The 144,179-nt window shown below is 41.9% G+C and overlaps 7 protein-coding genes and 1 pseudogene across 11 annotated transcripts in view; 5 read left to right on the top strand and 3 right to left on the bottom strand.

Annotated features, from left to right (window-relative positions):
• Positions 1 to 5,218: 5,218 nt before the first annotated feature.
• LOC139364652 (GSK-3-binding protein-like) lies at positions 5,219 to 6,615 on the top strand. The gene has a single exon (XM_071101585.1). It carries the CDS (start codon positions 5,320 to 5,322, stop codon positions 5,800 to 5,802), a length of 483 nt encoding a protein of 160 aa, XP_070957686.1. The 5' UTR covers positions 5,219 to 5,319; the 3' UTR covers positions 5,803 to 6,615.
• An 18,030-nt stretch (positions 6,616 to 24,645) lies between these two features.
• On the bottom strand, positions 24,646 to 30,672 carry LOC139380430 (potassium voltage-gated channel subfamily V member 1-like). The gene is made up of 2 exons (XM_071123096.1): positions 29,685 to 30,672; positions 24,646 to 25,178 (listed from the first exon to the last, which is right to left on the bottom strand). Exons 1-2 carry the CDS (start codon positions 30,670 to 30,672, stop codon positions 24,646 to 24,648), a joined length of 1,521 nt encoding a protein of 506 aa, XP_070979197.1.
• Positions 30,673 to 35,525: 4,853 nt separating this feature from the next.
• LOC139364627 (solute carrier family 22 member 13-like) lies at positions 35,526 to 44,438 on the bottom strand. The gene is made up of 10 exons (XM_071101532.1): positions 44,064 to 44,438; positions 40,282 to 40,385; positions 40,048 to 40,202; positions 39,706 to 39,874; positions 38,843 to 38,963; positions 38,603 to 38,697; positions 38,211 to 38,425; positions 37,920 to 38,028; positions 37,568 to 37,777; positions 35,526 to 37,460 (listed from the first exon to the last, which is right to left on the bottom strand). The coding sequence occupies exons 1-10, from the start codon at positions 44,436 to 44,438 to the stop codon at positions 37,382 to 37,384; spliced, it is 1,632 nt and encodes a 543-aa protein (XP_070957633.1). The 3' UTR covers positions 35,526 to 37,381.
• A 3,434-nt stretch (positions 44,439 to 47,872) lies between these two features.
• On the top strand, positions 47,873 to 56,006 carry LOC139364634 (protein DEK-like). Of its 4 annotated transcripts, none has more exons than XM_071101564.1 (12): positions 47,873 to 48,091; positions 48,867 to 49,030; positions 49,258 to 49,356; positions 49,613 to 49,722; positions 49,843 to 49,937; positions 52,807 to 52,927; positions 53,066 to 53,371; positions 53,560 to 53,733; positions 53,943 to 54,042; positions 54,147 to 54,292; positions 54,384 to 54,452; positions 54,649 to 56,006. In XM_071101564.1, exons 2-12 carry the CDS (start codon positions 48,895 to 48,897, stop codon positions 54,658 to 54,660), a joined length of 1,368 nt encoding a protein of 455 aa, XP_070957665.1. In that variant the 5' UTR covers positions 47,873 to 48,091; positions 48,867 to 48,894; the 3' UTR covers positions 54,661 to 56,006. The 4 variants fall into 4 exon arrangements, with proteins under 4 accessions (XP_070957665.1, XP_070957673.1, XP_070957656.1 ...); XM_071101572.1 differs by having other exon boundaries at positions 54,150 to 54,292; positions 54,649 to 55,693; XM_071101555.1 differs by lacking the exon at positions 47,873 to 48,091 and adding an exon at positions 48,556 to 48,595 and having other exon boundaries at positions 54,150 to 54,292; positions 54,649 to 55,693.
• Positions 56,007 to 56,452: 446 nt separating this feature from the next.
• On the top strand, positions 56,453 to 62,226 carry LOC139364615 (aldehyde dehydrogenase 5 family, member A1 (succinate-semialdehyde dehydrogenase)). Its single transcript, XM_071101506.1, has 10 exons — positions 56,453 to 57,233; positions 58,102 to 58,185; positions 58,276 to 58,446; positions 58,585 to 58,701; positions 58,805 to 58,948; positions 59,100 to 59,243; positions 59,401 to 59,559; positions 59,683 to 59,846; positions 59,950 to 60,008; positions 60,138 to 62,226. The coding sequence occupies exons 1-10, from the start codon at positions 56,952 to 56,954 to the stop codon at positions 60,347 to 60,349; spliced, it is 1,536 nt and encodes a 511-aa protein (XP_070957607.1). The 5' UTR covers positions 56,453 to 56,951; the 3' UTR covers positions 60,350 to 62,226.
• LOC139364624 (dyslexia-associated protein KIAA0319-like) lies at positions 62,214 to 79,895 on the bottom strand (annotated as a pseudogene).
• Positions 79,630 to 85,664, top strand: LOC139364607 (tyrosyl-DNA phosphodiesterase 2-like). The gene is made up of 7 exons (XM_071101495.1): positions 79,630 to 79,692; positions 82,639 to 82,687; positions 82,959 to 83,783; positions 84,174 to 84,265; positions 84,426 to 84,544; positions 84,713 to 84,883; positions 84,964 to 85,664. The coding sequence occupies exons 2-7, from the start codon at positions 82,656 to 82,658 to the stop codon at positions 85,267 to 85,269; spliced, it is 1,545 nt and encodes a 514-aa protein (XP_070957596.1). The 5' UTR covers positions 79,630 to 79,692; positions 82,639 to 82,655; the 3' UTR covers positions 85,270 to 85,664.
• A 47,346-nt stretch (positions 85,665 to 133,010) lies between these two features.
• The window catches only part of LOC139364599 (purine nucleoside phosphorylase 4b), a 19,158-nt gene continuing 7,989 nt past the window's right edge, over positions 133,011 to 144,179 (top strand). The window contains exons 1-3 of one of the 2 annotated variants that reach the window (XM_071101478.1): positions 133,011 to 133,159; positions 136,469 to 136,641; positions 142,716 to 142,819. In XM_071101478.1, the coding sequence (XP_070957579.1) occupies positions 133,134 to 133,159; positions 136,469 to 136,641; positions 142,716 to 142,819 (303 nt within the window). In that variant the 5' untranslated portion in view covers positions 133,011 to 133,133. The remainder of the gene's footprint in view (positions 133,160 to 136,468; positions 136,642 to 142,715; positions 142,820 to 144,179) is intronic. The other variant, XR_011626485.1, reaches the window with a different exon arrangement.

Raw genomic sequence — 144,179 nt, 5'->3', positions numbered from 1 at the left:
GACCCACTCCAATTTGCTTACCGCCCCAATAGGTCCGCTGACGACGCAATTGCAACCACACTGCACACTGCACTAACCCATCTGGACAAGAGGAATACCTATGTGAGAATGCTGTTCATCGACTACAGCTCAGCATTTAACACCATAGTACCCTCCAAACTCGTCATCAAGCTCAAGACCCGGGGTCTTGACCCCGCCCTGTGCATGGGTACTGGACTTCCTGACGGACCGCCCCCCAGGTGGTGAGGGTAGATAACAACATCCTCACCCCGCTGATCCTCAACACTGGGGCCCCACAAGGGTGCGTTCTGAGCCCTCTCCTGTACTCCCTGTTCACCCACGACTGCATGGCCATGCACGCCTCCAACTCAATCATCAAGTTTGCGGACGACACTACAGTGGTAGGCTTCATTAAAAATCCTACAACGTGATTTTCTGGATTTTTTTTCTCATTTTGTCTGTCATAGTTGAAGTGTACCTATGATGAAAATTACAGGCCTCTCTTATCTTTTTAAGTGGGTGAACTTGCACAATTGGTGGCTAACTAAATACTTTTTTGCCCCACTGTATATACTGTACTCTATATCATCTACTGCATCTTGCCATATTTATGTAATACATGTATCACTAGCCACTTTAAACTATGCCACTTTATGTTTACATACCCTACATTACTCATCTCATATGTACAGTGCCTTGCGAAAGTATTCGCCCCCCTTGAACTTTGCGACCTTTTGCCACATTTCAGGCTTCAAACATAAAGATATAAAACTGTATTTTTTTGTGAAGAATCAACAACAAGTGGGACACAATCATGAAGTGGAACGACATTTATTGGATATTTCAAACTTTTTTAACAAATCAAAAACTGAAAAATTGGGCGTGCAAAATTATTCAGCCCCCTTAAGTTAATACTTTGTAGCGCCACCTTTTGCTGCGATTACAGCTGTAAGTCGCTTGGGGTACGTCTCTATCAGTTTTGCACATCGAGAGACTGAAATTTTTTCCCATTCCTCCTTGCAAAACAGCTCGAGCTCAGTGAGGTTGGATGGAGAGCATTTGTGAACAGCAGTTTTCAGTTCTTTCCACAGATTCTCGATTGGATTCAGGTCTGGACTTTGACTTGGCCATTCTAACACCTGGATATGTTTATTTTTGAACCATTCCATTGTAGATTTTGCTTTATGTTTTGGATCATTGTCTTGTTGGAAGACAAATCTCCGTCCCAGTCTCAGGTCTTTTGCAGACTCCATCAGGTTTTCTTCCAGAATGGTCCTGTATTTTGCTCCATCCATCTTCCCATCAATTTTAACCATCTTCCCTGTCCCTGCTGAAGAAAAGCAGGCCCAAACCATGATGCTGCCACCACCATGTTTGACAGTGGGGATGGTGTGTTCAGCTGTGTTGCTTTTACGCCAAACATAACGTTTTGCACTGTTGCCAAAAAGTTCAATTTTGGTTTCATCTGACCAGAGCACCTTCTTCCACATGTTTGGTGTGTCTCCCAGGTGGCTTGTGGCAAACTTTAAACGACACTTTTTATGGATATCTTTAAGAAATAGCTTTCTTCTTGCCACTCTTCCATAAAGGCCAGATTTGTGCAATATACGACTGATTGTTGTCCTATGGACAGAGTCTCCCACCTCAGCTGTAGATCTCTGCAGTTCATCCAGAGTGATCATGGGCCTCTTGGCTGCATCTCTGATCAGTCTTCTCCTTGTATGAGCTGAAATTTTAGAGGGACGGCCAGGTCTTGGTAGATTTGCAGTGGTCTGATACTCCTTCCATTTCAATATTATCGCTTGCACAGTGCTCCTTGGGATGTTTAAAGCTTGGGAAATATTTTTGTATCCAAATCCGGCTTTAAACTTCTTCACAACAGTATCTCGGACCTGCCTGGTGTGTTCCTTGTTCTTCATGATGCTCTCTGCGCTTTTAACGGACCTCTGAGACTATCACAGTGCAGGTGCATTTATACGGAGACTTGATTACACACAGGTGGATTGTATTTATCATCATTAGTCATTTAGGTCAACATTGGATCATTCAGAGATCCTCACTGAACTTCTGGAAAGAGTTTGCTGCACTGGAAGTAAAGGGGCTGAATAATTTTGCACTCCCAATTTTTCAGTTTTTGATTTGTTAAAAAAGTTTGAAATATCCAATAAATGTCGTTCCACTTCATGATTGTGTCCCACTTGTTGTTGATTCTTCACAAAAAAATACAGTTTTATATCTTTATGTTTGAAGCCTGAAATGTGGCAAAAGGTCGCAAAGTTCAAGGGGGCCGAATACTTTCGCAAAGCACTGTATGTACTGTTCTCGATACCATCTACTGCATCTTGCCTATGCCGTTCTGTACTATCACTCATTCATATATTTTATGTACACATATTTACAGTATGTACATGTACTTTATCCCTTTACACTTGTGTGTATAAGGTAGTACTTGTGGAATTGTTAGGTTAGATTACTTGTTGGTTATTACTGCATTGTCGGAACTAGAAGCACAAGCATTTTGCTACACTCGCATTAAAATCTGTTAACCATGTGTATGTGACAAATAACATTTGATTTGATCATCCATACCAATTACTACCACGCATCTATATGCATTACCGAGTCATCAACTGAGGAAGTTATGTTAGCACACAGGGTCTAAGATTTTGTCCGTTTCTCCATGGAGCAGGTTCCTAGAACTGACTCTCTATGGGGACCCAGTTGATGGTTGCACCATGGAGCAACAGCACGTCGAGCAAACTATCCACCGCCTCTGAGCAGGATCCCTTAATCACTGACACAGCGCATGCATTCTCCCTAACCAAATTAGACATGACATTTAAGGACCTAAATTAAGGGTGGAAAACAAGCTACGCTGTTTATAGGCAAAAGTGGAGCTTAGTGTTTGGCTGTCTTTTGGGCAAACTGGGAGTTCCGGTTGAGGTGATGGTACTCACAGCACTGACAAAAGAATGTGAAATTGACTCTGACACACTCCCTCCTTCTCAGAGTTAGAATACCCACTGATAGCCGTTTGAGATAAAACATGAATTGTACTTCAGAACATGGGTGTGTATTATGATACATTTTTGTTGTGCCATTCTCTCTAAATCAGACAAAAGGGTGTGGTAAATAAAAAGGTACCTGGACTACAACTTGTCAACAGAAGTTGTGCAGCACTGAATTCTACAGCAGGGAATCTACTTCCACAACCCCTTAGTATTATGAGGCTGTTATGTGACTCGACAGATTGATAGCCTGTAAATTACAGGAAAATCAGGTGAAGTAAGGTCACTATGCTCTTGAAAAGATTGTAATCTTTGTTGATCAATCTCATATGGTGAGAGAGCTTTATGATTGGCTGAAGGTTGCAGAGCGTGGCTTTCTCTCAAGTAACAGCATGCACTGCAGCTCTGCCAAGTGAGTCCTACAGCCAATGGCATTCACTGCATCATGTTCACCATGCAAACATTGCCATGTGATAGGGAGCTGGATAGCCAATTGCACTTTAGATGAAGTCGTAGATGAAGTTCAGTTCATGGTAAACACCCCAGAGGGCCAAATTATTCCTTGGAAAAATGGTATAGTAGTAAACAGTATAGGATGCCCTCTTCTCTTTTACTGAATCAAAGATATATGACAAAGGTCAATTATTCTAATACAACATCTCTGGGAGCATCACATTACATATCCATCAAGTTCAACTCTACCAAATATTTAGTGAAGCCAACTACATATTTTTGCTGAGTTTCAGCCCAAATGAGACATTACAAAAGGGCTCTGTCTGTCTGTCATGTAATCTCTGAACAGTATGTCCCATAGGTCAGGATCTCATTGTCAAACTCGGATGCGTAACTTGATTGTTAGCTCAGGGTTTATTGATGTTGAACAATGTAAATAATTATTTGATTGTTTTTCAGTGGATGCAATACTAGGAAGAGCCTTATATGGTGTCAGCACACTCAATGGAAGGAAGAAACCCAATGACCCTCTGCTTTGGCAGAGCTCCAAGTCCTATCAAAGTCAAATGAATAGGCCTATACACTCAATACATTGTTTCCCCAGTTCCCTTCCCCTTCTCCGACAAGGATAGAGTCATACTAGTAAAATGGGAACATTCCTGCAACAGGAACACAACCAGCTGTTAAACACACAGACAAACAGGAATTGTTGTTGACCAGCCAGCTGTTTACTGCATGTCTCAGTCAAAGCGGAAGAGAATGATGAATTCGATATTGCATTGTACTCTGAACCTAGTAAACATCTTATAAGTATAAACTACATCCACTCCCCATACTGACTTTATTTTAAGCCTTGCGAAGTGTTAAGGAAATCTATCACGTACCCGAATGACATGAAGGGGCTAAGGGACAGGCTGTAGTACAGACACGCACCACGTGAACACGATAGTCGCCCCTTATATGGTCATGAGGGCGCTCTTTGACTGGAGCGTTTGAGTTCAGTACGATTCGGAGAAATCAGAAACGTACTCCATGTTCTAACCACTGATGTAAATCAAACGCATACAGCACGTTTTGTGCATAAGAGATCGTGCATTCTGATGCATTGACAGATGCATCTGCACAAATTATGCATACATTTTTTTTATTACCATAATGTAATAATTGTAATTGATATAATCCGAACATTAATCAATTATGGTTATTTCAACAATCCAGCAAATCTTCGTTAAACATTTGAAATATGAAGCATTTTAGAGTGGAGGGATGATATTGAAAATAATATTGCATGAAAACAATTGAATGATAGCTAATTGTGATAAAATACTTCTCGGTCAAAGGTTTTTGATTTCATGGGTTGTGGAATATAGCAATTTGCACCAAGAAATAAGTCCGGTGTATGACAATTTGAGGTTGTTTTAAAAACATCGTTCATTTGACCCACATAATATAGCTAGACAGTTACGAGTTACGTGTCCAGTTGGCTAGATGTGCCAAGACTGAATATAATCAGGGGAATCGTGCTTGTCGGTCTTTAAATAAGATATGAATAGTCAGAGTTGTGTTCAGAAAATGTATGTCATACATACGGAATTCTATAATAAAATAAATAATGTAATACTTTGTACGGAAAATAATAGAAATTATGATTCTCACTATTTGAAAAAAATTGAATGATGATCGCACCCACATTGGAAATGGTACATTCCGGATCCTACGTCATCTATTGTTTACAAAATATCGAGAGGGTTACTTGATTACTTGCTTTTCTGCCGAGCAACGTGGTGAGAGGAAGGAACTGAGCTACGCTCCCATTCATTTCGAAAATACAGCTGAGAAACACACAAAATACAACAAAATGCCTTGTCGAAAGGAGAACTACATCCTCTTGGAGCAGTCTGTTACCGTCGATTCGAAAGAAGTGGACGCTTTGGTCACGAAAATCGGCGAGGCGCTGCAGCTTCACAACAATAGTGCTAATCAAAAGACGATGTCGTGTCTCCACGGTCTCAACGGCAACTGCAGCAGTAGCAACATCAAACAAGCTAACAACAACAACAATGGCGTGGCCCAGCAAAAACGAACCGGGTGCTGCATACGGCTTCGAAACCGGGGGCAACGTAGTAACAGAGCTAGTCCATACAGCTTCCCTGGCTCAAGTAACCAGGAGTGGGACAATTTCAAACCTTGGAACCGAAAGAGGATCAGCGCAGCTGTCGAGAACGACGATCCACATCAGTTACTTCAGGAATTAATATTGTCTGGGAATCTAATCAAAGAAGCGGTCAGGCGGCTGCAGTTCTCTACGACGGAGTGTGGAGATCTTTCGGACAATCTGTAATGCTGATGATGCGGACAATGTATTCATTATCGAGATGTTACGGACAAAACGAAAATACTATTTTGCTGACCTAGCCAGCTATAACGTTATACTATACATGTTTAACGATTAAATATGTCATGGTGGTAACGTTAGTATGTCTAATTTGTGAACGCTAATTTAGGGTTTTCATTTAGCCAATTAACGTTAGCCATGTTTGAAACTCCACCTTTTGATGGTTCATTTAGATTTTTGTTTATGGGTTGGGACTCTCCTTTTCACTATTCGCTGGCTTAGTTTGTAGCTAGTTATGTAAACCAAGTGAACGCTTTACGTTGACCTTGTTTACAAATCTAATCTCAGGCCGCCAGTATTGCCTGTTTTGTATTTGTCCGTTAAATTTGAAACGTTTCAAAGCAAAGGTCTTACGTTACTAGTTAGCATGCTAGGCTAGCGCCACACTCATGCCAGGATGAATTCCAAACGTCCCTAGCAACCCAACACTGACGGCAGCTTTGTATTTCCTTTACAAAGAAGGAACGGGATCAACAACGAGCTACCAAAACCGTGTAAGAGCCGGAGTCAGGCGATATTTCAAATGGTTGACTAAATGTCTCTTCGAACTGTCTGGGGGCGGTGTATTTTTTTTGTTTTATAATGATGGGACACTGTTGTGCTTAACCTTATAATTCCAATGCGGATTTGTGTTTATCATTTTCCAATTGTCTGTCAAGTTATTTACCATGACCACTTCGCAACGAAGTATTTCCTAATGTTCCTGAGTATTCAGGCCTTTTGGTGTCTTAAAATAAACACGGTGTTTTTTTTCTTCAATTTGTGTGTGTATGCTTTTCGCCATCAGATAAAGGTTCCAATAAAATATAGCTAGTAACTGCAGCATTTGGGAAGCCTGTCGACACACTACTATACAAAACGCTGCCCCACGTACACTGAACAAAAATATAAACATGCAACATTTTCAAATATTTTACTGAGTTCATAAGGTAATCAGTATCTAGTGACCACCATTTGACTCATGGAGCGCGACACATCTCCTTCGCATAGAGTTGATTGTGGCCTGTGGAGGTTTTTGTCCCGCTCCTCAATGGTTGTGCGAAGTTGGTGGATATTGGCGGCAAGTGGAACATGCTGTCGTACAATGGGTGACATGTCTGGTGAGTATGCAGGCCATGAAGGAACTGACATTTTCAGCTTCCAGGAATGACATACAGATCCTTGCGACATGGAACCATGCATTATCAAGCTGAAGCATGATGTCATGGCGGTGGATGAATGGCATGACAATGGGCCTCTGGATATCGTCATGGTATCTCAGTGCATTAAAATTGTCATGATAAAATGCAATTGTGTACGTTTTCTGTAGATTATGCCTGTCCATTCCATAACCCCTCTGCCACCATGGGGCACTTCTGTTCACAACGTTTATGTCAGCAAACAACGTTTCTGTTTTGAAACAGAAATTGACCTTGTTATCATTCTGTTGGTTTGAATCTGTTGATGACCCCATGTGGATAAAACTATAATGATAACCACTTTAATTTTCAGTACACAAAGTGTGCTACTGTAGAACAGACACCAGATGGCAGTATACGACTAGGATGTGGAAAACATAAAATGACTTGTTTTTTTGCCCGTGAATATTTGAGTCATTTTGGATTCCAAATAACCTCAAATAATAAGATTATGTAAACAAATGGACTTCCGTATACACATATGGGAATTCACAGCTAGTGTGACAGGCTATGAAGTTAAGATTTCCACCAATTTCAACCACAAACAATACTATAAATAATATGTCAGAGCATTGTGAGGATTTTTCTGGCAACAATCAGAAGCCTATTGTGGCTTGTATGAGGTATAAATAAATTAGGGTTTTCATTGTAAATAGAGAACCATGTAGAAAATATATATTTCAAACCTTCGTAGAGCCTTATCATTTAAAAAGACGTGTATCAAGAGAAAACCAAGTGTGCCAGTGCCAGTCCCTCAGGATATGCCAGATACTGGAAACCTTGCGCTGCTATTGCTTTCAATGTCACAAACATTGCATCCTAGATAATTCTATACATAAGGACAAGCTCCTTGTCCTATATTCTTCCCTACAATTACCAAATCAAATCAGAGAGGGTTAGAAGAGTGGGTCTGGAAGTCATTGGAATGGCATCCAGTCTCTTTTAAGATAATCATAGGTTACACTTTATTTGACCTTAACCCTTATTTGGAAGGTGCTTTCAGGACAGAAATACACACACCTAATCAGCAGCCATTGTGAGGTGCCACCCATCTCTCCTCTTGCCCTGATCAGATACCAGCTTGGCATATGGAAGGTAAACGTTAGAACACACCTGCATGTGTTACTGGAACAAGCAGCAACAAAACGTTGTTTAACGTTCTGATAACAGACAGGGTTCATTAACCTCATTACCATGTCTCAACTAAAGTGCCCCAGGCTGGTCTACCAAATGCCACCTCATAGCAGCTGGGAGAGAAAAGGCTTCATAGGAAATCTATTAATATTTGATTGGTTTGATTGTTGTATACTGACATTGTTCAAGACACAGACAGGTGTCAAACCAATGGCACATCAGCCATTGGTTTGTTGTACAGCCCTGTCTGACTGAGCCTTACTGTATGGCACGTGTCAAAGCGTGCCTGAGGGTTTTTCGCTCTGCCCTTGTACTTGATTGGTGAATTAAGGTCACTAATTAGTAAGGAACTCCCCTCATCTGGTTGTCTAGGTCTTAACTGAAAGGAAAAACCAAAAACCTACAGACACTTGGCTCTCTCTGTTTCTCTCTCTCTCTTTCTTTCTTTCTTTCTTTCTTTTCTCTCCCTTTCTCTCCATTTCTCACTGTCTCCACTCAGAATGAAGAGTGGAGTGACGTCTGTGTATTGCTAGAAGCTTGCTAGAAATGGATGGTCGTACAAGGCTAGTCCTTACCAGTCCTTACCAGTAAATTCTGAAATTTGAACGGAAAACCAGTTAGATCGATAGGCGTACAAAGTTATAAAAGCTGATTTGTAGCCCCTAGAAATATTTTTGGTGTTGGATGAAATTTATATTTAGCATTTAAGATAGCTACTTGGCATTCAATATCCTTGCAACATCACTTAACCTCACTAGGGTATGTGGGACTAGCGTCCCACCTGGCCAACATCCAGTGAAATTGCAGATTGCCAAATTCAAAAACATAAATACTCATTATAAAATGTCATAAAACATACAAGTTTTATACATGGGTTTAAAGATTAACTTCTTGTTAATCAATCCAACCACGGTGTCAGATTTCAAAAAGGCTTTACGGCGAAAGCATACCATGCGATTATCTGAGAACAGCGCCCTGCAGACAAATCATTACAAACAGTAACCAGCCAAGTAGAGGAGTTGCACAAGTCAGAAATAGTGATAAAATTAATCACTTACCTTTGATGATCTTCATATGATTGCACTCACAAGACTCCAATTTACTCAATAAATGTTTGTTTTGTTCGATAAAGTCCATGTTTATATACAAAAACCTCTGTTTTGTTTGCGCGTTTTGTTCAATAATCCACAGGCTCAAACACAGTCACAACAGGCAGACGAAAAATCCAAATAGTAAAGTTCGTAGAAACATGTCAAAAGATGTTTATAATCAATCCTCAGGTTGTTTTTAGTCATAATAATCAATAATATTTCAACCGGACAATAACGTCGTCAATATAAAAGGTAAACAAAAAAGGCGTTCTCTCGGTCACGCACATGAAAAAGCTCTGGGACACTGTAGTGTCCACTCATTCAGAGAGTTCTTACTCCCTAATTTTTCAGAATACAAGCCTGAAACTATTTCTAAAGACTGTTTACTTCTAGTGGAAGCCATAGGAAGTGCAATTTGAGTCCTAAGTCAATGGATACTATAATGGCATTCAATAGAAAACTACAAACATTTAAAAAATCCCACTTCCTGGATGGATTTTTCTCAGGTTTTCGCCTGCCAAATCAGTTCTGTTATACTCACAGACATTTTTTAACATTTTTGGAAACTTTAGAGTGTTTTCTATCCAAATCTACCAATTACCTGCATATCCTAGCTTCTGGGCCTAAGTAGCAGGCAGTTTACTTTGGGCACACTTTTCATCCGGAAGTGAAAATAGTGCCCACTACCCTAGTGAAGTTAAGCATAGAAAGATATTTATGCCATCTCTTTGACATGCGTATGTTTAGCCCTTGAGCTAACTCTGGCACTGGATAAATATGAACATTTAGCTTCAGTACAAGACTGAGTCAGCAATGCCAATGATGTTGTATTAAAATCAGGGTGTGAGTCATTCCTTTAGACTACAATGTGTCGTAGTCATTTTGATTTACTCTCTCTCTCTCTCTTTAGTCTTTTTAGCATGGGACTGCTTCGCCAATGTGCAAATCCCTTCCCAAAATGTGTGGGCCCTAGAGGCTCACAGCAAAATATTTTGGATGATATTTAAAACCCAGTTGTCACTTTGAACAAAATGTTTCACACAATAACTAATTAGTGTCACTTAGGTTGGAAGCTGGTTTATCTCAGGCTGACATTTTCAATGTAGTCTTATGTCTGTCGCTATATTCAGACATAAAAAATAGGAAAGTCACTGAACAACTAGAAAAGAGAGAAGGACAATCAAACATGTAGAGGGAAGAAGTTGCCCCTAGCTAGACAGTAAAGGTCAGTTTAGCATTTACCCTCTTATATGGTTAGGATTTGAAGAGGGTAAGTGGTCACAACTTGCAGACTTGTTTACGTGCTGCTGTGCGTTTTGTTGCTAACCTTACTTTGCTACCTGACAACTTTACAGTTTTTACTTTTTATATTTTTAGTTTTTCCCTCACTCAACTTTTTTTTCATTCAACTTTTTCACTCCGGACGCTTTATCTGGACATGGTTCGTCAGGACCTCCACCAGCCGAAGCTAAGTAGTAACATAAACATGATGCCTTCTAATTGTAGTCGCTGTACTCATAATATACAGGAGAACGATCGCCTTACAGCTGCTCTCTCCCAGCTGCTATGAGGTGGCATTTGCAAGCCCAGCTTCAGACGCAATCGTTAGGCAAGGGTAATTTCAGTGTAGGAAAAGATGAAACAGCGTCTGTGCCACCAGTAAGTACAGATAGTAACGTTAGTATAAATCCCATCGCACGGTCCCCGCAGCCGGACAACTTTCTCATGGCTTCTGGAGGGAAATGCTGTAGGAATGCTCAACCGTTGTCGCTCATTCAGCCGACAGAAACTTTCAACCGGTTCTCCCCATTAAGCAGCGAGTCAGAGTCAGAGGCCGAGCCTTCTCTGGTCTCTACTCCTCCCGTTATGGGGTCTGAGACGCCGAAGGCTCCCACCATTAGCTCTGACAAATTGAAAACCCCTAGTCATTGGAGACTCCATTACCCGCAGTATTAGACTTAAAACGAATCATCCAGCGATCATACACTGTTTACCAGGGGGCAGGGCTACCGACGTTAAGGCTAATCTGAAGATGGTGCTGACTAAAGCTTAAACATAGCTTCAGCGTGTAAATCAGCTAGAAAGATGTGTCGGCATCGAGTAATTGTCTCTGGCCCCCTCCCAGGTGGGGGGAGTGATGATCTCTACAGCAGTCTCACAACTCAATCGCTGGTTGAAAACTGTTTTCTGCCCCTCCCAAAATATATAATTTGCAGATAATTGGCCCTCTTTCTGGGACTCACCCACAAACAGGGCCAAGCCTGGCCTGTTGAGGAGTGACGAACTCCATCCTAGCTGGAGGGGTGCTCTCATCTTATCTACGAACATAGACCGAACTCCCCTAGCTCCACAATGAGATAGCCAGCCTGCCAGCTTAGTGGAGTCTGCCACTAGCACAGTCATTGTAGTCAGCTCAGCTATCCCCATTGAGACAGTGTCTGTGCCTCGACCTAGGTTGGGCAAAACTAGACATGGCGGTGTTCGCCTTAGCAATCTCACTGGAATAAAGACCTCCTCCATTCCTGACATTATTGAAAGAGATCGTGATACCTCACATCTCAAAATAGGGCTAATTAATGTTAGATCCCTCACTTCAAAGGCAGTTATAGTCAATGAACTAATCACTGATCATAATATTGATGTGATTGGCCTGACTGAAACATGGCTTAAGCCTGATGAAGTTACCGTGTTAAATGAGGCCTCACCTCCTGGTTACACTAGTGACCATATCCCCCCATGCATCCCGCAAAGGCGGAGGTGTTGCTAACATTTATGATAGCAAATTTCAATTTACAAAAAAAAAAAAACGTTTTCGTCTTTTGAGCTTCTAGTCATGAAATCTATGCAGTCTACTCAATCACTTTTTATAGCTACTGTTTACAGGCCTCCTGTGCCATATACAGCAGTCCTCACTGAGTTCCCTGAATTCCTATCGGACCTTGTAGTCATGGCAGATAATATGCTCATTTTTGGTGTGGAAAAGTCCACAGACCCACTCCAAAAGGCTTTCGGAGCCATCATCGACTCAGTGGGTTTTGTCCAACATGTCTCCGGACCTACTCACTGCCACAGTCATACTCTGTACCTAGTTTTGTCCCGTGGAATAAATGTTGTGGATCTTAATGTTTTTCCTCATAATCCTGGACTATCTAACCAGCATTTTATTATGTTTGCAATCTCAACAAATAATCTGCTAAGACCCCAACCAAGGATCATCAAAAGTCGTGCTATAAATTCTCAGACAACCCAAAGATTCCTAGATGCCCTTCCAGACTCCCTCTGCCTACCCAAGGACGTCAGAGTACAAAAATGAGTTAACCACCTATCCGAGGAACTCAATTTAACCTTGCGCAATACCCTAGATGCAGTCGCACACCTAAAAACTAAAAACATTTGTCATAAGAAACTAGCTCCCTGGTATACAGAAAATACCCAAGCTTCCAGAAAATTGGAACGGAAATGGCGCCACACCAAACTGGACGTCTTCCGACTAGCTTGGAAAGACAGTACCGTGCATCGAAGAGCCCTCACTGCTGCTCGATCATCCTATTTTTCCAACTTAATTGAGGAAAATAAGAACAATCCAACATTTATTTTTGATACTGTCGCAATGCTAACTAAAAAGCAACATTCCCCAAGAGAGGATGGCTTTCACTTCAGCAGTAATAAATTCATGAACTTCTTTGAGGAAAAGATCATGATCATTAGAAGTCAAATTACGGACTCCTCTTTAAATCTGCGTATTCCTCCAAAGCTCAGTTGTCCTGAGTCTGCACAACTTTGCCAGGACCTAGGATCAAGGGAGACACTCAAGTGTTTTAGTACTATATCTCTTGACACAATGATGAAAATAATCATGGCCTCTAAACCTTCAAGCTGTATACTGGACCCTATTCCAACTAAACTACTGAAAGAACTGCTTCCTGTGCTTGGTCCTCCTATGTTGAACATAATAAATGGCTCTCTATCCACGGGATGTGTACCAAACTCACTAAAAGTGGCAGTAATAAAGCCTCTCTTGAAAAACCCAAACCTTGACCCAGAAAACATAAAAAACTATCGGCCTATATCGAATCTCCCATTCCTCTCAAAAATGTTAGAAAAAGCTGTTGCGCGGCAACTCACTGCCTTTCTGAAGACAAATAATGTATACGAAATGCTTCAGTCTGGTTTTAGACCCCATCATAGCACCGAGACAAGATATCAGTTTGTCTCTGTGGATGGTTTGTCCTCTGACAAATCAACTGTAAATTTCGGTGTTCCTCAAGGTTCCGTTTTAGGACCACTATTGTTTTCACTATATGTTTTACCTCTTGGGGATGTCATTCGAAAACATAATGTTAACTTTCAGTGCTATGCGGATGACACACAGCTGTACATTTCAATAAAACATGGTGAAGCCCCAAAATTGCCCTCGCTGGAAGCCTGTGTTTCAGACGTAAGAAAGTGGATGGCTGCAAACTTTCTACTTTTAAACTCGGACAAAACAGAGATACTTGTTCTAGGTCCCAAGAAACAGAGATCTTCTGTTGAATCTGACAATTAATCTTGATGGTTGTACAGTCGTCTCAAATAAAACTGAAGGACCTCAGCGTTACTCTGGACCCTGATCTCTCTTTTGACAAACATATCAAGACTGTTTCAAGGACAGATTTTTTCCATCTACGTAACATTATAAAAATCTGAAATTTTCTGTCCAAAAATTATGCAGAAAAATGAATCCATGCATTTTCCATCTCCAGGTTAGAATACTGCAATGCTCTACTTCCCGGCTACCTGGATAAAGCACTAAAAACTTCAGTTAGTGCTAAATATGGCTGCTAAAATCCTGACTAGAACCAAAAAAATGGATCATATTACTCCAGTGCTAGCCCTCCCTGGCTTCCTGTCACAATCGCCGTAATAACATTCGGACCAAAGCGCAGCGTGAAATCGTTTCGACATGTTTATTAGAAGTGAACCGCACAAAAAAACAATAAAGAGCAAACGACACATGAAGCTATGGCGTGCTCACAGGCAACACATAAGCAAGATCCCACAAAACACAGTGGGGAAATGGCTGCCTAAATATGATCTCCAATCAGAGCCAACGATAAACAGCTGCCTCTGATTTGGAACCATACCAGGCCAACATAGAAATAAAACCACCTAGATTACCCACCCTAGTCACACCCCGACTTAACCAAAATGGAGAATAAAAAGGCTCTCTATGATCAGGGCGTGACACTTCCTGTTAAGGCAAGGGCTGACTGCAAACCTACAAAGCATTACATGGGCTTGCTCCTACCTATCTTTCCGATTTGGTCCTGCTGTACACGTACACTACGGTCATAAGACGCAGGCCTCCTAATTGTCCCTAGAATTTCTAAGCAAACAGCTGTAGGCAGGGCTTTCTCCTATAGAGCTCAATTTTTATGGAATGGTCTGCCTACCCATGTGAGAGATGCAGACTCAGTCTCAACCTTTAAGTATTTTATTGAAGACTCATCTCTTCAGTAGGTCCTATTATTGAGTGTAGTCTGGCCCGGGAGTGTGAAGGTGAACGGAAAGTCACTGGAGCAACGAACAGCCCTTGCTGTCTCTGCCTCGCCGGTTCCCTTCTCTCCACTGGGATTCTCTGCCTATAACCATATTACAGGGGTTGAGTCACTGGCTTACTGGTGCTCTTCCATGCCGTCCCTAGGAGGGGTGCGTCACTTGAGTGGGTTGAGTCACCGACGTGGCCTTCCTGTCTTTGTTGGCGCCCCCCTTGGGTTGTGCAGTGGCGGAGATCTTTGTGGGCTTTACTCTGCCTTGCCTCAGGATGGTAAGTTGGTGGTTGAAGATATCCCTCTAGTGGTGTGGGGGCTATGCTTTGGCAAAGTGGGTGGGGTTATATACTGCCTGTTTGGCCCTGTCCGTGGGTTTCATCGGATGGGGCCACAGTGTCTCCTGACCCCTCCTGTCTCAGCCTCCAGTATTTATGCTGCAGTAGTTTATGTGTCGAGGGGCTAGGGTCAGTCTGTCATATCTAGTATTTCTCCTATCTTATCTGGTGTCCTGTGTGAATTTAAGTATGCACTCTCTAATTCTCTCTTTCTTTCTTTCTCTCTTTCGGAGGACCTGAGCCCTAGGACCATGCCTCAGGACTACCTGGCATGATGACTACTTGCTGTCCCCAGTCCACCTGGCCGTGCTGCTGCTCCAGTTTCAACTGTTCTGCCTGCAGCTATGGAACCCTGACCTGTACACCGGAAGTGCTACCTGTCCCAGACCTGCTGTTTTCAACTCTCTGGGTTTCTGGGTTTCTGTACAGCACTTTGAGATATCAGCTGATCTAAGAAGGACTATATAAATACATTTGATTTTGATTAATTGTAGAAATGTACAGGTTGGATGTGTCAATGCATACATTGTGAGGATTAATCAACAGAGACACACTCTAAGCTGACAATTTGTTTTGTATTACGATGCTGTTGGAGTGTGGAGATGACGCCTGGGGACACTCATTCAGACATCAGGGGATCAAAGGCTTCCACAAGGAATAAATCCTACCTCTGACTGGTTCACCACGACTTGATTGAAATGATTTTCACTCATCGATTAAAAATGATGAAGGTATTAAACTGTGAGTATGATTAAGAGTTCCCGAGTGGCGCAGCGGTCTAAGGCACTGCTTCTCATTGCTAGAGGCATCACTACAGACCCTGGTTCGATTCCAGGCTGTATCACAAACAGCTGTGCTTGGGAGTCCCCTAGAGCGGCGCACAATTGGCTCAGTGTCGTCCGGGTTAGAGTTTGGCTGGGGTAGACCGTCATTGTAAATAAGAACTTGCCTAGTTAAGTCAAACATGTTATTTACGAGAGGAAAAGTGAAAGACAGAAAAATCATCCTCACTTAATTCACACTTTTTAAAAAGCTGTTCCAATTAAAACATACAGTGCATTCGGCAAGTATGCAGACCCCTTGACTTTGTTCCACATTTTATTATGTTACACCCTCATTCTATACTTTATTAAAACATTAAATCATTCTACACACAATACCCCATTATGACAAAGCAAAAAAAAACATTTTTAGAAATGATAGCAAATTTATACAAAATAAAAAACGGAAATATCATATACACATAAGTATTCAGACCCTTTACTCAGTACTTTGTTGAAGCACCTTTGGCAGCAATTACAGCCTCGAGTATTTTGGGGCATGACACTACAAGTTTCCCACATCTGTATTTATGGAGTATCTCCCATTCTTCTCTGCAGATCCTCTCAAGCTCTGTCAGGTTGGATGGGGAGCGTCGCTGCACAGCTATTTTCAGGTCTTTCCAGAGGTGTTCGGTTGGGTTCAAGTCCGGGCTCTGGCTGGGCCACTCAAGGATATTCAGAGACTTGTCCCGAAGCCATTCCTACTTTGTCTTGGCTGTGTGCTTAGGGTCGTTGTCCTGTTGGATTTTCATCAAGGAACACTCTGTACTCTGCTCCTTTCATCTTTCCCTCGATCCTGACTAGTCTCTGCAGCTGAAAAACATCCCCACAGCATGATGCTGCCACCACCATGTTTCACCGTAGGGCTGGTGCCAGGTTTCCTCTAGATGTGACGCTTGGCATTCAGGCCAAAGAGTTCAATCTTAGTTTCATCAGACCAGACCAGATAATCTTGTTTCTCATGGTCTTAGAGTCCTTTAGGTGCCTTTTGGCAAACTCCAAGCAAGCTGTCATGTGCCTTTTACTGAGGAGTGGCTTCCATCTGGCCACTCTACCATAAAGGCCTGATTGGTGGAGTGCTGCAGAGATTGTTGTCCTTCTGGAGAGATGGTTGTCCTTGTCTCCCATCTCCACAGAGGAACTCTGGAGCTCTGTCAGAGTGACCATCGGGTTCTTGGTCACCTCCCTGACCAAGGCCCTTCTCCCCCGATTGCTAGGTTTGGCCGGGTGGCCAGCTCTAGGAAGAGTCTTGGTGGTTCCAAACTTCTTCCGTTTAAGAATGATGGAGGCCACTGTGATCTTAGGGACCTTCAAATGCTGCAGACATTTTTTGGTACCCTTCCCCAGATCTGTGCCTCGACACAATCCTGTCTCTGCACTCTACGGACAATTCCTTGAACCTCATGGCTTGGTTTTTCTCTGACATGCACTGTGAAAAGTGGGACCTTATATAGACAGGTGTGTGCCTTTCCAAATCATGTCCAATAAATTGAATTTACCACAGGTGGACTCCAATCAAGTTGTCGAAACATCTCAAGGATGACCAATGGAAATAGGATGCACCTAAGCTCAATTTTGAGTCTAATAGCAAAAGGGTCTGAATAAGGTATTTAATTTATAAAAGTGTGTTTTTTCTTTGTCATTATGGGGTATTGTATGTAGATTGATGACAAACATTTTTTATTTAATCAATTTTAGAATAAGGCTGTAACAAAATGTGGAAAAGGTGAAGGGGTCTGAATAATTTCTCAAATGCACTGTATATCAATATCAAAAGGCAACCTAATCCAAAGCGCTCTATCAAATAAACAGTGTTTTTAATCTCCTCTCATTTTAAATATCAACTGGCAGTCTATCCAGCCCACTTGTGTTTTAGAGATTTCCACTGACATGGTCATAGATGGATTACATATTCCACCCACTGACACAGAAAGGAGAAACTGTATGCTGAGCGCTCACTCAAGCTCCAAGTGGCACTCTCATACCTTTTTCCTCCACCACACTTTAGTTCAACCGAGAGTGCTGCTCTAGTATTGAGCCATAAAGTAACATAACAGCCCTTAATATGTGTGTTTTAATCGCTCACACCTTGACTTGTGTCAGTTTTTAGTCCTCCCAACTGGACTGAAAACATCGCTTGTAAATGAAAGCATTAAAAGTAGTGTTACTCAACCCAATGTACACTGAACAAAAATATAAACACAACAAGTAAAGTGTTGGTCCCATGTTTCATGAGGTGAAATAAAAGATACCCACATTTATCGATATGCACAAAAAGCTTCTCTCCAATTTTGTGCACACATTTGTTTACATCCCTGTTAGTGAGCATTTCTTCTTTGCCAGGATAAGCCATCCACCTGACAGGTGTGGCATATCAAGAAGCTGATTAAACAGCATGATCATTACACAGGTGCACCTTGTGCTGGGGATGATAAAAGGCCACTCTAAAATATGCAGTTTTGTCACAATGCCACAGATGTATCAGGTTTTGAGGGAGCGTGCAATTAGCATTCTGACTGCAAGCATGTCCACCAGAGCTGTTGCTAGAGAATTGAATATGAATTTCTCTACCATAAGCCAGGATGTCGTTTTAGAGAATTTGGCAGTACGACCAACTGGCCTCACAACCGTAGTCCACGTGTAACCGTGCCAGCCCAGGACCCCACATCCGGCTTCTTCACCTGTGGGATCATCTGAGACCAGCCACCAGGAAAGCTGATGAAACTGAGGACTATTTCTGTCTGTAATAAATCCCTTTTGTGAGGAAAGAGTCATTCTGATTGGCTGGGCCTGGCTCCACAGTGGGGGGACCCTCCCAGGCCCACCCATGGCTGCGCCCCTGTCATGTGAAATCCATAGATTAGGGCCTAATCGTTGAAATTGTTGCATATGGCGTTTTATGTTTTTGGTCAGTATAATCACGTATTTTGTCTTTCAGCATAGGTGGTCACTACATTTACGTTGGAACCAAGATATATGAAAGAAGTGAACCAAACAGAAACATGCAAATTAACAATAACAACTCCATGAATAATATACCAGAAGTCTAAAGCAAACACTGCACCAGTGATATCAGACCAATTTATTATAATTTGAGAGTTACTGTAGGCTTTGTTAGGGGAAATGGGGGAGGTATAAAATTCCAGGTGCTAGTGTTCCCATTTTGGAATAGATCATTAACCCAGTTACATTAGACAGGAGGGGTGTTTTCTTCCAAGGACAAAGCAAAGGATATTCCCTGTTGGGTTCAGCGGTCAGACAGGTGGGTGGAGCTTGAGGAGAACACACTACTGCTGCATGCCTTTCTCTCCATGCACCACGTCAATGTAGACCACTAGTTATAACCTCAGTACTGAATAGCAGTTAACTCATTCTAAGAATACTTACCATTGACTGTTGTAATAGAACCCCCAAGTCCATGCAGCTTGTCAGACCACTTCCAAATGGTTAAACACTGATTATAACAGTCAGAGATCATCATCTTAACAAGACTTTTGCTGACAATTTATAGAACATGGCACTGTAACTCTACTAAAGACATTACTAAAGACTTACCATGAGAGTAGACTGCCGATACTAATGAACTATGGGACCCTGGAAAGCAAGGGGGGATCGATTCTCTATTCTGCTTCCAAAATGGGCACTGTGCTTCCTTGAGGACTGTGTGACGTAAGGGTTTAATGAGACTACGTTTGAAGTTGGGATGAAAGACTTGTGCTCAGGGCCTCAGCGATGGGGGAGGACCAGATATCTACACACACGGGGCACTTGAAATACCCCCAGCAACAAGCAACAGGCTCTGTATTGCAAGAGCTGGGTTCTGCAAGTCCATTATTTTATAACCATACTATTAGAACGTGAGGATAGTTTTGAAGCTATAGCAGGACGTGCTCTTGGCCTGGTGTTCTCTCCCTGAGTGGCCCAGCAGTGTTTTTGCCTAATGGCGTGTTTTGTTCTCTCTCTGCCCTGGGAATGCCTGGCCCTCATTTTGACTTCTGCACCATCCTGCTTCGGATTGAGGCTCTGTGCTAGCCATGAAGTTGCAATCCCGAACCACTTCAAATGACATTGATGACATAGTTGGTTGCCAATGTCAACAATGTTTATAAACGACAACACAAGTCATAAACAACGGAGTAACAAATCCTTTTTTCTTTAGCATTGGTACTTTACTCACCTACAGTAGATGGTGTGTCCTATTTCCGATAGGGCTTTAGTACAGCAAAATGAGAGATGAATGGGAGGGAGGAAAGGGGGAACATTTGGGTAAAACATAAATATCCTATTGATCTCACACACTGAATACTCACATCTGTCCTCTGCTACTCTGACCTATTTGTGAAATACTAACAGAAATTACTGGTCAATCTCTTCTCATGTCTCTTTCTCCCCATACCCTTAAAAGAAAATGTACTACATAGCCCAGCACATGTCCTTCTGCCTGTCCAAGCGGCAATATCCTTCCTTGAACCACTCTACCGTCATCTTAAAATAGTAAGAACGAGTGAGAGAGAAGATGGCAGAGATATACAGGGAAAGTAAAATCAGAGAAGGCAGGGTTTGTTTATCAAATGGAATCTTTTTTATAGAACATCTTGACATACATTTCACATAGATTTGAACAAGAAAGTATGATATTGTGATCAGTAATGTAAACTATATTCTCTATCAATTTTTCCTTACTAAACCTGCTGTATGTAAACACAGCTGCAAGGCTGTGGGATGTCTAACCATTTCCCTCAGGCAGAAATATTTACCCCAGGGATAGAACTGTTAGCAAAGTGAATATACTTCCAGAGCCATGAAATAGGACTTGAGTTTGGGGTCCAAGTACTTAGACACAACTAGCATTCAAACTAAAACAGTTTATATTCTCCTCTCTATTACCATCCTGTATGAGAAACAATACAGTGGCTATTGCCTATGTTTGATAGTTACTCTTTTGAAAAGGTAACATCGGTTGAGTGGTGTATGTCTGTTTAGTGTAAGTAACTTGTACTGGGGTTGCTTGTAAAACCCAAGAGATTTATCCTCTAAAAAGAATCCAGGAAAAAGGATGCAGTAAAATAAACAGCTCAACCCATAAAGCATCTGAAGTAAAAACTGTTATGACATGCCTGGTCCGGATGGTGTCTGATCACTGTCAACACACACTCTCTCTCCCTCAGTCACTCTCTCTCCCTCAGTCTCTCTCTCTGATCTCTCCCTTCTCTTAACTGTCTTTCTCTCTCTATCACACACACACACACGAGCACGCACACACACACAGTTTTGTTTCGGTATCCTTGTGGGGACCAAATAACTGATTCCAATCCAAATCTTATTTTCCCTCAAATTAACCCTTAAGCTAACCATAACACTAACCTTAAACCTAATACTAACCTAAACCCCTAATCCTAAAACTATACCCAACCCTAATTGTAACCCTAACCTTAGAATAGGATTTTTCAGGGCCCACAAGGATAGTTCAACACGCACGCACACACGCACACACACACACACTACTAATTAGCTTGCCTGACTGTGTGTGTACGTTTTATCCAGAGGTTTGGGAGTACTTATCCAGCTGGGACATGGATAGTGCTCTCATCCCTGTAGATCAAACACATGCTAATTAATTCTATTCCAATAGCCTCACCAGAGAGCATGCTGATTGGTGCGCTCTGTCTGATTGACTCCCTTATTATTTGAGCTTCATGTGTGTTTTATGAAAACTCACAGGGCCTGTTCAAACGGGGCTCATCTGATGCAGCATTAAAAGGACTATTATCACTCTCATGTTGATTACTCTCCTGCCAACACAAAACGTTTTCCTGGGGTTGATGCCAGTTCTATTTGTCATTTATTCCCCAAATACAAAAACAGAGGATAGAACATTGTATAAATGATACAATCCCTCCAAAAATATTGAATGAGTGTACTGAGATGCACTCTGGAGATGGATGTGGATTTATTGTCCTTGATTCTCTCGTCTAGACAGGTGGTTCCCAACCGGTGTACCGCAGCCCACTGGTGTGCCTCCAGGAACTCTCAGATGTGCCTTGAAACATTTCCTATTATTGAAAAAAAAATGTAACAGTCAATTATAGGTTAACATGACATGTGGAATGCACATGGGATTTTTGAATTAGAAGCACTAGTGCCAGTCAGATAATACATGAAATGGGATCTGTATCCTAACTTGTTTCTCAGGCTGTTTGAGAGGCGCGCATCACGAGCAAAGTCATTTGTATAATTTTGTTTCATCTGTGAAAAACATTAGCACAGGCAAGTCTGATATTTATTGTGGGGGTCACATTGAAAAATGTGTTCTGCCAATTGAGAACTACTGCTGTGAACTACTGCTGTGAACTACTGCTGTGAACTACTGCTGTGAACTACTGCTGTGAACTACCGCGATGTTGTTTGTTTGGCCAGAAATGGTTGGGAAAGGGTTCACTGTAAATCAATTTTCTTATACATCTTATCTCAAAACGGCTCCCATACCATGTGGATTTACAATATGCACGCAGTCCACTCTATTCCATTTAATGAAACATTCATCACTACTTCGGTGCTGTATGCCCAATGTCTCAGACTGCTAATTCATATTTAGACTGTCCTCATATGTTGACTGGCCCATAATGCATTGACATCTGTGCAGGATGGCCATAATATCAGGGACTCATACATGTCCAAGAGATAAGGGGCTGGCCCTGTGGCCCAATAGCCATGTAAGGGAATCTGTGACTGTCAGGAGTAAAAACAATACTTTCTTGAGAATGTTCGGAAAAAGCTCTTCAGTTTCGGAGAAGGCTGAAGGTGAGGTTTGGAATAGGCTAAAAATCCCATGGTCTGGAAATATTTCCCCTACATGATTAAATACAGTATAATCCATATGTATGTACAGTATATCATTTACAGTATTTATAGGTGACTGCAGGGGATACATGTTTTAGTGCTACATAGAGAAAACATTCTACTCTGAGGGCAGGTTGGATTGCGTTATGGAGATGGAACAGTCTCTTCCCACTGGGCACACCACTTAATTCCGAAATATTTGGTTGATACGTTGATCAATGAGATTACAACCTATTTTCACCCACTCAGAAATACAACCAAAAGTTTGTTGAATCCCTAATGTGGTATATATATAAATATGTGGTATATATATAAATATCACAATGATTCCCTTACATGGCTTTCACTCCTTCTAAAAGCACAACCAAATTCCAATGGAAAATCAAATGTCAGATTTTTGGTTTTGTCGTCACCAAAATGTGTTATCACTGTGCTTTCAACCATTTAAAAGCACAACAACGTTCAAATGAGAATACAAGATAGTTTGTTTATTCATTTATACAACAATTTAACGTGTTATCACTTTACTTCATATACTAACACAACCAAATGACCTGGATTGCAATTGAGATGATTTAAATACATGGTGCAAGTGGTCAGAGCTTTTTGAGATTCTGAACAGATTATTACAGCAATTGTGAAGATCTCCACAGACCTGAATCCAACATATTGTAATTATATTATCAAAATTACATTTGAAATCAACCACAGCTTGAAACCCTCAGCCTATATTTGTCTATATTTAGTTCAAACAATAGCGTTTGATGACCTCCCAAATGCTATACAGGCCTCAATAGTATCACTGATGTTAAATGATTGATAAAGTATGGCCACGTTTCATTTGCTCTGTTAAACCTACCCTGTGGAATGACTTTAACCAGTTCAGGATATTTGTGTGTGCTCTGCATACAGACTTGACTCGGAGACTCCTCCTCCCAGCGCCCTTAAGGTATTTCACAGTGACCCCGCAGGAAAAAGAGACCGGGGTGAATAAGAAGTCCAATCTGTTTATTGCTCTCCAATGAAATCATGTTGTGCGTTTCTATACACCACAACATACTGCATCTTTCAGTGGAGAGAAGTTTTGAAATATCAAACACAATATAATTCAGTCTATACTGTACATCCTGTCTATATGACATGTTTTTTTAATATATGTTTTTATTTCACCTTTATTTAACCAGGTAGGCTAGTTGAGAACAAGTTCTCATTTACAACTGCGACCTGGCCAAGATAAAGCATAGCAGTGTGAACAGACAACACAGAGTTACACATGGAGTAAACAATAAACAAGTCAATAACACAGTAGAAAAAAATAGTCTATATACATTGTGTGCAAAAGGCATGAGGAGGTAGGCGAATAATTACAATTTTGCAGATTAACACTGGAGTGATAAATGATCAGATGGTCATGTGTCACATACAGAGGAGACAGAACATGCAACAGTTGTGTCAGAGAACACAACACCGAAAAAGGTTAGGCATGAAAGTTGTGGCAAATCTTTCAGGTGACATTTAAGTAATTGTCCCCCCATCATCCTTTAGATATGTCCTATACATTGTACACACTGTTGTCATATTCTGATGGTATTCCTAAAGCTGGAATCCTTAATGGTGAAACAACCACGTCAGCTTACAATGTTTTTCGCCCTCTGACATCATTGCACGTGCGATAAGAGCACAGCGATTAACATTTTTACCACGATTCGCGACGCTCCTCAGCTCAGCAACAAAAACAACAGTGGTGGAGCAGCCAGTAGTGTTGTTTCCCCCAACTGCAGATTCCATCTTTAACCCAATTGACTTAACTTTTTCCATAGTTTTTTCTCCACAGCTGCCCTTGTGGTCCGTCTTCCACACTACCACCAGAGCTCACCCCCTCCACTACTCCGTGTGCTGGCCCTCTCCCTCCCCTGCAGCTTCAGCATCTCTGTCACACTCCTGGCGTAAACATCTCTCAGGTTCACCCCTCCTCCCCTTGCTGCCCCACCCACCTCCGAGTCACCCAGGGAACCCCGCGCCAGCCTCTTGAGCGCCTCTCCGTGCCGCAGCGCCGCCTCCTTCATCTTGAGAGTGAAGTAGCAGGCAGAGAAGCGGTCGTTGATGATAGCGATGGGCAGTGCCAAGATCAGGATGCCAGACAAGATGCAGAGAAAGGCCAGCACCTTGCCCAGGGTGGTGTCGGGGCGGATGTCTCCGTAGCCCACCGTGGTCATGGAGGTGGTGGCCCACCACCAGGCACACGGCACGCTGCTGAAGGAGGTACCGGGGATGTCATGCTCCAGGGCAAACTCCACCATGGCGAAGATGGAGATGCCCACGAAGAGGAAGAGGAGCAGGAGACCCACCTCCTCGTAGCACTGGGCAATGGTCAGGCCCAGGGACTTGAGGCCTGGGAGACACAGGGATACAGAGGGCTGGGGTTAATTATACATCTTGTAAGGAGATTAAATGACAGATTACTTATTCAGGTCGTACACCTGAAAGTGCATTGTCTAAAGTTAGATAGTCCGACGGCTGTCTGCACTGACGCGTTAGAATGATGCCATCTGTAGGAAGACCATGCTGAAAGTGTACACTTTTGATGGTATGCAAAATAATTTACCTGAATAATTAACTCTTAAATCAGTCTTAATACTCACTTGCCTAACATGAAGGTACTGTAGTGCATCTATCCAATTTATACACTGTATTCCACAAACAGCTAATGTAAACAACAACAAGTGTTGATGTGCGAAACTCATGACTGAGTTTAGTGGGGAAAATTTAACAGCAAGCTTGCAGTTAAAACAAGTGCAAAAACTGTAAATATACACAACTGAGCAGGTGGTAGAACTATTCACATGCTGAGATTGAGCAGGTGGTAGGACTATTCACACGCTGAGATTAAGCAGGTGGTAGGACTATTCACACGCTGAGATTGAGCAGGTGGTAGAACTATTCACACGCTGAGATTGAGCAGGTGGTAGGACTATTCACACACTGAGATTGAGCAGGTGGTAGGACTATTCACACACTGAGATTGAGCAGGTGGTAGGACTATTCACACGCTGAGATTAAGCAGGTGGTAGGACTATTCACACGCTGAGATTGAGCAGGTGGTAGAACTATTCACACGCTGAGATTAAGCAGATGGTAGGACTATTCACACGCTGAGATTGAGCAGGTGGTAGGACTATTCACACGCTGAGATTAAGCAGATGGTAAGGACTATTCACACGCTGAGATTGAGCAGGTGGTAGGACTATTCACACGCTGAGATTGAGCAGGTGTTAGGACTATTCACAGTGAGATTGAGCAGGTGGTAGGACTATTCACAGTGAGATTGAGCAGGTGGTAGGACTATTCACCTGCTGAGATTGAGCAGGTGGTAGGACTACTCACATGCTGAGATTGAGCAGGTGGTAGGACTATTCACACGCTGAGATTGAGCAGGTGTTAGGACTATTCACACGCTGAGATTGAGCAGGTGGTAGGACTATTCACACGCTGAGATTGAGCAGGTGTTAGGACTATTCACACGCTGAGATTGAGCAGGTGTTAGGACTACTCACATGCTGAGATTGAGCAGGTGGTAGGACTATTCACACGCTGAGATTGCTTGAAAAGCTCTCAAAACTCCTCAAGTAGAAAATAGATATTGGGTGAAGTTTACCAAGTATAATTTATGTTATTTTTAGCAAATCTCTGGCCACTTAAATAAATGGACTTAAAAGGTAATCACTAGTCACTTTAAATGACGCCACTTTAATTATGTTTACATATCCTACATTACTCATCTCATGTATATACTTTATTCTATACCATGTACTGCATCTTGCCTATGCCACACACCAACGCTCATCCATATATTTATATGTACATATTCTATTCATCCCTTTACATTTGTGTGTATAAGGTAGTTGTTGTGAAATTGTTAGATTACTTGTTAGATATTACTGCACTGTCAGAACTAGAAGCACAAGCATTTCGCTACACTTGCATTAACATCTGCTAACCATGTGTATGTGACCAATAAAATTTGATTTGATCAACTGAAACACTATTGTGAAACTATATGGGATCAAAATGAGACCCAGCTAGCACATTTGGTTCTTTGGAAGTTGTGGGAAAGCACGTTTTTGGTTTCCATTGGTTCTGGAAATGAAGCCGTAAATTTCCTGAGCGGTAAAACTGAACGTTTATTGAACGTTCTGAGAACAGAAGTGAACATTTTGCCTGTTCTGGGTACATTTTTAGGTAGGTTCTGAGAACGTTTGACTATTTTTGGGTTATTTGAAGGTAATTAAATCATGTTCTGAGAACATGTTTCAATAAGCCTTAACACTGCAAGCTTAGTTTGGATTAACTATGTTGAACAAGCACAGATAGGACACATGGACATTTATTTGCTTAGGCATTAATCATGCAAACAAATAAAAAAACATTTTTTATGGCACAGCGTCAGTAAGATTCATACCTATGCTCATCTGTTCTCTATCCATGGAATTAGTCCATTGTGCCACTGCTCATACAAAGCTGTTTATTATAGTCTATTCAAACATTTTAAAGGAACACTTAACAAGATGGATGATAGTGAGTTTTGTTGATGCTGAGAACAGAATGTATATATTTTTCATTCACATTCCTAAAATGTTCTCTGAACATTACTGAAGTTTTCTTGTGGTTTTATGGAAGTTTTCATAATGTTCTCAGAACAATTTGAGAACATGACTAAATAGAATCATGAGGAAACCTATAGGAAACATTATGCTGAACTACTGAAATTCACTCAGAAGAACGTTGTATCTTAACGTTCTCGGAAAACAATGTGAGAATATTACTTTAAATAGAACCATGAGAAATCCTAAAGGAAACGTTATGCTGAAGTTCTGAAATGTTTGAGAACATTTCCAATTTCAAACGAGTTGGAGAGCATTTGTAGAACATTACCAAAATTGAAATGAAATGTAACCATGTTTGAACATTTAGGACACGTTTTGTTGAAGTAAGACAATAAGAAAATATTTTTTTTTTGTCAAGTTCCTTAAATGTGCTGAGAATGTTACAAAGTCAAGCAACTATCCTGCACCATTCCAAGAAGTATGTGGGAAGGTTGTATGCAAAATAACCATAGGACAACCACACTCTCACCAAGCTATAAGAAACATATATCTCTCAGAATGTTGTGTGCTAGCTGGGTCCTTTATTAGATTATGTGGGTGCTTTCCAAGAGCACAAACAAGGAGGGTTCATAATAATAACACAGTCTCAAGGACAACGCCAGCTTTACGGTATCTCTGAGCTTCAGGTATCTGTTTTCATATTGCCTTTGCATGATCTTTTTTCCCTTTATCTAATCAGATTAGAAAGACACCCTGAGTGCTGTGTCCAGAGAGCTCCAGGAGCAGAGGAAAGAGTGATATTATATTCAAATAGGGGATAAGTATAAAAAGGAGGCTGTAGTTTTTTTCCTCTAGCGGTCTGTAGAGCAAACTTATCTTTGTTTGCAAGATGATACAGTTATCGGGATGCAGCTTTGTTCAGGATATTGTTACAGACATATTGTTACACACATGGCAAGAACACTCCGGCTTTTATAGTTTGACTAAAGTCACTTTAGTCAGATCATGGGACTTAAACTGAGCAAATGTCATAGACTCCTCAAGGATATCAAGATGCACCAGCATGTAGACAAAGTGGAGAACATGCCCTGTAAATCCACACTTTTCCCCTAAAAGCATCTGTTTTATTAATTGCCATCACCCAGAGGGAGAAATCAATTTCTCTCTTTCTTTTCCTGATGCTGTACTTACCAATTTGTTGAAGTAGCATACTAGAGGGAATATGTCACAACCCCTCGCCAAAATCCGCAACATCCAAGCCATTCATGCGCACGGATGCAAATTTACACAGACACACACAAATGGACTCAGGAGCATTCACCTGTCAGGCCCCCCATTCTCAATCCCCTGAGGAAATTTTTGAAATATGAATGAATATTCTTTTCTCCTTCTCCTAGCCTGTCATCGTTCCCTTTCTCACTCTTGCTATTTAGTTCTCTGTGAAGCATTTATTTGGGCTGCAATTTCTGAGGCTGGTAACTCTAATGAACTTATCCTCTGCAGCAGAGGTAACTCTGGGTCTTCCTTTTTCCTGTGGTGGTTCTCCATCATAGGGCATGATGTTTTTTTGCGACTGCACTTGAGTTCTTGAAATTTTCCAGATTGACTGATCTTCATGTCCTAAAGTAATGATTGACTGAATGTCATTTTATTTGCTTATTTGAGCTGTTCTTGCCATATCGACTTGGTCTTTTACCACCCCTACCTTGTCCCAACACAACTGATTGGCTCAAACGCATTAAGAAGGTAAGAAATTCTACAACTTAACTTTGAACAAGGCACACCTGTTAATTGAAATGCATTCCAGGTGACTACTACAAATGATTATACTGTATGTGTCATGCCCTGATCGGTTTCACCTGTCCTTGTGCTTGTCTCCACCCCCCTCCAGGTGTCGCCCATATTCCCCATTATTCCCTGTGTACTTATACCTGTGTTTTCTGTTTGTCTGTTGCCAGTTCGTCTAGTTTGTCAAGCTTACCAGCGTTCGTCCTGTCAGCTCCTGTCTTTTCCCAGCCTCTCTTTTTCTCGCCCTCGTGGTTTTTGACCCTTGCCTGTCCTGACCCTGTACCTGCCCACCTGACCACTCTGCCTGACCCTGTTACCTGCCCGCCTGACCACTCTGCCTGACCCTGAGTCTGCCTGCCATCCTGTACCTTTGCTCCTACTCTGGATTATCCACCCCAGGTCTGCCTTGACCTGTTTGCCTGCCCCTGTTGTCAAACATTTTTACTTCACATAGTCTGCACTTGGGTCTTACCTTGATAGTATGTATAGATAGATGACTACATTACCTGTGGAGTGGCGTCCCAGTTTGAGCATGCGCAGGGACCTCATGAGCCTGAGCAACTGCACCACGCGGCCCATGTTCTCCAGCTCTGTAGAGCCACCGTGCAGAATCTCAACTGCCAGAGTCACATAGAAGGGCAGGATGGCTAGCAGGTCGATCACATTGGGAACGCTACGGGTGAAGCGGCACTTGTCGCGTACGCAGATGAAGCGTAGCACCAGCTCGCCGGTGAACCACACCACGCACACATATTCCAGTGCATCCACGAAGAAAGGTGTACCCCCGTCACTGCCCCCACTCTCGTCACCGATCCCGTTCCCACCCACATCCCCCAGGTCCAGCGAGATGAGCACAATGTTGACAATGGATACCGCCACGAAGATGATTGACAGCGTGCCGAAGGCGCGTGCCGCTTGTGAAGACTCTGGCTTCTCCAGCAGGTCCCACAAGCGCCGGCGGAGATCTGGGCACGCGGCGTCGTTGAAGTCTTCGTCCTGGCTTTCGTCAGCCTCAGCCTCGTTCCGCATGTCCAGGCTCTCCTTGAGCTCCTTGCGGCGGTAGTAGCGTCCCCGGCAGCAGGGATCGATGCAGAGCTCGTCGATGCCCCAGTACTCAATCTCCTGGAGGAAGGAGAGCACGCAAAGCTCCTCCCTGACATGCAGGTGGCCTGTGCGGTAGAAGTTTATCACATACTGGAAGGTCTGTGAGTTGCGGTCGAAGAAGAACTCATTCTCCAGGAAGTCAGTGTCGTCGCAGAGCTCTAGGGCAGAGTCCCGTGTGGACAGGGCCAGCTTGCCCAGCCGGGTTTCTGGGTGGGATGCCAGCAGCTCCTGGGAGAGAACGTAGCGGCTGCCACCCACATTGATGGTGAAGAAGTCCAGTGGGTCGCCACAGACAGGAGGGGGTTCGCTGTAGAAGACGCTGGAGTCTATGGACAGGAGGGAGGTGCTGTCCCTGTAGAACTCAGCTGGGCTGGATGAGCTGCTCATCATGGCGGTCACAGGCCTGCCTGGGGTGGAGGGGAAAACCTGAAGGGCACCTGGAGTGCAGTTGGGTATCAAGGAAAAGGTAAAACACTGAGGTCAACAGTTGTTCAGGTTCAAAAGAGTGATTGGCACCAAAGCCAATTAAGACCACCTAGAGAACAGTTAACATGTCAGAATCTTCATAATAATTCCAAGAGGAATTCTCTACTCTGTCCCTGCTTGTTCCATCCCCTGTGTAGCCTATTAGCCTTGTGGCAAGGGAATACATTTTACAGCTTGGCTAGAAGCAGCCATTAGTTATCCCTAATTCTCAGTTAAACTCCTTCTGCTCCCTGAATGAAGGAATCCACATTTCATTGGCTGCTCCTACCAAGAGCATCGTGTCTGACATCAAATGAGTGAGAGGGGGAGAGAGAACACTAGAGAAAGAGAGGGGAGCGAGAGAGAGGGAAAGACAGGGAAAGAGCCTCTGGCCGTGTCCTAGTTATTCAAAGCTCTTTGTGGAGATTTAAATATTTTAGCTGGCCTACCTAATTAATACAACTAATATTCCTATTCCCGTAATCATTAATTCCCTTTGTTAAGTCTATCTGCTATCTAACATCCTCATGGTGGTAATTAAGTCGCACATATTTAAAAGATAAATCTTGAAAAATGGATATCATAGCAGTTGATCTGTTGGCAAGAACACAGACACTGTAGAATGTGCTCACCTGTCATGACCGAAAGGAACGACCATATAGTGAAAACATACTCTGTTTGTAAAAGTGGTGAAGGTGATGATGATTTTCCTCCATTTTAAGTGAAAGGAGTAAGATAATACCTATGCTATACCAATTGATATTGTAACAAATCCAAAAGGGTTATGTAATGAACACGAGGGGAGACAGAGAGCTGGTTTCAAGCGCAGGGCGCAGCAGGTGTTTATTGCAAAGGACCACAGGAGGAGGCTCTAGGAGGCTCTGGGTCCAGGGGCAGGCAGAAGGTCATACACAGGGAGTCCAAAAGCGCAACAGTACAGGCAGGGAAAAGGCTAGTAACGTCGTCCGGTAGATCAGGCAATAGGTTGATAACAGGAAATCCGACAGGCTAAGGTACAGGCAGGGAATATGCAAAAGGCGTCCTTAGTGAGGCAGGCAAAAACGATCATACACGGGAGGAGTAAATCACGGGGAAAACCAGAGCGTGTCACAAAACAAACAATACCTCACAGTGATGGGGTGCAAAGAACTGAACTAAATAGTGTATGATAATGACATACAGGTGATTAGAATTCAGGTGATTGGGATGTGGATAGTGAGCTGCATTCAGGGGATCTACGTGTTTGAGAGTGTGAGTTGGAAGCAGACGTTACAGGGCAAACTGTCAATTGCAATTTAAATCAAAAACGTCTGATCCTACCAAACAAGTTACTGAGTATGGAGATATTCTGATTATGTTAACTCTACATGTTTCTAAGATCTCTAAATGGCTGTGTGAGCAAATACACATATAATGAGAAAATAAAATAAGACGCCAGAATCACGAGTAAATTGGATTTTCTTGCAGGCAATCACGTTAACGAATGTGGTCATTGCAGAAGATATTTGATGAGCATACTGTATCATAACTGGCCGTGATTGGTGCCATAGGGCGGCGCACAATTGGCCCAGCGTCGTCTGAGTTTGGCCGGTGTTGGCCGTCATTGTAAATAAGAATTTGTTCTTATTAACTGACTTGCCTAGTTTAAAAAAATACATGACAGAAAAGGCAGGATAAATGGGGGTGTCTAGACAATAACATTGTAAAATGGCATCCTATTATACAATAACTACAACAACATTATATTACTGGCTTAACATCATAATGAAAACGAAATGTACTCATGTTTTTAATTTCACTTGCAAATAAAATAACTACCTACATTTTGTAAGCCTAATGGGTCAGCAGTTTGTATTATGTAATAACAGAGCACCACATGTGTTTCTAATGACAAATAGCTGTAGATATTCTTGTTATTATATAAATCATGAATAAATATGCAATATAAGTTGCTGTCAATTATTTATTACATTGAAATAAAGTATTAATACGTTTTGCATTAAATAGTTATTTGTTGTCAGAGAAATTAGGTTACTGGAATGAACCATCTCTGAAAGATTAGGCTGTACTGTATCAAGAGGACCACCAAACTACAGTAGTAGTCACGAAACTAGCCCGACTAATATAATTTAGCCAATTTAACAACTTAACAAGGGGAAAAAGATTGGTCTTACCTGGCTATATATCGAGAGTTTTCATCTTGATAAAAGGGATGGTTGAGATTTCCATTCTCTCCATTAGCCAAGTTCTTTTTTATACTCTGCGTAAAACAGCCAGTTATGCGTTTTGACACTAGTGTTGGTCATGATTCTTATCTTCTTGCGAGCAGAAGTGAAAAAGAGCGCCAGTTACTCGAAGAAAACATGACAAAACTCCGTGCGTTTCAGACAGCTCTATGACCTCAGATGCGCACCGCGCACTCGACCATCTTGGCTCTGTCCTTGTTATTGTGGATCCTTTGGACGTCCCTATCCCTTTAAAGTTGAAATACAAAAATGGTTTAAGGTTATGGTTAGGTAAGGGTTATGGTTAATGGTAGGGGTTAATGTTATGGTATGGAGGAACCAATGATTGCGGATTGTTCTAACCCTATTTAGCTCGCGGTGCTTTTTCAAAATTTTGAGTAGCAACGTGCACACGCAAGGAGTGGCGTTAGGAGCGAACTGTTTTTCTGAATATAGCGCATGCAAATGTCTTATGATGGATCTTTAAAAATCCAATTTAGCCTATTCATATTAGAAACCATTAAAATAAATATTTCATATGAGTTTTGAACGCTGGCTTATCATTAATGATATTACGTTATGCAGATTGATATTTCCAGAGAAATGGCATTTTAAACTATTTCACAAAATTGTTCCATCAAAAAAATGTGACCCATCTCAAAGGTTTTCTAACTGCAACACATTTTTTTGTCCATTCAAACATGTCTCTGAAAAGGGGGCCCATCTACATGCACCATTGTTAACATCAGCTCATATGCATTTGCAAAAGTCCCCCAATCATTTGCTTTGAATCAGACAGAGCCAGGGGCCCTCAATTAAAATTTCCCCTGCCATTTCAGTTCTTTAATGATATTTATTTTCCTTCCTTGTTTTATGAGAGGAAGCCAAGGAAGAGGAGAAACGTCAAAGTAATTTTTGTAGGATTTTGGTGCTTAAAATATCCACATCTATTTGTACAGATCCAGGACACTATTTTCAAAGGTAGGTTCATGAATTCCCATTTCGTCTCTACTTGTCACAGTTCACCTTCCGTTGACCCCAGAAAGCCCTCGGGTCTTTTCTTCACTTCCCATGACAATTATGGAAGCATTATAAAAGCGTTGCGACAGGCTTTGTCTGCTGTGACTGCACCTCCACAGCTCTCCAGACATGCAATTACTGTCCATATATAGGTGGCGCTTCTCACATTGTTCACCCGTGTGCATGGAAAGAAAATGTATAAAACAGGATATAATGGGCCCTAGGTGACATGCAGGACATCAGGATCCAGGTTTATCTGTTCAGTGTCTACCAAAAATGATGGTTTCAAGTTCATATGGCTACAGAGTTAATAAACTCAGCAAAGAAACGTTCCCTTTTCAGGACCCTGTCTTTCAAAGATAATTCGTAAAAATCTAAATAGCTTAATTGTAAAGGGCTTAAACACTGTTGCCCATGCTTGGTCAATGAACCATAAACAATTAATTAACATGCACCTGTGGAACGGTCGTTAAGACACTAACAGCTTACAGACGGTAGGCAATTAAGGTCACAGTTAAGAAAACTTAGGACACTAAAGAGGCCTTTCTACTGACTCTGAAAAACACCAAAAGAAAGATGCCCAGGGTCCCTGCTCATCTGTGTGAACGTGCCTTAGGCATGCTGCAAGGAGGCATGAGGACTGCAGATGTGCCCATGGCAATAAATTGCAATGTTCGTACCGTGAGACGCCTAAGAGGGAGACAGGACTAACAGCTGATCGTCCTTGCAGTGGCAGACCACGTGTAACAACACCTGCACAGGTTCGGTACATCCGAACATCATACCTGCGGGACAGGTACAGGATGGCAACAACAACTGCCCGAGTTACACCAGGAACGCACAATCCCTCCATCAGTGCTCAGACTGTCCACAATAGGCTGAGAGAGGTTGGACTGAGGGCTTGTAGGCCTGTTGTAAGGCAGGTCCTCAGCAGACATCACCGGCAACAACGTCGCTGGACCAGACAGTTGTCGAATCTTTGTTATGTTTATACAAATATTTACACATGTTAAGTTTGCTGAAAATAAACGTAATTGACAGTGAGAGGACGTTTCTTTTTTTGCTGAGTTTATATCAATAGTATACTATTGTGCTATTGAGACTTTTTAATTTATCTGCAGTCCCACTAACATTTATCTAAGCAATTTGAGGGCAGTTTCCAGAGGCACTGTAAACTCTGTACCATTTCTCCCATTGAAAAGTTACTTGGCACCATCTGCTGTTCATGAGAGGTATCACCAACAGGGGCGCCGCCAGGGATTTTGGGCCCCATCACCACAGGCCACACCAACTCTGTGCAATTGCTGTCACCACACACCTTCAGAACCCAATCGAAGCCATTCAAAGCTTTAAATAACTCCTTTGCAGGCTTGCAACTATCTTGTAGTCCAATATTTACTGTACGATATATACTGACAGTGAGCTGTGAAAATATAACACATTGCAGACATGCATGCAACATTCTGCATGCAGTGGAATTCAATATTTGTTCAAAGACTGATACCCTCTATAAGAAATGTGCTAAAGGCCATCTTTTACAGTCTAAATTACATTTTAATGGTACAATTCTTGAATGGAAAATTCTCTTAACATTAATGAATAACTTCAAATAAATAACTTAAATATACATTATCCTATGCAACTACAATAAATTAACATTATCATCTATAGAATGATATAACAAACAAAATAATAAAAATCAGCAGCAGATTTTTGAACTAAGTATACATACCAACTGGAAAATAAGCTGCTGTAAAAGTGGAAACAGAAAATGGAAAATAAAACGGAACTGAAAAGGCCTGATGGTGGCGCTAGAGGAAAGGTCAAGTGGTCACCAAATCAATAGGTTTCTTTCACTTGGGGTCTTGACATATTTTATGGCAATCCAACCATTACTTTGAGATACATCCTGTTCTGTCTGGTTCTCAGCCTGTGGGCATCATGTGTGTAGTGATCCAATATCCATGCCATTTAACAGTTATCACTGGCTCTTGCTCAGCCTTACTCACCAAGAGCCCAGCGCCGGGCCTTCTTAGGAGCAAAGTCACTGATCAAGTCTTGAAGTCCAGCTTTCTAGCTAACAGACTTTCAATGGACAGCATGGCAAGACTGCAAAGCCTGTCCTGGGACATAGTGGACCTCAAATAGTTGATCAGTTTTAGCTTACTGAAAGCTCTCACCACCAGCAACAGTCACAGGCAGTGTGCAAAATATACGTAAAGCAATGCACACTTCTCCAACAATGCTTTGCAGCTGCATCATACAAATTGCATTCAGGAGACCAAGAGGGTACAAGTTAGGGGGGAAAGTGGCAGCATATACAGTGTTCAGGTGTCTTACTTCATTTTGAAACTCAGGTGTAAGATCTCTGGAATACTTCATGATCAGTGGTTGGCACACAGAAGGGACTTTATCCTCACTAATCTGCCCAACTTTCAGAACAGCAGAAAATTATTCTACAATTTTTTCAGTGGTGTGGAACCTAGTGTCAAAGTCACTTATGTTGGTGTCCATAGCAGTAAAAAAAACACAGTGTTCCAAAACACCGTTGTTGCACTGTCCTGAGCTGTCTTCTCTTGAGAGGTCTCATCATGGAATCTCTTCCTTTTCCTCTGGCGGCTGTGTTCCTTGCTAAATTGAGGTGCAACATCCATTTGCGTAGCAATCAGTGTTGCCTCAGACAGAAGAGACTCCCATCCATCTCTAAGAGCCTGCATCTCTTCCTTTAAGGCTCTGATATTGGCTGCCTGCGTCAGAGATTTTTCCTGTCCTCAATGCATTGCAGTACCTGCAATTATGCCAATTGACATGTCATTCAACACAATGCTGCCCACCTCCTTTGGGAGATTGGGTTGGGAGTAGGGCTGGTTCAGGGGTATGGGGATGGGGAGACAGGGCTGCTGGGCCTGAAGCTGCATCTGTGGGCCTGGCACCAGGCAGGGACAAGTGATTTAGTATGAATAGCTTGCTAAAAGTTTGCCTGTATTGATGTCGGCTAAAACATCTCTGGATGTTTACATTTTGCCAAAAACTAGAAAATAAAAAGAAACCGCAAGTTTTATTAGTACATTGTAAATCAAATATTATATTAATGACAATAGGTTAATAATTTATTATTGATTTATTTTAACCTAATGTTCTAAATAATTTTTTAGGGCCCCTCAGTCACAGGCCCTTAGAATCATCCAACCCCCCCATATGGCAACCCTGATCACCAAGATGAATATTGTGATGGGTCCATATTTTATACACAACATCAATCATTTTGTATTATTCACTCATTTAAACAAATAATTAGTCCCAAAAGGGTGGTGTCATTTACAAAAAATAAGATACATTTTAGAGTAATAACTAACTCACACCTCCAGGGAGTATGGACCAGACAGTGATCAGAATTTTGAGCTCCTCAATTTAGTTGGTTTCTCCTCCTCATCGAGTCCGTTTTCAATAGTCCCGCTCTCTGATGTTCTAAAATCAACAAGTAAAAATCAATGAGTATGGTGCTTGCTTCAATTCACATACTTCACAATTCAAATATAGACAGCTAAAATGTCTAAAACAGAGAGGTTACCCACATTGTCTTCTCCTCGAGTGGGTCTATGTAGTCTTGGAGCTCAGTGTTGAGGGTCTCTGGCAGTAGAAAGCACAGCCCCCCGCCGATGAAGGGCAGGAGGCCACAGATGAGCATGGGCAGGGCCTGGTGGTACACCTCTAGCAGATGCAACAGAGGGACCAGGATGCCCGCCCCACGGGCACACATGGAGTTCAGACCCACACCATTCTGTCTGCAAGGACGACATGAAGAAAGACATTGCAATAAATGTATCCAAAAGTGGATGAGGATACATTTTGACATGTATACACAGTATGAAGAATGAGGATATTATTCTGCTGTAATAAACAGTATACATTGGGAATTTAACTAACCGTACAATGGTGGGATAGAGTTCAGCAGTATATACATAGACAATAGTGAAGGAGGCTGCTATAGCAAACTTTCCAGTCACTGCAATGACCGTCACCAATACTGGAAGGTCTAAGGGTCAAAATAAGACAGAAATAAGTACCACCAACAGGTATGTTTCAGAATATAACGCCAACTACACCAAGTTCAGGGAAATTGGACGAAGATAAAACATTTGAATGCTACACAGTATAAACACAGATAGGGTAGATGGTTGAGCATTTGCATAACTGGAAACAGCCTTCGGTAGTCACCTTCAGGAATAGCAAGAATTAGGAGACAAGCTGCTCCACCAAAGAAGAGAGTGCCTGCCTGACAGGGCCTCCTGCCCAGGCGCTCCAGGAGGGTGTAGCAGCCCAGGCGAGAAAGAATCTCTGCCAGGCCAAAGATGAACTGGGTCAGGTAGATGTCCAGGCCAAAATGTCCCACGTTAAGACTCACACCGAAGTAGACCAGGCTGGTCACAAACCTGCCCCAAGGGAGAGTGGGGAAAACAGCTTGTATAAACAAGATGGGGCATGAAGAAATGCACTCCATGCTGGAATGCACTACAATTGTTGTGAATTAATGCATTTAAACAGTATTTTGAATATTGATCATAACAGATGTTGAGTTTGTATTTAGCTAAATCATTGGTCACACAAACCAGATGTAGCTCATGGTGAGGGCACGTTTCCTCAGGTTGGGTATCTTGAAGAGGTCCATCATACTGCCCGTTGTAGACGTGTTCTCAGCCTCCAGCTAGAAGAAGATGCAACTAAATAATCAACACCACAAATGCAACTTCATATATATATATATATATATATATATATATTTTTTTTTTTACATGTTTACATTCTGTATCCCCAAATTAAATGTATTCCAGTAAGGATGGTTAAATCACCATGTCGAGTAATGACTGGGGGACCTCTCTCCTGTTGACCGCAGCTGCCCTCTGGAGCTCCTGCCTGGCCTCATTCTGCCTGCCTTGAGTTAGTAGCCAACGGGCCGACTCTGGGAGAATCCTAGCGCGTACACACCCACACAATATTGGTCTACAAATCCCCCAAAAATGTGTGGTCATCCAAATATCCCTTCCAAAGAGGTAACTACACAATACACAAATAAGCCTTTGCTTTGATGAGAGGACAAACTCATCCACATAAAAATCAAACCTTACATGAGTATCTGGGGGCAATTTAATCGTTCCTTCCCTCCACCCGCTGCCCACGCACAAGCCACCAGAAGGTATGAAGGTCAGGCTCACCAGAACGTATGAAGGTCAGGCTCACCAGAAGGTATGAAGGTCAGGCTCACCAGAAGGTATGAAGGTTAGGCTCACCATAAGTTATGAAGGTCAGGCTCACCAGAAGGTATGAAGGTCAGGCTCACCAGAAGGTATGAAGGTCAGGCTCACCAGAAGGTATGAAGGTCAGGCTCACCAGAAGGTATGAAGGTTAGGCTCACCATAAGGTATGAAGGTCAGGCTCACCAGAAGGTATGAAGGTCAGGCTCACCAGAAGGTATGAAGGTCAGGCTCACCAGAAGGTATGAAGGTCAGGCTCACCAGAAGGTATGAAGGTCAGGCTCACCATAAGGTATGAAGGTCAGGCTCACCATAAGGTATGAAGGTCAGGCTCACCATAAGGTATGAAGGTCAGGCTCACCATAAGGTATGAAGGTCAGGCTCACCATAAGGTATGAAGGTCAAGCTCACCATAAGGTATGAAGGTCAGTCTCACCAGAAGGTATGAAATTCAGGCTCACCAGAAGTAGACAGCCAGTAGGAGGACGGGGCTGGAAAGCACCAGCTGCAGGGCCCTCCAGTTGCGGACCCCGTAGGCGATCCACGGCAGCAACATCAGCCCCACGGCATAGAAACATTGTGAGAGGATGGTGAAGAGGGCCCGCTTAGATGTACTGGTCCACTCAGCCCCTTCCAAATAGGAAAATAACTATCACACACTACAATAGTTTGGGGCTGTCAGCTCACCCAATAGTCAAACACTGTTTGATGATTGTAGACAGTACAAGGTGTTATATTTTGGCTAATTGAGATTAGAGATTGGAGTTTATGTGGTAAGAGACAACCTGGGAGTATTGCCCCACCTAGCACAAATGTGTTCATGGCAATGCCTGATATTGTCATGCCGACCACGAACCGAAGGCTAATGTAGACATAGATGTTGGGGGAGAAGGCAGCGGCCACTCCAAACAGCAATTGGAAGAGCAGGGAAACGAGGATGGCGAAGCGACGACCAAACCTGCGGGGGTATTTCACATTTTTGGGGTGACCTCTTCACTAAACTTGTGATAATTTAAAAAGTGGGTTGTGTGTTTTACCTGTCTGCCATAGGTCCAAACACCAGGGACCCTATTAGGAGGCCGGTCATGTAGATGGACTGTGATGCCTCACTCACACCTTTGTTGTCACACACCAGGTTAAACTGATGAGAAGGAAAGGAAAGAGGAGAGAATTTAGTTGCCTTTGATGATAAGGAAATAGATGGCTTCTTTTCATATTAAAAGCAACATACATGCATAATCTCACAATATATCAGATACAGTGCATTCGGAAAGTATTCAGACCCTTTGACATTTTCCACATTTTGTTAGTTTACAGCCTTATTCTAAAATTGATTAAATAGTTTTTTCCCCTCATCAATCTACACACAATACCCCATAATGACAAAGCGAAACAGGTTTTCATAAAAATACATAACTGAAATATCACATCTACATAAGTATTCAGACCCGTTACTCAGTACTTTGTTGAAGCACCTTAGGCAGCGATTACAGCCTCGAGTCTTCATGGGGATGACGCTACAAGCTTGGCACACCTGTATTTACTCCTGTTCTTCTCTGCAGATCCTCTCAAGCTCTGTCAGGTTGGGATGGGGAGCGTCGCTGCAAAGCTATTTTCAGGTCTTTCCAGAGATGTTAGATCAGGTTCAAGTTCGGGCTCTGGCTGGGCTACTCAAGGCAATTCAGAGACTTGTCCCAAAGCCACTCCTGCGTTGTCTTGGCTGTGTGCTTAGGGTCATTGTCCTGTTGCAAGGTGAACCTTCACCCCAGTATGAGGTCCTGAGCGCTCTGGAGCAGGTTTTCATCAAGGATCTCTCTGTACTTTGCTCTGTTCATCTTCCCTTGATCCTGACCAGTCTTGCAGTCCCTGCCGCTGAAAAACATCCCCAAAACAGGATGCTAACACCACCATGCTTTACCGTCAGGATGGTGCCAGGTTTCCTCCCGATGTGACGCTTGGCATTTTTTTCAATCTTGGTTTCATCAGACTAGAGAATCTTGTTTATCATGGTCTGAGAGTCTTTAGGTGCTTTTTGGCAAACTCCAAGCGGGCTGTCATGCCTTTTACTGAGGAGTGGCTTCCATCTGGTCACTCTACCATAAAGGCCTGATTGTTGGAGTGCTGCAGAGATGGTTGTCCTTCTGGAGAGATAGGAGAACCTTCCAGAAGGACAACCATCTCCACAGAGGAACTCTAGAGCTCTGTCAGAGTGACCATGAGGTTCTTGGTCACCTCCCTGACCAAGGCCCATCTCCATCGATTGCTCAGTTTGGCCGGGCTGCCAGCTCTAGGAAGAGTCTTGGTGGTTCCAAACTTCTTCCATTTAGGAAGGATGGAGGCCACTGTGTTCTTAGGGACCTTCAATGCTGCAGACATTTTTTGGTAACCTTCCCCAGATCTGTGCCTCGACACAATCCTGTCTCGGCGCTCTAAGGACAATTCCTTCGACCTCATGACTTGGTTTTTGCTCTGACGTGCACTGTCAACTGTGGGACCTTATATAGACCGGTGTGTGCCTTTCCAAATCATGTCTAATCAATGGAATTTACCACAGGTGGACTCTAATCAAGTTGGGAGAAACATCACAAGGATGATCAATGGAAACAGGATGCATTTGAGCTCGATTTTGAGTCTCATAGCAAAGGGTCTGAATATTTATGTAAATAAGGTATCTGTTTTTAATTTTGTATAAAAAAAAATAAAAAACTGTTTTCGCTTTGTCATTGTGTGTAGATTGAGGAATTATCTGATTTGATCAATTTTAGAATAAGGCTGTAATGTAACAATGTGGAAAAGGTCAATGGGTCTGAAAACTTTCGGAATGCACTGTATCTGTGGATAGAAAAGTGAATAAAGGTTGAAAACAAGACCTAAGCATTGACTTCATGAACAAGTCAAGGCCATTCTTACATAACTAAGGTATAACTCTGATATACAGTTGAAGTCGGAGGTTTACGTACACCTTAGCCAAATACATTTAAACTAAATTTTTCCACAATTCTTGACATTTAATCCTAGTAAAAATTCCCTGTTTTAGACCAGTTAGGATTACCACTTTATTTTAAGAATGTGAAATGTCAGAATAATAGTAGAGAGAATGATTTATTTCAGCTTTTATTTTTTTCATCACATTCCCAGTGGGTCAGAAGTTTACATACACTCAATTAGTATTTGGTAGCATTGCCTTTAAATTGTTTAACTTGGGTCAAACGTTTCGGGTAGCCTTCCACAAGCTTCCCACAATAAGTTGGGTGAATTTTGGCCCATTCCTCCTGACAGAGCTGGTGTAACAGAGTCAGATTTGTAGGCCTCCTTGCTCGCACATGCTTTTTCAGTTCTGCCCACACATTTTCTATAGGATTGAGGTCAGGGCATTGTGATGGCCACTCCAATACCTTTACTTTGTTGTCCTTAAGCCATTTTGCCTCAACTTTGGAAGTATGCTTGGGGTCATTGTCCATTTGGAAGACCCATTTGTGACCAAGCTTTAACTTCCTGACTGATGTCTTGAGATGTTGCTTCAATATATCCACATAATTTTCCCTTCCCCATGATGCCATCCATTTTGTGAAGTGCATCAATCCCTCCTGCAGCAAAGCACCCCCACAACATGATGCTGCCATCCCTGTGCTTCACGGTTGGGATGGTGTTCTGCGGCTTGCAAGCCTCCCCCTTTTTCCTCCAAACATAACGATGGTCATTATGGCCAAACAGTTCTATTTTCGTTTCATCAGACCAGAGGACATTTCTCCAAAAAGTACGATCTTTGTCCCCATGTGTAGTTGCAAACTGTAGTCTGGCTTTTATATGACGGTTTTGGAGCAGTGGCTTCTTCCTTGCTGAGTGGCCTTTCAGGTTATGTCGATATAGGACCCGTTTTTACTGTGGATATAGATACTTTTATACCTGTTTCCTCCAGCATCTTCACAAGGTCCTTTGCTGTTGTTCTGGGATTGATTTGCACTTTCCGCACGAAAGTACGTTCACCTCTAGGAGACAGAACGGGTCTCCTTCCTGAGCGGAATGACGGCTGCATGGTCCCATGGTGTTTATACGTGCGTACTATTGTTTGTACAGATGAACGTGGTACCTTCAGGCATTTGGAAAATGCTCCCAAGGATGAACCAGACTTGTGGAGGTGTACAAATTTTTTTCTCTGAGGTCTTGGCTGATTTCTTTTGATTTTCCCAAGATGTCAAGCAAAGAGGCAGTGAGTTTGAAGGTAGGCCTTGAAATACATCCACAGGTACACGTCCAATTGACTCAAATGATGTAAATTAGCCTATCAGAAGCTTCTAAAGCCGTGACATACTTTTCTGGAATCTCCCAAGCTGTTTAAAGGCACAGTCAACTTAGTGTATGTAAACTTGACCCACTGGAATTGTGATACAGTGAATTATAAGTGAAATAATCTGTCTGTAAACAATTGTTGGAATAATGGCTTGTGTCATGCACATAGATGTCCTAACCGACTTGCCAAAACTATAGTTTGTGATCAAGAAATTTGTGGAGTGGTTGAAAAAAATGACTTTTAATGACTCCAACCTAAGTGTATGTAAACTTCCAAGTTCAACTTTATATACAACAAGTGCCTTCAAGGGACACAGATTTAAAACACAGAACATAGTGATTGATGTCTAAGCATTTAGGAGAAAATTAGGGACATTATGAAAACGATTGTCAAGCTGCCAAATCAAATAGCATAAACAGAACCAAACTAACTTGGGCTATCTGCACAAAACTGAACTTCTCAACAGGCAGTGCATAGATTTCAATAGGAGTTGGGCTGGGGTAATGCAATTATTGACCTCATCCCTACCTCTGTCACTAGAGTGGGGTTTCCTTGGGCTGTGTTGTAAACCCACCCATCTGTACAATATATGGTGCTGTTGATTCCTTGCTCTTGAATTGTTTCCAAGTCCAAGTCCACCGGTGTGAACATACGACAGCTCTCATATTCCCCGACATCATTCATTGGAAGTGTGAGATTTTTCTGTTGGTCATAGGTCAATTTGGGTCCACGGGCGAGTATCCAGTCGGTGTTGCAGTGGTGAGGAAAATTCATACCTGTGAAAACTTGGCTGAACATGTGAAAGGCCATGAATATGTTGGGTATCGATATTGCCAACAACAGGCGATTTTGAAATGCTCCAAACTCACCAACTACTGGGAGTATCTTTCCGAATGCAACCATTCTCTTCTCGCCTGGGGTCCTGCATGGAAGACATTGGAAAATGAATCCAAGAAAGCCTACCACTTTTGTCAAATAGGGGCTACCTACCTAAAACTATTAAGGATTCTTTGACCAGTGGTATCCCTTCAGGAGAACCTTTTTTGGTTCCAGGTAGAAAGGTTGGTTCCAGGTAGAAAGGTTGGTTCCAGGTAGAAAGGTCTAGGAACCAGAAAAGGTTCTCCTTCAGGGACATCAAAATAATAATTTATGGTTATATATTATATTTAAGGATCATTTTTTAATTGTACACATTGTCAGCTAAAAGCTGAATTGCAGCATACATAGGCAAGTAAGTAAGTAAGTAAGTAAGTAAATATAAAAATATGATATGCAGTATACAGTACAATATTACAGTTAAGCAGCACTAAGCAGTCTCACAAAGTCATAGGGATGTTGTAATATCTGTCAATCTGAGTAGGGGGAAGGTTCAGTTTGTGTTTGGATCGGGTAGATCTGCCACTGAATTGGTCTTTCTTCTGAGGTAGCCATTTGTTGTAATCCTGGGATTTTGCAAGCTTCTGGGCAAAGGATCTGCAGAGATTGGTGCGACCGGACTCCAGGTTGAAGTGGTGATGATGGTTCTTCATGAAGAGCCTTCGGTTCCCTTTTGTGGTAATGTCGGAGATGTGTATGTCCCATTTTAGGTTGGCTTGGAGTGAAACACCAAGCACTTTGGTGCTGGACACAACCTCAAGTGTGTGGCCGAAGATGTATAATGGAGGAAGGTGTCTTGATTCTATGAGGTTCAGGTCATCCACAAAGGCCCAGGAGTTGGATAGGGTACCCTCTGATTTTTATTTATGCAACCTTTATTTAAATAGGCAAGTCAGTTAAGAACAAATTCTTATTTACAATGACGGCCTACCAAAAAGGCCTTCTGCGGGGACGGGGGCTGGGATTTAAAAAAAATACACACACACACAGGACAAAACACATATCACGACAAGAGACAACACTACATAAAGAGAGACCTATGACAACATAACAAGGCAGCAACACATGACAACACAGCATGGTAGCAACACAACATGACAACAACATGGTAGCATCACAAAACATGGTACAAACATTACTGGGCACAGACAACAGCACAAAGGGCAAGAAGGTATAGACAACAATACATCACGCAAAGCAGCCACAACTGTCAGTAAGAGTCTCCATGATTGAATCTTTGAATGAAGAGATTGAGATAAAACTGTCTAGTTTGAGTGTTCGTTGCAGCTCGTTCCAGTCGCTAGCTGCAGCGAACTGAAAAGAGGAGCAACCCAGGGATGTGTGTGCTTTGGGGACTTTAACAGAATGTGACTGGCAATAGATGATATCTCAGATAGGGGGAGTGAGGCCTAAGAGGGTTTTATAAATAAGCATCAACCAGTGGGTCTTGTGACAGGTATACAGAGATGACCAGTTTACAGAGTATAGAGTGCAGTGATGTGCAGTGATGGCCGAATGGTAAAGAACATCTAGTCGCTCGAGAGCACCCTTACCTGCGCCATTGACGCGCCACGAAAACAATTGGACCAAGCCGTGTGCCCTGGGGGAGGCCACAGGAGAGTTCTTGGGCCTGGGATAGTCTCATGGGATCTTGTAACCTGGCTACGGCAGGAATGGATGTTTCAAATTCATGGCATGATCTGTGGTCGGACAGATAATTGCAAAAGGTGTTTCATTGCAATTGCGTGATCCACAAGAGCAAAGGCCTTGCTGTAGTCTGTCAGGACCCATGTGCTGGAGGTGCCTCTAGTGTCTGCTGTTCTGTACAGGCAGTGGGTGGTTGAGCGTCCCTTGAGGCAGCCAAACTGTTTGGAGATGTTCTTTTGAATATCCTGTGTTGCCCATTCAGCAACAAAACCTTCACCCAGAAGGGGTGTGAGTGAGATGGGCTGTAGCTGCTCTGTGGATTACTCTTCAGCAGGAGGACTATTGTCTCCTTCCATTGATGTGGACACACTCCTTCACACAGGGAGGTACTGAAGAAGTCAGTCAGGTGGGTGGATATTGCAACAGCGACTTCCCTGATGAGTCTGCCACTGATGAGGTCAGGACCTGGGGCTTTTCTGGTTGAAACGGAGAGTCGTTTCCTGTGCATTTCCCATGGTTCAACAGTGGGGAGTGGCATAGCTGACAAAAATGCAGTTAGGTCTGACAGGTTTAGTGTAGGTAATGATGTGGTTACAGATGAAAACTTGGCATTTATGGCATTAGCAATGGCAGAATGGTTGTCTGGGTCGAGCCTGTCAACTTTGATGGAGATTGTCATTTTACTCCTGGTCAGAGATTTATTTTGATGGTACCTGCTTTTTGCTAACCATAACGAGTGTAGCATACAAGTAAGTCATAAAGAGTGTACAGTGCATCAAAATTGCAGAATTTTCTTAAAAAAGGTCATATATGTTATTTCCAGTTACATAAATAAACCTATATTTTAACCCAAGAAAGCAACCTGGCCATTGATTAATACACTCAGCTTATTATTACTGACCATCAAGTCGACCTAAAATAGTCAGTCTAGTGTGGGATAGAAGAAATCCCATTCTGAAAAAGCACTACTATTGTGAAATAGCCCAAATGCCAGTCGTGTCATCAAGTTTAAGGCCTACCTTTACCAGGTGAGTCCCTTGCCTGGCCCCCGCTATTTTGCCTGCTCAACAGGGTAAAGGTGGTAGCAGCACGAAGTACTTACTGTACAGTGTAGTTATCTGATGAATTGACGTGTCAAAATGTTAACTCTTGAGGGAGTTCTATTATCCTGAGCCGTGTAGCAACGGTCAATGGCCCGTGACGCGAACGGGCAAAAGCCGTGAGGGAGGAGCGCCAGTTTCAACTCGAACAGTAATCTGCGCCAATAGATCATGTTGTCAACAAGGTAGCATGATGCATCGTACAGAAACATAAACACATCTATTTTCCATAAAATATGTATTCGAATTTTCAAACTAGTTTTCAGTGGGAAGGCAGATAAAGCGTTTTTTTTTAAATAAAAAAACAATAACTTTTGCATGTAAAAAACAACAACAATATACTCATTACTCCATGTGCTTATGGCCGGTTCAAAACAACTGTGAACTCGGAAAAATACAAGGTCGAATCATGACGTCAGTGATATTCAAGTCGGAAAGTCTGAGCTCTTGAAAGAGGTCCGAGTTCTCGAGTTGGAATTCCGAGTTGGCTGACCATTCAAATGGATTTTTCCCAGTTGGAGTGCATTTTTTTCAATCCGAGTAACCAGTTCTTTTGAACGCGCATTTTGAGCCGACTTCGCTGCGGACTTTGACGGGGCACCCGGCTGACGCCCGGGAGGCAGCTCAGTTCCAAAACGAATGCAATCACCCTTCACCCGCTACAAACTCCTACCACCGGGGTAACTCGGGCCAGATAATCAAATCCCCTCATTGAGTGTATTATCCAATCGACCAATAAAACCAGGGAAATACGGACTTTGGATGTTAGATTAGTCCTAATTGGCTCATTTCTAATATTGTGTGGTTTAGTTTAGTCATGGTCGACTAATTTATAATGTTGTGTTGTACGTCATCTAAATGATTGCCCATTGACGCCCACACTGCAACAAACCCGCCATTTGGAACCTAATCCAATTCTGTTTTGGTGACAAGGTAAAGTATTGAGTATATTGGCATACTGTAATAGTTGGCTATAGATTTCCAATGAGCCAGAATGCTCATATTAAGTATCATTGTAGCTATAAAACACATTTCAGCAGTTAGACGCATTCAGTAACTAAAAAGAACTGGGTGGCTGCTACGTTGACAAGACTGAGCTAACCGCGGTAGCTACCCACGTCAGGCAGCATCAGCGGGAATGTATTGACTTTACTAGCTAACTATTTCGTTGATATGTTTCTATCTAACACCGTCACGTGTCAATACAACGGGTTAGTAAATATCTATATAGCTAGCTAGTTTTCAGTCTGTGTGGTGGTAAACTTTGATACATGGCGTACAGTTGGCTAGCTAGCTAACGCTCTGTTCAAAACAAACCTGCGCGCCAAATTATGTCTCCGGGCGCCACACTGCAAAAAGTTAAACACCACAAGATTGAATGGAACTTACTGTTGTAGCTGGCTAGCTATGTATACTTATAATGACAACTATCTGGTGGTGGGTAAATTGTGATTGCTTGTAATTTTAACTAGTTAAGGTTAGTTTTTGTTGTATTGTTTGTGCTTGCTAACCCTTAACATCTTAACTTAGCTATCTAACAAGGTTCTCAGACATGACATTGTCAAGTCCGATGGAAAGTTGTTGACTAACTAACGTTAGCTTAATGTTTTTTGTTATATTATTCGCATAAAAGGAGGGACTATAGTCAGGTGCTTCTCCAGGGATATCTGGCTAAACTGATGGTGAAACTACTTTCTTCCCAAAACAGGGCAGCAGATGTTACAAAGTGCACGGACATGACTGAAACAATGGATGAAAATATAGAGGTTTGTCCCCTGTCGGATGAGGTAGAGAAAGAACCAAAGGTTGAAGACCTGGCGGACTCACCAGAAAAGGCCCGAAAACCACGGAATGAAATGAGTAGAGACATAAGTATGATAAGTCAATGATGTTTATGAACCCGTTTTGCTCAATATAGACCTACACTATTAATTTATAGTTCAGTACAGGTATCTAGCTAGTTATCATCCCTCCTTTACCTTCCTCAGCTTTGTATGGGTCCGACTTGTTAGTTATTGCATGCACAGAGGCCTGGTTTGCTACAGTTGATGAAGCCAGCAGCATTGAATTATATTTGACCTGTTATGTTCTTCTTGCAGCTCTATCTCAAATAGTTGAAGGGAAGAGAGAGAAAAAGATGGTGCAAAGACTTGATTTCCAGGTTGCAAAACCAGCGAAGGTGCTGAAAGTTGAAAATGGTAAGATGGAGCATCCTTAGACATGCCTATCACCAAAGGCTATAGATGTGCACAGAGAACTTTTCAAACGTTTTGTTGACATGAGACAGAATAAAGCCTGTAAATAAGTTTTCATCAGTCCCGTAGTCTATTGGGATGCAACAGTATCATGTACCAGCCCCGCTGGGATCCCATATAATGCTCCCACCACCATTTTGCCCTCAGTAGTCAGCTCATTATTTAACAGTACAACCCTAATTTTTTCACACCCTCTCAGGTGGCGGAGATAAATTAGGAGACATTGCGAGAGTGAACCACCACCTTGGAAAGCTGAAGGTTCCAGATCTGAAACCGCTTCATACAATTCTCTTTGATATGCCAGGTAAGGTAAGTGTATCTTACACCTTTTTAAAAGGCTGAGTAATGTCACAATTGACACACCTGTGTGGGTAAAACAACTCTAGAGTTGTTAGTCGGTTGTGTCATTATTGATGGTTCTTTCCTCAGATTGCCACAATGAGGAAAAATATGCGGTTGTTCAATGGCTTCCCGTTCGAGGTTGACAGTGAACCCTATATAAAGAAGAAGGAGAGGATGATGAAGTAAGAAGGAGAGGGGGTTGCGCAGTTAGGACTTGTGAAACAACAATAGTAGCGTATATACTGTACCAGTCAAAAGTTTAGACACGTCTAGTCATTAAAGTTTATTTTATTTTTTTACTATTTTGTAATGGCGACTACATCAACTAAAATAACACATATGGAATCATGTAGTAACCAAAAAAGTGTTAAACAAATAAAAATATATTTGAGATTCTTCAAAGTAGCCACCCTTTGCCAAGAGAGGCACTCTCTCAACCAGCTTCACCTGGAATGCATTTTCAACAGTCTTGAAGGAGTTTCCACATATGCTGAGCACTTGTTGGCTACTTCCATTCACTCTGCGGTCCAACTCATCCCAAACCATCTTAAATTGGTTAGTCTTGGTTACTACATGATTCCATATGTGTTATTTCATAGTTTTGATGTCTTTACTGTTATTCTACAATGTAGAAAATAGTCCAAATAAATAAAAACCCTTAAATGAGTACTGTAATTTCTGGACTATTAAGCGCACCTGAATATAAACCGCACCAACTGATAAAAAAATTATAATAATAAAATGTATTTTGTACATAAATAAGCCGCACATGTCTATAAGCCGCAGGTGCCTACCGGTACATTGAAACAAATTAACTTTACACAGCCTTTAAACGAAACACGGCTTGTAACAAAAATTAAACAGTAGCCTACCAAGGAAGTCATTGGTCACTATCTTCCTCCTCCTGTGCACTGAAACCACTGAAGTCATCTCCTTCGGTGTCGGAGATGAATAGCCTCAGAATTGCTTCATCCGATGTTGGATCGTTTTCATTGTCGCTCTCGTCACTTTCATCCGGAGGCAAATTCCCCGCTGAACTGCCCTCAACAACACGCAGCAGTCCAGCCTTTCGAAACCCGTTGATGATAGTAGATTTTTTTGACAATGCTCCACGCTGTCAGGACCCACTGGCAGACTTGACCATAAGTTGCTCTTCGCATGCGGCCCGTTTTAGTGAAGGATTTCTCCCCACTTGTCATCCAAGCCTCCCACTGAACACGGAGCGCCACCTTAAATGCACGATTTACACTGATGTCGAGTGGCTGCAAATACTTTGTTGTGCCCCCAGGAATCACAGCTGGAATTGAGTTTGTCCTCTTGATGGCTTCTTTCACAGAATCTGTTATGTGGGCCCTCATGCTGTCCAACACGAGCAATGCCTTGTTCTTGTGAAAGAATCCTCCCGGTCGTTTGCCGTAACACTCCGTATGCCATTCATGCATTAGGTCTTCCGTCATCCATCCTTTCTTGTTGACTTTCATAACAATTCCTTTCGGGAATTTTTCTATTTGCATCGTCATGCGTTTAAAAATCAACATCGGTGGAAGCTTTTCTCCCGATGCCGTGCAGCTCAGAACACAGGTGAAGCGCGTTTTTTTTTTTTTCATGCCCAGTTGTTTTCAGCGTGACGGATGATTCGCCTTTCCTGTTGACAGTCCGAGTGAGAGGCAGGTCAAACGTCAGAGGAACCTCATCCATGTGTATGATGTTGTGCGGGCCAATGGAATGCTCCTCTATCTTTGCATCAGTGAATTTGCGGAAGTTTGAAACTTTTTCCTCGTAGTCGGGAGGGAGCTGCTGACACAGACTCGTCCGTACCCTGATGGACAGGCCTTTACGTCTCATAAATCTTAGACACCACGATGGTCCACCTCTAAAATCCTCAAACTTTATTGCGGTGGCGATTGTTTTGACTTTCAGTCGGATCTGCACAGTTGAAACACCTCGGCCGTCTGCTCTCTGTGTTGATCCAGTCTTCAAGCTCATTTTCTAGTTCGGGCCATCTGCTTTTGTTGTCTTTTTGCACTGAGTCAGTTCCTCACACTGCTGTTTCCAACGTCTTATCGACTCATTAAGGCCAAGCTCCCGTGCAACAGCTCTATTTCCTTTTCCAACAGCCAGATCGATTGCCTTCAACTTGAAAGCTGCATCATATGCATTTCTCCGTGTCTTTGCCATGATGAGGGTGACAAAATGACTACCGTAATCAGAATGATGGGAAGTTTGAGCGCGCTCGATTTCCGTCACATTATGTGATGGTGCTCAGTTTTTTTGGCGGCATGAATCTTGTGAAAGTGGGAAAAATCCATATTAGCCGCGTCATTGTATAAACCGCAAGGTTCAAAGCGTGGGGAAAAAAGTAGCGGCTTATAGTCCGGAAATTACGGTAGGTGTCCAAACTTTTGACTGGTACTGTATATATATATTTTTTTATAGAGTCCTACTGAGACCAAGGTCTCTTTTTTTACAGATGAGTCCTGAATTAAATAAATGACAGAAAATACAAATGTCAAAATATAAATGCAAAATGCAAGCAGAAAGAAACACGGTCATTAGAAATGAACATTCATCCGTAAAAAGGTCCTCAATCAGCTTTCTGAATTGCACTAAAGGCACCAACACATCCAATTCTAGAACATTTTGAAGATTGTTCCACAAGGTGCAAGAACTAAAAGCTGATTTACCCAACTCTGTAGAGACCAAAGGAATTTCCAGAGTTAACCATCCCTGAGACAGGGTCAGGTAACTTGTCTAAAGTTTAGTAATTATGTTTGGTACATTGCCATTTTCATTTATAAACAAAAAGTCCAATGTATCAACCTATGTAACTTGACATCAGAGGGCCAACCAACTTTCTGGTAGAGAATGCAGTGATGAGTACTATGATTGTCGCCTGTAATAAAGCGCAGTGTGCTATGATAAACTGCATCTAACGGCTTTAATGAAGCAACATGTTTAAACATTTATCTGAACTATTGTTGTGGGTCAAACGTACTCTATTGCACAATAAACAAGCAAACTAATGACTAGTATTTGTGTGCTCGGATTCAGGATAACATGCGTAAGGTTGAGGACCATCTGTAAAGTGTTGGACCTGGAGAAGGGTGGAAACCAGTCAGTCCTCATCGACAGGATCATGACTTTCCTCATGAGTCCCAGAATATCAGGAAAGGTGAGTTAAAATTCTTCTTTATTTAAAAAAAAAAAAACTGTCTAACAGTTTTCATGTCGTGACTAATCTTTAGCTAGATACACATTTCTTGAGTTTGTTGTCTTGTCAAACAGAATACAAAATCCTTCCCATCTGCAGCCTGTGATCTCAAAGAGGAAGAAGAAGTCTAAGAAGAATATCTCAACCAAAGACTCTAAGAGCAAGACCAAGGCTAAGGCCAAGAGTATATCCAGCAGCCCCCGGAAGGTCAAAGCAGAGAGCAAGTCCAAAGCCATCGTTACTGATTCTAGCAGTGATGAGGATGATGACGATGACTACGACGAGCAAGGAGTCACAGTAGAACAAGACGAGTCAGACGCTGAAAAGAAGAGCGAGAAAGCGGGAAAGCGGGAAAAGGTGACGACCGATGAAGATACCGACGATTCTGAAGACTACGACGATGAGGTGAGGAGAACTGAAATGTTGTAATGTAAACTGATAGGTATTGTCCATTGGAAATGTGTATTTCCCCTATTTGGTCTTGGACAATACTAGTGCCACTATATAAATATTCTAGAACTGTAAAAGGGAATGGTCAACCTGTTCTGTCACTCACAGATTAACCACAAAGTCCCTTCTCGCCTACCAATCAGGATCCCAAGTCAAATCCAGCAGCCAAGGGTAAGAGAACACCTGCCAAGAAGCGTGCGCAACCAGCAAAGAAGGCAGCTCCTGCCAAAAAGAAAACAAAAGACTCTGACCAGTCTGATTCAGATGAGGATGATGAAGATGAGGATGAGAAAGACAGCGAGAGTGAAGTTGAGAAGGTGAGATTCTTCTGTCAATCTGTCTCTGATTCTGGATTTGCTAAACTCACAGCAAGTCTTGTCAATACAAAAGTCAACAGTTTGGGTTTGTGTTCATATTTGTATGTAATTATGTAACAGATCAGGTCTATAATATATGGATAGGGTTTTTACCTATTTGTCTTTATCTTAAACTAATGGAATTAACTCATGGATTGACTTGTCCTCAGCCAAAAAAGAAACCGTCAGCTAAGAGGGCAGCACTGGCTAAGACCAAAAAAGCAGACAGCAGCAGTAACAAACAGAAAAAGACTGCCAACAAGGGCAATGGTAAGAATATGTAGATTTACTTTAATAGCGTGTTTCATAGGTCATTGGCAACCTGTAGCCTAATGCTTATTGTTATGTTTTTCTCTGCTTGTTTTCCTACATAGCAGCACTCGACAGCTCGGATGACGATGAGCCGTTGATCAAGATGATCAAGAAGCCTCCTACAGATGAGCAGCTAAAGGAGACAGTGAAGAGGCTGCTGAAAGATGCCAACCTGGAGGAGATGACCATGAAGAAGATCTGCCAGAAAGTATGTTTGCTTCTCAAATATCTGATTTGATATCACAATGTTGGTTGGTTTACCTGTAAAAGTCTCTAACGCAACAACTTCTCTGTCCCAGGTGTATGACACATACCCAGAGTATGACCTGACCAGCAGAAAGGACTATGTCAAGCAGACAGTAAAAATGGTGAGTTACCTGTCCTCCCTTGGTGTTCTGGAATAGCAGCACTGTGCTTGCCTTATAGACTACTCAAGTCTGTCAATGTCATTACCCCCCCCCCACACACACACACCAAAAAAAAGGTGTGTGAATGCTTTTCAATTATGTTTTATCTGTTGGCAGATGGATTTCTTTGTATAACCATCTGTTTTGTTCTTTGCAGCTGATTTCCTAAAGAACATGGGAAAAGGACATAAACAGTCCTTGTGACAACTGTGAATGTTCCAATGCTGGAAAAGGATAATCAAAAGAATGTGCCTACCTTCTTAGAACTGCTCAAACCCCAAGTTTTACTTCGTTGTGTTTGTTTTTATTTCAATCCTAATGTTTTTATGTTTCTGTATTATGTAATTTCCAATTTGACTGCACACTTCTCTTAGGTCATATGTAACATGCTACTTAAGGCTTATGCCTTTGAGTCATTGCTTGTTAATAATCTGTGCTTTGTTAATACACTTTAACTTTACAGTTTTTCTACTGATCCCAAGCAAAGGGTGTTAGGCTAAACGAACAGTGTTTTAGAGATTCAAGGTTGGTCACTATAAATGGAAACATGTCCTCAGGCAATGCATGAATTCACACAGTTTATTTTAAATGTATTTCCTGAATTGACCAGTCAAAATGGAGTAAGGGTCCTCACTATAGCCATCCTTTGCCTTCTGCGGAGGATTTAAAATCTTTCCCTCTGGTTTTGATGCACATAAAACAAACAGCCTTATAGCAACAAGGCTGGGGTGTATTCACTAGGAACCAAAAGGGGAGGGCCCTACTGGAATTTGACCAATAGAAACTCTGGTTTTAGTAAGTATGTGGTTTCTGTTGCAAAACATTTTGGACTAATAATTCCACTCCTTTTCCATTCTCCCTAGACATTTTGTGTGAAATTGTTTTGCATGGCAAGCTGTTCAATTTAGTTTTGAAAAGTATTTATTGTCATGGTCAAGTCTTCAAACATATTCCTTGATTGCATTTATAGGACTTCATGTTTTTATATGTAAATGTGTACATTTTGTTAATCATTCCATTTTGATGAGATCCTGTTTTAGTCCTTAATTTGTCTGTATGCAGTACAGGATTCTGATTTATGTAGTTACCTTGCTCAATGAAGAGTTGGATCTTTTTAGGCAATGTACCTTTGACAGTAAGTCATTGAATGAAAATGTCTTCCAATGTTCTGCATATAAATTTACATCAGATTTTTGAACGAACACTTGTCTATCTAGTGTTTTGCTGAAGCAAAGACACTCATTACTAAGGCGGTAAACAGTCACGATATTGGCCCTGTTACGGCGCATCAAAACCATAATGTCATGTAAATTGTGACTGCCTGACTGAGGTACAAACAATATTGGTCAGTACTATCTGGAATCCATGGAATGTTCCTACGTAACCATTTTACATTTAAAGTAAAATGGGGCTGAGGAATGGCTCGAGGATCCCGGATAGCAGGGACTAAATAATATTGCCTGTTTTCAAGAGGATCAAAACAGTATTATTAAACTGGGTGGTTCGATCCTTGAATGCTGTTTGACTGACAGCTGTGGCATATCAGACCGTATACCACGGGTATGACAACATTTGTTTTTACTGCTCTAATTGTGTTGGTAATCCGTTTATAATAGCAATAAGGCACCTCGGTGGTTTGTGGTATATTGCCAATATACCTCGGCTAAGGGCTGTGTCCAGGCACTCCTCGTTGCGCCTAAGAACAGCTGTTAGTTGCGGTATATTGGCCATATACCACACCCCCTCTGGCCGTATTGCTTAAATGTATCATTGGGAAATTGTGACTAATAATGAGTCATTATTTATGATGCTAGGTGATTTGTAGCTAATTAGTCGTCAGTCTGCTGAAATGTCGATCAAGCCCATTGAGCAGTTAATACAATGATTTATAGATTAGTCAGCTTCGCCTTTAAAGTCTGCTTGTGACTGAAAGTTGACAGATTTAAGACTACTAATGATGCAACGTACACATGTCTACAATTCAGGGAAGCTGGTTATAGTTTGTGTGCTCTTATTGGACGCAAGAGAAGATATCCAAGCGTGTGGATTGGCCAACTGAACACATCAATGGCGATGGGAAAGACCGACGATGTAACGCTGTAACAAACTAGTATCTTAGATACCGTCTGCATTGTAACGTATTGTAGCACTTGCAGTCAATACGAAGAATACATGCAGCTACACATTTGGTTGCTTTCGATAATGACAATTGTGTTATAATGTATACATGTTGAGCGAAGGAACACACGAATTATGGTTTAGTCAGTAATGTATTGTGTGTGCGTGAATGTGTATGATCACGTGTTTAATGCGACCGCCTTCAAGACTGGTTCAAACTCGTATCTATCCACGGACGACAACCTTATTGAAATTCACAAGTCACTGCAGCAGTTTTGCTTTGACTGACAGCGAGACAGCATTCCACTTGAAAACTCTTGTGGACAAATATATTCTCGTGCTATGGGTAGTTTCTGTCTCCTAAGAAGTCTGTGTCTCCCCCGCCAGTTCGGCCTACCATTGGTCATGCATAGGCAATACAGCCTCGATATTTCCGCTCAGCTTCTCCGAACGCAGGGCTATGTGAACGGGCAATGGATCAATGCTCCCTCTACCTTCCCAGTGCTGGACCCAGCGACGGGGGAAGAGATTGCGAAAGTCGCCGACTGCGGTCCAGCAGAAGCTAAACTAGCTGTCGACGCAGCCTACAAGGCATTCTACTCCTGGAAGCAACACACAGCGAAGGTATGCCTCTACTTTAATTATGCTGAAATACCGTTGACTTGACAGTTGACGATCCGCAATTCTGTGAATAACATCTTGATATTTTTTCCCATCTACCACCGCTTTCAACAGTGTGATAGCTGCTTTCCCTTACTATTGTGACTAACATGCATGTTAGACAGAATATATTAACCTAATAGACAGTCAAAGTGCACAATTACATATCTATTTCAAGCGTCATAGCCTATACCCCAGGGTTCATTGTTTTGGGGCCTGTAGTGTAGTGTGTGCTCAATAATAGCCTGGCCAAATAACTACTTGGCCCGCAAAGTAGCCACTCCAGGTTGCAGGGCTTTTTTTTTTTACTGTCGTGTCCGTGAGTGATTATGCAATTATTAAGCCAACTCACTCACTGCCATATTAATACTTCACCAAGCGTACATCACTAAGCAGGGAGGGAGCCTTGAGAGAATATCAAAGTCTGACTCCAACATCTTATACTGTAGTTTGGGGAGATTCCTGTTCATGCCAGTTTTGTCTTTGATCTGGTAAAGATGGACTCATTGTACTGGTTTTCTGTCCATGCAGCCAACAAACACCCCCTCCCCTTCTTTTCACCCCCCCCCCCCCTGCTGCCATGTATGTGAAGCAATGCTTCAGTGCGAGAGGGACTGAGTAAGTGGAAGGGCAACAGCCAGAGGCACCACTCACCATCAACACCTCATTAACTTTCAATACACAGCACACATTGTTGCATCAAGTTCCATCTCTGTTATCAGGAGCTGCTAGTTCCAGGGAGCGCTAGTAAGACCAGACAGGGTCCTCCAGATTCTTGTGGATCATGCAATTTACTGATTCCATGAGCTGATTTTAATGTTTTCTTCCTTAGGAAAGAAGTGTCCTTCTACGGAAATGGTACGATCTGTTGACGTTGAACAAGGAGGACCTTGCTAAGCTGATCACCTTTGAGTGTGTGAGTATTGTTTTGCTGGTTTTGCTGTCCGTGTAATGATTTGTATTTCGTTCTGAGTAGTAAACCACTTGTGTGTTCTGCACCTCTTAGGGCAAGCCCATGAAGGAGTCTCTGGGGGAGATTGCTTACGCTGCTGGCTTCCTGGAATGGTTCTCTGAGGAGGCACGCCGTGTCTACGGGGATGTTGTGCCCTCGGCTGCCAAGGACCGTAGGATCCTTCTGCTCAAACAACCTGTGGGTGTGGCCTCAATCATCACTCCGGTGAGCTGTAATGCTTCATCCATCTACTATATGTCAGGGATGTCCAACTTCGGTCCTGGTGAGCTGAAATTCTGTAATGCTTTTCACTTCCTGCGGAACACCTAATCTAGCCTCTCCCCCCCCCCCCCCCCCCCACAGTGGAACTTCCCCAGTGCTATGATCACCAGGAAAGTAGGTGCTGCCCTGGCCGCGGGCTGCACCGTCGTGGTGAAACCTGCCGAGGACACACCCCTCTCTGCCCTGGCGCTCGCTGAGGTCAGTGCTTCTGTTTCCACAACAACACTCACTGTGGCTGGGTCCCCAATAGTGAGACACTTCATTTGTCTAATTCATATGTTTACTTTTTGTGTGTGTAAAGCTCGCAAGTCAGGCCGGGATCCCTGCGGGGGTGTTTAACGTGGTTCCCTGCTCCAGAGAGAAGACCCCCTCTGTTGGGGCGGTCCTCTGCACAGACCCCCTGGTGGGGAAGGTCTCCTTCACTGGATCCACTGCCACTGGAAAGGTATGGACACTGATCTAGAATGGCTTCAGAGTTCGCTTAAACAATCCTGAAAATGCAATATACATTTCATGTTAGTCTTAAATCTTGTAGGTGGATAATTTTTCCATGAAAAGGCCTGTGATCTTCCTGATAAGTCCTCGCTCATCCTCAGATTCTCTTGAAGCTCGCCGCCGACACTGTCAAGAGGGTTTCAATGGAGCTGGGTGGCCATGCCCCCTTCATTGTGTTTGACAGTGCGGATGTGGACAAGGCTGTGGCGGGAGCCATGAACTCCAAGTTCAGGAACTCAGGACAGGTACCGAAATAGAAGTTATCGTAAAACAAATCATTTTGTGTCTACTGGGGGAAACTGAAATGCACCATATCGAAATGTTGCGTGTCATTCTAAAACGGGGTGTCTTAAGTCGTGGCCTAACCTCCATGTCCCTCAATGTGCCCTTTGACCCCCGTAGACATGTGTCTGCTCCAACCGCTTCCTGGTCCAGAGTAAGATCCACGATTGCTTCATAGAGAAGTTGGGGAAGGCCATGGATGCAGAGCTCCGTCTGGGCCACGGCTCTGACCCAAACACCACCCAGGGACCCCTCATCAATGTCCGTGCCTCTGAGAAGGTAACCTGGTTCCTTCTGTCAAGTGGGTGTTTGTATTATAGCTATACTATAACTATTATCTGCATGATATTGTTTATATTCTGATATGTTACATAACCTTAATATATCCTATGTCTCTCCCAGGTGGAGCACCAGGTAATGGATGCAGTGTCGCGGGGGGCCAAGGTGCTAAGGGGGGGGAAGCGTCTGGACGGCTCGTTCCATCAGCCCACTCTGCTGGCTGATGTCACCACAGACATGCTATGTACCAGAGAGGAAACCTTCGGTCCTCTCCTGCCTGTCATCAGGTCAGTAGAGCTAGGAGAGATCAGACAACTCAATCACAATTGAAGAGTGGATGGATGCTAAAATGGAAGCTAACTCAAGTTGTTTGTCTTTTCCTTATGATAGGTTTAGCACAGAGAAGGAAGCACTTGCCATTGCCAATGCATCTCATGTGGGTTTAGCAGGTGAGCTAAACATTATTGTATGCACCTTGCTGTCATGTCTGAAAACCCCTCAAACCTATAATTATTATTTTAATTTGACAGAGCCTGTCTGATTTACCGACTCTATTTCATGTTCTGCTCCCCCCCCAGGGTACTTCTTCTCCCAGGACGTCAGTCAGATCTGGCGGGTGGCGGAGAATCTGGAGGTAGGCATGGTGGGGGTGAACGAGGGTCTCCTTTCCACCCCAGAGGCCTCCTTCGGCGGGGTCAAGCAATCGGGCCTGGGCCGTGAGGGCTCCAAGTATGGCATCGAGGAGTACCTGGACGTCAAGTACATGTGCTTTGGAGGGCTAACCCCCTGAGGGAACACTACACCCCCCCCAACTCCTGGACTTCCCCAAGTAGGAAGTGGTGAATTTGGGAAAAGGGAGGATTCTTAGGCTCTAGTAACAGTTACTTACTCATATTTAACATAAAAACAACAACAATGGATGACAATCATCAAATATGATTCCTTCACAAATGATTGTGATTCTGATCCTCATCCTCATTGAGAGCCTTCATCACTGCCGAGAAATCCATGTTCCATGCTCTACATGGTTTCCTCTCCTTATCCTCTCTGACCACTGGCCTATAAGAACTGGTGAAGGGAAAGCAATATGGTGACAACCCAAACCAGTTATCCATGTTAGTTAAAGACCTAGTGCAGTCTAAAACATGAATTTCCTGTTTTTTTTTAAATATATTTCCACATTAAGGTTTAATCAGTTTTGTGAAAAAGGTGATCATGCCCTTTTTTAGTTTAAGAGCTGTTTGGAAAGACCGCCTGAAGTTATTGCTTGCCTGGTGATATCGCCAGATGGTAAATTGGTTAATAGACCAATAAGAAAGAGTTCTAAACCTCTCTGCCAATAACAACTCATTTTTTCCCCCTCCTCACTCAGGCCACTCCTAGCCAATCTTAGCAAAATTCTGGTTTGAGAAATTGCTCTTTGCTAAGAAGCTATTTTTGTTCCTTTTGTTTTCAATTAAAATGTTCAAAATCACAGTAAGGTACTTGTTACCCAGATATTATTTGATGTTGAGATAAAAACGTCTGCATTGGAACTTTTTAAGGGTAGCCCCTTAAAGAGGATCGGAAGCCAGAATAGTATTTGAACATAACCCAATAGTCTCCAACCTGTGGGATCCCATAACGATTTGGACCTTTAAGGCTGAATCATATGTTGAGATACAAATGAACAAACGTGTGTTCTCAATGTAGGATTGGGCCCTTAATGAGAAGCACTATATAACTTGAACTTGAAGCCTAGCATAGAGTTGGGTAGATTTAATAAGCACATCAATTGCAAATACTGAGATTATTGATACGCACAAGGGACTTAATCTGTTTTTAATAGGAAGATTATTTATAATTTGGCTATTTTCTAGAAAAGGGAGCTTGGCTGTATCCAGATCCCAGCTGTATTACATATGTCACTTGATAATAGTGTGGTGAAATTATGAATGACCCTATTTTGGTAACCGTTGTGGAATAGCTTTGTTGGGCTAAGCAGTTAGAATGAAATGTACTGTGTAACATCCTCTGTAAATAGTTAACTATCCTAACTACTAAAAACTATTGTAGGCCCTGCCACTACATTAGTACAGGTTATATTGTCGTTGGTAACTAGTCTTCCCACATACAATATATTATCCAGTAGAGCTGCCTTTGATATTCAGACAGTTTGTACCACCTATGTTCTGTATCTGAACCTGCAATGTAAATGTTGTAGTGTTCTCTGAAACTGAAGTAATGTCTCTTGCCAAACAAGTGCCGTTTGAATAATTTTACCAATTCTGTTTTCTGGTTGTGACACTCATTGTAAAAAAATATTTCTAACTATTGTAAATATTAATGGAGTACTTCATAAAATGTAAAATAAATGACTGTGTTACTTTGTTTGTCAAACAATATCAATTGGTTTACGTTAGATCAATGTTTCCCAACCCTGGTCCTCCAGTAACCCCAACAGTACACACTTGTTGTAGCCCTGGACAACCCTCATTCAACACATTGAGGGCTTGATGATAAGTTGACAAGTTGAATCAGGTATGCTTGTCCAGCGTTGGAATAGCAATTTGTGCTGTCGAGGGTACTGGAGGGCCAGGGTTGGTAGAAACTGCCTTACATCTTACTAATTTTGGACAGGAAAGAAAATGACACAGAATTCAGAACACTGTTCATTGATTTGATGCATTTAATTTTCTGTAAAAACATTGGTAGCTGTAATTAGTTAAGTAAACAGAGCAAGTACCAAAAATTGGGTGGTGTAATGGGAAAAAGCCATGAATATAACATGGCTGTTAGCGTTTCTGTCCATATTGGGGAAATATCTCCCCAGTCCCTTACGGGAAGAAAAATATAAAGCAACCATAGGACATGCTTATGTTGCTTTAATGTCAAGTATTTGATTAATTCCATCAATGGCTACCTGTCCTGCATAGTAATGTTAATTATCAATTCTATCTGTCCTCTTAATCCTTAAACTGTGTGTCCTAATTATTTAGCACTATACTCATGTAATCAGACATTCTCTGACAGTGAATGAGAGGGAGGAAAAATCCATCATTACACAAAGGAATTAAGAGCATGTTACCCACCATGTTCAAGTTAGATAATAGATCTTGCCAAGGGAAGGAAGAATGGATGCATTACCAAGTACTTGAATATAATAGGCTCTCTGTTAGCCACAGGCTTATAGTGCATTTTGGCACCTTTATGGCTTGTCCCATGAAATGCCTGGTTATGTTTCTTCGGGCCCATTTATAAGACCCATTATGCTTATTTAGCATAAAGAAGCTTTAAAATGAGAAAGATAACAAAACTACAACTAGTTTGGAGGACAAGTGTGCCAACTCAAAACAGTAGTTCAAATACAATATAATGCTGTGATGTATTGTGTCAAAGTCCAAGACACTCATGGAGATCACAGATAAATTGAGTTTGATTCTGATTAAATGATTCACGAGTAGCATCACAAGATGGACTTTGGGTACTAAACATAAGAATTTAGACTTTTCCATCTAGCCATTTTGACAAATCCAATTTGTCAAAACATTTACAGGAGAGGCGTCAGATGCTCACAACCAGGGTTGGGCTTGTCTCCATTTTCTACAAAATAATGACAGTAAAAAAACATTGGATAACAAGGCAAAGTTAAAGGTCAGTAGTAGTCGGTAGACTAGTATGCATAATGGATAGTTGTATGTACATTCACCAATCTGGTTATCTGTAGAAGTATGTGGGGCCACAGAACCTCCTCACAAAGAGCACCTTCATCCTTAGTGTCAAATTATTCAAACAGTCTGTATGCATGTAAACTTAATGCTACTGTTAGTTCCCAGAATCCAGGGATGCCCAACTCTACTATCCTACAGCCCTTGGATTTTCACATCTCCCTGGTGCTGAGTTGTCCAATGAATGTCATAGAAAGTACACATCTGGTCGAAACCAGTATTTGAATAGAAAACGAGACCAAAAACAAGCAGACACTATGGCACTCGAGCTGTGCACCCCTGCCATAATCCCAAGAGTGGGTTTCACTCATGTTGTACAATAACCACCCCAGTTCTGTGCGTTCCTGCTCATCCGTAGGTGTTCCCGTTGCGGGCAGCTTGAGCATTGGTCCGGTTTCTGCTCCGGACCGGTCGGTCTCGACTGAAGACAGTGTCCTGGTCACTGTCCAGCTCTGACTCAGACATCATGAGGCTGGAGTTGTGCTCCGTGCTCCTGTGTTTGATGTCTGAGAAGGGGACAGACCAGGTAGATCATGGCAGGGTCACCAAAAACAGGAAATGTTTGAAATGTGTTGAATGAAATATAAGACACTTACTGTATTTGGGCCTCAGCTCCATTTTCTCCTGTTCGTCCATGTTGTCCAGTATAGTGTACTTGGTTTTCTTCCTGACCTTAGTGCGCCTTCTCCTAAACAAAACACATTTCTATTAAAGTTCCAATGCAGCCTTTAAAAGAAATATCAATATCAAATCATTTCCGGGTAACAAGTACCTGACTGTGATTGTTTTCAATTCAAATAGTCTAAAAGATACAAAAATAGTTTCTTAGCTAATAGCCATTTTTCAAGCAAGATTTTCTAACTGGGGAGGAGAAAACTGAAAACTCGCTGTTATTGGCAGAGGTTTGGAGCTCTCTTTCTTATTGGTCTATTAACTAATTTACCATCAGGTGATGTCACCAGGCAGGCCGAAACCCCATCCAACCAAAATGTGGTCTTTTCATACAGCTCTTACACTAAAATGGCATCATCATCATTTTCACAATTTCACAGCATTATTCCAACCTTATTCCAAAGTGTGTATATACTGTATATATACAGTACCAGTCAAAAGTTTGGACACGCCTACTCATTCCAGGATTTTTAATTTGTTTTTACTATTTTCTACATTGTAGAATAATAGTGAAGACATCAAAACTACGAAAAAACACATATGGAATCATGTAGTAACCAAAAAAGTGTTAAACAAATCAAAATATATTTTCAATTTGAGATTCTTCAAAGTAGCCACTCTTTGCCTTGATTACAGCTTTGCACACTCTCGGCATTCTCTCAACCAGCTTCACCTGGATTGCTTTTCCAACAGTCTTGAAGGAGTTCCCACATATGCTGAGCACTTGTTGGCTGCTTTTACTTCATTCTGCGGTCCAACTCATCCCAAACCATCTCAATTTGGTTGAGGTCGGGTGATTGTAGAGGCCAGGTCATCTGATGCAGCACTCCATCACTCTCCTTCTTGGTCAAATAGCCCTTACACAGCCTGGAGGTGTTTTGGGTCATTGTCCTGTTGAAAAACAAATGATAGTCCCACTAAGTGCAAACCAGATGGAATGGCGTATCGCTGCAGAATTCTGTGGTAGCCATGCTGGTTAAGTGTGCCTTGATTTAGAAATAAATCACAGACAGTGTCCCCAGCAAAGCACCCCCACACCATCACACCTCCTCTATGCTTCACGGTGGGAACCACACATGCGGAGATCATCCATTCACCTACTCTGCGCCTCACAAAAACACAGCAGTTGGAACAAAAATCTCAATATTCAATATCAATATAAATCAAAATATATTTGAGATTCTTCAAAGTAGCCACCCTTTGCCTTGATGACAGCTTTGCACACTCTTGGCATTCTCTGAACCAGCTTCATTAGGTAGTCACCTGGAATGCATTTCAATTAACAGGTGTGCCTTGTTCAAAGTTAGTTTGTGGAATTTCTTTCCTTCTTAATGCGTTTGAGCCAATCAGTTGTGACAAGGTAGGGGTGGTATACAGAAGATAGCCCTATTTGGTAAAAGACCACGTCCATATTATGGCAAGAACAGCTCAAATAAGCAAAGAGTTCATCATTACTTTAAGACATTAGGTCAATCTGGAAAATTTCAAGAACTTTTAAAGTTCCTTCAAGTGCAGTCACAAAAACCATCAAGCGGTTTGATGAAACTAGCTCTCATGAGGAACACCACAGGAAAGGAAGACCCAGAGTTACCTCTGCTGCAGAGAACAAGTTCATTAGAGTTACCAGCCTCAGAAATTGCAGCCCAAATAAATGCTTCACAGAGTTCAAGTAACAGACACCTCTCAACATCAGCTGTTCAGAGGAGACTGCATGAATCGAACTGCTGCAAAGAAACCACTACTAAAGGACACCAATAAGAAAGAGAGACTTGCTTGGGCCAAGAAACATGGTATTAGACACACCTTGATTTTCCAAGATGGTGTAGCAGTCGGGTGTGTGTTTTGTCTTGTCCCGTGTAAATATTGTTTTATATATAATTTTCCTCGTTTTCTCTTGTATATACTTAGCATATATTTTAATCTCACTTTCCATCTACGGACTGAATATACTCTCCTGCAACCCGCCTCACCCAATGTGGTACGGATCTGCTATTTTTATACTTTAGAACCGGAACCCTCATCAGAAGTTAGCCATCTAACTAGCTACTAGCTAGTAGTCAGTTAGCCACTGCCACTGTTAGCCACTGCTTCACCGTTAACTCGGACAACAGCCAGCCTCAGCTCGCTCAATACCTGCCAGTCTGCACAGTGCGATATCAACCCAGAGCATATCAGACTGCTTTTTCTCCACCAGATCTCCGGATTCCTACCGCAAGCTCTGAACCTTTACACCGGATCATCGCAGCTAGCTAGCTGCAATCCGAGTGGCTACTCCTGGCTAACGTCTCTGTCCCAAAGCAAGCACCAGTTAGCCTTGAGCTAGCCTCGAGCTAGGCCCATCTCCCGGCTTGCCGAAGAGATCCACCAGCTAATTCTTGAGCTACAATACCTCCTATGCCAATTGGCCTGGACCCTTTACTGCTGACACGGAGACCCGCCAATCCATCACGACTGGTCTGCCGATGTAATTGTCCGAGGTGGTTTCAACGAGCTCTTCCATTGTGACATTGCCGAAGGCCCATCTGCTGTATGAATCGCCGTGTCTCCAGCTCGCCTAGAGTAATAGCGACTACTGAATCGTCTCCCTGACTCACCTATTGCTACGCATTGGGCCCTATGATCACTCGGCTACACATGCCTCTCCCTAATGTCAATATACTTTGTCTATTGCTGTTTTGGTTAGTGATTATTGTCTTATTTCACTGTAGAGCCCCCAGCCCTACCGAATATGCCTTAGATAGCCCTTCCGTCCCACCCCCCACACGTGCAGTTATCTCACCTGGCTTAACTGGTGCAGAGACAAAACCTCTCTCATTGTCACTCAATGCTGAGGCTTACCTCCACTGTACTTACCTCCATCTGCTCCTTCCACTCTGTGTTCTGAATGCACTGGATGACCAGTTCTTATAGCCTTTAGCTGTACCTTTATCCTACCCCTCCTCTGTTCCTCTGGTGATGTAAAGGTTAACCCAGGTCCTGCAGCCCCAAGCACCACTCCCATTCCCCAGGTGCTCTCATTTGTTGACTTCTGTAACCGTAAAAGCCTTGGTTTCAAGCATGTTAACATCAGAAGCCTCCTCCCTAAGTTTGTTTTATTCACTGCTTTAGCAAACTCCGCCAACCCTGATGTCCTAGCCAGGTCTGACTCCCCTCAGCCCCCAGCTGTGCTCTGGACACCATATGTGAGTGAATTGATTGCCCCCATCTATCTTCAGAGTTCGTACTGTTAGGTGACCTAAACTGGGATATGCTTAACACCCCGGCCATCCTGCAATCTAAACTATCTCAATCTCACGCAAATTATCAAGGAACCTACCAGGTACAACCCTAAATCCGTAACCATGGGCCCCCTCTTAGATATCATCCTGACCAACTTGCCCTCTAAATACAACTCTGCCATCTTCAATCAGGATCTCAGCGATCACTGCCTCATTGCCTGCGTCCGTAATGGGTCCATGGTCAAACGACCCCCCCCTCATCACTGTCAAACGCTCACTAAAACACTTCAGCGAGCAGGCCTTTCGAATCGGGTATCCTGGAAGGATATTGACCTCCTCCCGTCAGTAGAGGATGCCTGGTTGCTCTTTAAAAGTGCTTTCCTCACCATCTTAAATAAGCATGCCCCATTCAAAACATTTAGAACTAAGAACAGATATAGCCCTTGGTTCACCCCAGACTTGACTGCCCTTGACCAGCAGAAAAGCAACCTGTGGCGTTTTGCATTAGCATCGAATAGCCCCTGCGATATGCAACTTTTCAGGGAAGTCAGGAACCAATATACACAGTCAATTAGGAAAGCAAAGGCTAGCTTTTTCAAACAGAAATTTGCATCCTGTAGCACTAATTACAAAAAGTTTTGGGACACTGTAAAGTCCATGGAGAATAAGAGCACCTCCTCCCAGCTGCACACTGCACTGAGGCTAGGAAACACTGTCACCACCGATAAATCTACGATAATTGATCATTTCAATAAGCATCTTTATACATCTGGCCATGCTTTCCACCCGGCTACCCCTACCCCGGCCAACAGCTCTGCACCCCCTGCAGCAACTTGCCCAAGACTCCCCCCCCCCCCCCCCCCCCCCCCTAGCTGGGCTAGACAATCTGGACCCTCTCTGAAATGATCCGCCAAAATTGTTGCAGCCCCTACTAGCCTGTTCAACCTCTCTTTCGTATCGTCTGAGATCCCTAAAGATTGGAAAGCTGCCGCGGTCATCCCCCTCTTCAAAGGGAGAAACACTCAAACTGCTATAGACCTATATCCATCCTGCCCTGCCTTTCTAAAATCTTCAAAAGCCAAGTTAACAAACAGATCACCGACAATTTTGAATCCCACCGTACCTTCTCCACTATGCAATCTGGTTTCCGAGCTGGTCATGGGTGCACCTCAGCCACGCTCAAGGTCCTAAACGATATCATAACCGCCATCGATAAAAGACAGTACTGTGCAGCCGTCTTCATTGACCTGGCCAAGGCTTTCGACTCTGTCAATCACCACATTCTTATCGGCAGACTCAATAGCCTTAGTTTCTCAAATGACTGCATCGCCTGGTTCACCAACTACTTCTCAGATAGAGTGCAGTGTGTCAAATAGGTGGGCCTGTTGTTCGGACCTCTGGCAGTCTCTATGGGGGTATCACAGGGTTCAATTCTCGGGCCAACTCTTTTCTCTGTATATATGAATGATGTTGCTCTTGCTGCTGGTGATTCTCTGTATACATCATTCTGTATACATCTCGCCCTTCTTTGGACACAAACCTCTAAATGAGCTTCAATGCCATACAACACTCCTGCCGTGGCCTCCAACTGCATTTAAATGCTAGTAAAACTAAATGCATGCTCTTCAACCGATTGCTGCCCGCACCCGCCCGCCCGACTAGAATCACTACTCGGGATGGTTTTGACTTAGAATATGTGGACAACTACACATATTAGGTGTCTGGTTAGACTGTAAACTCTCCTTCCGGACTTACATTAAGCATCTCCAATCCAAAATTAAATCTAGAATCGGCTTCCTATTTCGCAACAAAGCCTCCTTCACTCATGCTGCTCCCTCTCTAACTTTAAGCATCAGCTGTCAGAGCAGCTTACCGATCATTGTACCTGTACACACCCAATCTGTAAATAGCACACCCAACTACCTCATTCCCATATTGTTATTTATCTTCTTGCTATTTTGCACCCCAGTATCTCTACTTGCACATCATCATCTGCACATCTATCACTCCAGTGTTAATGCTAAATAATGCTAAGTAATGCTAATGCTAAGTAATTATTTTGCCTCTATGGCCTATTTATTGCCTTACCTCCCTAATCTTCTACATTTGCACACACTGTACATAGTTTGTTCTATTGTGTTAAAGATTGTACGTTTGTTTGTGTAACTCTGTGTTGTTTTTGTCGCACTGCTTTGCTTTATCTTGGCCAGGTCGCAGTTGTTAATGAGAACTTGTGCTCAACTGGCCTACCTGGTTAAATAAAGGTTAAACAAATAAAAAATGTAAAAAACAAGCAATGGACATTAGATCGGTGGAAATCTGTCCTTGTGTCTGATGAGTCCAAATTTGATATTTTTGGTTCCAACTGCTGTGTCTTTGTGAGGCGCAGAGCAGGTGAACGGATGATCTCCCCATGTGTGGTTCCAACCGTGAAGCATGGAAGAGGAGGTGTGATGGTGTGGGGGTGCTTTGCTGGGGACACCGTCTGTGATTTATTTCTAATTCAAGGCACACCTAACCAGCATGGCTACCACAGCATTCTGCAGCGATACTCCATTCCATCTGGTTTGCACTTAGTGGGACTTTCATTTGTGTAAGGGCTATTTGACCAAGAAGGAGAGTGATGGAGTGCTGTATTAGATGACCTGGCCTCCACAATCACCTGACCTCAACCAAATTGAGATGGTTTGGGATGAGTTGGACCGCAGAGTGAAGTAAAAGCAGCCAACAAGTGCTCAGCATATGTGGGAACTCCTTCAAGACTGTTGGAAAAGCAATCCAGGTGAAGCTGGTTGAGAGAATGCTGAGAGTGTGCAAAGCTGTAGTCAAGACAAAGAATGGCTACTTTGAAGAATCTCAAATTAAAAATATATTTTGATTTGTTTAACACTTTTTTGGTTACTACATGATTCCATATGTGTTTTTTCATAGTTTTTATGTCTTCACTAGTATTCTACAATGTAGGAAATAGTAAAAAATAAAGAAAACCCTTGAATGAGTAGTTGTGTCCAAACTTGTGTGTATATATATATATATATATATATATATTTATATATATATATACACACACACACACACAGTAGACACACGTCCAGGTGACTGTCGCGATGAAGACAATGACCATGAAGAAGGACAGGATGAAGTAGAGAACCCACCACTCTGCCAAACAGAATAGAGAAAGGACTGGCACTGTGAATATATATATATATATATATAAAACACAGTAAATTACATGTTTTACTGCACTGGGCCTTTAACAAACAGTTAATCATAAAATCTATATCGGACATTGCTGTGTGTCTGAGCAAGAAAGGAAAGGTCACCTTTTGCAGCAGTAGACACACGTCCAGGTGACTGTCACGATGAAGACAATGACCATGAAGAAGGACAGGATGAAGTAGAGAACCTGCCACTCTGCCAAACAGAATAGAGAAAGGACTGGCACTGTGAATGTAGTATCTCACAGCAGACGGGGCAAACAAGTATTTCGTCCTCTCAGGACCGATGAATGAACATAGCTCACCACAGTTGCTCTCTCCATCGCCAAAGAACCGGCGAATGAGGTTCTCTGTCCAAAAGGGGTCACAGACACACTCCTTGGTGATTGGGTCACACGTCCCGAGCAGCGGAGCAAGCACACTGTGTGGGGTGTGGGATGAACACCAATACATAAACAGGATCAGCATACACCATAGCAGAGGACAAAGACAGACAGCTTTCTTAGTCACCAAGTGATGAGATCTAGTCGAATTTAATCTCTCATGTAATATAATCAGATATAGTCTATAATGTTGTTATAACATTGTAACAGGCTTTGATATAATATGGTATGATAAGGTAAGATGTGGTGTTCTGTGTTGTGGTACTCACTGACTGTATCCACTCGAAGGACTCTGAAGAGCAGGTATTCAGTCTTCTCCCTCAGCAGCTGACTTCGCAGCAGAATGGCCAGTTTACCTGATATCTGAGTGTCCCCATAGGCCCCTTAGGTGGATGCCATTGTCCAGGACGTAGAGCAGTGCGGCCAACTGTCTGAGCACGGTGTCCTTCTGTGACACACTCACCTGGGCCAGCGCTACCAACATCTCCACCTCCACCTCCTCACGACCACCAGGGTCTGTGGACACACACACTGTCTGAGAACATTCCCACTCTGACAGAACACACATATGCTGTACGTGCTGTTCAGCTCTTCCTCCTAATGCTCGTCATGGTCCGTGGGGAAACACAGTCTGAGAACACACACACATCTACCTGGCCGCACTTCCATGGTGGCTGTGGCGGTGCTGCTGCGTCCCTGGGTGTCTGTGACACGCAGCTGGAACAGATAGGTCCCCTCCACCAAGTTGGCCAGGTACAGGGAGGCCTGCTGCTCTGAACCATACAGCACGTCCTGGGGAAACGGCAGGACAGAGTAGTTCCTACCTTAAAGTAATTCCTACTTCCTATCAGTTTAGCTAACAGCATATTACAAGTTCAAACTATATTTACCGTATACCTAAGTATCAAGACTCATCTCACTCACCCCAGCAGCAGGGCTCTGACTGTCCCGGACCCAGAAGAAGTGCACCGTGGCTGGGTCACTATCCGTCACTGAGCCTCTGAGCACCAGGGAGTTGTTGGGCAGGGTGAGGGTGTGGCTGCCGCTGGCATGTGCTACAGGTGGAAGGCTTCTGGCTGAGGGAGGATGGACAACAGGCTGTAGATTAATACCATCATGTTCAACCAGCCTGGGTGATGATGTCTCATCTTGTTTTGAACAGTTTTGCTGTGTTTGAAGCATTGTGTGTTTTCTTAGCAGGTTGACATTTATTGTCATGAATTATTGTTAGGGTTAGGCATTAGGGTTAGCAGTGTGGTTAAGGTTAGGTTTAAAATCACATTTTAGTACTTTGTGTCTGTGCCAGCTAGGGACCACTCTGCAGAGCTGCCTCCAGTACATGAGTCATCCCAATAAATGCCAACCTGTGTTTTCTTACCTTCTTGAACACTGTCTTTCAGCCCTTCCTGGTCACTCACAGTCAGACTAAATGTATAGCAGCCCGCTCTGAGGCTCGTTACTATGGCTATGGGCTTGTCCACACCCTGTGTCCTTGACCCTGGAGGACCTCTACAAAACAACACAGAAAATGACATTGTAAGAAGGCTCTTCAGCTTGTTCTTCATATCTTTATAGACTTTTATGGACTCAACCTTTGACCTATATGAACAGTGTTGGTACCTGATGGTGTCCCAGTGGTAGCTGGTGACGGCGTGGTCATCAGTGCTGCTGCTTCCGTCCAAGGTGACGCTGGTCACTGGGAGGGTCAGCTGCCTGTTAGGACCCACTATAGCCACAGGGGCTCTGTTTGACACCTTGACCTCAGCTATGGGGGTGCTTTTGTTCTCTATGGGACAGAGCAAAACAGGTAATTTGTTGAAACATGTCCTATTCATGTTTTGATACCCATGGCTTTACCTTGGGTTTACTACTAGGTGGACTAAGGTAAAGGAATGCCTGAAGTTAGCTGCCTGAGGACAATCCAATGCTGTAGAACATATCTGATACTCTGTTATAATCTTAATACTGTCCTTATGTCATTTACCTGTCTTCTGAGTGACAGAGGCTCTGGCAGAGGGGGTAGCTGCAGTAGGGTCATCCTGCCTGTGGGTCAGGGTAGCAGCAAGACCGGGGCTGGAGGTGAGAGTGACATGGCTGGGGTAGGGCATTTGGTCATTCTCCACTGACTGAATGACTTTCACTGTAGCCATGGTGGAGTCTGACAACCCGTCAGAATCTGTAATGGTCAACCTGGAAAAAAATCCAGATGAATCCAGCTACTCTTGTAGCTTGTATTGTGGTGGTGGGGAAACATTGATGGTAATGGCTTACACAGTATCTATGTCACGTTTCCATGAGGCTTCATTTAAAAAGAATGTCAGCTAAGGTTTTTTATAGGGAAGATATAACTATCTAAAGGCAGAAAACCTTTGGTCCTGTATTATTGTTAGTTAAACACCAACTATGATTAATAGAGACCGTGCACTGTAACTATCAGTGCAGTCTGACCTTTGTTCCATGGTAGAGCAGCATACCCAAACTATTTGATTTATTTATTTATTTCACTATTTGAATTTCAGGCTTGAATTGACTGGGATGAAATTGATTTGGACCCTAAGTTTAGGCCACAGAGGTCCTATCCATACCTGAACGTGTACTTCCCAGGGTCAAGGTTGGATAGGTTGAGAATCTGTGTGTCCGAGAAAGCTCCAAGCTCTATGGATGGATCTCCAACCTGCTCCCAGTGATGGCTGATGATCACTCCATCACCAGTACTCTCTGTGAGGGACCATCAAACACAAGATAGTCATAATATAGGCCAAATCTATTCTGTAAACGGACGCACATGATATCTCATTAGGTGGGTGCTTGATAGAATTCACAGTCAAATAATTGGATAGGACCTGCGGACTCAAATTCATCAACAGATTTAAATACGGGCTAACGTTATTTAAATACAGTAGTAAGACAATGTTTCGACCCAAAACAGATCTTCATCCTCGATTGAAACATTGTTTTTGTTTCACATCAATAAATGTTGGAGCATTTGAGCGTGCATGCCCTAATTGCTCTTAGTCCAGTATTTTGATATTACACTAAAACCTTGATCTGTAATGTTCATTCATCTGTCTGATACTACTGCTCTGGTGACAAGAGGAAGACTGCCCTCTACTGATTCATCAACCCCATGTCCAGCAGCATCTCAACATCCACAGGGGAACATTTCTCCTTTCCATTTCTCATTTTTGGGGGACTGTCATGATGATACATATTAAGATAATACATGAACCCAACAGCTAAAACAAATTATTTATTGAGGTTGTTACAAACTTGGAAAAGAAAGAACACACTGATGCAAAAACCATTTCTCGATTGAATGAATATGGTCTTACATTTACATTTTAGTAATTTAGCAGACACTCTTATCCAGAGCGAAATACAGGAACAACTAGGGTTAAGTGCCTTGCGCAAGGGCACATCGACAGATTTTTCACCTAGTCGGCTCTGGGATTTTTTTCAGTATTTGACATTGTTTATTTTAAAGTGCTACTCAAAGATTATGTTAAAGTAGGCTGGCGGCCTGAAAGCAATTCTGTTAAAACATGTTCTAATGTTCATTAGGTATAACCTATAAGTCCTCACAGTCTTTCTATGTCAAGCAAACAGTATGTATTGTAGCTATAAGAAATAGTTTACATTCAGCTTGTAAACTGAAATCAGCATTTTCCCCACATTTCATATATCTAAGTCAGAGGAGAATCACTGGGTCCTACATTTCAAATCGCTGGTCTCCAAGGGGAAAAGCCTGGTCACAGCTCCCTCTCTTGGCTCAAAGGGCAAAGCCGCTCACAGTGCTACTGGTGACCTGCACCACCCGTCAATGCCCCAAAAGGCTAAAGTCCTATATTAGTCCATCCTGCTTGTTGACCTCATCAACCCCAATGAAATCAGGATGATCCTGAGGAAGGTTGGTTGTCTAGGCTCATCTCAGATGGCTGTGTCATGTCCTAAGCTATCCCAGCGGGCCTCACAGTGTCCAGTCCTGTCCCAGAGTGCTGTGCAGCATGTGGAAGGCAGTGCCTGTCAGGTGCCTGGCCACATTTCCTTCCCACTGACAGAGAAGCAGCGGAACAACATAACAAAGAAAGAAATGAAAAGATTGGAAGAAAAAAAAGACATAAATAAAAAGAAAGGACCTGGAAAAGAAATGGAGCAAGCTGCAGAGGCCTAAAGTGATCCTCAAGCTGAGACGAGGTGAAACCCGCCCTCGGCAGCAGCAGACTGAAGTCAACAGCCAGCCAGATGGAAGGGGGCTCTGCAAGTACAACAGATAAGGTGTCTATCGACAAAGTACAGAAGAGAGCAGCCAGCCAGATGGAACGAGGAGAACTCCAAATCCAAACACTTCTTCAATATCCCTCCCAGCCAGAAGTCTAGAGTCATTAATATTTACTCATATGCATTTGCACCCAGCCACGTAGCCAATCACCGTACACACACAAGCACTAACAACATTTGCTTTTAAGTTTAGGTTTGCAGCATCTATTAGTTTGAAAATACACTTTTACATTAACCACACACAGTGTGTAGTATTTGTATTCATATCAGTCTGTTTTATGGTACATCAGAGCTGTGACTGATCATTCATCTGATATATATTTATCTTTAGTAGGCCTACTCTAAAAGTAAATAGTAACATTATGGTAAGGGTAGTCACCATCCAAAGCCAACTATTTCATACATACGGCTGCCGTTGATGATGGTTGAAAGTGACACGACCTGGGTTACTGGGAGGGTGACGGCTTTGGGGGTCTGGTTCCTTCTCGCCGCTGTAAGGTAAGAGATATTCCATCCATAAGGACTGTCAGCAATGTGTGACTGCTGTGTGCCCTTTCTAATTAATCCAGGAAATAAACTTCAGCTCATGCTTTTAAAAACCATTGTGTTTGTGACTGTACCAGTTTGGGGCTCTGGGCCGACGGGGGCTACCAGTTCCACTGTGTCCCTGGGCAACGTTTGCTCTACAGGATTGTCAGATTATACAGAGACAAGCGATTGAGAATAAAACAAGAAAATATGAGATAGAAACAGGTTATGTAACAGGGGGAACAAAGAATATGAAAGACTACCTACAATCACCAATTAAGGTTCAAAAAAATCCAATGAACAGAAACATATTGCAGTACCTGTCTGTGTGGATGTGGTCAGGGGTACAGTACTGGACAGATGAGATGGGGCTTTAGTAGGATGGGAAGTCCTTATTTGGCTCGGTTGGGAGGAGTGAACACTGTCATTCTGTGGTTTGGGCGTGAATGTTGGCCCTGAGCTGGCCAAGGATGTGTTCTGTAGTTCACTATCCTACAAAGAAAACAACAGCAAATACATTACTATTTGTATTAGTAAAACAAGACTTGTTAATAAAGAATCTGTATTGCAAATTCCCAAATTAACCCTCTCTCCAAATCACCCTCCAAATCCCCCTCCTGGAAATGGCTGACAAGCCTACATTAGTAAGAGAATCTATGTGGATTACAGTATGTCCTATTCTCAAAGGATATGTGAAGGTCAGGCGCACTGAGTGAATGTGACTACAGAGCAATTGAGTCAGCAAAATTTCACTGTAATAACACACACACACACACACACACATATGCAGACTGTCAGCTGGGTGACCGTTTATCATACCTCAGGGAAGTAACCCTATTTAAAATGTCCCAGCCGTTTTACAGGAGATATTTCCAACTATCTGCCTTAATTTAGACAGACTGCTTTTTCATGGCCAGTTTGTCCACTAATTGTGAGCTAAATCTAATCACTGTATTGGATCTATGTAACCCAGTATCATTTCCACCGTGTCCTGGCAAACATGTGGTCCTCATACGGCCTGAAACCCTTTCCATGCCATCATTTCTTGTTGCGTTATGATTCCTGCCCATTGTTTCATCTGAAACGTGTTTTCTTGTTCTCAGGTGTAGTGCCAGACGTGGGGTCACTGGGGGGTGCCCCCTGGTTGATAGTCGCCCCAGTGGAAGGACTGGGCAGGCTGCTTTCAGCCCCTTCTGTTGCAAATCCCAGCCCCACTAGCCTGCCTTCACTTTCCGATAGGTTGAAACCATCCCTCCCTTCCAATGCTGCAGGCCAATCTAGAAGATCCCCACCATTATCCTCAGGGCCAAGTTCACTCTCAGGGTATTCCAAACCCATCCCACCTGGGTCATCAAAATCCATCTGGGGCCCATCTAACAGGGCTAGGTCATTCAGTGCCTCCACGTCCCCAGAGGGGCGGGGCCTCCAGCGACTGGGGTAGGGCTCCCTCCTGACCAGAGACTGGAGCAGCAGGATCTGGGGGGATCCTCTCTGCACGAAGGCCATATAGGAATCAGCTCCAGGTCTCTGTCTGGGCTGACAGTTCTCCCTCTGCTGGCAGCTGAGGATGTAGTAGCGACGCTCAAACAGCCAGGCCAGGTTACAACCAGGCAGATCACAACACGCCCCGGCACACTGCGCCAGAGATGACACGTCTGGCACCCGCAAGATATTGCTGCTCCTCAGGGCCGGGGAGACCACAGCCTCTGAGTAGGTCGCACCCTGCCAGCACTGTGACGCCTCTGCAGCTATGGTACAGAGCACAGAGATATATGGTCAAACAGCTTTTGCTTATACTTTGCTTACATTTAGGTAGTAAAAGTCAGCAATACAATCAGCTTGTTTCACAGTGGGAAGAGTCGCCTTCCAACATGCTCCACTAAGGCATAAACCAGATGGTACCATTAAACGGAAGAAAACTGGCATTAAGTATTCAGTGATCACTTCACTGATACTGTGAGCCTAGGTATACTCACATCTTAGCTCTCAACAATATCATCTGATAACTGAGGGAAAAGGCATCAGCTGCTTTCTTTGTGTCACTGAACACAACACAGTGGCGAGTGTACGATAATGAACAAATGGACTAAGTAACAGCAAACGTAATTATTCTGCTGATCTCATAAGGGGATATTGAGTGCACAAGCAGATCCTGGTAAACATCACCCAAATATACTGCCACTCTTAGAATGAAACAATAAGCTTTTTGGAGGTTCTTAAAGGGCACATTTGGGTTCATTATCCTGTTACTAATTGTTCATTTTAACCCGGGAAAAGCATCTCTCAGTGAAACCATTGTCTTTTTAACACCATGGGTGTCACACCCTGATCTGTTTCACCTGTCTTTGTGATTGTCTCCACCCCCCTCCGGGTGTCGCCCATCTTCCTCATTATCCACTGTGTATTTATACCTGTGTTCTCTGTTCATCTGGTTTGTCAAGTCAACCAGTGGTTTGCCTCAGCGCCTGCTTTTCCCAGTCTCTCTTTTTCTCACCCTCCTGGTTTTGACCCTTGCCTGTCCTGACTCTGAGCCCGCCTGCCTGACCACTCTGCCTGACCCTGAGCCTGCCTGCCGACCTGTACCTTTGCCCCACCTCTGGATTATTGACCTCTGCCTACCCTGACCCTGCCTGCCGTCCAAACATGACTGTTGTTTGTTAACTTTATGAATCCTACAATACAACAGAACACACAGCAAAAATATTCATTTAACATTAGGTACAGTCACAAGAATGTCATTTTAAAGATGGCCCCTAACCTTCCACATAGTGCAGGATGAGACAGAGAAGCAGGTGAGCTCCTGTCTGCATGATGCACCGGACAGACTGATCTAAACCTGGAACACAGAAGAAATCAGAAACATTACACATTGTCCCAGATAATAATAATACTAATAATCACATCACCTACTGTATCTACCAATGACAACTTTGATCCTAACAAAAGCAACATGGATTCTCCTACCCACTGAGAATGACCGTCAGTATCCTCCTGCCTCCTGTTGAGTGGATGGTGTGTGACTCAGTGTAATGCCACAGGCCACCTTGACAAGGATGACACAGCACCGCTCTCTGCCCATACTTCCCATGGTGGACTCACCTGTTACTGCTGTCACCCTGCTGTGCGCTTACTGTGTAGGTAAACAATGATCATATTTATGTTGTTTCAGCTAATTGTTAAGGGTAGTGGTTAGGATAAAGTGTTATTCTAATATAGGGTTAAAGATCAAGGGTCACTGTATTTGAACTCAGGACAAAGCACTGCATTTGAACTCAGGATTGATCCCATTATCTGGGCTTTTGTATACCATGCTGAGAAAGTCACTGAATATACTGACACCATAGAAGGCTCTAAATAACTCATTAATCAATCAATGACTTAATCATGAGTAACCCTAACATATTGGTAATGAGTGGTCGCACTAAAACACTACATCCAATAAAGTCAACAAGCTGATTTCCTTTACTTTCTCCCAATCCCCTATATTATAAAACGCTGTTTCACCACCAAGGACAGCGACTACCCTCGGCGAGAGAGGTAGTGGAGAAAAAGGGTTTTATGAGGCCTTTGATATTGACGCAACCAACTGTAGCTCCCTTCAGTAACCACGAGCACAACCGTTCCTTGATTTTAACTGGCGGCTTTATTCTGTAGTTTTAGTCAGAATTATCACCTTCCGTGAGAACTATAAAGTAAATGAAAAATACAGTTAAGCACACTCTTACAACCTTATCTTACGAGTGACTTATTAGCTTGGTATAACTCTGAAGTGCTTACATACATAACAGTTTAACCGGCTTTATAACGGGTTCAGATTAAACACATGAATAAAGGAAAAAATACCTCATTGGCTGCTTATTACAGAAGGGAGGAAATCAAACTTCACACTTATTATTCCTGGCGTGAATTCACACTTCATCCTAACATACACTCTTCAACCTTTATGAACTACACCCGATGACATGAAAACTTAGCTAACGCGGCGCAGGATTGCCTTCCCTCCAAAAGTTTGTTGCTACAATAAGGATCCCCGTTACAACAGTATTAGCTACGTAGTTCCGCTTGTATTATCATTTCCCGCGCACAGCAGACACGTAAACAATTCAAACGAAAGACAACGACATAACCTGTAAGTCTAACTGTCAGTTACACCAACTTTTTTTTCTAGACTGGGGTCTGCTACATTATTCTAGAAGCCAACGTCATTAACCTACTAACCTCACGGTTGTTGAGGGGATAACATGGTTCGAATGTGTAGCCTAAAACAACAGGATATCGAATTGAAATAGACACCACCGAGCAAGCCAGAGCAGTTCAACTATTCAAAGCAGCCCTCCGGCACTGTTACTGCTCATACCTGTTACTGCTCATACCTGATACTGCTCATACAGCACTTGCGAAAGATGTAGCTACACGTGAGACACTCACCAATGATGAAGGGTGCAAAAATGAATCCAAATAGCGTTAGAAGTGAACGTCGTTGTTCCAGCCGAAAAGACAAATTAGGGGGTGTAATTTCCCGGAGCTCAGACACTGGTGCAGTCGAAATACGCTTAGCTCGGCTCGGATGCCACTGTCTTGTTCACGCCAGCTACTGTACCATCCTTCTCCGCTGTTCCCCTGCTGCTGTTACCAGTAGACATCCTTTGTAGCTCTTTTGGGCGCAGCCGGCTGGGTGGTGGTGTGTCTCGAGAGGCAATTTTATCTGCAGCTGAGCAAAATTAGTGCGCACTGATATTCGGGGAAAGGCTGCTCATGTCATGATGATGCTCATGTCATGATGCTCACCATCACTGCCTGGCCTCGGTGGCTTGCCTTCCATGCAAGGGGATGGGGACGAGATATCTTCAATATACAGTACCAGTCAAAAGATTTGACACACCTACTCATTCAAGGGTTTTTCTTAATTTTTTACTATTTTCAACATTGTAGAATAATAATTAAGACTTCAAAACTATGAAATAACATATGGAATTATGTAGTAACCAAAAAAGTGTTAAACAAATCAAAATATATATTTTACAGTTGAGATTCTTCAAAGTAGCCACCCTTTGCTTTAATGACATCTTTGCACACCCTCTGCATTCTCTCAACCAGCTTCACGAGGAATGCTTTTCCAACAGTCTTGAAGGAGTTTCCACATATGCTGATCACTTGTTGGCTGCTTTTCTTTCACTCTGCGGTCCAACTCATCCCAAACCATCTCATTTGGGTTGAGGTCGGGTGATTGTAGATGCCAGGTCATCTGATGCAGTGTAACAGTTGTTAAAGTACTATGTGAATTTCACTAGGTTCATATATCAATATGTTGTGTTGATTTGTTATGCATGCCTGCATCCTGGGAGAAGGGGAGTGTGTACTTACGTTTTACCCGGCGTGCTCGTGCTCAAATCATTTTGATGCACTGAGAGAGGTAGGCACGCTTTTTCTGTCTTCAGAAAAGTTTGATTCTTTTAAGTACAAAGTCATACACACAATGTTTTGTTCATGAATAATGATGTATATTTAGAGGTTACTCATAAGTGGATGGTATTGTTAAGATGCACTTGTAATTGTACTTTTTAGGATGATATCAACATTCTGAATTCAACATGTGGTTAATAGCTAGCTAAGGTATTAGCAGGCTATTGTATGTGTGAACGATGGCTAGCTCCTCGAATGATCCCAGTCCCTCCTATTGTGCATCTGTTGTAGAAAGAGGCGACGATTCTCAGAACAGATGTGCTCTACAAATGTTGTATTTTCTTTTGGATGCAGGTATGTGGTTTTATCAATGTAAAATATGTTATGTATAATAAGGAGAGAGTGTATTAATTTTTGTATTCCAAAAATCATTTTGATGCACTGAGAGAGAAAGAGGCGACGATTCTCAGAACAGATGTGCTCTACAAATGTTTTATTTTCTTTTGGATGCAGATGCAAGATGCAGAGAGTCAGTTCTGCTTGATTAAAACTACCTGATCTCCAAAGTCCACGTTTATGGTCTCTATCAACCACACACAACGCAGAGTTACAGCGGTGTAGTATAGCACCGGCTACAGCAGCACTCCATCACTCTCCTTGTTCAAATAGCCCTTACACAGCCTGGAGGTGTGTTTTGGGTCATTGTCCTGTTGAAAAACAAATGATAGTCCCACTAAGCGCAAACCAGATGGGATGACGTATGGCCGCAGAATGCTGTGGTAGCATGCTAATAATTTGTTTAACTCTTTTTTTGGTTACCACATGATTCCATATGTGTTATTTCATAGTTTTGATGTCTTCACTATTGTTCTACAATGTATGAAATAGTCAAAATAAACAAAACCCCTGGAATGAATAGGTGTGTTCAAACTTTTGACTCGTACTGTATACTGAATAATTTCATGTTGAACGATAATTAACCTTATGGGTATAGGCATATTATACATATACGCCATTATCAACATTATACCTATTATTATTGTAGTGTCTTAACACTTAGTACTTATTTATGTAATAAGAAAGACTCGGAATACAAGCAATTGAACTGGAGCTTCACATTTACTCAAACTAGTTAGTACCAGAATAACATAGAACAATACTGCGCATGACCAAGGGTGCTCCATCCTTAAAGGGGACATCAGTAATTAACAGAACATAACAATTATTCTTATATAATTTGATACTTGTTTTAATCCATATATTTATTCGATGTTCAAACAGGACTATCAACAGAGCTGGTACATAAACAGAGCTGGTACATAAATGACATCCCCCCCAAGCAAAACAACAACAAACAATTATAACACCTATTATTATTATTATTATTATTGTGCGGCCCTTGTCTGGACACTTTCCGTTTCACCCAGTGACTGCATGGTTTCTCCCGAGAAGGGGCGTATTTACGGAGAATCGAAACCAAAGTTTCCAGTCTGAACTTCTACTGCAATCCATGGTCTGTCATGAAAATAGTTCTATTTATTTTATAGTCTGAATTTGAAAATCTGCATTACTATATAGCATGTAGTGTTAAGTAAGCAGCCTAACTTACATGTCACCGTATTTGGAGTAAGTGGAGCTGAATGCAGTTTTTGTTCTCATGGTTGTGTAAAAGTGAAAAGGTGAACAGAGATGGGGGACAAGAAACAAGACTCAGTGGAAAGGTAAGTGACAAGCCAGATATGTTTACGATAGGTTATAGGCTCTGTCGGGGGCACGGTGTGACAACACCTGGTATGTGGTGGGTTTGATTCCTGCACGAGCCACATACAGCACTGAATCATGTTAGCGATGTCTTTGGATTAAAGAAAGCATCTACTAAATCAGAGGCCATATTATTATAGGTGTCTGGCATTTTGTAAAGTCAGTCTATTTTCCCATTCATAATTGATTAATACCTCTCTTGTGATCCTCTTATGATACCTACATAAACAGGCCAGCAGATGGCAATGAGAACCAGACGAGTGACTCCCTCCATCAGGTTACAGCCCCTGGAAATTCCAAGGGGAGAAAGAAGAGAGGAAAGAAAAAGAGGAGTGCCAAGAAGATGGAGGACAAGGAGGGAGAGATGGACAAATTTGCCCCATTGCAGTCTGTCCTGGTTCAATCACAATCAGAGGAATCTAGCCCAGCCCAATCCCCATCAGTGCAAGCTGACCCACCCTTAGGGCAATCTAATCGAGAGAAACCTACACAAGAGCAACCTATCCCGGAGCAACCCAAACCAGAGACACCCAAACCAGCACAACGTAACCCTGCCCAACCACTTACAGGGCATCAAAACCCAGCCACGCTCCCTTCAGCGCTACCCAATCAAGCCCAACCAGAGCAACCCAATCCAGTGCACCCTAACCTATCCCAACCACCTTTAGACCATCTCTCCCTAACCCAGTCAAAGGACCAGCCAACTGAAGCCCAACCACATCCAGATCAGGGTCCTCCAACCCGGTTATCCACAGATCAGTCATCTCCACAACAGTCATCACCAGATCATCCAGATCCGTCATCTCCACACCAGTCATCACCAGATCCGTCATTTCCACACCAGTCATCACCAGATCAGTCATCTCCACAACAGTCATCTCCACAACAGTTATTACCTAAACATCCAGATCAGTCATCACAGTCATCTCCAGACGAGGACAAACCTAAGAAAAAGGGAGATCCAAACAAACTTTCCCTTCTGACCTGGAACATAGATGGCCTGGACCTGAACGATATCAAGGAACGTCTCTCAAGGCTACTGGACTACCTGATCAAGTGAGTCACATCAACACACAACACATTTCATCATATAGTTTTTAGGATGAGAAGTTTGTGTGTCATTCCCGTAACCCCCCCCCACTGCGTGTAGAGAACTGTGACCAATAGGAGGGAGACAGTCGTCACAGTTAATGAGATGAAGTCTGTCTTAGGTTCATCTTCGGCACAATTTTCTTATTCACTTTTGTCACAGAGTAAATTAGTTTTACCCTCCCTTTTAAAACTGCACATATGAAACTTTATTTTCCATCAAAAACAATGTTCTTTTTTTTCATTAACTGCCTGGTCAAGTCACAGAACAGAATGATATGTTTACGAGTCATTAAACAACATATTAAGCAGTGAAATAGCATTGTGTTGATTTCTCATGTTCTTTCTCCCTTGAAGGTACCACCCCGACATTGTGCTACTGCAAGAGGTTATTTCACCAATTTACCAGGTTTTACAGCAGGTTCTGAAGCCGTATCATGTGTTGCCGGGTAAGCAATAACATTATAAAAATTACATTTCTTTAATAATATTTTTTTAAATAATCAATCTCTCAGTATGACATCAATGCTATTGTGGATTATATGACTGTAATTATGTACTGTGTTTATGGTTATCCTTCCTGTGTTATGTTGATATGGTTCATCCCAGGTAGTGACAGAAGCTATTTCACTGCCATACTGCTGAGGAAGTCCAGAGTTCAACTTCTGGAGAGTAGCATAGTGAATTACCCTACAACAGAGATGAGGAGAAACCTGCTTATGGCCCATGTAAGAACACTCTCTGTACCTTGCTTTATCTTTTCCTGTCGTCTCTCATTCCATCAAATTTCATTAAGTAATAGAAAATGTGCACAGATATTCAAGTTACACGTGCAGATCTCAAGTTACGATTCTGCCCTTACTCAGTGTCTCTCTGCTCTCTCTGTCACTGACCAGGTTTCTTTCCTTGGCCATCCGTTGTGTGTGATGACGTCCCACATGGAGAGCATGAAGCCCCGATCCCTGGAACGCCAGAACCAGCTGAGGACGGTGTGGAAGACAATGAGGGAGCAGCCCCAGGACCACAGCGTCATCTTTGGGGGAGACACCAACCTCAGGGACTGGGAGGTGAGACAGAGAGAGGGAGCGATGTGTTTGACATGTACATCATGTGTGTATGTCTGCAACGTGTCTGTGTGTGTTTCCAGGTGAAGAACCAGGGCGGTCTACCCGAGAACATCTGTGACGTATGGGAGTCCCTGGGCCAGCCGGAAGACTGCCGGTACACCTGGGACTGTGTCACCAATGACAACAAGGACCTCCCTTTCCCCGCACGCCTGCGCTTCGACCGCATCTTCCTGAGGCAGGCCGGCGAGGGGTCAAAGGTCAGCCCACATGGCATCACCCTGGTGGGCCTGGAGAGGTTGAATGACTGTCAACGCTTTACCAGTGACCACTGGGGTCTCCTCTGCACCTTCGTCATAAAACCACTCAGTCAAGCAACACCTGAATGATACAAAGGGAACAGTTAGCTGTCCATGTCATGTCAACCTGGAACAGCATAGAAGTCTTTGCCCATCTTCTTTATGTACATTGGGAGATTTTGAGATTTTGACCTAGGAAAGAACAGGATTATGGGCACAGCAATAGTGATTAATGACTTCAATTTCTATGTTTGGCAACTGCTGCTGTTCCAAGGCACACTTTTAATTTATCCAGCCACATATTTGTCTGTGCCAACAGGTTATGTACCCTATTCAAGGGCACATTCATACTGTCTTTGGACTTGGAAGCAGAAACTATATTGGCTATCCTCCAGGTTACAGTATCTGATTATTTTCTATCACTGTTTTAAACATCACAGCATCAAGCCAATTTCACAATAAACTCATTTTGTTCCAGACAATAATTATTTGTATATGTAATTATTACACTTTGATATGACTTTATATGTCATTTTAATTTGTAAGGCTGTATTGTTTTAGAGAACAGTTTATTAACTTACTGTAACAGATCTCTACCATTTTGCACTCACAAAGTGAACGTGTTGTGTATTAAAAGCCTTATCCAACCATTCAGTAAAAATAGCACAGAAGAACCCCATACCAAACATTTTCCTACTCCAAATGAATGAAGTTAGTTCTGATTTCTCTCCACTAGAGGTAGCTCTGGCCATATCCCAAATCCACTCACTGCGCCAGACACTGAGTGACCTCCAAAAATAAACTCCTTTATCGCATTAGGGATAAAGCCAGTCCTATGAATAACACCTGTCTAACCCTGATATCACCACCCCAACAGAGCCACCCTCACCATGAGAGAGAGAAAGCGTGGTGCATTCATTCATGAAACCGGTGCTTTGTCAATGGTATCCATTGTGGCATTAAGATGCCAAATCAGACAGGAGAAAATACAGACAAAACAGACTTCAAACAGTTTTTGTGACTACATGACCACATGTATGCTCTTTCCTGAGCAGCTGGTCTGGTTGAGACTGACGGTATCTAATAGATGTTCTGTCTTGACTGTTTCTTTAATGCTTCTCTCCTCCCTTGGTGTTCTCTATTACTGATAACGCCAAGAATGAATGCTCCCTCATTGAAATGCCTTGAACATTTTGCTATCAATAATGTGCATCAATGGGTATGCAAACGTAGCAGCTGACTCATGTATTTTTTAGGGAGGGGTTGGTCGCAAGGCTAATGATTTGTTTTGACAACCATAGATCTTTTCTTTATATTGCTGATCATATATTTATTGTGTTAGCGTGTGCGTTAGGGTGACTTTCTTCACAAAGTGTGTGAGTCTGTGCTTTTGAGTAAGTGTGTGTAGGCATCTTTGTGTGCTATTATGTGCATGATTGTGTATGTGCGCATGTGTGTGTGTGTGCGCACTCACGATTGTGTGTGTATGCATGCGTGCGTTTATATACAGTCATTGGTGTGTGTGTGTGTGTGTGTGTGTGTGTGTGTGTGTGTGTGTGCGGGCGTGCGCACGATTGTATCGGTTTGCTGTGGCTTTATGTTCCTGCACAGGTTGTTTCCCGAGTTATCTCCCCTAGGACCAGTGCACCCTCTTGTCTGTTTTAGATGGATGGCAGTATCTTCTGTAGGGGGAGAAATGGGTGAACAGGGCCCCAGTGTTTTCCTTTGGAAAATTGATTGGGAGCAGATTTCTTGCAGCTGTTTAATCCGAGCCGAATGCAAATATGTCGGCACAGTCTGCCGGAAATTAGGAGAGATGGCAACCTGTCAACGTGAGGAATTATTTGTTACTGGCGTGGCTTCAGCGAGCGGGCTAGCTTACATGTATATAAATGCACCAGCGCCTTCTCCGTTAACATCCTCAGTAAAGAGCCTGTCAGTCAATCAGCCAGGTGCATTCTGGGACAGTAGCCAAAAATAGGTTTATTTGTTATGTTCTGGGGAGGTACAGAGGATGACCTGGAAAAGGTGCAAATCCTCTGTGTGTTGTTAGACATCACAGTCATTCTCTCATGTGATGATACTGTCTCTAGGAATGAAGACTAAAGCTGGTTGAAACGATCATGTCTATTTGTTTTATTGTCAAGGTTGTAACCTGACCACAGAGACATACAGGCCTGTAGTAGAACATTCAATTATCAATTTTGACAGTGTCATTATTCATGCAATTATCACGTTTATCCATAAAAATATCTATGTCCACTTTCTATCTTCTTACAATTCAACATAGTGTGGAATATGATTCACATATTAATTATCATGCAATCCTCTTGCTGAATATTAAAATAGGGGGTCAAACAACAAAGCAAAAACATGGTCAATTTGCTTTTCTACTGTATCAGAGACTAGGGCCTTAGAATGGTTAATATTGGTAATATGTTATCATGTATTGATATTCATTGTGACTTTAACATCATTCTCAAGGTCAGTCTCATGAGGCACTGTACTGTTCCTTCCAGGATTCAGCAGTGTGCGGAGGCTTTCTCCTATACACTACAACTCCCTCCCCCCTTCATGTAGTGCTGTGGACAAATGTAGTTCTAATTCCTGTCCAAGGCAGCAGTCTTAAGACAGGCCTGTAATATGTCTCTGTCACCACCTCTTTGTCCTTTCATTGTAATCCACATCCTCTTCCTCCTCTCCTCTCTCCCCTTTTCTCTTTTCTCCTCCCTCACTCCAACTGATTTTCATAATCAATCGCTCCCAATCTCCGCTGTGCAGTAACTGAAAACCATAACCTCCCCTCTGTCCCCTTTCACCGATCCTGTCAAAGTGTTTCTTGTTTATAAAGTGCCTGTCTCAGCAGCTTGGTGCCCCATTGGTTAACCTCTCTGACCCAGCCTACTGATTTTGCCAGGGGGTAGCTGATTCACAGGACGGGTACACAGGAAGGGGTTACATAAGTACTTCCTCTCCTACCACTGGCAGCCTCTCATTCAGTGTGTGCATGCAGAGCACATTTCTGTACCCTTAAAGCTAACAAAGGTCAATAAATATGTGTTTTTGGACTCGAGAAACCGATACAGTTGTGATGAATTCTGAGTTTTATTTGTAAACATAGACATGAGAAGAGGGGACATACTATCTAAGGCAGAACATTTTGATTTGGTTTCATTTATTTGACCATTTAAAAACACAACTGAGCTCTGTAAGTGGATACACAACGTTTAAGATCATCACAAACAAGTTTGCAACTTATTTCCATTGTGGTCCTTACATTAGCATGTTGATATTGGACTCATGCTGGCAGCCAATGGCACCAGCAGCCAAATATACCAAATATACCTTATTTTTAGGTAAATCACCATAAATGAGAACGATTTGTCATATAATGCCACTGAACCATCTGCCTATTACCAAGCCTGATGTCATTACCAAGGCTGTCATCATTAAATAAAACATTCAACTATCTTGAATAAATAGAGGTATTTGTTTGACATGGTGGACTCATTTTGAAATGAATGGATTGAACTCCATAAGAAAGTTAGACTTCAAATTTGAACTAAATGCTCACTACACATTGGTTTGAACAGTGAAGACAGAGGTCAGGTGAGAAGTAATTTAGAGTGATTACATGGCCATGATCGCAAAGACAGTCACCTTTTTCTTGTACAGGGTATTTTAGTATGTGGCCTGAGTTGGTAAACAGTCTGACCCTCTGGGGACATTTAAGGATACCTCTCTGGACATCATGTTCCATTTTGATTTGATTTGAGCTAATCCAGACGGCCCAGGTACAAGATCATTAGATTAGGGTGGACAGTATAATGGGTAGGATTATTCAATCCAGCTTTAAATGAGATCGCCCTAGTTTAGCGACACATTATGTAAACGTATTTGGGGTTTCAATGATAATGAGTTCCTGATGGTTTGTCAGGCGATGTTCACCTTCCATAAACGCTGAGAAGAGGGACAACAGGCACATCCCTTAGCTGAAGTACACTGTATTCAACTTCCTGCTGTATTAAACAGTATTTGATTGGATTTATTTGATTCTTTATCCAGGAAGTCCCTTTAAAATGAAAAGTATATAAGAATATATCATTTAGTGAGACCTTGCTTAGTGTGCAACGAATACAGAGTTATACATATGAGCTGTCATAGCACCTTCTATGTCCCACCAAAATGTGTATGAAATGTTTTCCTAATCCGAACATTTAGCTAACAGTGTGTCGTGTCTTTACTATCCTTATGACAAGGGTAAACTGTGTTCTTTCAATGGACTGTCACTATCATTAATTTAATTGTGTAATTATCCCATGTTACATAATATAGTACTGTAAGTATAGTCACGAAGACATGGCCATTGACTTGTTTTTTCGTCAGTACAGACACGGACAGAGTGTACACACATATACACACACGCACACACGCACTTTCACACACACACACACGTGCTTAGGGAGCGGTGCATTGAGATGGGCGGCAAGGTTGATTTCAGCACCATGGACAGTGTTAGCTGAACTGCCTGAGTGAGAATGAGAAGAGAGAGTCTAGAAGAGGGGAGATAAGAGGAGAGAACAAGATGAGAGAGCAATGAGGAGAGCAGAGGAAAGAAAGAGGAGGAAGATATAGGTGATAAAGGAGTGAAGAGCTGAGGGTAGAGAAGAGGTAGAGGAGAGCAGGATAACAGGAGAGAAACCGAGGATTTATATTTATATGGCTCTGTCCTTGGAGGGACATCTGTGTTAATTCCTGAACTAATGATAACAGAGGCAACAGCTGTCGTATTGCTCTGCCCTGAACATTTGATTAATGAGATTTTACTATTCGCCAAATGCACGGTATAACTAGCCGATTAAACTCAACTCCACGGTTTAAGATGGAGTTGAGTGGCGACTAGTGTGAGCGGACTGGAGCTCCTACGTCACATAACATTTAATCAAAAATGAACGATGTTGTTTGTAATTGCGGGCTATTCTTTGTGTGCTGACATCAATCGTTTTTAATTTCATGTGAATCTGAATCTGGTAACAAGCTTGTGATTGAATAGGTTTCTGATTGAGTTTGCCAGTTGGGTAATTTATCACGTCGGATAGGGCCAAGCACAAATCTAAAACCTGATGGATCAGTTGAGACTCCAGCGTCTCTTTCCTCTGATGCCTGATCATCGGTAATTACAGCTTTGCTGCATCTTTCATCCTGTCATTCCTCATGACTACACAGGCAAATACATGTCAATCAGATGTTGGAGATGGGAGATGTTGTTGGCTGTTTGAGGGTAATTATTGAGGAAATGTATTGGAGCTTTTACTATTTGTGTCACACTGCAATGCCGTTTGGAAACCCTGGTTAGGGGCCCTATTTGTGTTGTTCTGCTATAGATTCCGACAGTGAGCAGAACCATATGAGACTTGTGTGAGACCTGTTTCCCTCCCTCTAATCCCTGCTGTGTTGGTTAGTTCTGCCTCTGGCTTGTGTCGGGGGTTGGGACACAGTTGCTGAACACCACCACTATGGGGTCTACCCCCTGCCCAATGCCCGTCTGGCATTTCCAGCTGCCGACGCCGTGACTCGTGATGTTCACCAGATGCATGCGCCATGGTGACTGTCTGGCTGGTTGACACTGGTGGCACCACCAACTCACTGTCTAGATTGACGCTGAGTTGAGCGAAGCATTTGAAAAGGCATGCACAGCATACTGTCCTCGAAATTAAATGCAAACAGGGAAAATGTTCCCATGTGTCTCTTCTTTGAGATGAGATTCTGCAATCATCAGTCATACTAACATCCCTCAGTTCTTATCCATCAAATGATCTAGTCAACTACACAAACGCAACAGTTTGAGAAATTCGCAAATATTCTCCTGCTATAACCGCATCGCATCCTCCTGTGAATATCCACATGCATCCATTCCTCCAGTGGGTTGACTGGCAAGGCTAAACGCTCATTTCCTGGCCAGGAATTGTTTTTGTGATTTGTCACCCCGCCTTGCTTCTTCCCCTCCCTTCCCCTCTTTCCCAGTGTACCTGTATTATATTTTGCCAGGAGGCAGGATTGCTCCTGGGAAGCGGCTGGCTAAAAGATGCATCTAGTTATTATCATCATCATTATCACAGTCTTTAGTCTTCTCCCTTATTGAGGCACTGTGAAATGACATCCAGGCTCTGTGAGACCGTTATTAAAGCCACGGTGAGACACAACACTGATTTGATTATTTGGTTCTTGGAGGGACCTCCTATTGTTTAACGTTTCTGCAAAGCAAATTGCAGTTTCATTTCACATGCGCTGCAAAAATAAGATGATTATTGAACGTGACCCTAAAACAGATAAATCCCCCTTAACATATTCTTTGAATGGGTTTTTCCTATTGGCAAACTCCTATTGCTGCCTATGCAAAATACATTATTTTCTAAATTAACAAGAAATGTTCATTATCTCTTTTAGCATTTCTCCCATTTGCTCCTTAGCTGAAAGGTTCTGCTACTCTTTAGCCCATTAATGGTTCTCACTGTTTTCATCTGGTTCTCACTGGTTCTCCTCTGGTTTTCCCCTCCCAGTGTTCAGGATGAATGCTCAGTAGTGGTGGGCATTCATTCATTGCCTCTGTATCAGAGCTGCTGATCAGATGGAGAATGGCTGTGCAGAATAAGGGAACAATGCAAACAGCCCTCTCCTGGATGAAACAATCTCCCCCCAGGACAAGAAAGCAATTCCAGCCAGCCTTGTAGTTAAGATTTAAACAGCACTGCTAAACAGCATATACCGTATGTATGTGTGTGCGTGCGTGTGCATTTGTGTGTGTGTGTACATGGGTTGGTACACGTTCTGAATGTATTTGGATGTACGTTAGTGTTGTTTTTTGTGTTAGTATATGTATGGTTGTGGAATCATGGAGATTCACTTTAGAATGCTGTTTTTATAAGATAAAATGTGTGTGTTTGTGTGCCTGCCTGCCTGCCTGCCTGCCTGCCTGCCTGCCTGCCTGCCTGCCTGCCTGCCTGCCTGCCTGCCTGCCTGTGTGCATGTGTGCATGTGTGCATGTGATGTGTGTGAATATTCCCCACTCCAGATGGTGATTATAGCCCAATCTCTCCATTGATTCACCTATCACTTTGTCACCATCAACAGCTGTTACAGACACTCTACTGAACAGTTCCTATCGATAATGGACACTTGTGACTATATAGACCTGTCAATAGTCAAGGACTCACCTGTCCATAGCTCTCTCAGCCTTCTGACAGGCAGAGTTGGATCAATACATAGCGACACCCGGTGAGGTAGGGGGAAGGGGACAGTGTGACACGAGGTGGGTGACACCACATGGAGTGTGTACGGCCCAGTACATCACTGGGGCCGAGCTCCCTGCCATCCAAGACCTCTATAATAGGTGGTGTCAGAGGAAGGCCCTAAAAATTGTCATAGACTCCAGCCACCCAAGTCACAGTAAACGGCTACCTGGACTTTCTGCTTTTCAGCCCCTACCTACATGTACATATTACCTCAATCACCTAACCAAACCTACATGTACATATTACCTCAATCACCTAACCAAACCTACCTGTACATATTACCTCAATCACCTAACCAAACCTACATGTACATATTATCTCAATCGATCACCTAACCAAACCTACATGTACATATTACCTCAATCAATCACCTAACCAAACCTACATGTTCATATTACCTCAATCAATCACCTAACCAAACCTACATGTACATATTACCTCAATCAATCACCTAACCTAACCAAACCTACATGTACATATTACCTCAATCACCCCGACTACCTCGTACCCCAATACATTGACTCGGTACCAGTACTCTTTGTATATAACCTGTACAGTGCCTTGCGAAAGTATTCGGCCCCCTTGAACTTTGCGACCTTTTGCCACATTTCAGGCTTCAAACATAAAGATATAAAACTGTATTTTTTTGTGAAGAATCAACAACAAGTGGGACACAATCATGAAGTGGAATGACATTTATTGGATATTTCAAACTTTTTTAACAAATCAAAAACTGAAAAATTGGGTGTGCAAAATTATTCAGCCCCCTTAAGTTGATACTTTGTAGCGCCACCTTTTGCTGCGATTACAGCTGTAAGTCGCTTGGGGTATGTCTCTATCAGTTTTGCACATCGAGAGACAGAATTCTTTTCCCATTCCTCCTTGCAAAACAGCTCGAGCTCAGTGAGGTTGGATGGAGAGCATTTGTGAACAGCAGTTTTCAGTTCTTTCCACAGATTCTCGATTGGATTCAGGTCTGGACTTTGACTTGGCCATTCTAACACCTGGATATGTTTATTTTTGAACCATTCCATTGTAGATTTTGCTTTATGTTTTGGATCATTGTCTTGTTGGAAGACAAATCTCCGTCCCAGTCTCAGGTCTTTTGCAGACTCCATCAGGTTTTCTTCCAGAATGGTCCTGTATTTGGCTCCATCCATCTTCCCATCAATTTTAACCATCTTCCCTGTCCCTGCTGAAGAAAAGCAGGCCCAAACCATGATGCTGCCACCACCATGTTTGACAGTGGGGATGGTGTGTTCAGCTGTGTTGCTTTTACGCCAAACATAACGTTTTGCATTGTTGCCAAAAAGTTCAATTTTGGTTTCATCTGACCAGAGCACCTTCTTCCACATGTTTGGTGTGTCTCCCAGGTGGCTTGTGGCAAACTTTAAACGACACTTTTTATGGATATCTTTAAGAAATGGCTTTCTTCTTGCCACTCTTCCATAAAGGCCATATTTGTGCAATATACGACTGATTGTTGTCCTATGGACAGAGTCTCCCACCTCAGCTGTAGATCTCTGCAGTTCATCCAGAGTGATCATGGGCCTCTTGGCTGCATCTCTGATCAGTCTTCTCCTTGTATGAGCTGAAAGTTTAGAGGGACGGCCAGGTCTTGGTAGATTTGCAGTGGTCTGATACTCCTTCCATTTCAATATTATCGCTTGCACAGTGCTCCTTGGGATGTTTAAAGCTTGGGAAATATTTTTGTATCCAAATCCAGCTTTAAACTTCTTCACAACAGTATCTCGGACCTGCCTGGTGTGTTCCTTGTTCTTCATGATGCTCTCTGCGCTTTTAACGGACCTCTGAGACTATCACAGTGCAGGTGCATTTATACGGAGACTTGATTACACACAGGTGGATTGTATTTATCATCATTAGTCATTTAGGTCAACATTGGATCATTCAGAGATCCTCACTGAACTTCTGGAGAGAGTTTACTGCACTGAAAGTAAAGGGGCTGAATAATTTTGCACGCCCAATTTTTCCGTTTTTGATTTGTTAAAAAAGTTTGAAATATCCAATAAATGTCGTTCCACTTCATGATTGTGTCCCACTTGTTGTTGATTCTTCACAAAAAATACAGTTGTATATCTTTATGTTTGAAGCCTGAAATGTGGCAAAAGGTCGCAAAGTTCAAGGGGGCCGAATACTTTCGCAAGGCACTGTACCTGCTGGAGCGCGTGCTACGAGTGGGTGCTGCTATGGTGACCAGTGAGCTGAGATAAGGCGGGGCTTTACCTAGCAGAGACTTGTAGATAACCTGTTGCCAGTGGGTTTGGCGACGAGTATGAAGCGAGGGCCAACCAACGAGAGCGTACAGGTCGCAATGGTGGGTAGTGTATGGGGCTCTGGTGACAAAACGGATGGCACTGTGATAGACTGCATCCAGTTTGTTGAGTAGAGTGTTGGAGGCTATTTTATAGATGACATCACCGAAGTCGAGGATCGGTAGGATGGTCAGTTTTACGAGGGTATGTTTGGCAGCATGAGTGAAGGATGCTTTGTTGCGATATAGGAAGCCGAGTCTAGACTTAATTTTGGATTGGAGATGCAATGATCCCCTTTCCATTTTCTATCAGTCTCCATATGATCCCCTTTCTATTTTCTATCAGTCTCCATATGATCCCCTTTCTATTTTCTATTTCTTCCCTATTTCTATTCTGCCCCACTCTATATGCAGCATGGCACACTCTCTTAATTTGTTGTCTCCATCTATAACATTACTCTAATACACACACACACACACACACACACACACACACACACACACACACACACACACACACACACACACACACACACACACACACACACACACACACCTCTGTGTTTCTACTTCCCAGTGCTAGTATCGACACAGCCTTGCGTCCTGCCCTTTGGCACTGATTCCTCACAGTAATTCAGTTTCTAAATAAAGACATTGACTCTGTCAGAGAGGGGTAGAGAGAGAGAGTGAGAGAGAGAACAATGGATTTCTCCTTGAGTTTGGCCTCAGTGACATGTGGCCTGAGGGAGACGGCTTGCTGAACGCAGTGCTGAAATGGATACCGAAAAAAAGCAACAATGACTATATCGCAGGGTTTGAGTTAAACCCAAGAGCTATGTTTTAATCACTGACTGTTAATGGAACAGCAACAATGATGGATCCATTCACATTTACATTAAAACAGCTGACTTAGGACATCTGAAGTTTTATATTTCTGCCAAAAGGCTGGATGACAAATAAAGGGTGCCCTCCTGCATAATGTTACCATACACAAATCCAAGGACTCAAGTTGGCAGTTCAAATGACATGCAAGGGAGGCGTATCAGAGAGGTTTAAATATAACATTGCATTCAAGACATGCGAAACTGGACGCGACCAATAAACTTTGATTTGATTTGACATCAATTGATTATGTATGTTGAAGGATTTCTTTTTTTTTTAAGGGATGCTGGTTTTCAGGTATACAAGTGAGTGCCTAATTTTCCTCTCTCATGTGTAAATGCAAGCAATTATTTTACTCTCACTGATGAGCATTCAATCCTAGGCTCTGTTCAGTGTTGTGTCTCCCTGTGGCAGTAAATCCTGTACTGCAGCATTTATATAGTAGTACTGTAGGCCTATCCTATCCGAGTCATTTCAATGTGGAGAATTGGGTAATATTTGGTAGATACTTTGAACAATGAGATTCCAACCTATTTTCACCCACTCAAAAAGACAGCCAAAAATGTGTTTGATTCCCAGTGTGTTATAACTATGCTTTCAACCATTTAAAAGCACACCAAAGTTAAAATTGGAATATAATGTCATATTTTGTTTACATATACAACAACTTAATATGTTATCACTGTGCTTCATCTAATAGCACAACCAAATGACCTGGATTGCAGTTAGTTGAGATTACATTAAAGTACATGGAGCAAGTGAAAAATGCCATTTTATGTGTAGATTATTATAGCAATGGTGAAGATTTCCACAGATCTGCGACCCTGAACATGCATACATTCTATGATTACATAAGAAAACATTTATTGCTACAGTAACCTCAAAATGTGGCCATGGATGTGTTACTCCTCTTTTAAGGTTGAATAAATACTGTTACATTTGTTTGTAAGATAGCCTTAACATCAGGCTATTTACTGTCTTACAAAAGTCATATTGAATTGTGTTTGGTTGACATCACAATAAAATATCAACAATTAAAGGAGATGTATCTACTTCTTGGATAATTCCATCTGAGCCACTGGCTTAATCCTATTCTTCAACTTGTATTTTTGGTTGAGATGGAGACGTGAATCTAACATATATATTTTTTTACTTGTCCACAAGTTAAAGATGCACTCCGGGATCTTGAGCAAAACATTTTTTTTTACATATGACACAAATTGGATTCGTAGCATATCATGAATAGCAAAAATCGTATGATATCACACAAATTGCAAAATTCCTAACATATGACAGAAAATGGATGACATAGGACACAATTGGATGACGTAGTACACAAAAAACAGGGAACATTTTTGGCTCGTGAGCACCACTTTCAAAACTACTGGATGTAATTTTGTTTTGGATGTAATTTTGTGTTTTGTTGTCAACGCAACCAAATATAAACTTTTGAAGGAGATGTTCTGAAACTTTTGAAGGAGATCTTCTGCTTGGATAGCTCCATCTGCCACTGAGTCTGGCTTTAATTCCAGTTTGTCTACAATTTAATAACTGATATATATATATATTTTTACCTTTGTTTAACTAGGCAAGTCAGTTATGAACAAATTCTTATTTTCAATGACGGCCTAGTGGGTTTAACTGCCTGTTCAGGGGCAGAATGACAGATTTGTACCTTGTCAGCTCGGGGGTTTGAACTTGCAACCTTCCGGTTCCTAGTTCAAAGCTTTAACCACTAGGCTACCCTGCCGCTGTTTTGGATTCACATCGCCATTTCAATCAAAATTCTAAGCTAAAAAAAATGACTAAATCACATCAAACTTTAAATGCACCATAAATACAGTTTCATTTGATTTATTCCTTTTCTTTAACTTTTATCTTTGGTAGAGATGGAGGCATTAATCCAACATATTACTATTAACTTGTAGATTCCATGGCTTCCAAATCTTTACGTTTCTCAAAGTTAAAGTCGCTCAAAGTCAAAATCCCATCAGAGAACCTCACAGTCAAGTCAAGCCATTGTCTAAAGATGTTTTATTGTCACATACACCAGATAGGTGCAGTGAAATGTGTTGTTTTACATGGTCAGCCATAGTAGTACAGCACCTCTAGAGCAAATTAGGTTTAGGTACCATGCTCAAGAGCACATCAACAGATTTGTTAGCTCAGGTACTTGAACCAGTAACCTTTCATGAATATTCCACATTTTTGCTGTGAAAAAAAATCAAGTATTCCAATCATTCATTGGAGCCAAATGGTGAACCAACCTCATGCTCTTTGAAAAGGTCAACGTACATTAATTGACTGAAAAATCCTTGGCATAACAGCAAAATATGCAGCAGGAATCAAAATCACAACATTCTTCTTGATTAAAATGTTTCCACCAAGTGCTTCTGCTCTGGGGTCTGTTCAAACTGCAGTCTCAGGTATCAACTCAGCCACCTGGAGTTTTGCTAATAGCTCAAGACCCTTTGACTTCTAGAAAGATGCCAGTAAGTCATTTACGTGCAGACTCATGCTAATGCTAATGGGCTCGTTTGAGTGGGAAGGCTGAAGCAACCGACTGCAGACTCAAGTCGAGGAGTGAAATCGAGTGAGGTGCATCTGCAACAGCAGAAAGTTGGACACGGATGTGGTTTTCCAACAGAAAGGCTGAGTGGAACATGGCTCAGTGTAATGTCGAAATGAACATGTTTCCAACACCCGTACCGCACACTCACAAACTGTAAAAATATTGTACTATTTGTATATATATATATATATATATATTGTACTATTAATTGGTTAGAGAGAGCCTCAAATATCACATTCATTTGTCGATTGTATACATGAGTCGCACAAAGTTGGTTCACTTCTTTGGTCAAACAAAAAACACCCTAATTATTGGTTGACAATTGAGCCTCCCACAATGCAGGCGATGGCTGCAGGACGAAGTTGGTGAAGAGCAACTGCAGAAACGTGCTGTTGACTGCAGTCAAAGTTTCATGACCTTTGATCGCATGTTTTTTGTAAGGTTTATGCAGTTGTCATGTCGTCATCGGATTCAGTCGTCATGTCGTCATCGGATTCAGTCGTCATGTCGTCATCGGATTCAGTCGTCATGTCGTCATCGGATTCAGTCGTCATGTCATCATCGGAGTTTTGTAAAGTTCATGACGACTGCATGATCAAAGGCCATGAAATTCTGAATGCAGTCAACTGCAAGTTTCTGCAAGTTGGACAATATTTATCCCCATAATGCAACACACTTTGGAAGGTGATGACCAACGACGGCAAAAAGTGACAAAAGTGATCCACTCGAACGCGCCCAATCTATGGCAGGTCTAAACTCCTGTGGTCCTTGCAAAACAACTGCAACCATCTGCAGCAATGATTTATATATACACTAGATGACTGACAGGGGATGTCGTTTTGAAGCCACTGCGCCTCCATCTTGACACTTCCCCACCGTTGTAAAAAATATTTTGGAAGCTATAGAAATCATTTACTACTAGGCAGGTTTCCATTGACCCAGGTTTATTAGACAAAAGCAATGTCGCAAAAAAATGGAAAGGGCCGATATAGGAGACATTTTTGAAAGTATGCAGGGCACTTGATGTCACCATGCAACTATAAAGCTCCAGTCCACATTTAATTCTAAATGTCTAATGCTTGCTAAATATACTTTTTTTTATGATTAAAAGTAGATTTCTTTGCAGGATAAGGATTGTCCTGACTTTTTTTATTTGTATTTTTTTATTTCACCTTTATTTAACCAGGTATGCCAGTTGAGAACAAGTTCTCATTTACAACTGCGCCCTGGCCAAGATAAAGCAAAGCTGTGCGACAAAAACAACATTGAGTTCCACATGGGATAAAGAATTGTACAGTCAATAACACAATAAAAAAATCTGTATACAGTATGTGCAAATGCAGTAAGGCGATAAGGCAATAAATAGACCAATAGTGGCGAAGTAATTACAATTTAGCAATTTACACTTACAGTTCAAGTCAGAAGTTAACATACACCTTAGCCAAATACATTTAGAATTCACAAATAGATCATGATATTATATTGTATTGAAATTGTGCTGTATTACTGTATATTCCTCATACATCTGTAACATGATCTATTTGTGAATCCTACATGTCATATATAAGACTGCACAACGACCTCATTCTGATGGCAGAGCAGCAGTATTCAGTCATTAGCAAGAACAAGAAATTTGCAACATGGTCATAGCCAACAATTCCATCAGGCTAAGAGAGATCCAAAGTGTAATCATAACTGACAACAATGTCTTCGTAAATATCAATTCTGTCAGCATTTCCACTATAGACAGAGTTTTGAAATAAAATAACTATGAAACAATTCTACAAGGTGCCATTTGAGAGGAATAGTGACAGAGTGAAGGAGCTGCGGTAGCAGTATGTCCAGGTAAACCATTGGTGTGCACAGGGAGTTTTACTGTACTTCAATGATGCTTGTATATACTTCTTGAAGTTGTAGATACCCATAAGAACAGAAAACACTTCTACTTAACTAAACTGTCTCATTCTAGAATAGGCTACGTAAAACTAACTCTATATTTTGTTTCTGTGTTACTATATAGAGAATAATGGAGCTGAAAGGACATGAAATGTCACATTCTTGTTTTTGTGGACGAGGCTGGGTTCAGTCCGGCCAAAGGCAGGAGACGTGGCCGCAATCTCATTGGACATCGAGCCACAATTGGCACACCAGGCCAACTTGGGGGCATAATTACAACGTGTGCTGCCATTTATGAAAACGGTGTGAGCATACATATTCCACACATTGGGCCCTATAACACTCAGCTTCTCCTGGCCTTCCTAAATACACTTTACAGAGACCTAATACCAGAACACGAAAGAGGTTTAGTTAGACCAGATTTGCCAAATTATGTAATTGTGTGGGATAATGTCAGCTTCCACCGAACCAACATTGTTAGGGAAAGGTTTGCGGCTCATGAAAGGATAACAATGGAGTTGCTTCCACCATCCTCCCCATTCCTGAATCTGATAGAAGAGGTTATGTTCAGCATGGAGGTGGAAAGTATATGACTATCGGGCAGATGTCTCCGTTAAATGCCATGAATGCTGCTTGTGAGGACATCACAAGCAAACAGTGCAGTGGATGGTTGCGCCACGCAAGGAGATTTTTCCCCTGGTGCATTGCAAGGGAATAATCAGATGTGACGTTGACAAAAAACTCTGGCCAGACCAACAAGAGTGACAGGATGTCCACCAAGAAGATGGGAAGGTGTAGTGTTGTTTGTTTGCTTTTTACAGAACTACCACAGGTTTTTTCATCGTTGAGGGTTTACATAAATTTTTTTGCATGGATGTCATTTTGTGCCAAATTTTCTGTTCACTATATATGACTTTACATGTAAGAAATATGTCATTTTCTGTTCACTATATATGACTTTACATGTAAGAAATATGTCATTTTCTGTTCACTATATATGACTTTACATGTAAGAAATATGTCATTTTCTGTTCACTATATATGACTTTACATGTAAGAAATATGTCATTTTCTGTTCACTATATATGACTTTACATGTAAGAAATATGTCATTTTCTGTTCACTATATATGACTTTACATGTAAGAAATATGTCATTTTCTGTTCACTATATATGACTTTACATGTAAGAAATATGTCATTTTCTGTTCACTATATATGACTTTACATGTAAGAAATATGTCATTTTCTGTTCACTATATATGACTTTACATGTAAGAAATATGTCATTTTCTGTTCACTATATATGACTTTACATGTAAGAAATATGTCATTTTCTGTTTACATGTAACACATTGCTACAAAAATACTTGTACTGTACTTACAAATGTGCATATCCTTTTTCTGTGTACTACAGTATTGTACAGTATTGACTTTCCCAGTTAACTTTTACCTACTGTTCAAATCAGTATCTAAAAATTCAGTATAATACACAATAGCATTCAGCTGGACAAAACTGGCATTCTTTAATAGTACAGTAAGCAGTCAGTGTCAACAAAACAGTACAACAAAACTGACATTTGTATTTAACAAATATTTCCAGGGTTGACTGCATGGTGACAAAAACATCTCAACATTTTGATCAGATGACAAAAAAACGTATCATTTTGGTGACATTGGCCAATTTACTGACACAATAACTAGGTTTTGAAGCATGAATTAAATGTTTTGGGTGAGTTACTACATTTTGCATACATGCAATAGAGTTGTGATGTCCTATAAAACAGTTGTGAGAATTGCACTTACAGTCCAGCTCTTTTTATCGACACAAGATAGCTAAATGGAAATGTACCCCTGCAGGCAATTGTTGCATCTTTTTTTAATGCGTACTTTCTAAATGTCAAAAAAAAAATCACTGGACAAGTTAATGGAAACATTGCTACTGTCTACGTTTGTTTTTGCCATGTTTATTCTATTACAGACACCGTAATGTATGAATTATGTTATGTGAGCTAAACAAAAAAAAATCCTTAAAGAATAATATTTTTTATTTGACCTTTATTTAACTAGGCAAGTCAGTAAAGAACAAATTCTTATTTTCAATGACGGCCTAGGAACAGTGGGTTAACTGCCTGTTCAGGGGCAGAATGACAGATTTGTACCTTGTCAGCTCGGGGGATTGAACTTGGAACCTTCCGGTTACTAGTCCACCGCTCTAACCACTAGGGTACCCTGCCACCCCATGTCACTGTCCCCACTACAACAACAAATACTTAAATACAAGGCATTTTGTCGAACATTTAATTGAAATACTTTAGAATCCCATTTGTTTTTATGTTTTTAATCAGATTCTGTTGAACTGAGGGAAGGATGAGAAAACCAATTGGAGATGTGAGTATTATTCAAGCAAGGGGAATAACTATGCACCATGCTTTTCAATGGGATGTTTGTTTAGTTAAAATAAAGTCCACTGGCGTTGAACATCTAATTTGAATTCAAATAATTGTACTATTATTTGTCAATGTCTAATTTAAACTTATTGAGAGAAATTTAAAGTAAGTCTAAAGTTGCATTGTTTTGTTCATAGCCCTAAGTAGGCATTAGTACTACCCTGCCAAGGAAAGCATTATCATCACCATCATAGATTACTCTTTAATTCACTCTCTACTGAGTTTATATTGGAAATCAGCAGAATGCACTTAACTCTGTAGTAAACCATTCTCTTCCTTTAACAATGAGTGGTAAATGAAAGCTGAAGCAGAGTTGGAATAATTTATGTCCCTCAAAACGGCTTCCCGCTGGTGAACAGAGAAGGTAATTACCGACTCGTTTAACACGCTGACGTTCCTCCCATTGTGTTTGCTGTTTTAATTTACTCCTCAATGCCAGCACATTTCAAACTACAGAGGGAGGGAGAGAGAGCGAGAGAGAGGCAGGCAGACAGGCAGTGAGTGATTGTCAGCTTTTACAATCTTACAAGATTTATAACATACATTCATGCAATCACCCTTTCAAATGAAAGAAAGCTGAGGAAATAGAACTAGCAAAACCTAACCTAACTTCTGCCCATATTCCTGCCTCCTGAATGGACCATCCTATATATGGTCAAGCCAGTAAATGGAATGTGATTCACACAAATATGGGATATGTGGTATATGTGATGAAATACAGCCATGTCAATGACAGGATGTCGTATACTTTAGTGCGGTGCAGGGAGAGGACAGGAAAGGGTCAACTGTCTCACAGTGGGTGGTTTCATAGACCTGGTCTGTGATGTGATGCATTACAGTCATCATATGTAGGCATCAGACTGGCTGTGTGTCATGCAAGTGCAGGCTATTACTACATACTATCTATTAAAGTTTCTACGCCACAGGAACTACAAGATTACATTTGTGGTCCAAGGACACTTCGCTGCCCTTACAACATCCTGCTATCATAATGTTCTCAGATCCAACCTTGTTTTTTGGGTTGAGTGTGAGGGTTTGATATTGGACATGACGTTAATGGTTTGTAGAATTGAGTTGGATAATGTCAATTTTTATAATAATGGATTTCATTGTATGCTTTTTCAGTATTCAACTAAACCACACCACAAATGATAGAAGTTCATTCCAGTAGATACATTTATGTCCTCAGGGCCAGCCTACTAGTTTTTCTTATAGAATTCTCCTGATATGAAATTCTATGTTTTTAAGTTCCTTTGTGTGACCTAATATGTTCGTGGCATGTTTCCATTCTAATAGTAAACCATGGGGCTCCTGCTATGTCCTGTCGGCCTGTCAAGCTCCCCCTCAGCAGATTAAACAAATTCATCATTTTACAGCTGAAGGCTCTCAGAGAAAGGTTTCATGTTCAAAAGGCAATTATGTGATGACATTAGAGGCTCTCGCTCTTTCTCTCTCCCTCTCTGTCACACACACACACACACACACACACACACACACACACACACACACACACACACACACACACACACACACACACACACACACACACACACAGAGAGAGAGAAATACACACACAACTTTAATGATACTACAGAGGCCTCATTTGAATAAGCGCTCCAGGGCAATAAAACAGAAGCCATACCAGTAGCAGTTAAAACATCAACACCATCGCTTCATGCACATCTGCACTCCAGGCGTTAATAAGCATATGGAAATCATTTTGATATAGCTTTTCTCTACGCCTTCAAAAACGAAAGACTTGTTCATTCAAAATAACAGTTTAATCAATTTGTTAGGCACAGTGTTTGTAATGTGTCAGGGCTTTTCTGGATTGTGACTTAAACATACTGCGTATTGTGTTGTTTCTGTGCATTAGACCAAAGTGAAGGACAAATCACTGGATGGGAGGCTATGACCAGGCAGTTGGACAGGGGGAATGAAGGTCAGTGGCTTTGTTTCTGCTGAAATGCTGTACATGTTGTCCTTCCAAATACATGCTGGCAGAAACAAAGACGAAGCTCCTATTGAGTGGCTGACCCAACATCAATAACCCAGCAGTTTTCAATCAATCAAATGTTATTTGTCACATGCATCATAAACAACAGGTGTAGACTAACAGTGAAATGCTTACTCACAGGCCCTTCCCAACAATGCAGAGATTTACAAAAAAATATTTAAAAAACATAATTACAAGTCATTTGCAGACTGCAAATTGACCGCAAGAAGCCCAAACAGATGTAGTATTTGACAAAAATATTATTTCAAATCTTGCTTACATTTGTATGTACGGTCACCTCTCTCTATAGCGTGTGGGAATATTTGGGAACAGATTTCCAAAATGAAAATCACTTCGAGCCGATTTTCTGGTGTTAGTCTTTTATGTCCAACAATGAAAATGCAAGAAAAGAATACATTATATTTATTTATTTTTTGCCCTAAAAACGTGAGGGGCCAAATAAAACTACCCGTGAGAAAAATTCAGCACACAGGCCTCCAGTTAGGGACCCTCTTCTATAATATGAATATGATTTATTACATATTATAATAAAGTATACCAGCTTACTGTATCTCAACAATGGGATTTACATAGGCTTCTAGGGAACTCCTACACTTTAGCAAGCCTCATTGAAGCGACAAAAATGTCAATGTTCAACCTTAGCATGTCAGAACTATACAGCAGACATATGAACAGGAATGACATTTACTCTCATGGGTAGCTAAAAAGAACTAGCTGAAAGCCATGCCCCTACTAAACCAAGCCGCCAGTCTTCTGAACTGGCCCAGTGAGTCATATCTCAATAACCCAGCAACAGTAACCCTGTATTTTGAGGGGAAGGGCCCGTAACTAACTTACTCATTGTGTATTTATTCCTTGCATTACTATTTCTCTATTATTATTATTTTTTTTAAATCTCTGCATTGTTGGGAAGGTCCTGTAAGTAAGCATTTCACTGTTAGTCTACACCTGTTGTTAATGAAACATGTGACACATACCATTTTATTTGTTTTGATTTGACCCAACATCAATAACCCAGCAGTTTTTAAAGAAAACAACCCAACTAAATCAATCAAATGTTATTTGTCACATGCTTTGTAAACAACAGGTGTAAACTAACAGTGAAATGCTTACTTACAGGCCCTTCCCAACAATGCAAAGATTTTAAAAATGAAGATAAATAACAGAAAAATAATAATAATAATACAAGGAATAAATACACAATGAGTAACGATAACTTGGCTATATACAGTATACGGGCTATATAACTAAGACAACCCAACACCTGCAACTCATTTTTTTTTTATGACTGTGTGAGCGAAGTCTTGCATCTCAATATCTGTGGTGCAGCTCGTGGCAACGTCATTTAGCCGAGTCTACCTTTAACTGTAGTTTGTATTACAAAGTAGGTCTACTGGACTTTCCTGTTGTTCAATATTGAAAAAATCCCAGCAGCCTCTTCCATGCACTGAGGACAGAGAATGGCTTGGGAGGGTATGAGGTGGAGGGGAAGTAGATTCATTCATTTATTTACCGTTGCCAATTTCCTCGTCACATTAAGAAAGATTGCCCGAGACCTCCTGAGTGTCTTCACCTCCTATGTGATCTTGTCTGGCTCCTGTCTCCCTCGCTTTTAAGTCATTGTCTGACCTCCACCTATCCCCCCATGGAAAGGATCCACAGCGGTGACATCGTGCTGGTTTAAGTGCTTGGCATTTGGAGGAACAAAAGACACCCACACTGAATGGGCCCTGATGTCTCTCCTCCCGACGGGTTTGCCCACTAATGGGCCTGTAATGAATTCAAAAAATATGGAAAGGCATGCAAAGCTCCTATCCAGATAAGGTAAAATAATCCCTGCATGAATTACGCAAGGCTACAATTGTTGCCATATATACACCACCATTATTAACCTTTGACTGCTTGTCAGACATAGACATGCCCTTAATCTGTTTATCTGTTGGTTGGTTTATTTTTTTCAGAAGTTGCTTGCAGGAGTTTGTCACACACAATTTTGTGTGCTTGAGCTGAAAACCTGCCTCTGGAACTCTGGGAGTTCATCAATGACAGCTACGTAGTCACAAAATGCCTTAAGGGGCTTCTGTGGTGGGAGAATTCATTTCAATCCAGGGTAGATTTACCGAAGTGATGAGCCTCGGGTATATTTACAACAATATAAAGAGTGAATGGGAAGTGCCATCGTATGACTTCTAAAGAGCACAAATTAAATCATGTAATTTCTACAGTAAGGTACTTTTTACTTTGGAATTTAATTTGAAAAGAGTTCATGCTTTTGGGGAACCTGACTCCCGGCCTTGACTCAATGGTACTGTATATGCACCAAGTTATGCAGTTTATGACAAGACAGGGAAATATTTCAAGAATACTGTAGGTCCATTCTGTATCATGTAATCCTTCAATGGATGGGTTACTACATGAGGCATTGATCATGCTTCCAGAGGTACTGGAGGTTTTGAGAATGACACACTGAAATGCATGTTCCGCTATATGCCCATTTATGTGACCTGTGTATAGCAGGTGACATCAGATTATACTGTAGTATGGTGTGAACATAAAACATTAACTGGAATCTGACACCTTATACTATATAAAAACTCATTAGACTTGACTGATTGATTAACCATGTGAATTACTAATGAGGCTGACCAAAACCCTTTATTCATGAATTTAATGAATGAATCCTGCCCATCAGTTAATTATAAATGGACATACCCCAATCGGATATGAAACATATGTGTTTAAAACCTCTAAAAGTCTAAGCTGTTGGGGGGGGGGGTATTAGAAGAGAAAATAACTTATCCCAGCCATGAAAGCTGCCCGAGCGCATGGGGACATTGCTTACATTTGCTATGACAGACTCATTGTCCACCCTCCCTCTCAGAAGCCTGCAAGGGATGAGAGAGCCAAGCCTATGGGTTCGTAGCTTCAACCCCGCAGTGCACACATACGCCAATTGATTAATGAACTGCTGAATGTATATATATTTTTTATCTTGCTTTCTTTGCTCCTTTCAGTATTGTGTATATCTCTGATGAGTTACCCAGGAAAGGGCTGAAAATAGCCCATATTAATAATATATGTAGCCTTAGAAATATGGTTCATGAAATCAATAACTTGCTAACATCAGATAGCATTTATATGTTAGCCATTTCTGAGACTTACTTAGATAATTTATTTGATTATACAGCAGTAGCAATGCAAGGATAGAACATCTATAGAAGAGACATAAATGCTTATGGGGGAGGTGTTGCTGTATATATTCAGAGCTATATCCCTGTAATGCTTAGAGAAGAGCTTCTGTCAAGTGTTGTTGAAGTGCTGTGGTTGCAGGTTCACTTGGCACATCTAAAGCCTTTTTTTGGGGGAGGGGGTGTTGCTATAGGCCACCAAGTGTGAACAGTCAGCATCTAAATAATGTGTGACATGATTGATAATGTATGTGATGTAAACACAGAGGTCTACTGTCTTGGCGACCTGAATATTGACTGGTTTTAATCAAGTTGTCCGCTCAAGAGGAAGATTCTTACCGTAACCAGTGCCTGTAATCTGGTTCAGGTTATTAATCAATTTACTAGGGTGTTTACAAACACTACAGGAACAAGATCATCCACATGTATTGATCACATGTTTACTAATATTGTAGAACTAAAGCTGTATCCACATCCATTGGATGCAGTGATCACAATATAGAGGCTATATCCAGGTAATCCAAAGTTCTAACAGCTGGGCCTAAAATAGTGTATAAGAGATCATACAAAATGTTTTGCTGTGACTTTTATGTGGATGATGTTTGTTGGTCTGATGTGATTAATAGGGAGCATCCAGACACTTGATGAATTTAGGAAATGGCTTCTTCCAATTATTGATAAACATGCACCTGTTAAGAAACTGACTGTTAGAATTGTTAAGGCTCCATGGATTGATGAGGAATTGAAAAATTATATGGTTGAAAGAGATGGGGGAAAAAGGAGAGGCTAATAAGTCTGTCTGCACATCTGACTGGCTGACTTACTGCAAATTGAGATTATGTGACTGAACCCAGCAAAAAGAAGAAGAAACTGTATTATGAAGCCAATATCAATGATATGGCTAGAATGATGGAAAAAAACTACTTTAAATGTACTTTAAATGAAATTATGGGCAGAAAGACAAATTCAACTCCACCTTTCATCAAATCAGATGGCTTATTCATCACAAAACCATTTGATGTTGCCAGTTATTTTAATGATTACTTAATTGCCAAAGTGGGCAGACTTAGGCAGAAAATGCCAACAACGAACAGTGAGCCATCATATTCATGTATAAAAAAAATAATGAAAGAAAAGCATTGCAAGTTGGAATTTTGTAAAGTTAGTGTGGGAGAGGTGGAAAAATGGTTATCGATCAATAATGACAAACCTCCTGCATTGACAATATAGATGGAAAGCTACTGAGGATGGTAGCTGACTCTATAGCCACTCCTACCTGTCAAATCGTTAATCTGAGCCTAGAGGAATGTCTTTGTCCTCAGGCCTGGATGGAGGCCAAAGTAATTCTGCTACTCAAGAGTGGTAAAAGCGGTCTTTAATGGTTCTAACATCATACCTATAAGTTTGCTGCCAGCTCTTAGCAAACTGTTGGAAAAAATGGTGTTTGACCAAATACAATGCTATTTCTCTGTAAACAAATTAGCATGCTTATAGAGAAGGGTACTCAACATGTACTGCACAGACACAAATGACTGATGATTGGTTGAAAGAAATTGATAATAAGATTGTGGGAGCTGTACTGGTGGATTTCAGTGCAGCCTTTGATATTATTGACCATAACCTGTTGTTGAGAACATATGTTATGGCTTTTCAACCTCAGCTCTTAATCTACGATATGGTAATCTATCTAACAGAACTCAAAGGGTTTTCTTTAATGGATGCTTCTTTAATGTCAAACATGTAAAGTGTGGTGTACTGCAGGGCAGTTCTCTAGGCCCTCTACTCTTTTCTATTTTTACCAATGACCTGCCACTGGCATTAAACAAAGATTGTGTGTCCATGTATGTTGATGATTAAACCATATACACATCAACAACCACAGCTAAGAAAGTCACTGAAACCCTTAACAAAGAGTCGCAATCTGTTTTGGAATGGGTGGCCAGTAATAAACTGGTCCTGAACATCTCTAAAACTAAGAGCATTGTAATTCGTACAAATCATTCCTTAAGTTCTAGACCTCAGCTGAATCTGGTAATGAATGGTGTGGCTGTTGAACAAGTTGAAGCGATTAATTTACTTGCCATTACCTTAGATTGTAAACTGTCATGGTCAAAATATATAGATTCAGTGGTTGTAAAGACGGGGAGAGGTCTGTCGGTAATAAAGAGATGCACCACACTCCAAAAAGCAAGTTCTGCAGGCTCTAGTTTAGTCTAATCTTGATTGATATTCAGTCGTGTGGTCCAGTGGTGCAAGGAAAGACCTAGTTAAGCTGCAGCTGGCCCAGAACAGAGCAGCACATCTTGCTTTTCATTGTAATCAGAGGGCTGATATAAATACTACGCATGCCATGATCTCTTGGCTAAGACTTCTTCTTTTTATAAGGAACATTAATGTGTTGAAAATCCCAAATTGTTTGCATAGTCAACATACACACAGCTCTGACACACACACTTACCCCACCAGACATGCCACCAGGGGCCTTTTCACAGTCCCCAAATCCAGAACAAATTCAAGAAAGTATACAGTATTATGGAACTCCGTTCCATCTCATATTGCTCAAATTACCAGCGAACCTGGTTTTAAAAAAAACAGATAAAGCAACACCTCACGGCACAACGCCTCTCCCCTACTTGACCTAGATCAGCGTTTCTTAAAGTATGGGTTGTGACCCAAAGTGGGTTGCGGACTTGTTAATGGTGGGGCGCGACGTAAATGCATAATTATTTCATTCATTACTGGAATTGATTTGTCCAAGTGCAGCTGCGCTCTCGGTTCAGTGCGATCTCTGTTAATCTGCGGTCTCTGCTCAGTTTGGCAGCTACACGAGTGGGTGAGGTAGAGGGAGATGCCCGTGTGGCTTCGCGGTTTACCAGATATTTTTTTGTGCAGTTTTCTTGAAGATTGATCCATGGCCCACACGCTGCATTGCTGTCGTTCAAGCCACTGACTTGTTATTCCCACTCGCCATCACTCACCGCTGTCATGAAATGGACTCATAATAGCCACAAGTTCTGACTGAGCTCAGTCGTCATGAAACACAAATACAGTGATGACTTTTTGTCTCTTTCATACAAACTTTGAGAAATAACGAGGAGCGCCCACAATGTTTTGTGTGGGTGCTTAGTAATGAGTTTCTCAAAACGAACAAATTAATAAAACGACATGTCCTGACCAAACATCCAGGCACAACTTTACGGTAAACCAAGGGAGTTATTTCAGAACAGGGCAGAATGCTTCAGGAAACAGTGCTTCGAAAGTGGAAATGTAAGTCAACTAGGAAGGCATTGTTGTCAATTTATAACAGGTGATCATAAACAGAATAAGGGAGTACTATCTCTCATAGTAGTAGATGTGAGTTTTCCTTTCAAACAATCCCCTAGCCTTGTAAAGTAACACAGCTAATAGCTAACGTTAGCCAAAGCAAGATAACTAGCTACTGATACTGCAACCCTAAGAAACAGTGCAGATGAAGATGAAAAATGATCAGGCCTACTGTACATTTTACTGTAGAAATTATCTAGGTTGGAACTGTTGCTGTTATACTTTTTATTCTGAACTGGAATAAACTGATTGAAGCAAGATGCTTTTTGATGCAAACACTCATACAGTTCTGGGTTACTCATCTGCAGCAGGAAGCGGTCTCCTGCCTGACTGAGAAGGCAGTACATGTTCTGATCCAGTTTGGCACCACATACCAATGCAAGTCAGGGTTCTCAAGTACAGAAACAGTGTCAATGCTGAGCTGGACCTCAGTGTCGCACTGTCTAAAACTGAGCCCAGAATAGACATTCTTGTTGAAAACTTCAACCAGCCGCCCACCTCTCATGTGTGTTTTCTGGTCTACATCTGTGTGATGTGATCAATCAGCTTATCAGTTTATTCCTGTTCAGATTTTTTTTTTAAATATTTTACAGCAACGGTTCCAATGTAGACTTTCTATCATCAATAATTTAAACAGTAAGATGTACAGTAGGTCAGATTATTTTTCATCTGTACTGTTACTTAGGGTTGCACAATCAAAAAGCCTGTGTGCGTGTGTGTTCTGTTATACATCTGTGTGATGTGATCAATCCGTTTATTCCAGTTCAGATTGAAATTATTTATTGTATTTTAACAGCAACAGTTCCAACCTAAACAGGTATGTAAGAGTGTTTTTAATGGGGGAAAATAAACATGAAAATATATTTATGGGTATTTCGTTGTTATATGTTTTTGTCTATATTGCATTTTTTTTTAGGCATAAGGGCAATGAAATGTACCAATATTTACGTACGTATAGTTGCATATTTTCCTAAGCTTGGGTCCCAGGAAAACACAGAATTTCTCATTTGGGTCCCATGCTGAAAAAGTTTAAGAACCCCTGACCTAGATAGTTTGTGTGTTTGCGTTGATATGTAGGCTACGTGTGCCTTTCATTTTTTTAATGTAGTTCTGTCCTTGAGCTGTTCTTGTCTATTAATGTTCTGTATTATGTTGTTTCATGTTTTGTGTGGAACCCAGGAAGAGTAGCTGCTGCTTTTGCAACAGCTAATGGGGATCCTAATAAAATAACCAAATATGTGACCGATCGCCTTGATTCAGTCTTTTTATTTTTTTATTTTTTAAATTTTTATTTTTAGTCTTTTTTTAAAATAATTTTTACCCCTTTTTCTCCCCAATTTCGTGGTATCCAATTGTTGTAGTAGCTACTATCTTGTCTCATTGCTACAACTCCCGTACGGGCTCGGGAGAGACGAAGGCTGAATGTCATGCCTCCTCCGATACACAACCCAACCAGCCGGTACTGCTTCTTAACACAGCGCGCATCCAACCCGGAAGCCAGCTGCACCAATGTGTCGGAGGCTACACCGTGCCCCTGGCAACCTTGGCTAGCGCGCACTGCGCCCGGCCCGCCACAGGAGTCGCTGGTGCGCGATGAGACAAGGAGATCCCTACCGACCAATCCCTCCCTAACCCGGACGACGCTAGGCCAATTGTGCGTCGCCCCACGGACCTCCCGGTCGCGGCCGGTTATCCAGAGTCCCTGGGCGCGAATCCAGGGACTCTGATGGCACACCTTGATTCAGTCTTATGTAGCAACATTTGAAATGGTATTTTCTTTTACATTGGATAAAAGTAGTTGAGGAACAACGAGAAAGTGTTATTTATGACCATCTTAAAACAATTCATATTATAGAATTGCTTTAAGATAGTGATACCATGGATCATTTAGCTATTGGATTTTGAATTTTAGGACCCCTTTAGGTATAAAAAAAGATATACAATTTGGCCTTTACTACTATAAACTATAGAAACGCATTGAATAACACATTCATAAATGGCAAAAAAAGGCAGGCAAAAAATGTATACTAAGGAATGAGGTTTTGAAGTGTCTGTCCTATATCTAGGAGATATAAGAAAGCTCAGGGGATTTTTTTTTGGGGGGGGACACATTTAACACCTTATTATTGTTTGTACACAACTACCTCCATACTTCCATTCGCTTGTATGGATTACTTTCAGACAAGTCCCGTGACACTTGCGGGGGTCGTAGAGCAAAACGGACGCTACAGACATTTCTGTGAGAAGACCAATTTTCGGGATGTCTTATGGTCTGACAAACATCGCTGTAGCTCGGTCACCTTCCACCGCAGATTGGGAAGGCCGACATAGGCCGATGCGATGGAATGACATGCAGACAATGCTATCTGATATATCTAGCTTAAACTGATGGATTTTTAAGTATTTTTTATTATGTTACTTAGATTGACACACGGGTGCATCAATAGACTCTTAAGGATGATTGCTGCTATTACAAATACATATATGTCATATTAAGCTCAATCAATCTTATCCTTTGAGTCCGAAGTGAGAAGAAATGTAAATATTAAGGCTGTAATTTGTGTCAGAGGATGGAGGATTTGTTGAAATCTCTGATGGGCGACTACAGAGCACACCCCGAGGGTCCTCTGTCACCTCGCCCTCACCCCTTCCCCCTGCACCCCAGTCCTGTCTGATCCATCGTATTAGCAGGGTGTAGGCCCTGATAGCGTGGGTGACGGAGCTTAATCTACTGGTCCCATCATTAAGCAGTCAGTCACCCCATAGACATCCCGAGCTGTCTCCCAGATAGAGGCCAACAATGGGGCTGTCACAGGTAATCTGGCTCATTTGATCTCAACAGTATCAAGATGTGTTTTTATCCTTGAGCTGGAGATCTCTCATGTGCCACACTCACCTAGAACAATAATCCTCCCTTTTAATGTGACAGTGATGGCAAGATATGCTTGAGAAATAGTGCCCAGCAAAACTAAAAGATATTCAAACCAGAGGGCATTTAATGACATTTTAAATTAAGTTGCACAGATACCATGTGTGTAGGCCTTTCTACACAGTAACTACAGTGTAACTCATATGAAATAGATTCTTCATTCTAATTCATTCATGATTTACAGTGTTCAGTCTGTTGCACACTTGTCAATCAGTTTGTCACCTGTTGCGCCCAACATTGTTATATATATTTTTTTTTCAGCCAGATCACTCAAGATTCACTCATAAGGGCCTCCCGGGTGGCGCAGTATTTAAGGGTGCTATGCTGCAGAGCCAGCTGTGCCACCAGAGACTCTGGGTTTGCGCCCAGGCTCTGTCGTAACCGGCCGCGACCGGAAGTGCGCACAATTGGCCTAGCGTCGTCCGGGTTAGGGAGGGTTTGGCCGGTAGGGATGTCCTTGTCTCATCGCGCACCAGCACCTCCTGTGGCGGGCCGGGGACAGTGCACGCTAACCAGGTTGCCCGGTGCACGGTGTATCCTCCGACACATTGGTGCGGCTGGCTTCCGGGTTGGATGCGCGCTGTGTTAAGAAGCAGTGTGGCTTGGTTGGGTTGTGTATCGGAGGACACATGACTTTCAACCTTCGTCTCTCCCGAGCCCGTACGGGAGTTGTAGCGATGAGACAAGATAGTAGCTACTAACAATTGGAAACCACGAAAAAGGGGAAAAAATATAAATAAATAAATAAAAGATTCACTCACATTTAGTAGCCTACTACAGCTTAAAATACAATATGCAAATACAGTGCCTTGCGAAAGTATTCGGCCCCCTTGAACTTTGCGACCTTTTGCCACATTTCAGGCTTCAAACATAAAGATATAAAACTGTATTTTTTTGTGAAGAATCAGCAACAAGTGGGACACAATCATGAAGTGGAACGACATTTATTGGATATTTCAAACTTTTTTAACAAATCAAGAACTGAAAAATTGGGCATGCAAAATTATTCAGCCCCCTTAAGTTAATACTTTGTAGCGCCACCTTTTGCTGCGATTACAGCTGTAAGTCGCTTGGGGTATGTCTCTATCAGTTTTGCACATCGAGAGACTGACATTTTTTCCCATTCCTCCTTGCAAAACAGCTCGAGCTCAGTGAGGTTGGATGGAGAGCATTTGTGAACAGCAGTTTTCAGTTCTTTCCACAGATTCTCGATTGGATTCAGGTCTGGACTTTGATTTGGCCATTCTAACACCCGGATATGTTTATTTTTGAACCATTCCATTGTAGATTTTGCTTTATGTTTTGGATCATTGTCTTGTTGGAAGACAAATCTCCGTCCCAGTCTCAGGTCTTTTGCAGACTCCATCAGGTTTTCATCCAGAATGGTCCTGTATTTGGCTCCATCCATCTTCCCATAAATTTTAACCATCTTTCCTGTCCCTGCTGAAGAAAAGCAGGCCCAAACCATGATGCTGCCACCACCATGTTTGACAATGGGGATGGTGTGTTCAGCTGTGTTGCTTTTACGCCAAACATAACGTTTTGCATTGTTGCCAAAAAGTTCAATTTTGGTTTCATCTGACCAGAGCACCTTCTTCCACATGTTTGGTGTGTCTCCCAGGTGGCTTGTGGCAAACTTTAAACGACACTTTTTATGGATATCTTTAAGAAATGGCTTTCTTCTTGCCACTCTTCCATAAAGGCCAGATTTGTGCAATATACGACTGATTGTTGTCCTATGGACAGAGTCTCCCACCTCAGCTGTAGATCTCTGCAGTTCATCCAGAGTGATCATGGGCCTCTTGGCTGCATCTCTGATCAGTCTTCTCCTTGTATGAGCTGAAAGTTTAGAGGGACGGCCAGGTCTTGGTAGATTTGCAGTGGTCTGATACTCCTTCCATTTCAATATTATCGCTTGCACAGTGCTCCTTGGGATGTTTAAAGCTTGGGAAATCTTTTTGTATCCAAATCCGGCTTTAAACTTCTTCACAACAGTATCTCGGACCTGCCTGGTGTGTTCCTTGTTCTTCATGATGCTCTCTGCGCTTTTAACGGACCTCTGAGACTATCACAGTGCAGGTGCATTTATACGGAGACTTGATTACACACAGGTGGATTGTATTTATCATCATTAGTCATTTAGGTCAACATTGCATCATTCAGAGATCCTCACTGAACTTCTGGAGAGAGTTTGCTGCACTGAAAGTAAAGGGGCTGAATAATTTTGCACGCCTAATTTTTCAGTTTTTGATTTGTTAAAAAAGTTTGAAATATCCAATAAATGTCGTTCCACTTCATGATTGTGTCCCACTTGTTGTTGATTCTTCACAAAAAATACAGTTTTATATCTTTATGTTTGAAGCCTGAAATGTGGCAAAAGGTCGAAAGTTCAAGGGGGCCGAATACTTTCGCAAGGCACTGTAGTGTAGTATTTTGTTTGTCTATATAGGCTGTCATTTACAGTATATGATGTAAATTTGCACTTTAAGTTTGCTCAAGTGAAGTTCATATTCATTGTTATTGCACACATTCAAATTCATTTAAATGTCTAGCACATCCTGCCAGCTACAATGTATTTGAAAATTAGGGGTAGGGTTGTAGAGAATTGACGGACCATGAATGTAATAGGAAATCTTAGGTGCTGGCTTAAGGCTGGTAGCAACCACTACAGAATGTCCGGTCAGAACAAGGACGAGGTGGATGTCCAGGTTAAGGGGAGTTTAACGGAAGAAGATGTCCACATTTACACACACATCACACACACATCTGACCACTCATGGTTCAGATAACTGAGAATCATGTCCAGTGAGAACTGACATTGACTATGTGTTCGTTTAGATGGATGCACAATTAAACATCAGACATACTGTACATAAAAGTTCAGCAGGAGGGAAAACTGTGGAAGTGCTCATCAGGCTGGAGAAAGCACGTTTCTGACCACACATCGAGCTTGGGGTATAGACCAACTGAAACTGAAGTCCTGGGAATCCTGCTGATAGGCTGAACGAGATGTGGTGATAAGTATTTGGCGTGTCCTTGAACAATAAGACACTAACAAAAGTGGGGGGCCTCTGAATAGGAGACTAAGCTGTCCGACTAGGACTAACCATAAAGGATGGCTAGAATCAACTGACTGAAGTAGGCCATTTGAACAACATTCATGTTGTAGGCAGAGACAGACATCTGTAGGGACAATGAATATGATTATTGAGATGATGAAACAATTCTATGAAAGTGCAGAAATTATAAATAATATTTTCTTGAGAACAGTTTGATTGAACCATGTAGTTTGTTTGAACTATGTCCACATTCTATATTTAACATTCTATATTTAACATTATATTATTTTAGCATAGACCTTTTCTGAAAAAAAAACTCATCCTACTGTAAGCAAGCTACCAAAGCATTTATCAACTCACAGTTGATGTTTGTGTCTTACAATTTAGTCGTCCATTAAGTCAGAATTGCTTTAATTTTTTTACTCATCCCAAATACTCATCCCAGTGTAAGCAAGCTACCGAGATAACTGCTCACAGAAATGGTGAAATATCCTTCTGAGACCCAACAATTTTTATATATTTTTATATATATTATATTAAAAATGAAATAAAAGTTCAATTTAAAACATTTAAAAATAATAAAAATAATGAAAAATCTATTGAAATATGTGTTTGGGTGATGTTTTTTTAAACAAAAAATCTGTACACCTGTGGTATTTAGGACTCGGTTGATAGTAAATATGCTAAATTTAACGTTACAGTAAAAAACATAGTTAGCTCATCCTGATGTCCACTACAGAGGACATCAATTAATAAGCTCTTCTTTTAATGTGAAAAAATAATAGGACATTTGCTCATGAGATCAGTGACCATTGTCCCGTTGCCTGCATAAGAGACGTTAAGCTACCTAAATCTCGCTCGCTATTACAAAGATAATTTAAAAAAATGTTAATCTCCCAAAAGTTTTTGGTCTGAGCTGGAGATGAGTGACTGGTGGGTTGTGTCAACTATCACTGACTCGGATTAGGCCCTTCATTGTTTTATTTTTCTGTTTAACTCAGATAAACGTGCACCGTACAAAAGGGTAAGGGTAAAAAACAGATATAATTTTGGGTTCACAAATTAATTGTCTGAGAAATTACAGGAAATACATATAGCTTGGGCTATCAAATTTATTTATAAAGCCCTTCTTACATCAGCTGATGTCACAAAGTGCTGTACAGAAACCCAGCCTAAAACCCCAAACAGCAAGCAATGCAGGTGTAGAAGCACGGTGGCTAGGAAAAACTCCCTAGAAAGGCCAGAACCTAGGAAGAAACCTAGAGAGGAACCAGGCTATGAGGGGTGGCCAGTCCTCTTCTGGCTGTGCCGGGTGGAGATTATAACAGAACATGGCCAAGATATTCAAATGTTCATAGATGACTAGCAGGGTCAAATAATAATAATCACAGTGGTTGTCGAGGGTGCAACAGCAGGTCAACACCTCAGGAGTAAATGTAATTTAGCTTTTCATAGACAATCATTCAGAGTATCTCTACCACTTCTGCTGTCTCTAGAGAGTTGAAAACAGCAGGGCTGGGACAGGTAGCACTTCCGGTGAACAGGTCATTGTTCCATAGCCGCAGGCAGAACAGTTGAAACTGGAGCAGCAGCATGGCCAGGTGGACTGGGGAAAGCAAGTAGTCATCAGGCCAGGTAGTCCTGAGGCATGGTCCTAGGGCTTAGGTCCTCTGAGAGAGAGAGAGAGAAAAAGAAAGAAAGAAAGAAAGAAAGAAAGAAAGAGAGTAAGAGAGAAAGAAAAAGAAAAAGAGAGAAAGAGAGAGGAGAAATACTCCAAATATAACAGACTGACCCTAGCCCCCCGACACGGAACAAACCAAGCGGGGGCACCAACCCGGACAGGAAGATCACGTCAGTGACTCAACCCACTCAAGTGACGGCATGGAAGAGCACCAGTAAGCCAGTGACTCAGCCCCTGTAATAGGGTTAGAGGCAGAAAATCCCAGTGGAAAGAGGGGAACCGGCCAGGCAGAGACAGCAAGGGCAGTTCATTGCTCCAGTGCCTTTACGTTCACCTTCACACTCCTGGGCCAGACTACACTCAATCATAGGGCCTACTGAAGAGATGAGTCTTCAATAAAGACTTAAAGGTTGAGACAGAGTCTGCGTCTCTCACATGGGTAGGCAGACCATTCCATAAAAATTGAGCTCTATGGGAGAAAGTCCTGTTTCCAGCTGTTTGCTTAGAAATTCTAGGGACAGTGAGGAGGCCTGCGTCTTGTGACCATAGCGTACGTATGTATGGCAGGACCAAATCGGAAAGTTGGTAGGAGCAAGCCCATGTAATGCTTTGTAGGTTAGCAGTAAAACCTTGAAATCATGTTTCATCGAAATGTACAGCTGTGAGTCATCCGCATAGCAGTGTAAGCTAACATTATGTCTCTGAACAACATCCCTAAGAGGTAAAATATATAGTGAAAACAATAGTGGTCCTAAAACGGAACCTTGAGTAACACCGAAATTTACAGTTGATTTGTCAGAGGACAAACCATCCACAGAGACAAACTGATATCTTTCCGACAGGTAAGATCTAAACCAGGCCAGAACTTGTCCGTGTAGACCAATTTGGGTTTCCAATCTCTCCAAAATAATGTGGTGATCGATGGTATCAAAAGCAGCACAAAGGTCTAGGAGCACGAGGACAGATGCAGAGCCTCGGTTTGATGCCATTAAAATGTAATTTACCACCTTCACAAGTGCCGTCTCAGTGCAATGATGGGACTTAAAACCAGACTGAAGCGTTTTGTATAAATTGTTTGTCATCAGGAAGGCAGTGAGTTGCTGCGCAACAGCTTTGGCAAATTTATTTGAGAGGAATGGGAGATTCGATATAGGCCGATAGTTTATTATATTTTCTGGGTCAAGGTTTGGCTTTTTCAAGAGAGGCTTTATTACTGCCACTTTTAGTGAGTGTGGTACACATCATGTGGATAGAGAGCCGTTTAATATGTTCAACATAGGAGGGCCAAGCACAGGAAGCAGCTCTTTCAGTAGGTTAGTTGGAATAGGGTCCAGTATGCAGCTTGAAGGCTTAGAGGCCATGATTATTTTCATCAAGGTGTCAAAAGATATTGGTTCTCTGAGAATTTATAGCACAACTTTTGATGATCCTTGGTTGGGGTCTTAGCAGATTATTTGTTGCGATTGCAAACATAATAAAATGCTGGTCAGATAGTCCAGGATTATGAGGAAAAACATTAAGATCCACAACATTTATTCCACGGGACAAAACTAGGTCCAGAGTATGACTGTGGCAGTGAGTAGGTCCGGAGACATGTTGGACAAAAACCACTGAGTCGATGATTGCTCCGAAAGCCTTTTGGAGTGGGTCTGTGGACTCTTCCATGTGAATATTAAAGTCACCAAAAATGAGAATATTATCTGCCATGACTAAAGGTTCCGATAGGAATTCAGGGAACTCAGTGAGGAACGCTGTATATAGCCCAGGAGGCCTGTAAACAGTAGCTATAAAAAGTGATTGGGTAGGCTGCATAGATTTTATGACATGAAGCTCAAAAGACAAAAACGTTGGGGGGGTTTGTAAATTGAAATTTGCTATCATAAATGTTAGCAACACCTCCACCTTTTTCGTGATGCGCGGGGGATATGGTCACTAGTGTTACCAGGAGGTGAGGCCTCATTTAACACGGTAAATTCATCTGGCTTAAGCCATGTTTCAGTCAGGCCAATCACATCAACATTATGATCAGTGATTAGTTTATTGACTATAACTGCTCTGGAAGTGAGGGATCTAACATTAAGTAGCCCTATTTTGAGATGTGAGGTATCGCGATCTCTTTCAATAATGCCAGGAATGTAGGAGGTCTTTATTCCAGTGAGATTGCTAAGGCGAACACCACCGTGTTTAGTTTTGCCCAACCTAGGTCAAGGCACAGACATGCTCTCAATGGGGATAGCTGAGCTGACTACACTGACTGTGCTAGTGGTAGACTCCACAAAGCTGGCAGGCTGGCTAACAACCTGCTGCCTGGCCTGCACCCGATCTCATTGTGGAGCTAGGGGAGTTAGAGCCCTGTCTTTGTTTGTAGATAAGATGAGAGCACCCCTCCAGCTAGGATGGAGTCCGTCACTCCTCAACAGGCCAGGCTTGGTCCTATTTGTGGGTGAGTCACAGAAAGAGGGCCAATTATCTACAAATTCTATATTTTGGGAGGGGCAGAATACAGTTTTCAACCAGCGAATGAGTTGTGAGACTCTGCTGTAGAGCTCATCACTCCCCCTAACTGGGAGGGGGCCAGAGACAACTACTCGATGCTGACACATCTTTCTTGCTGATTTACACGCTGAAGCTATGTTGCCCTTGGTGACCTCTGACTGTTTCATCCTAACATTGTTGGTGCCGACGTGGATAATAATATCCCTATACACTCTCCACTCTCCAGTTTTAGCTTTAGCCAGCACCATCTTCAGATTAGCCTTAATGTCGGTAGCCCTGCCCCCTGGTAAACAGTGTATGATCGCTGGATGATTAGTTTTAAGTCTAATACTGCGGGTAATGGAGTCGCCAATGACTAGGGTTTTCAATTTGTCAGAGCTAATGCTGGGAGGCTTCAGTGTCTCAGACCCCGTAACGGGAGGAGTAGAGACCAGAGAAGGCTCGGCCTCTGACTCCGACTCGCTGCTTAATGGGGAGAACCGGTTGAAAGTTTCTGTCGGCTGAATGAGCGACACCGGTTGAGCATTCCTACAGCATTTCCCTCCAGAAACCATGAGAAAGTTGTCCGGCTGCGGGGACCGTGCGAGGGGATTTATACTAACGTTACTATCTGTACTTACTGGTGGCACAGACGCTGTTTCATCCTTTCCTACACTGAAATTACCCTTGCCTAGTGATTGCGTCTGAAGCTGGGCTTGCAGCACAGCTATCCTCGCCATAAGGTGATCGTTCTCCTGTATATTATGAGTACAGCGACTGCAATTAGAAGGCATCGTGTTAATGTTACCACTTAGCTTCGGCTGGTGGAGGTCCTGACGAACCACTTTCAGATAATGTGTCCGGAGTGAAAAAGTTGAATGAAAAAAGTTGAGCGAGGGAAAAAAACAAAAAATATAAACTGTAATTAAAAAGTAAAAACCTTAAAGTTGTTATCACATTGTATGATTTTTAAGTAATTAATTTGCATTTTATTGCATGACAACGACCCGAAACACACAGCCAGGGCAACTAAGGAGTGGCTCCGTAAGAAGCATCTCAAGGTCCTGGAGTGGCCTAGTCAGTCTCCAGACCTGAACCCAATAGAAAATCTTTGGAGGGAGCTGAAAGTCTGTATTGCCCAGCGACAGCCCCGAAACCTGAAGGATCTGGAGAAGGTCTGCATGGAGGAGTGGGCCAAAATCCCTGCTGCAGTGTGTGCAAACCTGGTCAAGAACTACAGGAAACGTATGATCTCTGTAATTGCAAACAAAGGTTTCTGTACCAAATATGCTTTTCTGATGTATCAAATACTTATGTCATGCAATAAAATGCTAATAATTACTTAAAAATCATACAATGTGATTTTCTGGATTTTTGTTTTAGATTCCGTCTCTCACAGTTGAAGTGTACCTATGATAAAAATTACAAACCTCTACATGCGTTGTAAGTAGGAAAACCTGCAAAAATGTCAGTGCATCAAATACTTGTTCTCCCCACTGTATACCTTGTGTTGAGAGAAAATCATACTGTACCTCGTATACTGTCTTGTCTTCTGTTCACAAGATGGATAAATGACCAAAATGGACACGTGGTTACCAAAGTTGTGAAAAAAGTGATTGATAACAAAAAGCGCCCTTGCTTTATGGATACAATTACAGACGTGTGTAATCCATTATTTAACCATTTCAATTCCACACATTGTTGTCTCTTTTATGGCTCTTTCAAGCTCCCTCGTTTTGTATGTGGCTCTTCAAGTGGAGTCCTTGGAGCCCTTGTCAGTGTGTCACCACCCTCATCAGTGACATCAGAACATGTCTCTCACGTGAGAATGAGGTCCAGATGAATTGCCTTCTGCTGCCCAATCAGCTCTTGTTGATTGGATGGTGTCATGTTTGAAGGGACATTGTAGACTTGAATAATACAGGCCGTCACAATGTCATGATCAGCTAAATCAACACACTTCCTTGAGGTTCAGCTTTCCTTGTTAAGTCTAACTTGGCATGTTATGTATTGTTGCATTCATTAGAACTATTCGTTGGTGAAGCTGCAAAAATGATGTATTACTTGTTCAAAACAAATACATTTATAATACCTGTGAAGAAGTATGAACTCAAGCAGTCCAAAGTGATTCCCAGTGATTCCACCTGGAGTGTGATATAATCCCATCTTGAGTTAGAGAGTCTCTCATTTCAAGCATCCCTTTTATTTCTGATATAAGGAGGCAATTTCCCCTGAGACATAGACATTTTGTTGAGACAAAAAGTGAAAGGATATACCAGCAGGAAATTCAATTCAAGGATCATTAAGCAGTTTCGGAGGAAATTCTCATTCTATGACATTAAACAACTTCCAAGACAAATGTATTTCCCTGTGCGAGCACGCACGCACGCACGCACGCACGCACACACACACACACACACACACACACACACACACACACACACACACACACACACACACACACACACACACACACACACACACACAAACCTACACGCTCACAATTCTCGTTCTATGACAATAAACAAGATATTCCGTATCTGATTGTTTTTTGTCTGTCGAACACCGGACTGAAATTAATCCTATTTTCACTCTTACATTACTGATTAAAGAGTGAAGTCGCTGTGACAAACACATTCAAGCACATTTGTCACAGCATACAACTTGAAGAGAGAAAAACTCGGCCATCGTATTCAACTAAATCTCTCTTCTTGTAAATAACTTTTTATTACGATATTGCTTCAGAGTCTAGTATCTGGGTTTCCAATCTGTCTCCCTCAGCAAGGCAATCGATGGTTATAGATATTTCTCCATAGATATGCATAATATGAGTCTGAGTCACCTTTTTCTGGACACAAGATAATTTGTTACTGTACCCTCCACAATATGTCTTAGCAGGTCTCTGTCATTTGATAAATAGTTTTTTTATACATTAGAGGACATTGTAATGCATCATGCGTAAATATGGTATAACCTATGTACAGTATGTGGTACATGTTTGTGTTATTATGAGAGGATCCAGTCATCTGAGAGCTCATGAGGCTGAAAGAGACTAACAGAACGCTAACCAGTGATGAAAGATGATGAGTGAATGGCCATACCAGGAAACTGATGCATGAGTGGGGTGAAATAATCTTCAACAGCTTCCTACTGAGGTTTGGATACCCCTCGAAGCTGCGCCATGACCATGATAGAGAAACTGAGAACGGGCTCTTCAAAACCATGCAGCTACTGACAGCAGTGGGTTACTCAAGAACATCACCATACCACCTTCAGGGCAACCCAGCCTAGAGATTCAACAAAACTTGAGAACAAATCTGGAGAAGGAGAAAGAGAGATGGAAAGAACACCTTCCACAAGTGGTGCATGCATACAGCTGTACGAGTCCACAGGATTCTCACCCCCCTATCTGCCTTACGGTCGCCATCGGCGGCTGCCAGTAGACCTGCTGTTTGGCCTGACAGTTGAAGAGGAGACAAACTCGCCCACAGGCTATGCTGAGAAGTGGGCTGAGGGAATGACTGAAGCATGCAGAATAGCATCCGAGAACAGCAAGTCGGTAAAAGTACTACGACCGACTACTGGGAGAAAACAATCTACGTTGTCAAAGAGCAATTGAGTGACAACCTGTGTATAAAGTATGTCCAGAGTCTGGTGCCATGAAGTTCCGCACCTTCCATCGAAACCAGCTCCACTTGGTTAAGAAAGTGCTCGTAAGTAAGCATTTCGCGGGAAAGTCTACACCTGTGACAAATAAACATTAGATTTGATTTGGTTCCTCGACTTATTTATTTTACAGGTGAGTTGCTTTGGGTGGGTAAGATTTCTCTGGATGTTTTTCTATGGATTGGATTCATCTGCAATCTACAGGTAGGTTGTGAGTGTTCTGTTCTCTCCTCTTCTTACAGGTATCCTCAGACAGTTTTCAATCTGCTGTATCAATGTTCTGTGTTGTCACCCTTTCCCTTCCGATTCTCATGTTTCTGTTTCCCATCCATTTCTCTCTGGGTGGTGTCTTTGTTGACTGCGACAGAGCAGACTGTGCAGGTAAGTCAACAGGTACGTTGTTAACAATTCAGAGTTCAAATGTAAGAAAATTACAACAACAAAAAATATATATATACTAAATAGTAACACAATAAATAACAACAGCGATGCTATATACAAAGAGTACCTGTACCTAGTCAATGTGCAGGGATACAAGGTAGTTGAGGTAATATGTAAATGTAGTTAGTGATAAAAGTGACTAGGCAATCAGGATAGATAACAAACAGAGTAGCAGCAGCGTATGTGAAGAGCGTGAAAGTGTATGCAATAATTTCATTGATTTTACTGAGTTACAGTTCAGTCAATTGAAATAAATTAATTAGGCCCTAATCTATGAATTTCACATAACTGGGCAGGGGCGCAGGTATGGGTGGGCCTGGGGAGGCATAGGCCCACCCACTGGGGAGGGAGGACCAGCCAATCAAAATGAGTTTTTCTACACAAAATGGAGAAATCAGATCAGACGTGTGGCTAGTCTCAGACATTCCCGCAGGTGAAAAAGCCAGATGTAAATGGCCTGGGCTGGCATGGTTACACGTGGTCTGCGGTTGTGAGGCCGGTTGGACGTACTGCCAAATTCTGTAAAAAGACGTTGAAGGCGGCTTATGGTAGAGAAATTAACATTAAATTATCTGGCTACAGCTCTGGGGGTCATTCCTGCAGTCAGCAATGCCAATTGCACGCTCCCTCAAAACATATCTCTATCTTAAGCCGCCTCCAACGTCGTTTAAGAGAATTTACGTCCAATAAAGAAAGCCCTTTTGTGGGGAAAAACTCATTCTGATTGGCTGGTCCTGGCTCCAAAGTGGGTGGGCCTATGCCCTCACAGGCCTACCCATGGCTCTGCCCCTGCCCAGTCATGTGAAATGCATAGATTAGGGCCTAATAATTTTTTTTCAATTGGCTGATTTCCTTATATGAACTCAGTAAAATCGTTTAAATTGTTCATTATATAATGCATAGACATTGAGAACAAGCAACTGAAGAAAGCGGCTAACTCTCTTCATTTCAGGTGTTCTGCTTCTTTCTGTAGCAGCTTTTGTCTAAATCATAAGGCAGTTGCCTCACCAGTTTACTGTATGTATTTCTGTGAAACCCCCTACCTCACAACCATGATTACATATTGATTTCATTACCTGTGACCAAATTGGCAATGTTTACTTTTGTCATTAGTGCAGAAAAGTACTCCGTCAGTGGCATTTTGCACGCCTGCATCTCTATCGAGCCACCCTCGTGGCGACAGGTATGGCCTTTTACTTAGAGTATGGATTCCTCATCGAGTCGCCCACTTTTGAACGCATCATTAACCTTTGCCCTCTGCGCAATGGCATAGGTCAAGTCACTAATTATGGTTTGAGAGGAGTTCACCATGCTGGCGAGGATCCATCTGCCTTGTCTAATTATCTTTAACTGGGCACTCAGTCACTACTGTCTGGTGTTACTGTAGAGTGGAGAGGGCTAAAGAAACAAATAGAAGAGATATTGGTGCCATAAAACTGCCTCATCAAGTAGCTGTCCAGTGTTTCCAGATCTCTATGAAATATTATCTTTAATTAATTACAATATTTGTGAAATAGTATTCCTTCAAAAATATATAATTAAGTATGTTAAAAAGCAGCTTTTCAGTGTGTGGTGTGGGCATACCCCAACAACAGAATTGTGTGACCATATACCGGTCAATAAAAATATTCATGACAAGTGAACAGATGATTGGCCAGCTCAGCTAATGAGCCAATGAGTGGCTTGGCCAAAAACATGATATCATCCTCTATGAGGAAATGGCAAGCATTTTTTAAACGGTCTGTTTGAGATACAAGTTTGAGAAAGGGTTTTTAAAGTGTTTTCTCTCTGATTTACGCTTTTGGCCAGTTGTTGACAAGTCAATAACACTATTTGGGTATGAGTTAACAGATTATGAGCTTTTAAAAGTGAGATTTTCACTGGACAATTAATTTCAGTCCTATTGTAAATGGTGGCAATAGAAAAGTTGGCAGGAGTTAATTTTGTACTGTAGACGTAAGGAAGTCAATGTCCTTCTGGGGGGCAGTAAAGCTGATACATAGATAAGATAAGGTCCAAGACTGAGGGGATGTTGGCAGTAACAAGGTTAGATTTGATCTGTGTGATGGTGGGAATGGGAAAGACTAACTAGAATAATAATTTGGTGGGTGCTTCTAGTTGTCCTATTTCACAGATGTACAAAGTGTATTGGAAATTAGCTTTTTGCGTATCCCAACTCCCCCTGAGAGTAGGGTCAAGGCCAGGGTCGGCCATTATCAACAGTAACCCTGAAGCAATTAGGGTTAAGTGCCTTACTCAAGGGCACATCGACAGATTTTTCACCTTGTCGGCCCGGGGATGCAAACTAGTGACCTTTCGATTACTGGCCTAACACTCTAACCGCTAAGCTACCTGCCCTACTAAAACCACAATAACCAAGGAATTCCATCTACCCTGCTTAAAGCATAGCACTGACAATATTTGGACGTTTTTCCAAAGTTATTTTGCAAAAATAATTATTGCTATGTAGCTATGGTTTGTATAGCGTTACGGACATTGGTGGTATTACATAACACCATTGTGTTCATTGGCTTTGCCAAGAATATTGTCTGATTGAAGATTCAGGTTGGACTTTGCCTGGCTACCTAGACTCCTTGCACCGGCTAAATGCTACGCCAAGCCCTCCACAATGACGCCAGATCTGAGTACCTCCCAGATGATTTCTAGAAGGCAAGTACATTCGAACCGTTCCGATTGGTTCCAGAAACCGATGGGGTGGGCCAGAGCCAGAACCCATGTGGCTAAAGCAGCATTTCAAAAATGTGTGATTCGGTTTGATGCTCTGATTGGTTATGATCCCATCGCTGATGACTTTGTTTTGTACAACACCCCTCATTTTGCCATCACCACAAACTACTTAAAGTATGTAACCAACATAGAGCAGTGGAAGAATTCAGTTTGAGTCGTCAGGCAAGGTTCGACTGAAGAGGCCCTTTTCAATGAGGGCAGGGAGGGTCAGGAATGGAGGCTTTCTATCAGAGAAAGGTGTTGAGTTGACCTTTTTTTATTTCTTTTTTTAACCAGGTAGGCTAGTTGAGAACAGTTCTCATTAACAACTGCGACCTGGCCAAGATAAAGCATAGCAGTTCGACCCATACAAAAACAGAGTTACACATGGAATAAACAAACATACAGTCAATAATATAGTAGAAAAAATAATATACAGTGAGTGAAAATAAGGTAAGATAAGGGAGGTAAGGCAATAAATAGGCCATGGTGGCGAAGTAATTACAATATAGCAATTAAACACTGGAATGGTAGATGTGTAGAAGATGAATGTGCAAGTAGAGATACTGGGGTGCAAAGGAGCAAGATAAATAAATAAATACAGTATGGGGATGAGGTAGTTGGATGGGCTGTTTACAGATGGGCTACGTACCGGTGAAGTGATCTGTGAGATTCTCTGACAGCTGGTGCTTAAAGCTAGTGAGGGAGATATGAGTTTCCAGCTTCAGTGATTTTTGCAGTTCGTTCCAGTCATTGGCAGCAGAGAACTGGAAGGAAAGGCGGCCAAAGGAGGAATTGGCTTTGGGGGTGACCAGTGAGATATACCTGCTGGAGCGAGTGCTACGGGTGGGTGCTGCTATGGTGACCAGTGAGCTGAGATAAGGCGGGGCTTTACCTAGCAGAGACTTGTAGATGACCTGGAGCCAATGGGTTTGGCGACAAGTGTGAAGTGAGGGCCAGCCAACGAGAGCATACAGGTTGCAGTGGTGGGTAGTATATGGGGCTTTGGTGACAAAACGGATGGCACTGTGATACTGCATCCAATTTGTTGAGTAGAGTGTTGGAGGCTATTTTGTAAATGACATCGCCGAAGTTGAGGATCGGTAGGATGGTCAGTTTTACGAGGGTATGTTTAGCAGCATGAGTGAAGGATGCTTTGTTGTGAAATAGGAAGCCGATTCTAGATTTAATTTTGGATTGGAGATGCTTAATGTGAGTCTGGAAGGAGAGTTTACAGTCTAGCCAGACACCTAGGTATTTGTAGTTGTCCACATATTCTAAGTCAGAACAGTCCAGATTAGTGATGCTGAACGGGCGGGCAGGTGCGGGCAGTGGTCGGTTGAAGAGCATGCCTTTAGTTTTACTTGCATTTAAGAGCAGTTGGAGGCCATGGAAGGAGAGTTCTATGGCATTGAAGCTCGTCTGGAGGTTAGTTAACACAGTGTCCAAAGAAGGGCCAGAAGTATACAGAAGAGAAGCATCTGCGTAGAGGTGGATCAGAGAATCACCAGCAGCAAGAGCGACATCATTGACGTATAAAATACAGCTATTTCCCTCTGCATCCTTCCTCGGTGGGTAGCGGGAGTGGGACCTCTGGCTCTAACCGAAAGACAGTCACCCAAAGAGGTGTGGTGGAACAATTTAAATTCATGACACCATCTCGTCGACCCCAAGCATGCCACGTGTGTTTTGGTAAAATGACGCCCATTAAGGGGGAGATCCCTGAGACCCCCTACCTCTCCCCAACCACCCAGCCTTGGAGGTGTCTCTAGGATCAGGACAGCTATTTTTTGTCTGTTTGCTGCTTACGTAAGGTCTCCTGTCTCACACTGATTCTCCCCACAGGAGAGGACAAATACATGCAGATGCAAATGAGCTGCCAAGGCCTGGAGACAGAAACAGATATTCTCTCTGGTCCCATTGTCTGCACACAACCATGCCCGAAAACAAATGGATATGATACAGTTATCCTTCCGAGCAGGGGTCAGCAACTTCATAACACATTCATAACCCATACATACAGCATTTATAAGCAGTACATAAGCATTTTATATTTATTTGTGTTTAGGAGCGCAAAAATGCTCTTACATAACAGTATGTTTTCTGAACTCCGACAGGTTCAGTGAATCAGTCTGCAGAACTATTTGCTTAGGGCGCATGTGTGTGCGTGTATCTGTGTGTGCATGCGTGCTTGATTATGTGTGTATGTGTGTTTGTGTGCACATATACATACCGTTGAATGACCCTGTCTAGACAAAGAGATTCATTATGGTCAAGGTGACTCCAGGATTGGACATTGTCCTGCCAAGTGCAATGTGATGTTTCATAGGCTTTAGTTTAAGCCTATTGCCAGTCTGACTGAGCTTATGACAAATTATGTCCCTGTAATACCACCACAGTAACCAGTACCAACTTGTACCAACTCGTAGCCCATTAAGAGGATACTACTCTTATCTAATCAATGAATCTGCAATCATCACAATTGAGTTGACCAGTAGTGGTAAATAGGTTATAATACAAACTGAATGAGAAACGTAGCCTATCGGTCCACAATGGCCTAAGACGTGAATCTGTGGTCGTCCATTATGTAATCCTCTTGTTTTTGCTTGTAGAGCTGTGTACAGGCTGTGTTTACACAGGCAACCCAATTCTGATATTTTTTCCACTATTTGGTCTTTTGACCAGTCACATTAGATCTTTTCACATCAGATATTTTTCAGGGCTGATCTGATAGGTCAAAATATCAATTGGTGATAAAAAGATCAGAATTGAGCTGCCTGTGTAAATACAGCCTTACTCAGGCAGACTAATTTATATTTTTGCACAAATTGGTATTTTGACCAATTAGATCAGATATTTTGCCCATAATTGGGCAAAAGATCAGAATTGGTCTGCATGTGTAAATGCAGCCTAACAGTCTTCAATTGAGAACTTGGGTTGATCATCATTAGGAGCACACAATATTTTACTGGGCGAGAAGCCAGGGTTTTTACCTAGAATTTTCCACAGTTCAACAAATTAGGGAAGAAGCAATCTCTCGTGGACAGACTACATGACATAAATGATATGGGGTGGCAGGAAGCCTAGTGGTTAGAGTGTTGGACTAGTAACCGAAAGGTTGCAAGATCGAATCCCTGAACTGACAAGGTAAAAATCTGTTGCTCTGCCCCTGAACTGACAGTTAACCCACTGTTCCTAGGCCGTCACTGAAAATAAGAATTTGTTCTTAACTGATTTGACTAGTTAAAAAAAAGGTCAAATACAAATAAAATATCTTAACATTTGTCGGAAGGATGGGATAAGCAACAGTAGTTCCGGTGCTTTGGTTTTGCGTCACAAGTTATTGGGACGTATTAGGTTTGGGTAGTGCTTCATTTGCGGGTGGGTATTTCAAGAAATGAAAGCGGCACCTGACACAATTACACAAGATTTTGTTCTGCGTTTCTGAGATCAGGGATGAAAAAAATATTTTGTCAGATTTCTTCACATCTAACATTAGTTCAAATAAAGCATAATATGAAATTCCGTGAAGATGAAACAAATGTCCTCCCCAAAAACTTTTAGAGAGCTTAGAGAGAAGCTTAGAGAGAGTGAGCTGGGTAGAGAACACATTGTGACAACGCAATCATCCTTGAGAGTATATAGGTTATCCCACGGCTCATCCAAAATCATACACAACGCACAACGAACATGGCATGCACACACACACACACACACACACATACGCAAATACGCACACACACACACACACACACACACACACACGTACACACACACACGTACACACCCCCCCCCCCCCCCCCCCCCCACACACACACACACACACACACACACACACACACACACACACACACACACACACACACACACACACAGCATCTGTTGGGTTTTCATCAGGATAATCAGCTGTCTGAATTCCCCTCCGTAGACCACATCTGGCACAGTACTAAAGTCGACCTCAACTTACAGGGAGCAATAATTAAAGGTATGTTAATGACAGTAATAACCATGTCAGTGTACTCCTTTCATATCCCAGCAAGGCAAACTGTCTAATTCTATGTCTCTAGATGATACGTCCTGATCGATATAAATCCCCTGCAATACCTACTCCTGCCACTAGCTGTTTAGCATTCTTTATAACTAATGATTTACTAAATACTATACACAAGTTTTTTGCTGAACCCATACCCTTCTACTCATTAATCAAACGTCTTAACGTTTTGAAAATGTCTGTACCTTGGAATGCTGTAGATTTGTACACTTCCTTAGTATCCCTCATGTAAGAGTGTTATGTAAGCCAATGTTACTCATTGACTGGTTTTACCTTGAACTCAGGGCATCAACACTATCTAGTCAAAAAAATGGTTGTGTGCTAAACACCTCTCTCTCTCCACTCAAAGTCCATGCTATGTGTGGATGGGAGCCGGATGTGTCTGAAGACGTGGAGGTGTAGCAGAATGAAAGGTCAAGGGTCACAGACAACAGCTGACTAAGATGATAGTGGCATATGCTGACGGACACTAGACATTTAACCAGAGATGCTCCCACCAACCCACCTTTGGCCACCTGAATGAATATGGTTTTGCCCCATTTCACAAATAACAACAATTAATAATCCTATGCTGTAATAAACAACCCATTAGTCATATTGCTTAAACTGATATAAAACACGTTAGATATATTTACTTATTATTTGTTAGTGAATATTGTAGTAAGGTCATTTCCGATTTGTTAAACAAATGTACTTTCACTACGAACGTGACTTGAAATAGGTAAAAAAACATTGGGAAACCCTGTAATTATTTGCATGTACCCTTGTCACATCGGACCTTTGCATCCCACGAGGATGTGGGAGACATCTCCATGTGACTCGGCACGTTTTTTTTCTCTCCAGGAATCCCAAAGAATATACCCCACGCTATCTCCCACCTCAAAATCAACCAATGAAAAGGTTCCACACACTAGGTTGCGTGGCACTATCTCACTCCCTCATGATCTCTCTTAACTCTATCTATCGTCGCCAGCTTTGATTAACTCTAAACTCCCCACCAGACTGCACCTGACAGACCTGTTTGTGGATCATGCATACCAAAGGAAGTACAGAATGGTAAATTTTATTTTCTTCATCATATTTCACACATCAGACAATATTGCCAGTTAAGTGGATTGGTTTAGCATAAGCACAACTTTGATCCAGGGATGACAGTGAATACACACATTTCGATTTGTTTCCCATAAATTATGAAACAAAAATGGAATTGTTACATACATTTAATGTGTTTGTTTAAAACAAACATACTAGCAGCCATAAAGACTTTTAGAGGGACTTACCAAGGAGCATTTCAAAATGTGAATCTGAGAGGAATAAACAGGCACAGACAGTCATAGACTGCAGGTTAGCAGGGTATTATAGTATTCATTCTTGCTTTTCAATAAATACACTGATTTGTTAATACATTCAGAGGGGGCCTATATCAGAACAACTTACAAGTCAGGTCACATACTGTGCACTCAGTGAATACAAGGGGCTAAATTGGATTTGAATTGTAATTGTAATGTAAAATACCACTCAGGGGTTGACAATCTGTGGAACAATTGCTTTGAATATGTTTCCTCAGGTCAGGCACCCCATTTCAAAAGAGCAGTGAGATCTCCTCACTTATTTCAGTTATTCCTCCTGTGCCTCGGCGGATTTATTAGTTGGAGTTATTCCTGTTTGATCACAATGAAGGAAAATGGAAGTGTTCTCTATACGGATTTGTTGCGTTGTAATGAGGTGTGCACTTCTAATTTTATATTTATATATTGAGAGTTTGTGTCACTGGTCTACACACAAAACCCCATAATGTCAAAATGGAATAGTGTTTTTAGACAGTTTTACAAATTCATTAAAAATGGAAAGCTGAAATGTCTTGAGACAATAAGTATTCAACCCTTTAGTTATGGCACGCCTAAATAAGTTCAGGAGTAAACATTTGCTTAACAAGTCACATAATAATTTGCATGGACTCACTCTGTGTGTGCAATAATAGTGTTTAAGATTTTTGAATAACTACCTCATCTCTGTACCCCACACATACAATTATGTATCTGTAAGGTCCCTCAGTCAAGCAGTGAATTTCAAACACAGATTCAACCACAAAGACCAGGAAAGTTTTCCAATATCTCACAAAGAAGGTCACCTATTGGTAGATTTGTATAAAAAAAAGCAGACATTGAAAATCCCTTTGAGCATGGTGAAGTTATTAATTACACTTTGGATGGTGTATCAATACACCCAGTCAATACACAGATACAAGCATACTTCCGTAGAGGAAGGAAACCGCTCAGGGATTTCCCCATGAGGCCAATGGCGACTTTAAAACAGTTACAGAGTTTAATGCCTGTGATAGGAGAAAACTGAGGATGGATCAACAACATTGTAGTTACTCCACAATACTAACCTAACTGACAGAGGGAAAAGAAGGATGCCTGTAGACAATAAGAATATTCCAAAACATGCATCCTGTCTGCAACAAGGCACTAAAGTAATACTTTTAAAAAAAAATCAAAGCAATTCACTTTTTGTCTTGAATACAAAGTGTTATGTTTGAGGCAAATCCAATACAACACATTACTGAGTATCATTCTCCATATTTTCAAGCATAGTGGTGGCTGCATCATGTTGTGGGTATGCTTTTAATCGTTAACGACTGGGAGTTTTTCAGGATAAAAAAAGAAACGGAATGGAGCTAAGCACAGGCAAAATTCTAGAGGGGAAACCTGGTTCAGTTTGCTTTCCACCAGACACTGGGAGATGAATTCACCCGTCACCAGGACAATAACCTAATCTACACTGGAGTTGTATCTGTAACTAGGCCAAATCTACGCTGGAGTTGCTTATGAAGAAGACAGTCAATGTTCCTGAGTGGCTGAGTTACAGATTTGACTTAAATCTACTCAAAAATCTATGGCAAGACCTGAAAATGGTTGTCTAGCAATGATCAACTGCCAATTTTAATTTTGAAAAGAACAATGTTGCACAATCCAGGTGTTCAAAGCTCTTAGAGACTTACCCAGAAAGACTCACAGCTGTAATTGCTGCTAAATGTGCTTCTATAAAGTATTTACTCAGGGGTATGAATACTTCTATAAATGAGATATTTCTGTTTGTAATTTTCAATAAATGTGCAAACATTTCTTAAAACATGTTTTCACTATGTCGTTATGTGTCATGGATCCCCCCGGAACTGTCATTACGCACACCTGGTCCCTATTCCCATTTGATTAGTAACTGCATAAGTGTGTCCTTTGTTCACCATTGTCCTGTTGATTATTGTTCCAATGTCCGTTGGTCGTGTGAGTACCTGTGCTGTGTTGTTTTGGCTTTCGTGCCACGTATATTGTGCAGATGATTACGGGTCTCGTCCCGTGTGATAATCATTGTGCGATTGTGTATTTATTCGAGGTACTCCTCGCTCTTTTGTTTGGGTTTCTACCCTGTGATTGTAGGCGTGTTTGTTTGGTCTTCGTCTTTGGGAAATAAATAAATAAATACCCCTATTACGCATTCCTGCGCCTGTCTCCCAATCCCTTTATACCAACGTAACATTATGGGGTATTGTGTTATTCCAGATGGGTGAGAAATATATTGAACACATTTTGAATTCAGGCTGTAACACAACAAAATGTGGACTAAGTCAAGGGTTATGAATACTTTCTGAAGGCACTGTAAACAAAGATCTAAGTAGATATGTTATCTCGTCTTCCTTGCATCATTTTTGATGATAAACAATATTGTTCCTAGAAGGATACAGTCAGTATATCCTTTATCTATTGCAAGTGTGTTTTATTTCTATCTAACCAATTATAGAAGTCGAGCTATAACTAACTCCATTGCCTAATTCAGTTAACTGCCCAATTCAAAATTGACAGCTTGTCACTACCAACTATGGACTTGTTTAAGAAGGTGTAGACAATATGGTGGGAAAAAAACATAGCCTATCAGAAGGTATGGTGGAACTATTACCATATTGTTCATACCAAATCCTTTCATATCCATATTACATGTTGAGTGGTAGGGACAAGGAGTTAATTTGGAATTAAGCATGTGTCTCTACATCAGGGGTAGGCAACCATGGGGGTAGGCAACCATGGGGGTAGGCAACCATGGGGGTAGGCAACCATGGAGACACGATCACGTCTCTTTTTTTATTTGTGGGAATGGTTGGGAACAGATTTCCAAAATTAAACACTTTTTTTTAGCTAAATTCCTGGTGATTTTACAGTATTTTTTGACCAAAAAGTTAAATCCCCCCAAAATCACATTTGCGGGACGGTTTTGGCCCGTGGGCCACCTGTTGCCGATCCCTGCTCTACATGGTGTGTAGTCAGGCAGTCTATTTAAAAATAATTACCTGAGTGTCATCTCTCCTAGCTGTTGCTCTTTTGAAGACTACAATCAGACGACAGAATGGCTTCTGAGCCGGACGAGACACAGGCCTAAGATCGCAGTGGTGTGTGGCTCAGGCCTGGGCCTGCTCGCCGATGGTGTTACCAACAAAGAGATCTTCCCTTACGCAGATATCCCCAACTTCCCCGTCAGCACAGGTGAGATGAAGTCACTGTCACGAACGTATAATGTGTCATGATAATATTGATATGAGACTAATGATAGTATATTGTGGTCTCTACCCAGCAAACAGTGAATGTTCCTACAATGTTAAGATCAAGTTCCTATGGAGTCTTAATTTGGTTTACATCCAATGTTAGCATGAAAACTTCTTATGACTGTTGTTAAAATGTCCCGGCAAAACCTACTAACATTCTGGGAATTCAGAAGAAACCAGAAATGGTTTGCTACGTATAAACTGTCAATCTATACTACCCACCCCCCAACACACACATAAACACACACACACTTTGACAAATATAATAGGCAACGCCTCTCTGTAAACATCACCTCACCCCAATTAGCTTGTTCACTGATTCTCCCAAACATCAGGTGAACCTGTGTAGTGCTCTTAATTATGCCTGCACAGTAGAGGAATTTACATTTTCCCTCAATGATTCCATTGACACACCATTGCAGCTAAGTAGTTCATTATTTACTTGCTGAAATGCATTTGGGATTTCTGTGTGTCTTTGTCAAAATGTCGCATGGAAAAACAAATCATAACCAGTTGGCGGGAAAATGAACCAAGAATGAATAACTACGCCCCATGAATAAAATATTATAACTGGAGTAAAAATAGGCCCTAATATCTTCCACATGGAATTCTTATTAGGATCTCATGGACATATTTAAATATTCATCATGTGGAGGTGAATATAAAATGTCTGCATAAGCGCTCAAATGTTCACTTTCCTATTATTATTAGAGTAAGGTGGGTCTTTGCAGAAAAGCCATAGCCTCCTGTCTAGTAACCAGCTTTTGTTGTTTTTGGACAACAATAGCATCATAAATAAACAAATGAGAAGCCTAGAAATGACATTATTTGACAATGTTGCCTTCATTAGACAGAGCTGACATTTTTTTTTTTTTATTATCTTCAATTCTGGTTTGGTTTGTGTTGCAGTCTTCCCAATTATATTCTAGTTCATTTAAGCTTGTCAGAGAGAAGAAGCCCATTGAAAACACTAATCGATGTTCAGTGCAGCACTAGACTTCTCATTTTTAGGTAAATTAAATGGAGAGCAAAATGATTGGCAGACATTCTAAATGAGTGTGATTTCAGACAATACTAATATTGGTGTTTGCCTGTGAACAGGTGCTATGCTGTGTGAACCTGTAACAGCAAACAAAAACTAAAAAAATTGCCTCTCCAATAACCTGTAAAACTAAAGGGCCAGATTGAATCAAATCCACACAACATAGCAGTATCCAACAAAGGCTTAGATAACCAATACGATAGTGCATCCTTAGATAACCAATACGATAATGCATCCTTAGATAACCAATACGATAATGCATCCTTAGATAACCAATACGATAATGCATCCTTAGATAACCAATACGATAGTGCATCCTTAGATAACCAATACGACAATGCATCCTTAGATAACCAATACGATAGTGCATCCTTAGATAACCAATACGATAGTGCATCCTTAGATAACCAATACGATAGTGCATCCTTAGATAACCAATACGATAGTGCATCCTTAGATAACCAATACGATAGTGCATCCTTAGATAACCAATACGATAGTGCATCCTTAGATAACCAATACGATAGTGCATCCTTAGATAACCAATACGATAGTGCATCCTTAGATAACCAATACGATAGTGCATCCTTAGATAACCAATACGATAGTGCATCCTTAGATAACCAATACGATAGTGCATCCTTAGATAACCAATACGATAGTGCATCCTTAGAAATACATGATTTGCTTGGTCACTCACACCAAGTCTTTATAAAGTGACATAAAACAAGTTAATGCAGCAATGGAATGGATTCTGAAGTAACTTCAATGGACAGAGTAATAACTGACACCATCCTCCCCCCTAAACTTCCCTCTGCCAACCGTCAACCTCTGACGGAGGAGAAGAAAGTCACTTCTCTAAACAGTGTTGTAATCATTCAGGTCCTATCTCATTACGCAGCACTTTTCAACAAATCGCCTCTGACAAAACTCAGGGTTAAATTAACATAATCTCCACACCACCGAGCACAACTCTGCTGCCGTCTCAGCCATCATCCCCACTATAAAGAAGGGTACTAAACAGACAATTACAGTTGACATTTGACTGCGGATGACTAACACTTTTATTTCAATAGCACAGATACTGTTCCTACACTGCATGCTGTCCTGAGTACTACAGTGCATTCGGAAAGTATTCAGAACCCTTGACTTTTTCCACATTTTGTTACATTAAGGCCTTATTCTAAATTTAATTAAATAAAATGTTTTCCTCATCAATCTACACACAATTCCCCATAATGACAAAGCAAAAACAGTTTTTTAGACATTTTTGCAAATGTATTCAAAATAAAAAACAGATACCTTATTTACATAAGTACTCAGATGTTTTGCTATGAGATTCCATTGATCATCCTTGAGATGTTTCTACAACTTGATTAGAGTCCACCTGTGGTAAATTCAATTGATTGGACATGATTTGGAAAGGCACACACCTGTCTATATAAGGTCCCACAGTTGACAGTGCATGTCAGAGCAAAAACCAAGCCATGGGGTTGAAGGAATTGCCCGTAGAGCTCAGAGGCAGGATTGTGTCGAGGCACAGATCTGGGGAAGGGCACCAAAAAATGTTTGCAGCATTGAAGGTCCCCAAGAACACAGTGGCCTTCATCAAGACTCTTCCTAGAGCTGGCTGCCTGGCCAAACTGAGCAATCGGGGGAGAAGGGCCTTGATTAGGGAGGTGACCAAGAACCTGATGGTCACGCTGACAGAGCTCCAGAGTTCCTCTGTGGAGATGGGACAACCTTCCAGAAGGACAACCGTCTCTGCAGCACTCCACCAATCAGGCCTTTATGGTACAGTGGCCAGACGGAAGCCACTCCTCACTAAAAGGCACATGACAGCCCGCTTGGAGTTTGCCAAAAGGCACCTAAAGACTCTCAGACCATGAGAAACAAGATTCTCTAGTCTGATGAAACCAAGATTGAACTCTTTGGACTGAATGCCAAGCGTCATGTCTGGAGGAAACCTGGCACCATCCCTACGGTGAAGCACCGTGGTGGCAGCATCATACTGCAGGGATGTTTTTCAGCGGTGGGGACTGGGAGACTAGTCAGGATCGAGGGAAAGATGAATGGAGCAAAGTACAGAGAGATCCTGCACCAGAGAGCTCAGGACCTTAAACTGGGGGTGAAAGTTCACCTTCCGACAGGACAATGACCCTAAGAACACAGCCAAGACAATGCAGGAGTGGCTTCAGGACAAGTCTCTGAATGTCCTTGAGTGGCCCAGCCAGAACCCGGACTTGAACCCGATAGAACATCTCTGGAGAGACCTGAAAATAGCTGTGCAGCGACGCTCCCCATCCAAGCTTGACAGGATCTGCAGAGAAGAATGGGAGAACCACCCCAAATATAGATGTGTCAAGCTTGTAGCGTCATACCCAAGAAGACTTGAGGCTGTAATTACTGCCAAGGGTGCTTCAACAAAGTACTGAGTGAAGGGTCGTACTACTTATGTAAATGTGATATTTACGTTTTATTTGTAATACATTTGCAAAAATGTATAAATCTGTTTTTGATTTGTTATTATGGGGTATTGTGTGTTGAGTGATGAGGGGGAAAAAACAATTGAATCAATTTTAGAATAAGGCTGTAACGTAACGAAATCTTGAAAAAGTCAAGGGGTCTGAATTCTTTCCGAATGCACTTTCTATAGTCTATGTCAGATTATAAACCGGATGGTTTGAGCCATGGATGCTGATTGTCTGAAAGCCGTGGTATTTTTAAGCAATAAGGCATGGGGGGGTGTGGTATATGGCCAATATACCCCGGGTAAGGGCTGTTCTTAGGCACGACGCATTGCTGAGTGCCTGGAGACAGCCCTTAGCCGTGGTATAATGGCCATATATCACAAAACCCGGGGTGCCATATTTCTTTTTTAAACTGATTACCAACATAATTAGAGCAGAAGTTTACATACACTCCATTAGTATTTGGTGGCATTGCCTTTACATTGTTTAACTTGGGTCAAACGTTTTAGGTAGCCTTCAACAAGCTTCCCACAATAAATTGGGTGAATTATGTGGACTTGCCAAAACTATAATTTGTTAACAAGAAATTTGTGGTGTGGTTGAAAAACGACTTTTAATGACTACAACCTAAGTGTATGTAACCTTCCGACTTCAACTGTAGGTCCCATTGTATGTACAGTTGAAGTCGGAAGTTTACATACACTTAGGTTGGAGTCATTAAAACTCATTTTTCAACCACTCCATACATTTCTTGTTAACAAACTATAGCTTTGGCAAGTCGGTTATAACATCTACTTTGTGCAAGACAAGTAATTTGTCCAACAATTGTTTACAGACAGGTTATTTCACTTATAATTCACTGTATCACAATCCCAGTGGGTCAGAAGTTTACATACACTATGTTGACTGTGCCTTTAAACAGCTTGGACAATTCCAGAAAATTATGTCATGGCTTTAGAAGCTTCTGATAGGCTAATTTACATAATTTCAGTCAATTGGAGGTGTACCTGTGGATGTATTTCAAGGCCTACCTTCAAACGCAGTGCCTCTTTGCTTGACATCATTGGAAAATCAAAAGAAATCAGCCAAGACCTCAGAACAAAAATTGTAGACCTCCACAAGTCTGGTTCATCCTTGGGAGCAATTTCCAAATGCCTGAAGGTACCACATTCATCTGTACAAACAATAGTACGCAAGTATAAACACCATGGGACCACACAACCGTCATACCGCTCAGGAAGGAGACGCGTTCTGTCTCCTAGAGATGAACGTACCTTGGTGCGTAAAGTGCAAATCAATCCCAGACAACAGCAAAGGACCTTGTCCTTTGGTACAAAATTATCTATATACACAGTAAAATGAGTCCTATATCGACATAACCTGAAAGGCTGCTCAGCAAGGAAGAAGCCACGGCTCCAAAACAACCATAAAAAAGCCAGACTACGGTTTGCAACTGCACATGGGGACAAAGATCAAACTTTTTGGAGAAATGTCCTCTGGTCTGATGAAACAAAAATAGAACTGTTTGGCCATAATGAACATCGTTATTTTTGGAGGAAAAAGGGGGAGTCTTGCAAGCTGAAAGAACCCCATCCCAACCATGAAGCACGGGGGTGGCAGCATCATGTTGTGGGGGTGCTTTGCTGTAGGAGGGACTGGTGCACTTCACAAAATAGATGCCATCATGAGGTAGAAAAATTATGTGGATATATTGAAGCAAGATCTCAAGACATCAGTCAGAAAGTTAAAGCTTGGTCGCAAATGTTTCTTCTAAATGGACAATGACCCCAAGCATACTTCCAAAGTTGTGGCAAAATCGCTTAAGGACAATAAAGTCAAGGTATTGGAGTGGCCATCACAAAGCCCTGATCTCAATCCTATAGAACATTTGTGGGCAGAACTGAAAAAGTGTGTGCGAGCAAGGAGGCCTACAAACCTGACTCAGTTACACCAGGTCTGTCAGGAGAAATGGGCCAAAATTCACCCTACTTATTGTGGGAAGCTTGTGGAAGGCTACCCGAAACGTTTGACCCAATTTAAAGGCAATGCTACCAAATACGAATTGAGTGTATGTTAACTTCTGACCCACTGGGAATGTAATGAAAGAATAAAAGCTGAAATAAATCATTCTATTTACTATTATTTTAACATTTCACATTCTTAAAATAAAGTGGTGATCCTAACGGACCTAAGACATGGGAATTTTTACTAGGATTGAAATGTCAGGAATTGTGAAAAACTGAGTTTAAATGTATTTGGCTAAGGTGTATGTAAACTTTCGACTTTAACTGTATGTACATGCAGAGAGTTTTTCATTACAGCAGTAGTATTTTATTTCTATAGGATTCTCTCATGCTTGGAGTATGAACAACACAAATCGGACAACTTCTGTGAAATTAAACATGAATAAAACATAAATTCACAGTTTTTATTTTCTAACCCTACATGAGACATGCTGTATCACTAACCGTCCATGACAGAATATGCTTGTGTCCTTCACAGTCCCGGGTCATGAGGGGTGTCTGGTGTTCGGTATTCTGAAAGGCAAATCCTGCGTCTTCATGCAAGGCAGATTCCATCTCTACGAGGGCTATTCACTCTGTAAGGTAAGTCCAAATACAGTATCTGACCGATGAACAGGTAATAATATATGCCATTTAGTAGATGCTTCGATTCAAAATGACTTACAGTCATGCGGGGGTACATTTTACATATATGGGTGGTCCCAGGAATCAAACCCACTACCTTGACATTACAACATTCATGCTTTATCAACTGAGCTACAAACTGAGATACGAAGGACTCCATACATTTAGAGACTCCCAGTACCATGACGAATACTATATCTATATTAATAAGGTATAGGCCCTATTTTAAACATCCAACATTAAGACATTTGCTTTACACTACTAGTCTTTCTACTCTTTCACCTTGCTGCTCTGCCCTTTCCTTTGAGATCAGGGAAACATCACATCAGATTATTTTAACCATCAATATTCCTAGCCTCCATGGATTCAACCCAGTCCCTGCTCATCTATAACCCTTACACATTCCCACTACGGCGATACCAGATGTTTTGAAATATTCATCACCAGTGTGTGCTTATATTAGCCAACATAAAGAAGGAAAAGAGTGAAACGAAATGGGTCCTTTCCTTTGGAACGCTATGCGAAAAACTCTCCATTGTGGCTCAACAAGGTCATGTTAACTGAAGGAGAACTCCTCCTATTTGTATAACAGAGAGGGGCTGGCATCTCCGGCCTTGGCCCATTAACTTTATCTGTCACAATCAGGAAAATGGGAGGCAGGAAGACGATTGCTGAAACCAGCCTGGGAACTGCTGACTCTGCACAAGGCTGTATATTTTAACAAACAAAGTTTAGGACAGGGTCACCACTGATCTGGGCCCTGTTTCTTAAAAATGTCCCTGGCAGCAATGAGGTCATTGTTGGGTCATTTGGTGTGAATTTGAACAAAATGTCAATGAAATGAAGCCATTTTCTCAAACAGCTTGTAAGGATATTGGGCCAAATGTTGAGTGGATGAGAGGTATGTACCAGCAGCCGTTCACCTGTGTTGCGACGCTTGTCTTATTTGTATATAAAAGTATTTCAAAGCAGCAACTTTCTGTATGTAGGTTTTTGCTTGGTCGAGACTTACAGCCTGAATCAACCAGTCAATCAGCTGTAGCACTGCATATTTATGATGTCACTCCAGAGTTAAATGAGTCCTTTCCTTCCACTGTTTTGGTTAAGGCAGCATAAATACAACCCTCTCTAGACCCTCTCTAGGCCCTTGGTAAATGTCTAAAGAATCTTCTGTTGTCTGGAGTGGCGAAGGAAATTCTCAGAGCAATTACGACATTGACAACATGACATCATGTATTAGAGTTAACCATCATGGCTGCCGGACACCAGCACATAAGTGAAGCACAGGCTTTTTGGGCTTTCACTTAGGGTCACCACA

Source organism: Oncorhynchus clarkii, chromosome 2 (assembly GCF_045791955.1).
Source record: "Oncorhynchus clarkii lewisi isolate Uvic-CL-2024 chromosome 2, UVic_Ocla_1.0, whole genome shotgun sequence".
NCBI classification, from domain to species: domain Eukaryota; kingdom Metazoa; phylum Chordata; class Actinopteri; order Salmoniformes; family Salmonidae; genus Oncorhynchus; species Oncorhynchus clarkii.
The sequence above is the reverse complement of the archived record's forward strand: the minus strand, read 5'-3'. Positions and strand labels throughout refer to the sequence as shown.

Excerpts from the sequence above, each read along its gene's own strand:
- LOC139364652 (XM_071101585.1), top strand. The coding sequence starts at position 5,320 with ATGCCTTGTCGAAAGGAGAACTACATCCTCTTGGAGCAGTCTGTTACC.
- LOC139364627 (XM_071101532.1), bottom strand. The coding sequence starts at position 44,438 with ATGGTTGCATTCGGAAAGATACTCCCAGTAGTTGGTGAGTTTGGAGCA. Across the intron at positions 38,698-38,842 it reads CCCAGTCATTACTCGACATG|CTGGAGGCTGAGAACACGTC; the intron begins GTGATTTAACCA and ends ATCTTCTTCTAG. Across the intron at positions 38,029-38,210 it reads AATTCTTGCTATTCCTGAAG|ACCTTCCAGTATTGGTGACG; the intron begins GTGACTACCGAA and ends TTTGACCCTTAG.
- LOC139364634 (XM_071101546.1), top strand. Across the intron at positions 53,372-53,559 it reads CTGAAGACTACGACGATGAG|GATCCCAAGTCAAATCCAGC; the intron begins GTGAGGAGAACT and ends CCTACCAATCAG. Across the intron at positions 53,734-53,942 it reads GCGAGAGTGAAGTTGAGAAG|CCAAAAAAGAAACCGTCAGC; the intron begins GTGAGATTCTTC and ends ACTTGTCCTCAG.
- LOC139380430 (XM_071123096.1), bottom strand. The coding sequence starts at position 30,672 with ATGATGAGCAGCTCATCCAGCCCAGCTGAGTTCTACAGGGACAGCACC. Across the intron at positions 25,179-29,684 it reads ACTGGGACGCCACTCCACAG|GCCTCAAGTCCCTGGGCCTG; the intron begins GTAATGTAGTCA and ends TGTGTCTCCCAG.
- LOC139364607 (XM_071101495.1), top strand. The coding sequence starts at position 82,656 with ATGGGGGACAAGAAACAAGACTCAGTGGAAAG. Across the intron at positions 84,266-84,425 it reads GCCGTATCATGTGTTGCCGG|GTAGTGACAGAAGCTATTTC; the intron begins GTAAGCAATAAC and ends GGTTCATCCCAG. Across the intron at positions 84,545-84,712 it reads GAAACCTGCTTATGGCCCAT|GTTTCTTTCCTTGGCCATCC; the intron begins GTAAGAACACTC and ends GTCACTGACCAG.
- LOC139364615 (XM_071101506.1), top strand. The coding sequence starts at position 56,952 with ATGGGTAGTTTCTGTCTCCTAAGAAGTCTGTGTCTCCCCCGCCAGTTC. Across the intron at positions 58,186-58,275 it reads AGCTGATCACCTTTGAGTGT|GGCAAGCCCATGAAGGAGTC; the intron begins GTGAGTATTGTT and ends TGCACCTCTTAG. Across the intron at positions 59,244-59,400 it reads AGTTCAGGAACTCAGGACAG|ACATGTGTCTGCTCCAACCG; the intron begins GTACCGAAATAG and ends TGACCCCCGTAG.